This window comes from Notolepis coatsorum (assembly GCF_963971535.1).
Source record: "Notolepis coatsorum genome assembly, chromosome: 16".
Classification (NCBI taxonomy): domain Eukaryota; kingdom Metazoa; phylum Chordata; class Actinopteri; order Aulopiformes; family Paralepididae; genus Notolepis; species Notolepis coatsorum.
Genome location: NC_140180.1, coordinates 13,219,603 through 13,332,102, shown reverse-complemented (window position 1 = coordinate 13,332,102; position 112,500 = coordinate 13,219,603). Strand labels below are relative to the sequence as shown.

The 112,500-nt window shown below is 43.0% G+C and overlaps 1 protein-coding gene across 1 annotated transcript; it reads left to right on the top strand.

The window, feature by feature from the left end:
- The first annotated feature begins 14,517 nt into the window (after positions 1 to 14,517).
- Positions 14,518 to 86,824, top strand: ccdc69 (coiled-coil domain containing 69). The gene is made up of 9 exons (XM_084331697.1): positions 14,518 to 14,578; positions 38,840 to 38,909; positions 51,336 to 51,499; positions 57,809 to 57,896; positions 62,843 to 62,916; positions 64,800 to 64,901; positions 66,005 to 66,124; positions 68,120 to 68,217; positions 84,512 to 86,824. Exons 1-9 carry the CDS (start codon positions 14,549 to 14,551, stop codon positions 84,672 to 84,674), a joined length of 909 nt encoding a protein of 302 aa, XP_084187823.1. The 5' UTR covers positions 14,518 to 14,548; the 3' UTR covers positions 84,675 to 86,824.
- Positions 86,825 to 112,500: the final 25,676 nt, after the last annotated feature.

Sequence of the window (112,500 nt, the reverse complement as noted above, 5' to 3'; positions counted from 1 at the left end):
CAGCACCTTTAATCAGAGCACTTTCATAACATTATATTACTTTTACAGCACCTTTAATCAGAGCACTTTCATAACATTATATTACTTTTCCAGCACCTTTAATCAGAGCACTTTCACAACATTATATTACATTTCCAGCACCTTTAATCAGAGCACTTTCACAACATTATATTACTTTTCCAGCACCTTTAATCAGAGCACTTTCATAACATTATATTACTTTTACAGCACCTTTAATCAGAGCACTTTCACAACATTATATTACTTTTCCAGCACCTTTAATCAGAGCACTTTCATAACATTACTTTTCCAGCACCTTTAATCAGAGCACTTTCATAACAGTATATTACTTTTCCAGCACCTTTAATCAGAGCACGTTCATAACATTATATTACTTTTCCAGCACCTTTAATCAGAGCACTTTCACAACATTATATTACATTTCCAGCACCTTTAATCAGAGCACTTTCATAACATTATATTACTTTTCCAGCACCTTTAATCAGAGCACTTTCACAACATTATATTACTTTTCCAGCACCTTTAATCAGAGCACTTTCATAACATTATATTACTTTTACAGCACCTTTAATCAGAGCACTTTCATAACATGATATTACATTTACAGCACCTTTAATCAGAGCACTTTCACAACATTATATTACTTTTCCAGCACCTTTAATCAGAGCACTTTCATAACATTACTTTTCCAGCACCTTTAATCAGAGCACTTTCATAACAGTATATTACTTTTCCAGCACCTTTAATCAGAGCACTTTCACAACATTATATTACTTTTCCAGCACCTTTAATCAGAGCACTTTCATAACATGATATTACTTTTCCAGCACCTTTAATCAGAGCACTTTCATAACATGATATTACTTTTCAAGCACCTTTAATCAGAGCACTTTCATAACATGATATTACTTTTCCAGCACCTTTAATCAGAGCACTTTCACAACATTATATTACTTTTCCAGCACCTTTAAGCAGAGCACTTTCATAACATGATATTACTTTTCCAGCACCTTTAATCAGAGCACTTTCATAACATGATATTACTTTTCAAACACCTTTAATCAGAGCACTTTCATAACATTATATTACATTTACAGCACCTTTAATCAGAGCACTTTCACAACATTATATTACTTTTCCAGCACCTTTAGTCAGAGCACTTTCATAACATTACTTTTCCAGCACCTTTAATCAGAGCACTTTCATAACAGTATATTACTTTTCCAGCACCTTTAATCAGAGCACTTTCATAACATTATATTACTTTTCCAGCACCTTTAATCAGAGCACTTTCACAACATTATATTACATTTCCAGCACCTTTAATCAGAGCACTTTCATAACATTATATTACTTTTCCAGCACCTTTAATCAGAGCACTTTCACAACATTATATTACTTTTCCAGCACCTTTAATCAGAGCACTTTCATAACAGTATATTACTTTTCCAGCACCTTTAATCAGAGCACTTTCATAACATTATATTACTTTTCCAGCACCTTTAATCAGAGCACTTTCACAACATTATATTACATTTCCAGCACCTTTAATCAGAGCACTTTCATAACATTATATTACTTTTCCAGCACCTTTAATCAGAGCACTTTCACAACATTATATTACTTTTCCAGCACCTTTAATCAGAGCACTTTCATAACATTATATTACTTTTACAGCACCTTTAATCAGAGCACTTTCATAACATGATATTACATTTACAGCACCTTTAATCAGAGCACTTTCACAACATTATATTACTTTTCCAGCACCTTTAATCAGAGCACTTTCATAACATTACTTTTCCAGCACCTTTAATCAGAGCACTTTCATAACAGTATATTACTTTTCCAGCACCTTTAATCAGAGCACTTTCACAACATTATATTACTTTTCCAGCACCTTTAATCAGAGCACTTTCATAACATGATATTACTTTTCCAGCACCTTTAATCAGAGCACTTTCATAACATGATATTACTTTTCAAGCACCTTTAATCAGAGCACTTTCATAACATGATATTACTTTTCCAGCACCTTTAATCAGAGCACTTTCACAACATTATATTACTTTTCCAGCACCTTTAAGCAGAGCACTTTCATAACATGATATTACTTTTCCAGCACCTTTAATCAGAGCACTTTCATAACATGATATTACTTTTCAAGCACCTTTAATCAGAGCACTTTCATAACATTATATTACATTTACAGCACCTTTAATCAGAGCACTTTCACAACATTATATTACTCTTACGGCACCTTTAATCAGAGCACTTTCATAACATGATATTACTTTTCCAGCACCTTTAATCAGAGCACTTTCATAACATTATATTACTTTTCCAGCACCTTTAATCAGAGCACTTTCATAACATTATATTACTTTTCCAGCACCTTTAATCAGAGCACTTTCATAACATTATATTACTTTTCCAGCACCTTTAATCAGAGCACTTTCATAACATTATATTACTTTTCCAGCACCTTTAATCAGAGCACGTTCATAACATTATATCACATTTACGGCACCTTTAATCAGAGCACTTTCACAACATTATATCACATTTACGGCACCTTTAATCAGAGCACTTTCACAACATGATATTACTTTTCCAGCACCTTTAGTCAGAGCACTTTCACAACATGATATTACTGGGTTCAAACCCACAACGTTGGGAGTACAGTACACGGTCCGCGCACCACAGGCCCAGCGGAAGCGCCGGGACGCATGACCCCGTCTCACTCTGGGTGTTTTCCAGTCACATTGCCTCACTAACAGGAGGAGGAGCCTGGAGGAGGAGCGACTCACGACGGCCAGCAGTCACGCTTTCATTCAGCGCCAGACCGCGATGTCACCTGGTAAAAATGTGATGATATCTAGGTCTTCACCGGAGCTCGGTTACGTCATGATGGGAGGCTCCGCGCAGCAGAGGGGAAAACACAAACACTTCAACTACTCCCATGTAGAGCCGCGGTATTCTGGTGGATGTGAGAGACATCTCAATCCCACATTCTTCACGTTAACGTACGGTATTATTATCAAGGCAATATCCACCTCGGATTAAATGCACCCGACAACTGAGGTTTGGGTGAAATACCATCAGCTTCCCTTGCAGCGCATAAGATAAGATATTCCTTTATTGACCCCCCCCTTGGGGAAATAGCAGCACCCTCAGAACACACTAGTTTACATTCTCAGAGGTCAGCACCCACGGGCCACGTGCCTGGACAGCAGGGCAGGCCGCTGAGACCCACCCCTGAGCTGGAGGAGGGGGCCGTGGCTGATCTGTCCAACTGATTGTATCGTTTTCAGAGGAAACTCCATGCTCTTAAAAATGGAGTGTCTTTGAAGCTGAACTCGGAGGTTTTCTGCATGTATGAGACTTTCGTCATCTTTATTGTTTTTTTTTTTGTTTTTTTTTGTTTTTTTTAATCTATCGTTAATCCTAGGAATGTAGCAGGAAATAGGATTTTGGATGAAAGGTTTTTGGTACTTTATTGATTACATGCAACAATATACCGGGGTTGTTTCTTGCAAGGAAGAACTGGCAAAACACTGAATCATTTCATCAAACAACTGAGACAACAACACTACCAGCCTCTCTACCGTTGGGTAAAATGCTCCTGTATACCATCACCCCATCCACTCTGATTGTGTACCTAGTGATTCTGTTTAAGTCACATTAAAAGCTCTCTTGTCAGACCATCCTGACTTTTTTTTGGGTCATATTAATGCGTGGGCTTTCCAACATTTCATCAAGCGTCACAATAAAGCAGAGGTGGGGCCGAGTCATGGTCCTGCAAGTCCCACCTGAGTCTCACGTCTTTACACTCAAGTCCAGAGTCAAGTCCCAAGTAAATTCCCATTATAGGCAAATCTCAAGCAAGTCACAAGTCTGAGACGTTGGGTTTCGAGTTTGTCCTGATGCGTTCTTCACAAATGTATTAATGTCATTTAAAAAAAAATTCAAAGTTCAAAGATATACAATTACATTATCATGTTTATAATCTTTGGTATAGATGCTTTTTGTTGTGAAATAATTACTATTTGAAGTCCTCCTCCTCCATGGCCTGAAAAGGCTTCTTAGGCTATGTTCACACTGCAAGCCATGTGCTCAATTCTGATTTATTGCTCAGATCAGATTTTTTTTGTTTGGCCGTTTGGCACATTATAAAATAAAAAAGGGCTAATATCAGATTCCAGTGTGAACTGGTCACGCTCCTGAACTGACCCGCATGCGCACATGAACAATAATGAAGATGGACATAACAGATTGTGACAAATGTCAAATCACATGACTGTTCAGACTGAGGTCGCATTGCAAAAGATCAGACCCGTATCTGATTTAGGACCTCATAAAGTGGCCCAAATCAGAATTGAAAAGATCAGATTCCATGTAGTGGGAAAAAATCTGATCTGAATCACATTATGAGCAAATAAATCAGATTTGGGCCACTCTCCCCTGCAGTGTGAACATGGGCCTTACTCTATATTTAATGCATAGAGAATCGAAAATCAATCCGAATCGTGACCTTGAAATCGCAATTCGTATAGAATGTGAACATTTTGCGTATCGTTACACACCTAGTACTTAGGCGTAGAGATTTCTACGCAGGGCTATTCTGGTACAATGAGCAAAGAAGACATCTAGGCATACAAGGTCTCAGGAAGGAAGGAAGGAGACAGACAGACAGACAGACAGACAGACAGACAGACAGACAGACAGACAGACAGACAGACAGACAGACAGACAGACAGACAGACAGACAGACAGACAGACAGACAGACAGACAGGGCAGACACACAGACAGACAGACAGACAGACAGACAGACAGACAGACAGACAGACAGACAGACAGACAGACAGACAGACAGACAGACAGACAGACAGACAGACAGACAGACAGACAGACAGACAGACAGACAGACAGACAGACAGAGGGACAGACAGACAGACAGACAGACAGACAGACAGGGCAGACAGACAGAGGGACAGACAGACAGACAGACAGACAGAGGGACAGACAGACAGACAGACAGACAGACAGACAGACAGACAGACAGACAGGGCAGACAGACAGACAGACAGACAGACAGACAGACAGACAGACAGACAGACAGACAGACAGACAGACAGACAGACAGACAGATAGACAGACAGGGCAGACAGACAGACAGACAGACAGACAGACAGACAGACAGACAGACAGACAGACAGACAGACAGACAGACAGACAGACAGACAGACAGACAGACAGGACAGACAGACAGGGCAGACAGACAGACAGACAGACAGACAGACAGACAGACAGACAGACAGACAGACAGACAGACAGACAGACAGACAGACAGACAGACAGACAGACAGGGCAGACAGACAGACAGTCGCTCTGAGGCAAGGAAGTATGTCTAGTATGCAAGCCGACACCTCCATTACGCCGCTGGAATCGTACTGTAGGACTACAAGATTTCTAGACGAGGTTACCCCGCCACGCTGTAAAAAAAAAACTTTAAAAAAGGAGGCGGGGTATCTGGGCATACAAGGTCTCAGGCAGGGTATCTTTACCATGGTGGGGAAGAGTGTGTGGAGGTATGCTGGGTATGCAGCCAGGCAGCTCTCAGGGTCAAGGCCTCTGGATACGCTGCACGGCCCCACCCAGTGGTGTGCTAAACCCACCTAAACTCAGTAAACCCACCCCGCTTTAAGTTGATACAAGCTAAGTCTTTATGGTATAATGAATGGAAATCCATGGAATGATGGTAAGTAGCCAACGAGTGGAGTTCCAAGTAAATAAAACAATTCTCTTCTATACTGTATGCAATGTTTCCTCGGCCGACGGCTTTCCCTACAGGACCGCCTGTGGATTTTATTTAGACATTCTGAAGAGTCGGGAAACAGCCTCTGAGGAGCCTGAGCAGAACGCTACAATTAGTAACAGCATGGCTGGCCAGGGGCACGGTGTTGTGCCTCGTAGTGGCAGCATGGCAGGCCAGGGGCACAATGTTCAATGTTGTGCCTCGTAGTGGCAGCATGGCAGGCCAGGGGCACGGTGTTGTGCCTCGTAGTGGCAGCATGGCAGGCCAGGGGCACGGTGTTGTGCCTCGTAGTGGCAGCATGGCAGGCCAGGGGCACGATGTTGTGCCTCGTAGTGGCAGCATGGCAGGCCAGGGGCACGGTGTTGTGCCTCGTAGTGGCAGCATGGCAGGCCAGGGGCACGATGTTGTGCCTCGTAGTGGCAGCATGGCAGGCCAGGGGCACGATGTTGTGCCTCGTAGTGGCAGCATGGCAGGCCAGGGGCACGGTGTTGTGCCTCGTAGTGGCAGTAACCAGATAGGATAAGATAAGATCAGGTAAGAGAATATAGGATAAGATAAGATAAGATAGGATAAGACAAGATAAGATAACATAACATAACATAAGATAAGATAGGATAAGATAAGATAAGATAAGATGATATACGATACGATACGATAAGATAAGATAAGATAAGATACGATACGATACGATAAGATAAGATAAGATAAGATAAGATAAGATACGATACGATACGATAAGATAAGATAAGATAAGATAAGATAAGATAAGATACGATACGATACGATAAGATACGATAAGATATGATACGATACGATACGATACGATACGATAAGATAAGATCAGATCAGATAAGATATTCCTTTATTGATCCCCTTGGGGAAATTCAGGCATCATAGCAACATGGGGGAGGGGGGAGGGGAGGTACAGGTATGGGCAGGGTAATAGTAGAAGGACATAAATACTATTATTATTTATTCTTTATTCTTATTTTTATTCTTATTTGTGAAAAGTTTTTCAGACTACCTAAATGTTTACTGTTTACTGTGAGCGATCTGTAGTGCTGAATTTCCTTCGGGATAAATAAAGTATTTATATTCTATTCTATTCTATTCTATTGTATTCTAGATAAATAGTAGAGAGAAAAGCGGTTGGGCAGCTGCTCCAACAGGCTGCCACTCAGTGAGTTGTATTGTTATTGTACCGTTATTATACTCATGATGTATATTGTTATAATAACCTTGTTATAATATATCGCCATATCAGAAGACAGGCCTGGAGGATTCCAGTGGTTTTGACCAACCCCCCCCCCCCACCCCACCCCCCTTCGCTGGGTATTCAGAGCATTGACTCTCAACAACCCGGGGATCACAAGATGATTTAATGGCCGTCATGTGAGGATTCATCGCATGTCAGAGCGCAGTGATGAAGAGGCATCGGCAGCCGGAACGCGTCGCTTCAACAACAACACGCGCTATTGTTGTCTTTTCCTTAAACCCGCCAAGTGTGCAAGTAGAGGTCCTTTACTTTCTCAAGCTGTCGTGGGCTGTCGAAGAGGTTAAGTGAATCAGTGATTTAGAGAAGAGCAGCGTTGTTATGGGATGGCTTGGCAGGGTCTCAAGGATCACACTGGCTCTCGGTGGCGTGTGGAGTTATGCTGAGTATGCAGGCAGGCAGCTCTTATAGGAGGAAGACTCTGCTAGCCTGCAGATGAAAGTCCCACCCGACTTTCCCTTACAATAAAGGTATCATGGTAGTGGCGGCTACGTGGCGTAGTGGGCAAGGCGCTCGCCACGAATGACGGAGACGCTGGGCTTGCCTGTTCGAGCCCAGCGCTCCACATTGCTTTCAGTTTAGCTGGTCGTTCATACTAATACACATTGGCCGTATTAGGGGGTGGGAAACTGATGGGTGGGGATCGGGCGTTGTGGACAGCGACTCCTACAGGTCGGTTGGTGCGCCTGCGCAGGAGAATCAGGAAGTGTCGGGGGCAGCGTGAGCCTCCCACGCGTTACTCCTCGCCACTGAGAGATCGAGCTGCGCAGGTGAAAAGATGCGACTGCTGTTACCTCAAGTACCGGAGGGGACTTGTGCTATGTATGACTTAGTCCACATTGCAGCCGGCTTGTGGGAGGCAAGAAACAGCGTTCGTGACAGGGGAGGGTTGAATTGGATGATACGAAATTGGGATGGGAGAAAATATAGAAAAATGGGAGAAAAAGTGGATAAAAAAAAATAAAGGTATCATGGTATTAACAAAAAGCATCATGGTATTACCAAATAATAGGGGTGTAACGGTACACAAAAACCACGGTACGGTACGTACTGTTAACGATTGTAATGCGACCCCAATTGCACGACACAGACAGGTAATCTGAGTTAGCCAAAACAAGGGCATAATTTATTCACAACAAAAAAGCGGCACTGTCCCTTTAAGGGAGAACTCAAAATACACAGGTGAATCTTCTAGAGTCCATGAATGAAATGAAAGTTCTGAGTCTGGTCCTGTTCAGACTCACCAGAACACTTGCCGACGGGCAACACAGCAAACAGGGGTCCATTAAAACGGAGTGAGAAACATAGGCATCCTCCCGTGGAAGCATAGAGAGCGATGACGACGCCTCACACCACAGAACACTGCCGAGGTGCAACTCAGCAAACGGGACCCACGAAAAAGGAGTGAGAACATAGGAATCCTCTCGTGGAAACATTGAGAGCGATGACGATGTCTCACACCAGGAACGAGGCCCACGGAGAGAGAGTAGGGCAGTAGATGGCACGACGTCTCACCCCAGAGACGCGGCGGTAGATGGTAGCAACGGATGACACGACGTCTCCCAGTGAGAACATAGGAAATCCTCCCGTGGGATTATAGAGAGCGAAGACGATGTCTCACCAGGAGCGCGGCGGTTGATGGTAGCATACAGAGACGACCTGGCAATGAGTGGAAGGCAGTCGGCAGTATTTGTAGTCTCCCGACGAGCTGAATGCAAACCACTCTCAGGTGCGTGAGGTAGAATGTTCGGCACGCCCCCCTCGTTGGGAAGCATGCAGTTCTTACCCAGCCCTCACACGTACCTCGGTTTTGAAGTCGCGGTTCGGTACGGGTTTTCGGTACAGTGGGGGAAAGTTTGGCTTTCCATGTTCCACTCAGGGGTGATGTAGTGTGCAGTAACTAATTGTACTTGTAGGGCTGTCAAGGAATATTCTATATTGAAATTAATAATCGACTTTTAAAAAAATAAATAATAATTATTAGATTGTGAAAAAAACAGCCCCCGGTTGGCGGCCGTTAGTGGTTAACATACCGTTGTATTCATTTGGTACACAGCCGTTCGGTACGGTACGGTACACACTGAAACGGTTCGGTACGGATACTGTCAGGATGGAGGTAGGTGAGTTCCAATTGTTGTTGGCAATCACAGAGACGGAGAAGGTATACTCTTGAACAGGTTCGACTTTAATAGTAAAGAACACAAAGAGTAATACTAGGATACTATGCCAAGGCAAGGGAAAGAGAGAATAGATAATGGAGCTTAGTGGTGGTCCAGAACTGGAACCGGCCGCGTTATCTCCGAACGCCTATAGTGAAGACCTGACGAATGACAAGCAGAGGAAAGGAATGTTATATAGCCACCAAATACCAACATTCCACACACACACCCGTGACAGCCAATCAGAAGCCAACCCCTAAGTGACAGCACTAAATGACAGGGAAAAACAAGTGACAGCAATCAAGTGACCGATGACAGAGAAGGTGGGTGGTTCCCGACCGTAGTCAAGAACCAGAATCGTAACAGGGTACGTGTATTTACACCCCTACCAAATAAGTATCATGGTATTACCAAAAAGTATCATGGTATTAACAAAAAGTATCATGGTATTAACAAAAAGTATCATGGTATTAACAAAGAAGTATCATGGAATTTCCAAAGCAGTATCATGGTATTAACAAAAAAGTATCAGTATCATGGTTTAAATTGGATTATATCCTGGTATTATTTAATATTATTTAAGTACCATGGCTGTGCCATATGCTTCAGTTTTTTATACAATGGCTGGTACCATGCTGACTCTGAAATAACCATCAAACGACCGGGACTTTTTTTTGTAGAAGGGTTGGAAGATCAACAGTCAGCCAGGAATGTCACAGAGCAAAGAACAGAACTGGTCTGCAAAGTAAATACATGAAAAGGGCTCTTGTCTGGTCACATGTGCTCTTGTCATTTACATTCACATGTAGTCATTTAGCTACACACGCTTTTATCCAAAGACAAAGTCTATCCCTTTTCATTTAAAGTCAGTTTCAGTTGATGATCTGTCAGATGAGAGAGAGAGAGAGAGAGAGAGAGATTGAGAAATATAGAGAGAGAGGAGAGAGAGGGAATAAACTCCAGACGATACCCTTCGTCTTAAGAAAATCAAACTTAAAAAAGTTAATAGGTTCATGTGTCACCCCCCACCCTGTGCATGTGCACACACACAGACACACGCACGCACGCACACACACAAACAAGCAAACACACTCACACACATCAATGTAATTGTAATCTCATTATATGGAACACAAACTGTACACCGGGCCTCGTATCAAACCCATTGTAGGCCGATTGCATAACTTCATTATTTATAGCCAGAACATTGTGCACATTTTTGGGACATTACGGTAACCGTTTAAATCTCACCGAAACATGCCCTAGCCTTAAAACAACAGATCACAGAGCTCCACTATTCGACTCCCCGCGACTCAACACCGGCGTGGTTGGTCGAGATAAAAAGATAATATTTTAGATCAGATTACTGCGCATGCGCATGAGCCCGAGTTTGTGAGACACGAAAGACCCGCCCATCTGGCGGAGAAAGGGGGCGTGGCGAGCGAGTGTGTGGAGTTAGTAGTGGGCAGTACGGCTCTTTGAAGGGAGCCGGGTCTTTTGGCTCCGTCCCTTTCCAAGAGCCCGAATGAATGACGGATGAATGAAAACTTTATTTAACAGATTGCAGAATGGGTACAATACAGTACAGCTCAATACACACAATTGTTAAGGGGATGCAGACCAGAGAAAGACTTTCGTCTTGTTTACATCAGGGTCCCCCATTTTCAATTCATCATAACATATATGACATACATGACATACAGATTGATTGATTGATTGAAAAGTTTATTAACAGATTGCAGAATGCATGGGTACAGTACAGCTCAATACATACAATTGTTAAGGGGATGCAGACCAGAGAAAGACTTTCGTCTTGTTTACATCAGGGTCCCCCATTTTCAATTCATATATGACATACATGACATACAGATAGACAGTACTGCTACATCTATACATTTATGACATATCAGATTTGCAAATACAGTACTGTTTGCGATACAAAAGTGTCCAGAAAAAGAGTGTATACATTTGACGTAGAAACTGTACATTGGAGGAGGTTGGGTGGGTGGGTGGGGGCTGTACATTGGAGGTGTGGGGGGGGTTTGGTAGGGGACACACACACATTGTACACTGTACATTGGAATACTGACAAAGCCATACTTGGTCATTTACTGTACAACTAGGTTAGGACATTTGTAGGGGCCAGTTTCGAATTGCAGTCTCCCGTAGGTGTTTTTTGAGTGTTTTTGAAAGTGGATAGTGATTCACATTCTTTTACAGCTTTGGGTAGGGCGTTCCACATTGATGTGGCATAATTGCGAAACGTGTTTAGTCCCTTGTTTGAGCCGAATCTGGGTTTAACATGATTTGTGGAGCTCCCTCTGGTGTTGTGATCGTGGTATTCACTGACCTTTGGAAAGTATTTTGACATGTACATGGGTACCTTGGTCGCGTAGTGTATCTTGTAGACCAGGCCCATTGCAAGTTGCTGTACTCTGTCGTCTACTCTAAGCCATCCTAGGTTGTCAAAGTGGGCAGGGGTGAGGTGGGTTCTAGGAGTCAGGTCAAGCAGATATAGTACTGTTACAGAGGGTTATACATTTGAGGGGGAAGAAACTGTACATTGGAGCCGTCCTATAACGCGATGATAAGGATATTATACGTGTTTTATTTAGCGTATTTGTTTTACTGTAAGAACGAATCAGGGACGTTTTCAGGGACAGGATATATGGCCGAGGACTAGGACAGATGACTTAAATCAGGGACTATTATTGGGGTGATATCGTCGTGTCACCTTAATTAATATAGGCAGATATTTTTTCTTTCAAACTTTGGTGGACGACGCACTCGTATTGGATATCAATCATATCATGCATACATCAGTGGTGGCCGGTACATTCTTCTCCATGGGGGGCGCTATACCAAACATTTTGCAAACATTTACCATGCATTGGCGAATATTTAATTAGGTACAACTATCACCATTGCCATCAATCAATATATGATCACAGTCAGTCAAATGCAGCCAATATGCCCTACACAATCAGAGAGAGAGTGAGAGAGAGAGAGAGAGAGAGAGAGAGAGAGAGAGAGAGAGAGAGAGAGAGAGAGAGAGAGAGAGAGAGAGAGAGAGAGAGAGAGAGAGAGAGAGAGAGAGAGAGAGAGAGAGATATCGCAACTCTACCTTGTTAAGTTGAAACGCACAGTGGTCCAGCAGGCAGAAAGGCTTGATAAAGTATATCCACTCCACTGTCCAGACTGTGTTGATGTCCATCCATGTCCACACTGCATCCATATATAGCTTCTTGTTGTTAGCCAACAAGTACTGTGTGAGTGACGAGCTGTGTCTTTGCCCATTTCCGTGTCGAACAGCCTGCAAACTACCTGGCGTTCCTATCGCCCTGCTCTATGACAAACTCTAACCTTAACCAACTTTGAAAGAGTGCCTAAGCTTAACCGTCGAAAGAACTTGCCGTCACGCTCTAAGACAAATAGCTGCATCACAACAACACAACAGCTAGCATAGAGTAACTATCTACTAACCAGAAACTGATGTCGGCCAATCAGAGATAGCGTCTCCGCGAAATGCGGCTACGGAAAAAACTGGCATCGGCCAATCAGAGAGCGTCTCCGAGAAATGCGGCTACGGAAATTATAGACGCTGCTTGCTTTGAATGCTTTAAAACGCGCCCGGCTTCCATCATAATACATCATATTTCAACGCACAGCGCGTTACGCACTGATTGGCTGCGACGGATACAGCGATGAAACCAGTGCACAGCGTGCACGCCCACTGTAAGCGCTATTGCGTCTAGCCCGAGAGAAATGCGGCTACGTGTTGCCCGAGAGAAATGCGGCTACGGAACGTATTCTCTATCAGACAGTCACTTCCTGTTCATGGAAACAATTATTTATATTTGATATATTAACGTTATATTGTGCATTGGAAAGACAAACATACTTAAACTGAGTAAATATTATTCATTTTAAACATGTTTATATTATTTATAGGGCTATAAAACAAAAAACAAAAACAAACATTTCTTCTTCTTCTCTCTTTTAACAGGGAGGGCGGCGCTCTAGCGCCCCCATTGACGGGCCGCCACTGGCATACATGTTAACGATTTTAACGAGAGAGAGAGAAAAAAAGAACGACCAGCCGTTATTTTCTCCCCACTGTATGTATATATTTTCTCCCACCGACCCACCCCCTCCTAATGTACAGTCTCCTCCCCATCATATGTATATAATCTCTGTTAGGATCTATGGGTAACAGTATCGTATGTCACAAATGTAACAGTACTACAGTATATGTAATGTATGTCCCTAATGTCATAATTGTCACGATGTCATGTATGTCGTGTATGTCATAAATGTCATTATGAATTGAAAATGGGGGACCCTGATGTAAACAAGACAAACGTCTTTCTCTGGTCTGCAACCCTTTAACAATTGTGTGTATTGAGCCGTACTGTATTGTACCCATTCTGCAATCTGGTAATTAAAGTCAATCAGAGTCACACACAAGTTGTTGCCTATAGGTAACAGCACATCTAACCCTAAACCACAAGCAAGTAATTTGCCTTGCTCTCTCCAACTTAGTAGAGAAAGACGAGTCACACACAAGTTGACATATAGGAAGGGGAAAAAAAGGAAGTCAAGTGATGTTTCACTGACATTTTCAATCAACACAACACACAAATGTAACAGTACTAAATACCTGTATGTCATGTATGTCCCTATGCCATACATGTCATGTGTGTTGTGTATGTCATAAATGTCACTATGAATTGAAAATGGGGGACCCTGATGTAAACAAGACAAACGTCTTTCTCTGGTCTGCATCCCCTTACTTAACAATTGTGTGTATTGAGCCGTACTGTATTGTACCCATTCTGCCATCTGTTAAATAAAGATTTAATTCATTTGTTCATTCATTCATTCATTCATTCATTCATTCATTCATTCATTCATTCATCCATTCATCCATTCATTCATTCATCCATCCATCCATCCATTCATCCATTCATTCATCCATCCATCCATCCATCCATCCATCCATCCATCCATCCATTCATTCATTAATTCATTCATTCATTCATTCATTCATTCATTCATTCATTCATTCATTCATTCATTCATTCATTCATTCATTCATTCATTCATTCATTCAAGTGTGAATCTGTTCCCTTCTTTCGTAACCAAAGAGCTGTTCAAAAGACTTGGATCGTTCGCGGACGACACATCCCCCGTTGCAGTAGAGTCGGTGGTGTTTGAAAGTTGACAACAGAGCGGCGACCAGAGACCAGAGACCAGAGGCGGCCGCACAGACAGACATGGGCTGCATCCAGTCCAAGAGCAGCAAGGTGTGTGGGTTTAAGTTTTATTCTTTTTATTAAATGTAACTTGTTTATTAATTAGTAATTTTTCTTCACTTCTGGAAGTGTCTGATTTCAAAAGCCCCGACACCTCTCCCGAGGCGATAAAAGGACGTTATAATTTAGAGTTGTTTTGTTTTCTACTCTTCTCCCCAAACCGTCGCACCACCGAGCGAGGCACGCGCGGCCACACAGACGTGCCGCGAATGATGATTTATTATACTCAATTAATTTTGGGGAAATCATGTATTTTTTTTTGGGTTTGTTTTGTTTAACTTAAGATCGAAAGAGGGGTTTGTTTGCACATCGCGAGTTGCGCCTGTGTGGGATGTGCGCTGCTTAATTAGTGCCTATATATTCTGAAATGGCAAATGTTAATGTCACTTTTTTTTTCACACATCTGTTTCCAATCTTACATCCTCTTTCGATTTGCAACTCTTTCCCACGTTTAACAAAAACTGTCTGGGAGTTTGACAAAAAAAGGGGGGTAAGTAACTTGCAACACGACTTTAAAGTGACAATGTAAAAATGTGTTGCAAAAGTTACCCCCGTTTATTGTCAAACTCCCCAACTTTTGCAACCTGACTTTTTAGACTATAGTGCTGACATACAGTTAAGAATGAGTAATTCGCTTTTGGTTTTTAAGAAAATGGTTTGTAAAGCTATTTTTGAAAACTACAAAGGTGAATAATACTGTTTTTTTTTATATTTTCTTTTAGAATACTGTTTGAGTCTTAATTTTTGTTAAGAATATAGGACAGGCATAGTATAAGCATTATGCTTCAGTCTGTACCTTTTCAGTCACTGTAAAATCAAATATTGTTAAATGATGGTGTATATTGTATTGTGTGAGATGATGACTGAATCAACTACTACTACTACTACTACTACTACTACTACTACTACTACTACTACTACTACTACTACTACTACTACTACTACTTTTTAGACTATAGTGACAAAAAATTTACAATGACATTTTTTGTCACTATAGTCTAAAGTCGTGTTGCAAAAGTTATTCCCCTTTTTTGTTTACTGTAGCGGAGTGTCGGATTAGTTTCAGGAGTCAAACCCTGTCCCATCAGTATCTGCAACTAAACTGAACTAGAACCGTGGAAGAAATACCTTTCTTTGTTGCCAGCCGTTGCTGCATAATCAGTGAAACATCACTTGACTTCCTTTTTTCTTCTTCCTATATGGCAACTTGTGTGACTCGTCTCTTTCTCTACTAAGATGGAGAGAGCAAGGCAGATGACTTGCTTGTGGTTTAGGGTTAGATGTGCTGTTACCTAGGCAATTTGTGTGTGACTCTGATTGATTGATTGAAAACTTTAATGAACAGATTGCAGAATGGGTACAGTACAGTACAGTACAGCTCAATACACACAATTGTTAAGGGGATGCAGACCAGAGAAAGACTTGTCTTGTTTACATCAGGGTCCCCCATTTTCAATTCATAGTGACATTTATGACATACACAACATACAGATATATAATAATCTAATCTAATCATGACATTTATGACATACAGATATACAGTACTGTTACATTTGTGACATACAAGATATGCAAATATACAGTACTGTTAAACAGATCATAACAGTAAATATATACATACGAGGGGGAGGGAACACATTAGTAGGGGGTGGGTGGGTGGGAGGGGGGTTCAGACATTTACCGGGGCCAGTTTCGAATTGCAGCCTCCCGTAGGTGCTCTTTGAGAGCGGTTTTGAAGGTGGGTACTGGTAGTGATTCACATTCCTTTACAGCTGTGGGTAGGGCTTTCCACATTGATGTGGCATAATTACGGAACGTGTTTAGTCCCTCGTTTGAGCCAAATCTGGGTTTGACATGATTTGTGGAGCTTCCTCTGGTGTTGTGATCGTGGTATTCACTGACCTTTGGGAAGTATTTCGACATGTACATGGGTACCTTGGTCGTGTAGTGTATCTTGTAGACCAGGCCCATTGCAAGTTGCTGTACTCTGTCGTCTACTCTAAGCCATCCTAGGTTGTCAAAATGGGCAGGGGTGAGGTGGGTTCTAGGAGTCCGGTCAAGTAGTAGTCTGACCAGTTTGTTTTGAGATGTTTGTAATCTTGTTTTTAGCGCATTTGAGGTGCTTTGGTACCATGAGGTGCAAGCATAGTCGTAGTACCCTTGAATGAGTGCTCCTGCCAGAGTCTTCAGGGTATTCTTGTTTACCAGAGAGGAGATCCGGTACAAGAATCTAGTTCGTTGGTTGACTTTTTTGATTACATTGGATGCCATCTTGTGTCTTGTCGCAGGAAAGATTTTCCTCTAGGATGGAACCCATGTAATTTCATGTTTCCTTGTGACAATATTGTACACATACTAAATTTTAAAGTGCAAATACAAATAAGTGCAGAGGTTCAGATCATATAAAAAAATAAATAAAAAAAATCGCAGTAGAATAAAAAATAAGGCACAAAAGTAACAACCTAGGAGGCAGGCTCAGCTCTGGTCAAAGGCCAGGGAGAATATATACGTCTTAAGCTGGGACTTAAAGACCTCAAGGGTCTGGGCTGACCTGATGTGGAAGGGGAGGCTATTCCACAGTTTAGGGGCGGCTATGGAAAAAGCTCTGTCCCCTTTGGTCTTTAGCCTAGACCTCGGCACATGTAGCAGCAGTTTGTCGGCTGACCTTGGGGCTCTGGATGGCACGAAATTAACTTTTTGACTCACCGGCCAGTGGCAGGTAGATGGGAAAAATCGACCCGCCAAGCATATTTCTTACCAGCCAATTTTCTTTTAATATTTTGTTTTTAATAAAATATATATATTATATAATCATACTTGTAGTTGTATTATCTGTGAGACATCGCCACCACGCAACAAGTCAAAATGCTCGCTATCTGCAAACAGCTCCACTGTCTGTGTGTGTATACTCGAGTAGCCTCCAGCTCCACAAGGATTCTCCGGCGCTGCAGCTGGACCCTATACTGTAGCCTCCAGCTCCAGCAAGGATTCTCCGGCGCTGCAGCTGGACCCTATAGCTGGACCCGTGAGCTAACGTGAGCTACCTATCCAACGGAGGTATTATGCACTACTAGACTTGCTGGAGCATTTGATATCAGGAGCTATCAGTAGCCAGCCGGCTAGATAACGTTAGACAATGCCTCAATATTAAACTAAAAGTGAATAGTTGACTGGGTCATTTTGTAACGGTAGCTAACGTTAGCTCACGGAGGTCCCACAGTACTAGACTAGAGCAGTCAGCAGACTGCCAGGCAATAGCCTCTGTTTACAAATTACACAGGGTTGGGAGGGGCAGGAGGAGGGGAGGTGCAGTGCGCTGCATGTCTGTGTGCTTGAGACAGCGAGTGAGAACTCCGCTAAGAATTCGATCATATTTTTCGATCGGTTTTCACATGACTATTTCGTTGCCCGCCACATGGCGGACAGACCTCTCAGTCTCACTCGCCAAACGTAAAATCTGCCCGCCAATGGCGGGTGGCGGGCTCTAATTTCGTGCCCTGGGTGTGGAGACACAGGAGCTCGGTCAGGGACTGTGGGGCCTGGCCATTTTAGGGATTTCAAAACGGTTAAAAGTCATTTAAAATCAATGCGGTGACGGACGGGGAGCCAGTGGAGTGAGGCCAGGACTGGGGTGATGTGCTCACGTTTGTTAGTGCCGGTGAGGAGTCGGGGCAGCCGCATTTTGGACGAGCTGTAGGCGGCGGAGTGATGCCTGATCAATGCCTGTATAGAGCGCATTGCAGTAATCCAGCCGAGTTGTTATAAAGGCGTGGATCACTCTCTCCAGGTCGCACTGGGAGAGGTAGGCCTTGGTCTTCGCTAGGGTTCTGAGTAGGGTTGGGCATCGTTTGGATTTGAACGATTCCGGTTCCGATTCCGATTCTCCATATCGATTCCTGTTCTAAACGATTCTCGATTCCGATTCTTTGAGGTGCAGGTCAAAACAGGTCACAGCTTATTTCGAAGGAGATTTTTTATTTTTTTTTTATTTCAAAAAGAAAATCATACTATTCACATTTTCAGTTGACTTGATACAGTTTAATTTGGTTGCTGTAACTAGGGTATTAAAGTAAAAAAAAAAAAAAAAAAAAAAATCGAAATTTAGAATCGAAATTCAAATATGTTATTTCCGGTTCCAGAACCGGAAGTTAGGAACCGGTTCCTATTAGAACCGGTTTTCGGTGCCCAACCCTAGTTCTGAGGTGGGAAAAACGGTTCCTAACCACTGAGCTGACTTGTGATTGGGTTGGTTGGGGTTAGATGTGCTGTTACCAAGGCAACTTGTGTGTGACCCTCTCTCTACTAAGGTGGAGAGCAAGGCAGATGACTTGCTTGTGGTTGGGGTTAGCCATGCTGTTACCTAGGCTACTACTTGTACAAAAGAATGATGGTCTTCGCCGGAGTTATTCTGCACTCAGCCTGTGTGTAATGATACCGGCTACACCCCAGATTGAGACACATCCAGAAATGTAGAGTTTCTTAACGGTGGAGTCTGGAGGCAAAAGGGGGCAGGCAGCAGTGTTTCACATCTGGCTGTCTGCGCGCTCCAGGCACCGCTTTTTAAGACCCTGTTACACAATCTGAAACCGGAGCAAATCCGTTGATTAGCCTAGAATAGGATATTAATACTGCCGTTAACACGGAGGAACTTGATGAACCGTACTGTTTCAAAACAACCACGTGAGAGGAGGCCGTGAAACGATGAGACAATTTTGCTTTTGCATACAAATTTGGATGAAAATATACCCGTTTGAATGGGGGGGCAGGTGTATTGCAAAAATAATAATTTCTTTAAAATGTCTTTATGATTCATGATTTTTCATGATGACAGACATTCAAAGCTTAATTTGAAAACGTCTTCGAATGTAAAAAAAAAAATGACATTCGGTACAGCCCTACAAACGGGGGTCCACAGCCTAATGTGTATCAATGTGGGGGCTCCTTGACATGGAACAGGTTGAGATCCACTGGTCTAGATCGTAGTGAAATGAGTCTACACCGCACATGTCAAAAACCAGAGGCCTGTGCGCCAAATGCGGCCCACCTGGCGTTTTCATCCACCACCACCCGCCCAGACCGAATTCGCTTATCGATTTCATTTTGGCCCATTGCGTCTTCTTCTATAGCCAGAGCTCAACTGGTCCTGTGATACTCATCAAATGGTCTCACTGCGTGGCCAAGGCCATACACATGTCTCAGTGTTGAGCTGCTATGCACAAGTTGAATAGATAAACAGAATGAACAATTAAGCTAGTGATCTTTTTTAGCTTTTATCCGGGCCGTTTTATTTCAGGCCCCTTGATAATTGGTAAGCACACTACTGTTGTGTTAAAATCTCCTAGCTCAAAGTATATCCTTCTTGATATTTAATTTAAATGTGCTGATTAGGTCCTCAGGTCAGTCTTTTACTTTTTGAAATGATAAAAAAAATATTTAAAATTTTTATTTTTTATATATATTTAATAGTCTAGTACTCTAGTTCATAGCAGCGCCGCTGCTGAATGCATATAGGGGAAACACTGAGGTTTTCTTGTTGATGGGTTGAGCGCCACAAACGGAGTGCCACTCGGCTCCATTGTATTTGAGCGATGGCAGACATCTCTACGGCAGATATCTCCAAAGTATGGTTTAATTTTTTATTTTGGGGCGAACTGCCCCTTTTTTTTAAGTGTCGGACAGTGGGGGGCTGGTGAATCCCATTAAAAGCTCTCATATAGCCTGATTTAGAAGACACATGGTCATCTGTCAAAACACACGGCTGTTTTCCTTCTGAAGCGTTGACTTTTACAACCCCCCCTCCCCCCCCCCCCACCCCCACAGCAGCAGTAATAGAGTTTCAGAAACTGAACTCACTTGTTTTTTTTTAATCATCTACAACTCCGGGGTCGTCCAGGTTCTCCTCTGGAAGGTTCTGCGAGGCAGATGTAGGCCGTGCGTGTGCGTGTGTGTGTGCGTGTGCGTGAGTGTGATACATGTGAGGAGCAGACAGTGCAGCCTGGAGCCACAGCTGTAACTTCTTATACTGACGATGGTGAAACCATCTGTTGCTGCTCGGTGCCGTCTGGCTGACGCAGACAACTGGTGAAGTGTGGACAGCACTGGGGACAGGGGAGGGGAGGGGGACAGGGGAGGGGAGGGGGACAGGGGAGGAGAGGGGGACACATGAGGAGAGGGGGACGGATGAGGGGAGGGGGACACATGAGGGGAGGGGGACAGATGATGGGAGGGGGACACATGAGGGGAGGGGGACGGATGAGGGGAGAGGGACAGATGATGGGAGGGGGACACATGAGGGGAGGGGGACGGATGAGGGGAGAGGGACAGGGGATGGGAGGGGGATGGGAGGGGGACAGGGGATGGGAGGGGGACAGATGAGGGGAGGGGGACAGGGGATGGGAGTGGGACAGATGAGGGGAGGGGGACAGGGGATGGGAGGGGGACAGATGAGGGGAGGGGGACATGGGAGGGGGACAGGGGATGGGAGGGGGATGGGAGGGGGACAGGGGATGGGAGGGGGATGGGAGGGGGACAGGGGATGGGAGGGGGATGGGAGGGGGACAGGGGATGGGAGGGGGATGGGAGGGGGACAGATGAGGGGAGGGGGACAGATGAGGGGAGGGGGACGGATGAGGGGAGGGGGACACATGAGGGGAGGGGGACAGATGAGGGGAGGGGGACACATGATGGGAGGGGGACACATGAGGGGAGGGGGACACATGAGGGGAGGGGGACACATGAGGGGAGGGGGACAGATGAGGGGAGGGGGACACATGAGGGGAGGGGGACGGATGAGGAGAGGGGGACAGATGAGGGGAGGGGGACAGATGAGGAGAGGGGGACAGATGATGGGAGGGGGACAGGGGATGGGAGGGGGGTGGATGAGGGGAGGGGGACATGATGGGAGGGGGACAAATGAGGAGAGGGGGACAGGTGAGGAGAGGGGGACACATGAGGGGAGGGGGACGGATGATGGGAGGGGGACAGGTGAGGGGAGGGGGACACATGAGGGGAGGGGGACGGATGATGGGAGGGGGACAGATGAGGGGAGGGGGACAGATGAGGGGAGGGGGACAGATGAGGGGAGGGGGACAGATGACGGGAGAGGGACTGATGAGGGGAGGGGGACGGATGAGGGGAGGGGGACACATGAGGGGAGGGGGACAGATGAGGGGAGGGGGACACATGAGGGGAGGGGGACACATGAGGGGAGGGGGACAGATGAGGGGAGGGGGACACATGAGGGGAGGGGGACACATGAGGGGAGGGGGACACATGAGGGGAGGGGGACACATGAGGGGAGGGGGACACATGAGGGGAGGGGGACAGATGAGGGGAGGGGGACACATGAGGGGAGGGGGACAGGGGATGGGAGGGGGACAGATGAGGGGAGGGGGACAGATGAGGGGAGGGGGACAGGGGATGGGAGGGGGACAGATGAGGGGAGGGGGACACATGAGGGGAGGGGGACAGATGAGGGGAGGGGGACACATGAGGGGAGGGGGACAGATGCGTTTACAAAGCTGTACGTCTACTAGTACGACGTCAAGATGGTAAAAATTTAAACCATAGCTGATCATCCCTCACTCTACATCAGGGGCGTAACTAAGGGGGGGGGGGCCCGGGGGGGACACATGGGACATGTACCCTGCATGTTTTCAGAATGCAGTTATTGTCCCCTGCACGATAATAAACGGTGACGCGAAGTGATAGGACCACACGGAAAAAACGGCTGCTTGTCCATCTCTGAGCCATTGTCATGCAAAGTCAAGTGGCCAGGTGAGCACCCGGCGCTAAGTACTACCGACCACAGCTGTCTTTGCATATATATATATATATTCTTTTAAATATTTTTTTCTATTCATTCTGTTTAAACCAATGGGGTTTTTCTTCACAGTTGCAGATAAAGATTAGGCTACACTAATATTATAGTATAAAAAAAAACTGAGTTATATTCATTAAAAAAGTAGATTTAGTTGGGTTGGGGCTTCTCCCTGGGCTGGGTCTGGGCCTGGGCTGGAAAGTTGATTTAATAAAAAAAAAGACTAATTTAATCAGATGAATCACTTTATTCAAATTGAGGATTTAGTTTGAGGATATTTAAAAATATTTCTTTAAATTTAATTAAATTTTGTATTCTTTTTTTTTTAATTAAAAACAAAGGTTCGAACGCCCGTTCGAAAAACCCTGACGAAGTTCGAATCCCAAAAACAGGCTTCGGGGACAGCCTTAACACATTCATGGCCATTGGGGCCTGTCTAATCCCACTCTATGAGGCCAGATTTTCACTGTGCGTGAGGTTGTTTGTAGAGCTTTCGTTATTGCAACATCACACGCTGACCGGGGTGGATGGCTATGAGAACAAGGCCCAATCAGGCTGTAATTGACGTCAAATCGCTCTTACCTGTGGCCGGTTGGATTCCAAAAAGAATTTCCCAGTTATTTGATCGCCATCTGGTAGATCGATATGTCCATTGGTTGATGCTATATTCCTTTACTGCATACTGAATTCGGCATCGCAAAAAGTATTCCAGTCGATCTGGTAAAGCCATAGCTTCAGGCTATCAGAAAAGTTAACCCGGAATGAAAAAAAAGTGACACCCGGTCTGCAACAGGGAAAACTGCATTATCGACACAGCGCCAACACCAGGATCTGGCCGGTACTGCACTTTCGCAGTCCCGTTATGCCGTTTCCAGCCAACATACAGCTCTGTCACATTGAGTAGGATACTAAAATGGAATAAAAGCAAAACCGAGTGGCAACACGTCTATATACACGTGGTTGGCCGTTTAAGGATGGCGCCCAATAACGTATATATATACGTGGTTGTTGGCCACGAAACGGTTAATCTATGAAAGTCTAGTATCGTTGGAAAATATACTCCCGGCCCTAAATGATATACCAACTAGGATATCTCCATGTGGGTTGTAAGTAACGGTCACAGGAAGCCATAACATTCTATATTAAATAGCTTGTGTCGAGTACTAGAAATGGTTCCTCTTATTCACTTGAGATACTTCTGCTTAGGCTACCCTACGTGTTTCAATAGCACGCTGTGATCAGCAAGGCAGTGGAAGAGATGCTAGATAGCAATAGTTATATAGTAGGGATCATTAGGGTTGGGTACTGTTCACATTTCCAATAAAGAATTTCAATATACATTTGAATCGATACCAGTACCCAGCGGTACCTTTTTCGGTACTTTAGTCTCTAAAAATGTAATCTACCTACCTCAGTTGTAAAAAATTTGTCCAAATTTCAAATGATTTATTATCATTATTTATTTAGAACAATTTGTTAATATATATATATATATATATATATATATATATATATTAGGGATGTCCGATATTATCGGCCTACCGATATTATCGGCCGATATCAGCATTAAAATTTGATATCGGAAAATATTGGTATCTGTTTTAAATTTTTTCTTCTTCTTTTTTACATTTCTATAACCTTTATTTACCCAGGCAAGCAAGTAAGAACACATTCTGATTTTATTTATTGTCAAAAGTATGCATAATGTTGTGTTAATTCCAAAACAAGAGACATGTAATGTTAATTACCTGAAATTATTCAGTTTTTTGGGCGGGGAAACCCTGCATATATCGATATCGGTTGATATCGGTATCGGAAATTAAGAGTTGGACAATATCGGTATATCGGTAAAAAAGCCAATATCGAACATCCCTAATATATATATATAATATTGCAGCAAGTGTTGTCTGCATCTAGCTTTGTAAAGTGTAACCACACTTGCGACCGTTTTCGGCTTGCCATTGCCCCGACTGCTTTGTTGTTGTTGAATCAAGTCAAATCCTAGGTAAGCGTATATTGTGCGCGTGAATGTGTGGCACACTTCATAGGTTTCGTTTCGCGGTAATTGAGGTAACATAGGTTTCCCACCCGCTAACACAGCCAATTGTGTTAGTATGGACGGTCGGCCAAGCCGGAAGCACCACAGCTGGATTTGATCCCACTGTCTCTGTGGTGGTAGACAGACGCTTAGTCCGCTGCACTACCCTAGTACCCGGCTGCCTGTAAGTGGTATTTTCTTAAAATAATTGGTCTACATGTTAAAATAATAGCTCTACACTCTTTCTGCCATCACTGATATAGTGTTTGGACAGTAACATGGGTCTGCCAGTCTCTCTGCTCTGCAGTAAACCCATTCCCACTTCATCCAATCAGGAGAGAGAGCTCCAACTGCAAAAATGGTCTGACAAAAAGAAGAAATAAGGACTGGTTTTAAGCAAATATGTGCTTGAAATAAGTAAAATAATATGCCAGTGCCATCGGCTTGGCAATATTTCTTGAAATAAGTAAAAATATCTAGGGTTCTCTCTCCTGATTGGATAAAGTGGGAATGGGATACCAGGAAATGTATATTCAGATTACTGGGGGGGGGGGGGGTGGGGGGGACACTGGGAGACCCATGTTACTGACCAGACACTATATCAGTGAGGCACAACATTGTTGAACTTATGTTCCCTAATGTTAGTTATATTAGCTAGGGAACTTGACTGGCTGACTATAGCTAGGTTTGCAATTATGAACAGTACAGTTGTACTAGCAATTGGACCTACAATAAATATTGCAGTATTCAAATGATCGTCTGTGAACTTTGTAGCCCTATTTAGCCCCTCTCCGGGTAAGCTATCATGAAATGAGATTCCTTGCGATCGCTGATTTCATAAGCTATCATCATTATCGCTCTAGCCTTAAAATTGAGCACGTCTAGAGCCCATGAAATTATGGTGATGTTGAAAGGCTGATATCGAAATTCAATATCCCTGGCCTTATTGCCTAATAGTAATACTATAGTGCAGTAGTATCAAACGGGCTAAATAAATCATAACCCTGGGCCTGGGGTAAAGGTTCCTGTCCTCCCCCACATGGAGACTTGCTGCTTCCATACCCAAGAGTTAATGCCATGACTATAAAACACGTCGTAGTTTAAAAAAAAAAAAAAGAAAAAAAAAAAAAGGCTTGTGATTCATTTCCTCTTCACAAGTGACGAGCGTTTTGAAAGAATAAAGTTTAATACACATGTTTATGTTTTGGTCTTTATAGCCAAGTCTTAAATCTGCTTTTGATGTTTTTAAAAGTGTTTGGAAGGAGCCAGTGGTGAGACCGCCAACCCCCCCCTCCCCCCCCCTCCCTCCCGAAAGCCTAATGGGTCATAGGGTAGATTTAACTTCTATCCGAGCTTGAGATGCCTCTCTCTCTTTCAGGTAGTCTAAAATGTGTGATATTTGGCACATTGGATTGAAGAAGAGACGTATTTCAGCGTAACTCTGTGCACTGAGACCTTTCTCACCAAAGTCACAGGACATTACATCTCGTTCACAGGCCTGAGAACATTAGCTCAGCCTGAGCGAACATTCTGTCATGTAGCTGGGATGTTCTGCGTGTATATGCGTGTGTGTTGCTTGTAACCTTGTGAGGACGCGGTAAAAAAGAATCCTTGTACGTTTTCTTGTAGGGATTAGGGCTGAGCCCAAACGTTCGAACCTTCGTTCGTTACGTTGGCATTCGAATTCTAAATCAACATTTACATTTATAATTTTTTATACTTTTCTTTTGTTATATATATTTTTTCTGTTCTGTTTAAACCAATGGGGTTTTTCTTCACAGTTGCAGATAAAGATTAGGCTACACTAATATTATAGTATTAAAAGAAACTGAGTTATATTCATTAAAGAAAGTTGATTTAGTTGGGCTGGGGCTTCTCCCTGGGCTGGATCTGGGGCTGGAAAGTTGATTTAATAAAAGAAAAAAAGACTCATTCAGATTAATCACTTTATTCAGATTGAGGATTTAGTTTGAGGATATAAAAATAAATAAAAACTTATTAAAAAAAAACATGTAATTATTCTTATTTAACACTTTGGCTGCCTAAGGTTAAATTCATGATATACCATAGATTGCCAGCGCTATTTGTCTATGGAGAAAGTCCCCTTCTTTGCAGGGCTATAACTTTTTAAATTCTATTGCTACATTGGGGCCCATTCAAAGTCCTATATGTATTGTTCATTGTGTAGCAACGTTAAACTTTTTCATTCACATATTCATAGTAAAGTATGGTCTAATGTATAAGTATGTTTTCATCTCTTTCTGCAGCTTTCTCCAGAACGTGATATATAGCCCCAAATGCATTATATTGATGATGAAATACAGTTTGATGGCAATCAGCGCGATATAAAAAATTCCAACAAGTTACTACACGTCATCTGATGTTGACCGGATGGGCGAGGGGGCGTTTATAATTCCGTGGGCAGCGTTATACCAATCATCTAATGTGGGTCAAATGTTGATAATAGCAGTTAGTATCGAAGACGGTAACGTTACACGCTCAAACTCACCCCAGTCTCCGCGCGCCGTTGGGCGATCATCGTAGAGTAGAAATTCTATCATTATGGGATGGCGATTTACCCGGTCCATCTCCAGCTTGTATAATGGTATATACGTCCAAATCATGTTGTTTATCGAGTTATTGGCAATCGATCGCTATGTAGCGTGACAAGCCAGAGTCCCGGAACCTATAGCGAGTGGCCGGAAGCAATACGGACGTCTAGCACAACCTCTATGGCACATCCTGTTTAAGCGATTGCGCCGATCGGCCACCAGATGGCGCTCCTGAACCGCCAGAGAGCTCAGTGGGTCCTGCTGGTGGATCTCAGGCCAGCGGAGGGGACATATGAATCCGATCGCAGATTTTTGAAATATTGATATAAGGACGACGTAAAGCGTCCTCCGGCAACTTGAGCATGGCCGGGAATGACGTCTAAAGACGGTTCCCGGCACCCAAAGTGTTAATTTTATTAAAAATGAAGGTTCGAATGTCCGTTCGAAAAACCCTGACGAAGTTCGAATCCCAATAACAGGCTTCGGGGATAGCCATAATTGCTTGTAACCTTGTGAGGACGTGTTAAAGGGGAACTATCTTATAAATGGCCTTTTTCAGTGTTTAGCATTGTTTCCTAGCCGTGGACTTATATTAATAGGATCTATGTCTCTAATTCTCATATTGGCGCATTCTTCCAATTCTCCTCTCACAATATTCACCCTCACTGAACCGAGTCATCTGAAAATTTGCATATCTGTGATGTCAGAGATTTCTCAGCTGCATAATAATGTGGCAGTTGATGTGGCAGTTGGCACCAGGCCACACAGTGGTTGGAGCCCAGCCTCAAAACGGCTTAAGATCTTGAGGTAGAAAAATGCTGTTTTTGAGCACTTGATTAGAAATACAAAACGATGCATTTTTTTTTTATTTTTTATTATATAAACCTTACAGAGGTGTTCCATAGACTCACAGGAATTGTGTAAAAGTGCCCAAATAGTGAAAGAAATAGTAAAATAGTTCCCCTTTAAAAAAAAGAAAAAAAAACTCCTTGTACGTTTTGTAGGGATCCACCGATACCAATACCTGGGTACCGATCAGGATCCAAAAAAATACTATTTTATTTTTGGGCTTTCTGTATTTTTCACCCATCCCAATTTAGTCGTTATGCCAATTCCCTTCCTGGTCGTTGCGTGCATTGCCCCACTGTCGGTCTGGGGAGGGTGTAGAACTACCACATGCCTCCTCCGATACATGTGGAGTCAGCCAGCCGCTTCTTTTCACTTGACGGCGAGGACTCTCACTGGGCGGGAACGTAACGCGTGCGGAGGTTCACACTATTTTCCCCGATCCCCTCCCTGCTGAACAGGCGCCCCGACTGACCGGCAGTAGGAGTCTCAGTTTACAACGACCGGGACACACACACACCCCGCCGGCTTCCCACCCGCTAACACTGCCAATTGTGTTAGTAGGGACGGCTGACCAAGCCGTAGGTACAGCTGACGGCTGGATTCGATCCCAGAGTCTCTGCTGTGGTAGGCGAGTGCTTAGTCCGCTACCCAACCGCCCCTAGGATCCATTACTTTTAATGAGCAGTATAGACTTGCACCATCATTTTGGGCATCATTGGACAAACATATTTGAGATATAATAAATTCTTCTTCTGTGATGATATTCTATATTCTGCATCCCTAACATTATGTCAGTCCTCCCTTCTTGAAAAGGGGCCATTTGAGGGTTAAGGGTAGAATCGAGGGTTGGGTTTAAGGAATAGGCAGAAATATAGACGAGTCAAAGGAATGTCCTCGCAAGTATAGTAATATAGCCAGGGCTTTCCCTAGTGGAACAGTGGCCAGTTCCACCATGTGTAAAAAAAAAATAACATCGGCCAGCAAATACCTTATACACCGTACTTAAATAAACAAACTTATTTGGAACTTTTGTTAGCTATTCTATTGAAAGAAGGAAATTCCAGCAAGCAGACCTCCTCAGGACCACCCCCTTGGACTCGGCACCATCTTGTTTGCCTGCAGAAAGCCCTGATGGCGTTGCTGCTGTAGGAAGACAGGACCTCATCCTCCATGTTGCAGCGCTGCACTGTTTAACAAGCGGGAGAGAGAGAGAGAGAGAGAGAGAGAGACTATGATTTATGGAGTCTTTTTAGAGCGAGAGCCTCTCTGAACATATGCTTCTTTTCACCCTCTGAACTCGGGGTCCTCTGTTGAAGTTTTAAAGGGGCGAGCGCCTATAAAACCACACACACACTCATCACATGTTGAACTTGTCTCTGCCATTGTCCTCCGCGTGCTCGTCCAGAGCGAGGGCACGTCTAGTTTTGTATAAGGGAGTAGTATTTATTGGCTTAGCCTCCGTGTTTAAACAGAGCTGGTGTTCGATGGGAGTGTTTGTAAGTGTTTATACGACTGCATGTGTGTGTGTGTGGGTGCACGTGATTGCGGTGTGTGTGTGTGTGTGTGTGGGTGCCAAGTGTACATATGTGTGGATAGAATTAGCTAGTTTATAGCAGGAGCTGGTCTCCAAGCATGTGCATGAGGTGTTGCAATGTAAGACTCGCCAGCGCCATGGTTACATGTGTTTAACTACACAGGCGGGGCAAGCCAATAGTACCAGTAGCTATGCAACAGCTTGACATTATTTAGGTTATACACCTGCATAACGATAACGCATGCAACTGTATAGCATAATAATGCTATATAGAACTACACAGGCAGGGCAAGCCAATAGTACCAGTAGCTAATAGCTATGCAACAGCTTGACATTATATACTGTGTATATACCACAATACACCTAGATATAACTGTATGATATAATGCTATAACTACAGGGCAAGCCAATAGTACCAGTAGCTATGCAACGCTAGGGCCGCAACAACTAATCGATTATACCTACTTATACACCTGCATATAACGCATATAACTCTGTATGATAGCATGTACAATAATGCTGTATTATATACCGTATTTATATATTAATTCTTACCGTGTGTATATCCACATCTGTCTGTACTGTACACACCTGCGTGCATGTAATCCTTTTTTACATATCTGTAGATGCTATATCTATTAAATGGCTGCTTTTTATTATTAGCTGTACATAACCATTACCTACTCTTACTAATTACGCTGCTGGTCAGTATGACTTACTAGTACCATAGTGTCTTTATACCTGTATCACTGACTGTACATATTAATACTACAACTCTGGACATGCATCTGATTAGCTGATGTACTTTACTGTTACATTTGCACTCTGGTTGCATGCCAGAGATGTTGTACTGTAAGTTTGTGCTGTATGATGACAATACATTTTAATCTAATCTTGACACGGTAGGGCCACAACAACTAAACGCTAAACGGATTATAAAAGAAATAAAAAGAAGAAAATAAAAAATAGTTGGGATTGGGAACTATTTTCACAATCGATTAGTTGGGTCAACATTATGCTGCACCTCCACGATGTGACGTTGAAGCCATTTGACACTTAGTATTATTTAAACCGTTTAGCTCCTTCAGACTTAAACAGGTTTTTGTTTTGGGAGTAAATGTAAAAAGACCTGCTATGAGCACTGTATTCTTTTATGTTTGTTTTTTGTTTTATAGCCATCAATCTGCAAGTTGTTTGAAAGAGCGTGGTACAAGATGAGGAATAAATAACACTCTTGAATGAATGAATGAATGAATCGTTTATTTTCGGTCTTTGTTTACACTACAGATCAATCAAAAACACACTTGTGTGGACTTTCAAAAGGAAAAAAGAGAAATGGAAAAAAGAAAAATCACAAATGTACATATTCAAAGTAAGCTCACACACAAAATCCAAACTCAATGACCAAAAAAAGGAATAGGCTCAAGCACATGCATATTTTTGCCTATCCTTTACAATTCTTAAAAACTAAATATACTTTAATATAAGAAAGAAAAACTTAAAATATCCTGCAAGATATAAAACATTTGTAAAGAAAAACGAAACGAATGTTTTTTTTTTTTATCCACTTTTTCTCCCATTTTCTATATTTTCTCACATCCCAATTTCGTATCATCCAATTCAACCCTCCCCTATCACGAACGCTGTTTCTTGCCTCCCACAAGCCGGCTGCAATGTGGACTAAGTCATACATAGCACAAGTCCCCTCCGGTACTTGAGGTAACAGCAGTCGCATCTTTTCACCTGCGCAGCTCGATCTCTCAGTGGCGAGGAGTAACGCGTGGGAGGCTCACGCTGCCCCCGACACTTCCTGATTCTACTGCGCAGGCGCACCAACCAACCTGTAGGAGTCGCTGTCCACAACGCCCGATCCCCACCCATCAGTTTCCCACCCCCTAATACGGCCAATGTGTATTAGTATAAACGAATAGCTAAACTGAAAGCAATGTGGAGCGCTGGGCTCGAACAGGCAAGCCCAGCGTCTCCGCATTCGTGGCGAGCGCCTTGCCCACTACGCCACGTAGCCGCCCCAAACAAAACAAATGTTTGATGTTTTACTCAAAACTGTACTCCTGAATTATTTGATCCTTTAAGGCTTTTTTAAATCTCCCCTGAGAAGTACACAACTTCAACCCGTCACTAAGGCTATTCCATAATTTAACTCCCAAAATTTAAACACATCTAGCTTTTACATTAGTTCTTACCTTTTTACATGTTTTAAGAATACACAACCCTCTTAAATTATACTTTCCTTCTCTTGGTTGAAAGAGACATTGAATACAAACTGGTAGGTTCTTACTCTTAGCACGAAAAATTCTCTCCAAGGTTTTTATGTTGTAGTTTCAAATGCTATAGATTAGCCAAAGTTTAGTTATCTTTTTATCCGATTAATAATAGACGGTTCTCAGTTTTATTTTCATTCAACTTGTGTCCAGTATAAGTAATGTACCACCTCGCCCTGGGACTCAAACTCATTAAGGCTACTGGTACAATCTGGAGTTGATTTGACCGTGTGGGCCTAGACTGTGGGTCGGCTAGAGTCGAGACATTAGGTTCTTATTGGCTCGTCCTACTTAAGAACACAGCCAGATATACTCCATGTTTACAAAGATAACAAATGTAAACAAGCCCAGTGTTTCCCCTACCATTGCCTTGGCGGGGCGGATAGTTCATATAAGCCATTTTCCCTTTCTGTGTGTGTATACATGCCTGTCCCAACTCTGGTCTTTGGAAAGTTTGATATTTACTGAGGATGGCCTAGGGCTGAACGATTAATCGATTTTAAATCGAAATCGCGATTTGAAATGAGCAAATCGCAAAAAAATATCTCAAATCTTTTTTTTATTTTCTTTACATTCATTTAACCAGGAAGTCCCATTGAGATACAAGATCTCCTTTGCAAGGGAGACCTGGCCAAGATGACAGCAATAACATTAGCAATACATCACACAAGAACATAATAAAAGTGCATGTATACAATATACAATACATCACATGTAAACACAAAAACACAAAGCAGAATAGTCTACTCTACATGATAGTAAAAGTGTATGACAGTATAATACAGGGTAATACAGTAATTTTGCAGTTGGGACCCGACTACAAAAAGCAGCAACATTCTTCTTCTAGGAAGTTATGTAATACAGATTTAAATTCACCAAGAGAGACCGGGGTGTCTAAGTGGATATGGTCCTGTAGCCCATTCCATTATGTTAGGTTCAGACTACACCATTACAGCCCTGTTACCGAGTACCGATCTGATACCCATTGTTCAATTAATACCCTGTATGCCTCACTGTGGAAGAGTCTGGGATCATTCTTTTGTGCAAGGCAACATCAGGCTTGACTTAAAACATTACTTTCCTAACTGAGTGAAACTAAATGTAACAAATGAACACATAGATATAAATGTACTGAATTGTTATTTCTTATTTTATGTCTTATTAGTGCTGTCAATCGATTAAAATATTTAATCTGATTAATCGCATGATTGTCCATAGTTAACTCGCGATTAATAGCAAATTAATCATTTTTTTTTTTATCTACCTTAAACAGATCTTTTTCAAGTTCCAAGTTTAATACTCTTATCAACATGAGAGTCAACAAATGCTTGCTTTATGCAGCCATTTAACACAAACGGATGACCCTCATGCATTGCAAATTTGCATCAAATTCAAAACAGAGTGATGCACAAAATCACTTAAAAGAAAATAATAATTTAAAACTAGGGGTGCACGATATTGATTTTTTGACCCCGATACGATAACTTTATGCTCCTCAAGGCCGATACCGATAACCGATATTTATTGTATTATAATTTTTTTTTAACTGTATTCCTGTAGTTTTGACCTAACCAGATTTATCATGACATGAGCGTTACTACTATGAACAAAACAAAGCCAAGACAACAGTTTTGACTGATAAAGTGACTATATTTATTTTTCCAAATAAATATAATTTGAATCAGAAAATTCACAATCCGTCAATAACTTATAATACATCCAACCTAACAAGTCACCTGCAACATCACCACCGCTACGATGGTGTGTTAAAAGCCTATGACGACGCGCGAGCAGCTAAAGCTGCTGTGAATCCAAAGCCAGCTACAAAGGAACCCGCAGCGCTTGTACCTATTGACGAGGCGTTTGCTAAATTAAAGAAGTTTGACAGAAATGACCCAAGGGCTCAAGCCGCAAGCTTTTAAGCAGTGCTTGGTGGTGCAAATTAACCTGGCTACTACGGAGCAATAAGTGACTGCGTATTCAACCAAGGGTTGCATCAGTCATGAAAGGGGCTAGATTTGCAGCAGCTTTAGCTGCTCGCCCGTCGTCGTAGGCTTTTAACACAATAACACACCATCGTAGCGGTGGTGATGTTGCAGGTGACTTGTTGTTAGGTTGGATGTATTATAAGTTGTTGCCCTTTTCCCTCCTCGTGGAACTTCTGCATTGCATTTGTTACAAATAGCAAGCAAACTTTTTTCCCCACACTACTGACGCCATCTTTGTTTACATCCACGCTGCTTCAGAAACGTACGTGGCTACGTCACAGCCAAGAAAGGGAGCGCTGGATTTGTGTAAAACGCCCTCTTCCTAAACCACACGCTATCAGTCGTACCACAGTACTGGCAAAACGGGAGGAGCCTACAGAAAAAACAAACGCCCTTCATCCCAATTCACCCTCACCGCATTTTTTTTTACCAAAAAATATATTATATTATCGGAGCTAGTGATGCACGATATATCGGCCGCCGATATAATATCGGCCGATATGGCAGTTTTTTTACACATCGGTATCGGTCCGATATCAAGATAGGGCCGATATTATAAAAAAAAAAAAAAAAAATTTTTTTTTTTTTTTTATATATATTTTTTTCTTCTTTTTACATGTTTTGGCCTTAAATAGTTTCAAAATATCAGTCATTTCTGAAAATAAGTTACAAAAGTAAAAAAAATTATGCGTTTTGGAAAATAGCTCTTTATTTGATTATCATAAAAAAGTGTTTTCTATACAGAGATATCGACATCGGTAAATATCGGTATCGGCCAGAAGAGCAATATTAATATCGGTTATCGGTATCGGCCACAATTTTCACATCGGTGCATCACTAATCGGAGCTATCAATAACGTTATCGGGTTTATCGGGATGACGTCATAATTGCTGATATCAGCCCGATAATTATCGTGCATCCCTATTTAAAACAATGAATAAAGTGTGCATGAAATAATGGGGGAAAATAAACGTTAGGAACTTGTTACAAGGGCTGAGTAATCGCACACCCCCCTCTCTCTCACACACACACTCTCCCAGCTCTCTTTCTCTCTTGCCCCTTCCTCATCTCTCTTGCCCCTTCCTCATCTCTCTCACCCCCTCTCTCTCCCTCTCTCACACGCACACACACACACACACTTCAGAAACAAACATAGTATCAATGAGAGCATCAATAATACACCTGAGTGAAGTCTAGTAAAACAATTATTATTATTTTTTTTCTTAAAAGTTAATTGTGAGTTAAAATAGTGGTGTTAATAGAATCTGGCGTTAATACTGCGTTAACTTTGACAGCTTTACTTATTATATATAAAAATAAATCCTATATATATATATTTTTTTTTACCGATACCCGATCCAGCTATTTTATTGATATCGGGACCGATATCCGATATCAATATCAGATCGGTGCATCCCTAGTTCAGACTAGACCATTACAGCCCTGCTACCTACTGTTATGCTAGGTTCAGACTACACCATTACAGCCCTGTTACCTACTGTTATGCTAGGTTCAGACTACACCATTACAGCCCTGTTACCTACTGTTATGCTAGGTTCAGACTACACCATTACAGCCCTGTTACCTACTGTTATGCTAGGTTCAGACTACACCATTACAGCCCTGTTACCTACTGTTATGCTAGGTTCAGACTACACCATTACAGCCCTGTTACCTACTGTTATGCTAGGTTCAGACTACACTGACAGCTTTTTGGAGAGCAATCTTACCTTGCTAGTCCACACTTCACACAATTATAGACTTAAACAAAAATGTTAAGAAAATGTTTAATGCTAAAAATAAAGAATCTTAAAAAATATAAATAAAGTAGAAAAATAAGGCACGAGTGACGGAGTAACAGTATTGCTCATGCAGGTGGTGCCATTACTGCAATCAGACATTTTGTGCCTTGAATACATGATATTAGTGTTGTATTCATGTGGGCACCTGTCAGAAACTGGTCCCGACCCTGAATGGAGGCAATCCTAAAAACCTAACATCCATGCGTCATGTCCACATTTCATTGTCATATTGTGATTGTACTAACTGAGTACAAGTTAAATATCCATAACTTTTTGCCCATGGCTAATCCCCAGTCGCCTATCAGACACGCAAAAAAACACACACACACAGAAAGCTGTTGTCAGTGCCCACTGTGCCCACCCGTCCTGCACCAAGCTTTTGAAAACATGTACCAGCTTACGTTTTTTTTGTAATTTGGGAGAGAAATAAACGAAGGGAAGCTTCGTCTGTGGCGATCATGTGAAGACTAATCAAGAGAACCTGGTGAATATAGGTCAAGTTCCCAATCATAAGCCCCTCGATGCTCCACTTCTCCAGCTAGCTAACAATCAGCAGGCCTGTGTGCCTGGCTGGCTGGGACTCTGTGGCCCTGGGCGTTCTGCCCCCGGCCTGGCCGCGGCCCACAATATCCACAATCACACAAAGCCCTCCTCCTGGCTTTAGAAGAAGCGCTGATCTGGGGTCAGTGACCGGGAACGCTCGTCTTCGTGACCTCATTCAAACTAACGGGATAAGCGCAGATCCTAGATCAGCGCCGGACGGACACCGAAGAGAGAGGGAGGCTTTGTGAATATGGACCCCGTCTGGCACCTCCCAGAGCCTGGTGATGTAACTGAGGGGGATTACATTCGCTGCAGGTTGACCCTTTCACTACCACACTACGGAAGGTTAACCCTTTTACTATCGCACTACAGACGAGACGGGTTAACCCGTCGTCTGTAGTGTGATAGTAAAGGGTTAACCTGTAGTGTGGTTGTAGTGAAAGGGTTAACCCGTTGTCGTGCGGCAGTGAAGGGTTAACCTTCCGTAGTGTCGCAGTGAAAGGGTTAAACCGTTTGGTAGTGCGGCAGTGAAAGGGTTAAAGGGGGAACTGCACAGATCTTTCACCTTGATCCTGTTGTGAGGAAGACGTGATAATCGGATACAATACTCATCTGACCGATGTTAAAGGAAATAGTTCTCCGCCGGTCAGCGCTGACCAGTCTGCTCTCTGCCGGGTGACGTCATCCAGCTGCGTTATTAATTCGTTATTTATTAAGTTTTATATATCCGATTAACACAAGTCGTCCTCGCAACAAAACAATAGGATTTAGGTTGAAAATTGGCAAAGTGTCCCTTTAAAAAAATAATTGAACACAATGGGCTCCACACTTGGGCTAATCACTTTTAGTGGTTGTATGGGATGAGAATGGTGTATAATATATACATAATTAGGAACATAAACTCATGCTTTACGGCCTCCAATATATTACAATCTTATTATAATTATTTTTTCATGGATTCTAATGAAAAAATATCCGGGAGGTTTTAATATAAATTTGTATTCTCATTTTATGCCTGTCTATGGGGGGGATGGCAAGGCGTCATGGCCATTTAGAGTGATCGTCTCGTAACCTGAAGGTCACGCAGGTTAGATTCCCGGTGTCCTTGAGCGAGACACCAAACCCTTACCTCCTCCGCCAGCGGCGTTGTAAAGTTGTTAACTTTACACTCTGTAAATCAGACCCGTCACATGAAATACCTGCACATTTCTCAGAAGGATTTTGTGTTTACTGCAGAGAGGAGGGACTGGGAAGACCCCATGTTACTGACCAAACTGATGGTACTGATCAGCGATGGCTGTCGGAATGTAGAGCTATTTAACACTTATTTTAAGTTTTAACAAAGAAATACCACTTGCAGCACCTTTAACCCCTAACTGCCCCTGAAGAGTTGGTCGGCACCCTTGCATAGTTGCCTCTGTCCATGAATGTGTGAGTGAGTGGGTGAATGTGAGGCATAAGTTCTAAAGCTCTTTGGATAAAAGGTGATGGTAAAGTGATAGACGTACCAAAATAAGACCTGGCTGGGACATTCAGAGCAGAGCTAAACTGAGATGTCCTCAGTCATAAAGTCAAACCAGGCGATCTTCCCCTTTAGCGGTCCCGTTTCCTGTATTTGGTTTGATTATAATGTCAGAACCGGTCGTCGAGTAGGATCGCGCGTGCAGCTGGGCCTGGTCTTTAAGTTCTGCATCAAATCTCTTCTGGGGTCTTGAGGGAGATCATTGCAAACTGAAACCTGCTGTAAAAAAAAAAACCTCGCTCAGATTCTAAAGGAATCTAGGGCTTAACGTGGTTCAAAGCCGCCTACTACGAGACTCTTTGTTTTTCTTTTCGAGTTATGAAATCTACTTTCCCTGTCGAAGAAATCCGGTTTAGCCAGAACTCGTCCGTAACGGCATTCGACTGTCATTAAGTTGCAATTCTTCTTCTAACGGCACATCTGATCCCTGCAGGGCTTTTCAGTTGGGAGAGGAGATGTTTTCAACCGGTGTGCTACAGCCTACTAGTTGGAATGGACGGTTTGGATTAGGCTAATGAGAGGGAGGAGGTGCTCGTTGTCTTAATGTAGCTTATTAAAAAAGCATATTTTTATATTCGCATCTAATTGTATTGCCTATATTTATGCCTTTCTACTATTTCCCCGCTCATACCTGTTGTACCTCCCCTCCCCCATGCTGCTATGACGCCCGAATTTCCCAAAGGGGATCAATATCAATAAAGGAATATCTTATCTTAGTCACACATTCAGTCATTCACTCTACTCTACTCTGCCCCTAGTGGCGCCTCATAGGCATTGTACGTTGTGGGGGGGGGGGGGGGGGGGTGTCAACAGTTGTGATTGGAGGACCAAGAAAAGAGGGTGGGGCTTGAGATAGGTCTATTCATTCAAACCTTTATTTAAAGTCTCAAGAGATCATCAAGGTCAGCCTCATCTATGATGTCGAGATACACAGACGCAATTTAAATAAACAAAGACGAAACGTTCAAAAGGAAGACCATTCGATTAAAAAAAATTATCGCATGGCGAAACGGTGGGGCTTGTGATCGTGGTTCGAAAAACTGACCAGACCGTTGCGAGAGGATCAATCTTCAGGGTGTTTTTTTTTTTTTTTTAAGATTGTTCCATGTGTTGATTGGGAGGCAGAAATCTGAAAGCCGATAATGCCATAATCCACTCCTAATCAAACCACGGGCCCTGGCTTGGCTGGCAGTGCCACCGCGCCGGCCATGAAGCCAGACCACCAGCTCTCCAGTATGCCTTGTTGTGTCCCCGGTGAAGTATTTTCAGACCTTTTCAGATTTTTCCCTTTCTTTCTCCTCCTCTCTTGCTGCCGTTACCAGAAGAAAAGCAAAAGCAAGAAGGCCGAGAAGAGACAGAATGAGGCCAACAACCATCAGGACGATGGTGGAGGTAAGTGTGTCTGTGTGTGTGTTTGTGTTTGTGTGTTTCTCGTGGTGTGGGTTTCCTGTTCTGAGAAGTGAATCTGCACATCTCTCTCTGCTTCCTCACTTCGAAACCAACCGTTTCACCTAGGCTGCTGATTGGTTTGGTCTGCTCCTAGTTGATTAGTTTGGTCTGCTCCTAGTTGATTAGATTGGTCTGGTCAGTCGATGAGTCGATTTTGATGCTTTATTCCACGCTGGTTATGATTTGAGGAGGAAAAGCTGATCCCGGACCAGGGGGGTAACTTCACCCTGTAGTCAGACCTCCCCCTAGCGGCACAAAGTCATCAATGAACGCAGACATGGAGACGGGATTCTCAGGGTGTGGGACAATACAACAGATCACCACACACTAGCGATGTTCGATATTGGCTTTTTTACTGATATCCGATATACCGATATTGTCCTTCTCTTAATTTCCGATACCGATATCAACCGATACCGATATATGCAGGGTTCCCCTCCCCCCCCCCCAAAAAACGGAATAATTTCAGGTAATTAACATTACATATCTCTTGTCGTGGAATTAACACAACATTATGCATACTTTTGACAATAAATAAAATAAGAATTTGTTCTTCCTTGCTTGCCTGGGTAAACAAAGGTTAAATAAATGTAAACAAAAAATTTAAAATAATTTGAAAACCGATCATTTCCGATATTACATTTGAATGCCAATATCGGACATCCCTACCACACACCATATACTGCTGCTCCTGTGCTTCATTCTCCCCATGCCAAAGCAGCGGGAGGCTTCCTGAGGTCAAACTAGGGCCGCCGTCGACTAAAGACATTCATTTTACACATTTTGCAGATTTCCCCGGAATGCACCTGATTGGATAAATTACATGCTGGTGCTCTAGTGCGACATCTAGTGGCTGAATGTTATCTATATAGCACCTTTTTCAAAGTTCTTTTTAATCATTCAAATTTGGCTAGGTGGTTAATAACACATTCTTCTGTGGTGTGACGACCTTGGAACACCTATTTATTAGGCTTTATTCTAAGCTTTTCCTGGACTTAAGTCACTGACTGACCCAAGGGGGGGGGGGGGGGGGGGGGGACTACATCACTGGTGCGAGACGACATGTTTACTTGTTTTTTTCTGAGATTTATACTATCAATACTCATTACTTCATTACTCTGAAGTCAACAGGTTATTATTAAATCCAATTCTTCAATGGATTTTGAATAGTTTAGTTGGTTTTCATTCACCTAACGTTCAGGAAACTTGTTTTTACTACACGAAGGATCATGAAAGTTCATGAACATTTTAGAAGTAACTTACCGTTCTGGAAACGCTGCACCACTCAAACGCTGCAACTCCATTTTTTTTTAAAATCAACTTTATTAACCCTTTTTTTACCATCTGTAGTGTGGTTGTGAAGGGTTAACCCTTTGTCATGTGGCAGTGAAAGGGTTAATAGCCGCAGGAACATAATTGTGTCGTGTATCTCAACATCATAAACGAGGGAACTTCAATGATCTTTTAAGGCTTTACATAAAAGGTTTGAATGAATGAACCAACCCATCTCAAACCCTGCCCTCTTTTCTTTGATCATCCAATCACAACGGTTGCCTCCCATTCAGCCTAGGAACAAACGGTAAACAATGTTAATAGGCTGATACAGCAGCGTGTGAGTGTAGAGGATGTTGCAATGCTACGACGATGACTCACTGCTTAGCAGCCGCAAGATGACATTTAGTATTCCATCATTTCCTTTAGTTTATGAGCTTAAGCGGCAGGGGATAAACCCGCTCATTCAATTAGCAACCGTTCATTGAGCTCTGGATGCGTATGCACATGCTGCCGTAATCCTTTTTTGTGAATCATAATTAATCACGGGTGTGTTGGCGTCGAATGATGGCCTCTTTTCTGTCATTTTAGAACACGTGTAGATTCCCGTCTGTATAAATTCCGCCTGTATAAATGTCGAAGGTTACGCATGTTTGTTTTTCGCCTGGTACTTTAGCTGTAGTATAGACTTTTTCAGAATTGCATTGCTAGGGGAACAGCTTGGGCCTAAGTTGTATTTCCTGTCAGGTATTGATGTCAGCAAACACTGTAACAGGGACATTAACTCGGGCCTCTTAAGAATGTTTGTTGTTTGAAAATAACTATGCTGTAAATGGAGACGACGTGCAAGTTCCATTAAGTGATACTTGGTCTGGAAATATCACATTGCAATAATTTTTGCTGACATTGAGATAAATGGTAAATGACAGCATTTATATAGCGCTTTTATCCAAAGCGCTTTAAAATTTGTTCCTCACATTTTACCCATTCACTCACACTCCCACACACCGATGGCGGAGGAGACCACGCAAGGTGCCAACCTGCTCATCGGGAGCAGTTAGGGGTTAAGTCTCTTGTTCAAGGATTTTTTTGACTTGCTGCCCGGGATGAGTAGGAATCTAACCGGGAACCAGACGACTGCTCTACCTCCCGAGCCACTGTCGCCCCCGGATATAACTAGAAATGCATTTGCGTCATGTCTAGTCTTGCGTTTCCTTTTCACATAGTTTAAAACATTTTCAGTAGTATACTGTGGGAAATGACAATCCCTTACATAATTACTCTAGTGAGTCTATGTGATGACGCAGTGTCCTATTGGATCTCCTAGAGATGATGACAAAACTCCTTGTAGTAAATGGAACTAGTGTGTCTGGGTGTGATGACCTCATCTCCTCATATTGTATGGACCTAGTACTTTGTGGGTGCGACTCGTGCAAGTGAATCACATTTAGTCAGAATCCTCTAAAACTATATATATAATATATATATTAGAGGTGGGCATAGATAAAAATTTGTAATCTAGATTAATCTATCTGCAATCCTGGATTTAATCTAGATTAATCTAGATTAAAATGGCTCAAAAAGAAGAAAAAAAACTGCCGAAGGCATTCAAAATATGTGTGTTCTACCCAAATAATGACCAGAAGTAAGTCCTTACTTTTTCTTTCCTCCTTATGTTTCTCAGGCCAGGTGGCCCATTACACCATGAGCCCATCTCCCGTTTCCAAAATGCATTACAGACTGTTTGAAAAAGCTGTTTTGCTATGAGAATTGGTAATGAACTATCAAAATAATGTTCAATAAGATGTACTTGTGTTTAATAAGTTGTTTTATTCAGAAGTTAACACAAATAAATAATATTACCAGTACAGTACAGTATCTAGCACTCTCAGGAGCAAAACAGAAAGAATCATTTCAAACTTGAACTATGTGACATGGCTTGAATCAACTGCTCCAGTGGAGTTGCTCAGTGGCCAATGGTGTCAACTGTGGTTGTACTGGGCAGCTCCCAGGTGTGAATGGAACTGTGTGAATGTGAAGCAGGGCGTTCCTGAAAAAGAGCATCTGTGCTCAGCGAACCTACCCTGGGTAAATAAAGGTAAAATTTTTTTATTTTTATTTTTTTAAGATTAATGCGTTAATTATATTATCGTGCGATACTAGTATAGCGTTAACGCCGTTAACGGCCCAGCTCTAATATATATACATATCATTTCATTTCATTTCAAACCTTATTTAAATAACCCATTGAAACCGGGAAACACATTTGTGTACATATGCAGGCTATATAATGCATTATTAGCAAAATAACCTGTTTTTAAAACACTGAAACATGGTTTGTGATCATGGTTTTTTAACTGTCCGTAGGTTATGAGAGCATCGAGATCGTTGTCATGTGTTTTGAGCTCTAAGGTTTACGACTTTGCAAATTCAGAACATGCTTGGGGACCTTAAGCATGAGCCAGTCATTTGAGCGAGGTAGATGGGGTCCAGCGCTCCAACGCAGCATCACCGGGACGTAAGATGGCATTCCAATAAGGGCTTCATAGGTAAACAAATATCAATGTTTATTATGCCTCTCAGGCCCCACCTCAACCCCAAAGAAGCCCATATTACGGTCTCCACACAATATGGACGTTGCAGTCCATCATATTGCAATATCAATAAGAATTCAATATATTGTGTTTAGCTATGTAATGTTGCCCTTCGTTATGCCCACTCATCCATGTTTCATAAACTCGTGTCGGTGAGTCACATGGCACTCGAACAACACGTCCAGTGTTTCCCCCCCGAGAGATTCTTTTACGGTGGGTGCCACAGCTGGTGACGGTTATTTCTTTCTGCAAAGAAATAATGCAATATAACTCTACTTGAAAACTAGATGTGAACAATTTTAAGTTTACTAACTGGAAACTGGACTTTAGGAAGAAAATGAAAACTAACTGAAATAAAAACGTCTTCAGTTTTAGTCTTTGTGAATTTGAGACTGGGATGATGCATCACTGTCTCAACTGCCTTCACAAAGTGATGTGTTTGTGTTACACAATACCTATCCTGATACTTCTCAAATGTTGTTCCTGACAAATGCAAAACAATAAAAACTCAACTGAAACTAGTGAAACCTTTCTGGAAACTAAACTGAATAAAAAAAAAAAAAAATTAAGACAACATACAATTAAATGGTTGAATAATACAAAACGATCACAATCGTGGCGCTGATTACCGGGCGGTCCCTCCTGTCGGCCTACGGTGGGGAAACCAGTGATGTCATCGAGTTCATTCAGTCCGGTTTCCTCCAAACGAGATGCATTGTTGTGCTTAAAGCAATGTCCAAATATAATACAATCCAGTTATAACAATGTTCACGAGGTACAGGGATGAGGAAGGGATTTGACATGCACGGGTGTTTACATTTTTATTTGATTTACTTCATGTTTTACATATATTTATTATTACGTTATATATAATTTGTTTTGGAAGGATTTCAATCGGTAAGGAATTACATCAATTTTGAGTAGTGGAAAAGGGGTAGGATTAAATAAGTGTATACTTCTTCCTACTCCTTTTCGAACATGTAAATTGAGTTATGTTTTTTTTATTTTATTTTTTTTATTGCTAGAGATTCATGATTTGTTTTAGTCTTATTTAAATGTTTGAAATAAAGATAAAAAAAAATCAAATAATTTAAATGTAGTCATTTAGCTGAACGTTTTTATCAAAAGCATAGCTCTGTACAACAAGTTGAAGTCAGCAGCAACCCTGGCAGCTAAGGGTAAGTAAGGGAGGTGCAGGGGGGGAGGTGGAGGTGCAGGTATGGGCAGGGTAATGGTCTCCAGTTAGTTCTCAAATTGCACAAGCTGGCTTTATCCTCATGATCAGATTTATTTTTAAAACGCCCATATTTATAGGCTATAATAGGACTGCCACTTTTTCAAAACAATCGCGTTGAAGGAATCCAAAGTAAAATAGTGTTTTTTTTCTGTTTCTGTTTTAATGTGAGCTCACTGTGCCCCTTCCCCAGCCCCCTCGGGCTATAAATATACCCTGCTCACATGAAGACGGCAGCAGCAGGTCCATAAGCTATAATTATGCAGGTAACGCTACACTAGACAAGTCACCTGCAAAGACATAATGCGACTTGTGTTCTTCCTTGTGAGAATGGCTTGATTTACGCTGCCATTATCCTCTACATGGTAAGGAATTACTAAGCATTTCCCTGCTGTCGTTCAGACGTCGGCCACATGTCTTCTGTGTGCTGCCCTGGTTCACAGCTCCTGAAAGTGATCCAATATCCTGTCCGTGTTGTTGCTTGACAGGCAGTTCTGCGGTACGGTCTATATGTTGAGAAAACCTCCCGACTTGGGATTTATATTCCAGTGTCTCGTCAATCCTTTCCCCCCCCCAAAAAAATCCACCCCTTTACTGATTGATTTTAATCCCTGAATTCTAGTACGACCAAGGCTTATATTGGGTTTTCTAATTGATACCATAAATTACTAGGGATGCTCGATATTGGCTTTTTTACCGATACCGATATACCGATATTGTCCAACTCTTAATTTCCGATACCGATATCAACCGATACCGATATATGCAGGGTTTCCCCCCCAAAAAACTGAATAATTTCAGGTAATTAACATTACATATCTCTTGTTGTGGAATTAACACAACATTATGCATACTTTTGACAATAAATAAAATCAGAATTTGTTCTTACTTGCTTGCCTGGGTAAATAAAATTTTTTTTTTTGAAAACCGATACCGATATTTTCCGATATCACATTTTAATGCCTATCGGCCGATAATATCGGTAGGCCGATAATATCGGACATCCCTATAAATTACCATACATGGCTTTTGCCCTAATAATTATTAATACAACACGCTAAACATTAACCCTTTCACCACCACACTACAGACGGTTAACCTTTCACTGCCGTGAACCGGTTAACCGTCTGTAGTGTGGTAGTGAAAAGGTTAACCCTTTGTTGTGTGGCAGTGAAAGGGTTAACCCTTTGTCGTGTGACAGTGAAGGGGTTAACCTGTATTGTCGCAGTGAAAGGGTTAACCATTTTTGGTAGTGGTAGTGAAAGGGTTAACGCCTAGTAGTATGGAATGAATACCATGTGATTTTATGAGTTTGGGCCTCTCTGCTTTCGCAGACATCTGTCATCACCCGAGACACTCGCTGGTCATCCTTCTGTTGCTTGGAAAGAGAAAAACGCTGATCATTCCAACGCTCTCGTCGCCTAGAGAGTGGTTTTATTGTCGGCACCGTGTTTCCCATACCTTCCTACTAGCTCTCAGGGTCATTTGGATGATGGGACAGCTAAATGTATGCAGAATGCAGGCAAGGTCAATATCCACAATGAGAACATGGAAGGAGAATAACGAGTGTATATGTATGCATGCATAAATGGCACTGTTGTACGTGGATCATCTCACCTCCTTTATTAATTTCACATGTAGGTGAAGGTAGTTGATGAGAGCGAGAGAGAGAGAGAGAGAGAGAGAGGGAGAAAGGGAGAGAGACTACTCATAATAATAAATAATACACTTTATTTGTATAGCACCTTTCATACAAAATTGCAGCTCAAAGTGCTTCACGACAGAAAAAAGAAGGACATAAAATCACTTTTTCACATTAGGATCTAACATCCCAATAGGCCACCTTGTCTATGGTACCTTGTACCACTCATGACCAGGTAACATCCACTACGGTACCTAACCACCCTTTTATTTATGTTGTCTCAGAAAGCCAGAGCAATAATAACCTCTAGGTGGATGGTCTGATGCCTGGCACCCTCTAGGTGGATGGTCTGATGCCTGGGGCCCTCTAGGTGGATGGTCTGCTGCCTGGGGCCCTCTAGGTGGATGGTCTGCTGCCTGGGCCCCTCTAGGTGGATGGTCTGATGCCTGGGGCCCTCTAGGTGGATGGTCTGCTGCCTGGGCCCCTCTAGGTGGATGGTCTGATGCCTGGCGCCCTCTAGGTGGATGGTCTGATGCCTGGGGCCCTCTAGGTGGATGGTCTGCTACCTGGGGCCCTCTAGGTGGATGGTCTGCTGCCTGGGGCCCTCTAGGTGGATGGTCTGATGCCTGGCGCCCTCTAGGTGGATGGTCTGCTACCTGGGCCATATGCATAACGTGTAAGCGTAATTTAAATCATAACTGGCCAGTGGGTTAGTGTGATGCCCCTCCAGTCTCGATGTCGGGAAGCATTTTAAAAGCTGTGTAGTCTCCAAATGAATGTGATTTCACAGTAATATTGTACATTTGAATGGAAACGCTGCATGTGCTCTATTATATTATCCAATTTGCATACGTAAATGGTAAATGGCTGCTTTTTTTTATATAGCGCTTTTATCCAAAGCGCTTTACAATTTGTTACTCACATTTTTACCCATTCACTCACACACCGACGGCGGAGGCGGCATCCACGCGAGGTGCCAACCTGCTCATCGGGAGCAATTAGGGGTTAAGTGTCTCGCTCAAGGACACATCGACGCGTTGCCCTGGGAGGAGCGGGAATCGAACCGGGAACCTCCGGATTGCCAGACGACTGCTCTACCCTCCCGAGCCACTGTCGCCCATACGTCTTTAGTAATGTAGCCGTAGGCCTAAGTGTTTATTTGGTTTATACTACTACCTACTATGCTAATATGTCTGTACTACTATGCAGTGCACTCAAGGGTGTAGCACTCAAAGCTTGGCACGGCTAGATGAACAATACCACTTACCCTTAGCCACCAGAGGTGTGCCCCTCCAGCTAACTTTTTGTACACAAGTTGTAAGACGCTTTGGATAAAATATGTTGGCTAAATGACGACATTTATATTTGCATATTGAGCGGGGGAAGCAAGATCCGGTTTTTCTAGTGCCAGGTGTGAACAGACATGCTTAGAGTTGTCTACTTGTCATCGGATCACCCAGATCAGGTCTTAATGCCAGGTGGAAACAGTCTCTCTCTCTCTACAGTCATTACATTTACATTTACATTTGTCATGAAGGAATACCTGGAATAATCATGGAATATTGTGTTTTCCAGGCCTGGAAAAGTTATGTTGAATGGTGCATATCAAAATAGATTTGGAAATGTGTTTAAAAGCCAGTCAAGTGTGTAATGTCAGGTTTGGCTGCAGAAAGATCTAGTTACCTTTTTGATGGAATAACATTAACAACCCCAAACAACACGTTCTCTTATACGTCTACAGTCACCATCATGATACCTCTTCAAAGCAACACCTGGGAGATTCGAAGAAGCTGTCCAACAAAGATAATTACCATTTGAACATTAACACCAAGATGATTTGGCCATGGATATATCGTGGAATAGTTGGATTAGATTAGATTCACATGTATTGTCATTATACCTGATCAATTTTCTGTCGTCGACTAAAAACGTTCAATCAATATCTGAAATGAAAGGGAAAAAAACAGTATTTTACTATCATGCACTTTGCTACTAAATAATCTTACTTGCCTGTATTACTACCTACTATGCTAATATGTCTTTACTACTATGCCCTCAAGACCGTAGCACCCAAGAGGATTCGTTTTCAGAGCCTCAGGAGCTTAACAAATTCTGGGATATTTTTACTAACCCTAATTGTATACAGTAATCTGACTAAATATGTCTAAATATGTCTAAATATCAACCATATTTAGACATTATATTTAAATGAGCTTATAATAGAGCATTCACCAGGGACAACGATGGAGAAGTCCTGGACTTTTCGTTTCTATCCCTGACAAAGCAAATACTCATGTGATCTGTATGTTTATGTCTAAATAAAATCATTCAATCAATCAATTCATTCTCAATTATTAAAGGGAAAGTGCACCCTAAAAAGGAATTCACATCTTATTAGGTCCTTTTTTAGCCAAATTTTATGTATAAGACTTGGCGGGGGGGGGGGGGGGGGGCGGAATGTTTTGTACAGTATGAAATGGAACAGTGTGTGTTGTGAAACGGTGTTGACCTGTTGTGTTGTGTTGATGATTATGATGTTAGATTACAGTCAAACTTGTCATGTAGCTTTCTAGTGTCCGTTACCTAGCGACCCAATTTTCCTCTTGAACTCATTCAGCGTCATAAGCGGTCCCCATCTCTGCCGCTTCAGGCCAGCTTAAAATGGTCCTTTTCGCTGTGTTTCACGATGTTTGCAGAGCTGTGTGTGTGCTCTGTATTATAGCTGTGGAGACAATGGTGTGGCTCATTTGACAGACACTACTTGTAGTCCAACCAAAAAAAATAGTTTGTTTCTACACACTGTAGTTTGTAGTTTATTACACGCTAAACATCCCGCATTTCCAAGATAATCCAGTTTTTCCCATAGATCGCGGATAAAACTTGCTATGTGCAATAAGCCCAAACCATTCTGGTTGATCCCCTGAAACCCCAAATACTCCCAAATCAAAGGTATATACCATGCACACATGTACCTTCACAAAATCATCAAGGGGGGGCGGTCGTTTTAACTCAAAACCATGATCGTGTTTGTCGAGCATGTTTTACGTCCGGTAAAACACAAAACTGTGATCATTAGAAAAACATGTTTCAGGTTCGGTAAAATAGACATAGAATATACCTTACCTTAGCCAGAAGGTATTCCAAAAAGAATAATTCCAAGTGATCGCATCGCCATTACCAGTGTATATGTCTATACACGTTTTGATGGGAAATACGCTTCGGCAACGGAATTTCGAGGCGATCGATCTCTGTTCAAGCAGGAGGAGGAGCCCATACCAAAAAAAAAAATAAGGAAAATGTGTATCCATGCCAAGCCATTCCAGTTCAAAGGTAGGCGATACTGCCACCTGGTGATATTCTATCGGAATTGCAATTCCAATGTAGGCAAACGAGCCAGGGATGGCTAGAATCGGGATCAGAGGAAAAAGATCAAAGGATCTAAAAACTAGTTTACTCGTTATTGGCTTTCAACGCTTGGCGGCCAACTCGTTATTGCCGCTGAATGAGTTAAGGACAGTTTAGTTTTTATTCCGTTATTAAAATATGACTCAGAAGCTGAAGGTTCTTCCTTCCTTTGCTGCATTTAAAAGTATGATCCCTGACCACCGCGTGTCGACTTACTGTCCTAGCTGATTCCTTATTGTTTATTCTTATTTATCGTGCCTAATATGTATGAAATTGCTGATGAACTACGTCTTAGTTTTGTAACCTCGTCGTCGCTGTAAATGAGGGTAACCTCGGTGTCCTACGAGCTTATAAATTCAAACGTACGTTTCAAGTGTTTTTCCTCTTCTTTTTCATCCCGGAGGTCTTCTCTAGTCATGTGGTGATGATGATGATGATGATGTTATGGAGGTCTTCTCTAGTCATGTGGTGATGATGATGATGATGTTATGGTGGTCTTCTCTAGTCATGTGGTGATGATGATGATGATGATGATGATGTTATGGAGGTCTTCTCTAGTCATGTGGTGATGATGATGATGTTATGGAGGTCTTCTCTAGTCATGTGATGATGATGATGATGATGATGTTATGGAGGTCTTCTCTAGTCATGTGGTGATGATGATGATGATGTTATGGAGGTCTTCTCTAGTCATGTGGTGATGATGATGATGATGATGTTATGGAGGTCTTCTCTAGTCATGTGGTGATGATGATGATGATGATGATGTTATGGAGGTCTTCTCTAGTCATGTGGTGATGATGATGATGTTATGGAGGTCTTCTCTAGTCATGTGATGATGATGATGATGTTATGGAGGTCTTCTCTAGTCATGTGATGATGATGCTGATGTTATGGAGGTCTTCTCTAGTCATGTGATGATGATGATGATGATGTTATGGAGGTCTTCTCTAGTCATGTGATGATGATGATGATGTTATGGAGGTCTTCTCTAGTCATGTGATGATGATGATGATGTTATGGAGGTCTTCTCTAGTCATGTGATGATGATGATGATGATGTTATGGAGGTCTTCTCTAGTCATGTGATGATGATGATGATGATGTTATGGAGGTCTTCTCTAGTCATGTGATGATGATGATGATGATGATGTTATGGAGGTCTTCTCTAGTCATGTGATGATGATGATGATGATGATGTTATGGAGGTCTTCTCTAGTCATGTGATGATGATGATGATGATGATGTTATGGAGGTCTTCTCTAGTCATGTGATGATGATGATGTTATGGAGGTCTTCTCTAGTCATGTGATGATGATGATGATGTTATGGAGGTCTTCTCTAGTCATGTGATGATGATGATGATGATGTTGTGGAGGTCTTCTCTAGTCATGTGATGATGATGATGATGATGTTATGGAGGTCTTCTCTAGTCATGTGATGATGATGATGTGTTGTGGAGGTCATTTATTATTTCTCCTGGTCTATAAATGTCCCGAGCCCCGGCTGGCGGAGCAGCACCGTTTGGATCGGAGCCGAGCAGCACAGTTGGCTCAAGAGAGAGCGAGAGAGAAGAGAGGGAGAACTTTATTAATAGGCATCGCTGCACATTCAGCTTGTGTCCCTGTGCTCTGCTTGTGGCCCACGGAGGCTGTTAAAGCAAAAGGTTATAAGTCTGGTTCAGCTGTTATTTCCATCATGACTCTTTAATTTCTAAGATCATCTGACATCACCGGTGGACACATCGCAGATTTTTATTTTGTACACTATCTTACACGCGTGTGTCCAAAAACTCCAGAGCGGTTTTGCACACGTTAATTTTAGTTTGACACGTTGTTGAGAGTACATGAGCGTACCGGTGGTGTCGTCATCTGGGACGTCCGTGCACTGTGAAATAATTTAGATGGAAAAAATAGCAATACCTCGTCTTATAGAGTCTGCTTACCTTATCATTTCATTGAGCTGTAATTAAGGATTCAATATTCCCGATGACATCACTGGTGGCCATATTCAAACTAATTTACCCTCAATAACTCAAACTAAATCAATGCGTGTGAAACCGTCTTTTTTTTGTGTGACATGCCCATTTAAGCCCCCTCAAACTATGAAAATGAAAGGTAGCCTATATGTTAAGTGTTTGCATAACCAACTCGCTAAATAGCCAGTGTGTTTCTGTTTGTGTCTTACCTGTGTGTGTGTGTTTGTTTGTTTGTGTGTGTTCAGGTAAAGTTGCCCCGGAAAAGCCCGTTCTGGACTTCAAGTGCGAGTGGCAGCTGAAGATTCTGAAGGAAGTGCTCTCAGCCAATGGGAGCCGAGAGAGGGCGGAGCTACTGAAAGACCACACCCACGGGGACCTAGTGGCCCTGGTCCAGAGCTTCGCTGATCAGGTGGGGATGAAGACTTGATGACGACTGTCTTAACTAGCGCCTCATGATTAGAGAAATGGGCTTGTGCTCTTGAGCAAGGCAGTGAAGCAGCTCAGTGGCCAACAGTGGTAGCTGATGGTTTCACTGGGCGGCTCCCAGGTGTGAATGTGTGTGACGTAGTGCTGTCACAATACCAACATTTTATTTATTTTTAATTAAAAAAAACGATACTGATTCGATACTCCTGTATCTAATAGATCACAGCTACATTTACAGTGGGTGTGCTGGCCGTTCTGTCGGACACTATAGAGCCACCGTAGTTTAGAAGTAGTGGTGGGGGAAAATATCGATACAGTATAGTATTGCGATACTTTGCGTGGCGATACTGTATCGATACAAGGACGCCAAGTATCGATATTTTATAAAGCAATTTCTTTTTCTTTATATTATTATTATTAGGGATGTCCCGATCCTTTTTTTTTTTTATTCAACAAACATGACCATGTTCACGTCTTAAACTCATACTGAGGCCTTAGTTTTGGTTTTAAATTGCATATCATCATTCATTTATTTATTGTCACACAGAGCAGAAGAATTTTGCCAAAACAAACGCATTTCCTTCAAATGATTTATGTCAATGATTGCAATGCCTCGCTTGAATGAAGTTAACTTTTCACCTGGATAACGTCAACATTCAGGGTGAATGTAATGTGAGAAATTGGGATGAAAAAATTAAAAAATATTAATTATTATTTTTTTGATCGGATCGGGAAAGATCGGTATCGGTAGATACTCAAAATCACATGATCGGGATCGGATCGGGAGCAAACATTTTTTATCGGCACATCCCTAATTATTATCTAAGGAAGTTGCATTGTTCATTTCAATACCTGTAATAGTACAGTAGTCCACACACACGCACACGTGTGCATTCAGTTAAGTTGGAATATGATTGTAATACAAACAGTTCAGTTTGTCCAGTACAGGCAACGCAGATTACAGTGTTGACATCTGTCTGCTTGAGAAAATCCCATTTACTGCAATAAAAATGATTGAAGTGAGATGAACAGACTGAAAACTTAATTTTATTAGATAAAACATGTTGACAAAGTTTTACTTTGCAGTTGAAAAAAGGTAATATATCGCAATATTAATATCGCAATACTCAGCATATCGCAATATATTTTGAATCGCAATACCATCGTATCGTGAGGCCTCTGGTGATTTCCACCCCTATTTAGAAGTGACTATGCACTTCCTCAATTGTAGCTTGTAGCTATTTCACCGTTTGCACCAAGTGAGAACCCTCTAGTTAACTGTAGCTAAATATAGTTGTCTTTTTGGAACTCATGACTAATATGCCTGTCATGCTATTTACGATACAGTAGGCCCTGATGCTACGCTACGTATCCTGTCATTTAGAAGTTCATCATCATCCTACCAGCTGGCTAATGTTGGCTTATTCACTAACCTGTCGTGTTTTGTAGCTGAATAAAGGTTAAACATATTCAAGATACATTTATTTGTTAGCAACTTCAGAGGCCAGAGGGTGGGACCTAGTATAGCATTGTGAGGCTGAACAACTATTGACTATGTAAATGTACTTAAAAGTTTACAGACTTTTTTTAAATGGCTAAAAGTGATGTAGTTTTGCAACCGAGCGTCTCGTGGCGCAGGTATAAAGGTACTACAAACTCATTACACTGTTAAAAGGACCATCAGACACTGTTAAAATGACCATCAGACACTGTTAAAATGACCAACATCAGACACTGTTAAAATGACCAACATCAGACACTGTTAAAATGACAATCAGACAACATCAGACACTGTTAAAATGACCAACATCAGGGTGGTCAGGTGGCGTAACGGAGATTGCGTTCGTCACCAACCCCCGAGCGGCTGGATTTCGCCTGTTCGAATCCAGCTCACAGCTCCGGGGTTGTCACCAGCTTGGCTGGCCGTTCACACTAATACAATTGGCAGTATTAGAGGGTGGGAGAAGCTGGCGGGGTGGGTCCGGGTCGTTGTAAACGGCGACTCCTACAGTTCGGTCGGGGCGCCTGCTAAGCGCGGATAGGATCTAAGTGGGATAGTGTGATCCTTTCACACGCTACGCCCTCTCAGTGAGAATCCGCGCTGCCAGGTGAAAAGAAGCGGTTGATTGGCTAGACGTGTGTCGGAGGAAGCACGTGGTAGCCTCCACTCTCCCAGACCGACTGTGGGGGGTAAGTGTGCAGCGACCAGGAAGGGGATTGGGAATTGGCATAACGACTAACATTGGGATGGGAGAAAATCGGAGGAAAAAGGAGGGGGAAAAAGATCAATAAAAAAAAAATAAAAAAAAATGACCAACATCAGACACTGTTAAAATGACCATCAGACACTGTTAAAATGACCAACATCAGACACTGTTAAAATGACCAACATCAGACACTGTTAAAATGACCATAAGACACTATTAAAATGACCATCAGACACTGTTAAAATGACCATCAGACACTGTTAAAATGACCAACATCAGACACTGTTAAAATGACCATAAGACACTATTAAAATGACCATCAGACACTGTTAAAATGACCATCAGAAACTGTTAAAATGACCACCATCAGACACTGTTAAAATGACCAACATCAGACACTGTTAAAATGACCATCAGACACTGTTAAAAGGACCATCAGACACTGTTAAAATGACCACCATCAGACACTGTTAAAAGGACTATCAGACACTGTTAAAAGGGCCATCAGACACTGTTAAAATTGGGCCTGGGTACAAAAAAAGTGAACCCGTCCTTCACCAGTTTTTGGAAACGTGTGAGATTGTGTGTATGTGTGACAAATCAAACCCGCTTTTGTTTTGAGTGAGGAGTCTCTTGAACGACACGCTGCTCTCACACTCCTACAGCAGCAGCAGCAACAGCTCTTTCAGGTTGACCGGACAGCAATGCAACCAAGGAAACGATGCCAGAGAGCATGCACTGCGCAGCTGTCGGTGATGATGTACGAGGCAGGCTTTTTTCCATTACGGAGCAGGTCGGCGGCGGTGCCATGTGCGCTCATATGTTATGGTTAGCAGGCTGCGACCCACGTGACCGTCTGGCTTGCGGATCAACGACCCGCCACGCCGGGACGCACTGCACTGGAGATCAAAGCTCCAGTCAGCAATATGACCAGCAATAAAGAGGCTGCGATTCTTCCCCCCCCCCCCCCCCTCTCTCTCTATGATTCGGCATTTCATGTTTTCCGTTTGGACACAGGACTTTCCCGATTTTCTAAACGAGGATTGTTTAGATTTAGATTCAAATGTGTTGTCATCATACAGTGCAACGAAAAAGAGGTTTGGCATCCAACCAGAGTGCAAATGTAACAGTGAAGTGCAACGGTAATATACAATGCACAGGTGATTAAACTGTGTATACAATATATAAATTAGTACTTAGAGTAATAGTGCTGATCAGAGTTGTAGTATTTATATGTACAGTGATACAGGTATAAGGACAATATGGTAGTAAGTCGTACTGGCCAGCAGCGTAACTAGTAACAGTAGGTAAGGGATATGTACAGTCTAATTAGATATATACGGTAGTATCTACAGATATGTAAAAAGGACTGCAGGTATGTACAGATGTATATACGGTATAAGAATAAATATATATACAGCACGCATGGTTTTTCTGTTCATATCATAAAATACACATTGCTGGACGATAACCGTAGAACCTCCGAGTGTCTCTGCGAGTGCCCTCTTGCCGCCCACTTGCATCGGCTCATTGGCTACATAACGCCATGGGTATTTCACCGAAATTACACCGTAGGTGAAAGGAGCGACTGAGCCTTGTCCTGTATGCCCGCTGAGATTATTCATAGACTGGTGATATATATATATATCGCCAGGTTAGGGCTGGGCGATTAATCGATATTATCGATTAATTCGAATGAATGATTTAGGACAATTTTGAAAAATTTAAATCGATTTTCAAAAAAAAGAAAAAAATGTTTTTAATAGTCACCTTTTATTTTACAAAAAGTGATGTTTGGTGAAAGTTAGATTTGCACTTTATTAATCCCAATAGGGAAATTCATTCTTGTTTGATGATCAAGAGGCACCTTTTATTTGTTTTAAGTGAAGTTTGGTGAAAAAGCTAGTTATTGCACTATTAATCCCAATAGGGACATTCATCTTTGTTTGATCAAGAGTAACCTTTTATATTATATATATATTATTATAATTTTTTAAGTGAAGATTGGTGAAAGTTAGGTTTGCGCTTCAATCCCAATAGGGACATTCATCTTGGTTTGATCATTTTTTTTGCCAAATAATTATTATTTGAATGATTTCCTTGGTGTTTCTAGTTTTCAAGAGGAAAAAAATCGATTAAAATCGGATTAAAAAAATTATAATCTGGGATTTTATATTTAGGCCATATCACCCAGCCCTACGCCAGGTCTATCTTTAAAAAGTTCCCTGGCAGCCTTCAGTACTGCAGCAAACCCTCTCCTGCCAACAGCCCCAGACCTGTAGGAAGCCCCCTCCTGGCATTCTAATGGCTGCCTACAGAGTGGTGAACAAGAACAAGCGTGGCGTTGATTTATGTAATCGTACGAATCAACAAAGTGAAGAGAACTGGTTTCTTTTGCGAGCGTCCCGACTCCCGAGTAGAGTGTTTGTTTTACTGTCCGTTTGAGTCATGAGTAGAGCGTTTGTTTACCGTGCTTATGAGTCACGGCGGCAGCCAGTTTATCCTCGCAGTGACCCCCATGAACAATTCAAATGAAAAAAAAAAAAGGCAGCGTGTCAAGTGTCCTTGAGCAAGACACTTAACCCCTAATTGCTCCTGATGAGCAGGTTGGCACCTTGCATGGTCGCCGCCGCCGTCTGTGAGTGAATGGGTAAAAATGCAAGGAACAAATTGTAAAGCGCTTTGGATAAAAGCGCTATATACTGTAAATGCAGCCATTTACCATTTACTATGCTGCTATACTTATACTGCCTATACTACTAAGCACTCGGAGTGTAACGCTCAAGATCCACACTATTCGACAAACAACGCCACTGACCCTTAGCTGCCTGCCACAGTTGTACCCTTCCTGCCGACTTGTCGTTCACAATTTGTAAGTCACTTTGGAGAAAAGCGCCAGCTAAATGTAAACGTAAACGCACCTCTCCCTCGGTCTTTCTTGACGTCTGCAATATTCTCGTCACGGTGAAGAGACGAGTGCATTTCAGAGTTTCCTTCGACCGACGCAGCGTGAGCGTGCGGCCGAGGACTTTCATGCAACGACATCCTGCAAGTTATTATTTTGTCCCAACAATCCCAAGCCCCCGCCCACGCTCTGTTACGTCGTGGCTGCGTCGGTCAAACATTGCTGTAAAATTGTTCTAAATGGGATCAAAAGGGATTCTCAAGAATCCACAGACTCTGCATGGGTGAATTCATAATGTCACACATCTGGATTAGTCCATTGATTGCAGCTGTGTGATGCACAAGCATCGTCCTCGTTTGTCAATGGAGTTTCTCTCGACTATAGTATTATGGTTCGGGACTAGCCATATAGACTACATGTTTATAGGGACTAGCCATATAGACTACATGTTTATAGGGACTAGCCATATAGACTACATGTTTATAGGGACTAGCCATATAGACTACATGTTTATAGGGACTAGCCATATAGACTACATGTTTATAGGGACTAGCCATATAGACTACATGTTTATAGGGACTACTAGCCATATAGACTACATGTTTATAGGGACTAGCCATATAGACTACATGTTTATAGGGACTAGCCATATAGACTACATGTTTATAGGGACTAGCCATATAGACTACATGTTTATAGGGACTAGCCATATAGACTACATGTTTATAGGGACTAGCTTTATAGACTACATGTTTATAGGGACTAATCCTGGCTACATGTTTATAGAGCCTAGTCATGGCTACATGTTTTATAGTGACTAGCCATGGTTACATGTTTTATAGAGACTAGTCATGGCTACATGTTTAACTGTTCACAATAAGGTGTATGGATTAACTTGAGTAACCGTGTCATAATTCCTGGAAAGAGATATTGCTCTTGAGTTGTTCAAATGTATTTCTTTAGTGCTTTTGAGTGCCACAAACCAGGTGTCATTCAGCTCCATTGTATTGGAGTGACGGCAGACATTTTATGTAACGTCTGAACATTTCTGTATAGATATTACACAACACACAACCCAAAAACTAAGTGTGCATGTGAATGCAATGAATGCCTGGCATGAGTGCTGTGAAATCAGAGGGTCTCTCCTCCATATTAACGTCCCTCCGTTTCTGTCCTCCAGGTGAAGACGGAGACGGCGGTTGACCTGAACATTCTCCACGAGCAGAAGAGCAAGGACGCCACGGAGGAGCACGAGAGGAGGTTAGAAGGTAAAGCACGTTAAAAGGGACAATCCACCTAAACTAAGAATTCACATTCATACAGTCCTGGTAAATTAAATAAAGGACACGCATGCCCAAAAGGGTGCAGGTAACCAATTGAAGACCACACACACAAGCTGCTGTAAGTGGTCTTTTATTTTAGATCACTCGTTTTAACAAAGAAAATACCACTTACAGCTCCTTTTTCTTTTTTATTGGACTGGTACTTATTGCATGACTCATCATAATTCTTCATGGCCTTTCTTCACATTTCCTCAATAATGTGAACGTGAACAACTTTCTCCTCAAAGACGACAAGCGATGTCATCACAAAAGACGCGCTCGTACGCACAAATAGTGATGTCATCACGGAAGACGCGCTCGTACGCACAAATAGTGATGTCATCACGGAAGACGCGCTCGTACGCACAAATAGTGATGTCATCATGAAAGACGCGCTCGTACGCACAAATAGTGATGTCATCGCGAAAGACGCGCTCGTACGCACAAATAGTGATGTCATCACGAAAGACGTGCTCGTACGCACAAATAGTGATGTCATCACGAAAGACGTGCTCGTACGCACAAATAGTGATGTCATAACGAAAGACGTGCTCGTACACACAAATAGTGATGTCATCATAGGAGACGTCCTCATATACACAAATAGTGATGTCATCGTGGTAGCAGTTTTCGTACGCACAAACAGGGGCGGACCTTCCTACAGGCGATATAGGCGGTCGCCTAGAGCGCCACCCAGAGGGGGGCGCAAAAAAAATTAAATTATTTTTTTATTTTTATTTTTATTTTTTATTTTTTTTTATTTTTTTTTCTGTGCAGTTTTGGCTCCCCCCTCTATATCTGCAACCATTATTTTTACATTAAAAAAATTCTAACATAAGGGAAAATGAGCCAAAAATCTAAAACGGTCGGTCGGTCTGAGCCTCAGCTTTAGGTGTTCACAGTCAGAACATGCTAGAGCGCTGTGCATTGATGGGTATCGGTCAAGTGTTTATAGAATTGAACGTTGAGGAAAGAAAGACTAACGTTAGAGAACTATGAAGAAAAAAGCCAAAAAAAAAAAGAATTACAAAAAAAAGAAAAAAGTGGTGAATCTCGCCTAGGGCGCCAAATGGGCTAGGTCCGCCCCTGCGCACAAATAGTGATGTCATCGCGGGAGACGTCCTCATATGCACAAATAGTGATGTCATCAGTCTTCGTAGTCACAAATAGTGATGTCATCACATTCGTAAATGTAAAGCATTATGTTTTTTTTATACGTAATCCTCTAAAGTGTGCCTTGAGACTGTTGCTTATATTCACAGCTAAAGACTAGCTGTGTGCCTTGAGGCGATGTGTCACGCTCATATCAGTAGGATTCACTTTACAACTGCTAATACACGGCTCTCCAAATACATTCACAACAGGACTCTTTGGTTTGAAAAGTATTTGTGGTGGGTCTTTTATACGACGGGCCCTCACAAATAATCCTATGTATGGAGAGCACTGAACACTGATTTATGAAATTTATGTGATAGTCCCGGCCTTGGAGAATTCCTATTTACTCCATAGTGCTGTTTCAAGTTTCAAGTTTCTTTAATAGTTGTCACAGTAAAATACAGAATACTTTTCCATGAAATGCTTTTTCCCTGTATGAGCTCCTGAGAGTGTGCTAGATAAAAAGGATAAAAAGTATAAAATAGAAAAAGTCAAGAGTACGTAAACAAAAAGTGTTCAGTCAATCAATATACATATATACAATGTTGTTGTGTATATATATATATATATCTGATGTTACTGCCGTGCAATTAGTATGAGTTTTAAGTCCCAGCAGCGCATCAGTCCCTGCTTCCATCCCCCTCTGTTCACTGTCCTAAATCAAATAAAGCAAGAATGTCTTGGAGGGGGAGGGGGGGGGGGGGGGGGGTGATATTCTGCCCATTACTACAGCCAGCCACAGTGACCTCACTGTAAACTTCAAACTCTTGATATATATAGAGTTATAGCTATATAGAATTTTTAAGTTTCATGTAATACAATTACATAATGTTTCAGGTGGTGTGTGTGTGTGTGTGTGTCAGCGGTGTGGTCAACCCCCCCCCCCCCCCCCCCCCCCAAAAAGAGGCTTGGCAATCACAGGCCCTGCCCTCTTTTCTTGATCCTCCAAACACAACTGTTGCTTTCCTCACGGTCAACACTTGTGATTGGAGGATCAAGAAAAGAGGGCAGGGTTTGAGAAAGATAAATTCAAAATGTAAAGAGAAACTCCAGTTTATTTGCTAATAATAGGAGGTTGATTCTAAACGCAGCAAGGCTACATGGCTTAGGCCTCTCCTGATTGGAAGGTTGAGGGTTCGAGCCCCAAATGGTGGTGGTGGTGTTGTTGTTGTTGTTGTTGTTGTCCAGCAGGGAGCACTCTGTCCTCTGGACTTGGCCAGTAACAATGTCCCTGTCACGGTGACGGGGACAGAGAGAGTTCAGTTCTCTGCTCTACACCGTGAAGTGTTTTTTAGTTAATTTGAATTTGTTATTTTTCTCACCAAACACTTAATTTGTGTTTTGTTTGTTCAAGTTTTGTTTTATTTGTCACATGTCATTTACATTACAGTGAAATGGTTGGTTCTGTATCATGAGCCTCCTGGGAATGTGCTTCATACTGTAAAATGTAAAAGAATAAAGATCAAACACTATATACAAAATATACAAAACTAAAAAAAATGTACAAAATTTAAAAGCAAAATGAGGTGGAAAGGTAAGTGCCGTCGTGTGCAAATGAGTGTAGAATGGGTGAGTTAGTGTTGCATTGAGTCCACATGGAGCAGCCTGATGGCCTGGGATTGAAGCTCCTTTTGAGCTTTGTTTGTTGCTCCGATTCCATTAAAATGGTACGTTAGCATTCCTCATTGAAACCATGGGACACCGCTAGCAGGAAGCTAACGGCTGGTGGCGTCAGGAACGCTAACGGAGCTAAATAAATGACACGTTAGGGAAACTGAAATGTGTTTGTATCTGTTGTTGTTGTTGTTGTTGTTGTTGTATCTGGTGCAGGAAAAATAACTACAATTCTAAAGGTGAAAGTATTCCGTGTGTGTAAATCCTTGGACTCTTGTACATCACTCTGCCCTCAAGATTCATCACTAATGATGATGGATACGACACTCATCACTGTGTCCTTTATGAGAAGGTTGGTTGGTCCTCTCTGACGGAGAGGCGCAAAAATCACTGGTATTTGTTCATTTTTAAAGCCCTTATTGGTAAACTACCTCCTTATACTACACCATTATCTGAATTTTGGAACCTATGGAAGCCGTTCTAGTGACTGACTGGTCCTTAACACTTTGAGTGCCGTGGGTTAATTCACATTTAGTCCCTTGAATGCCACCACCAATGTTAACGTTAATATCGCCTAATCTATGTTTTAAATTATGGCTATGTGTCTAATCTGCCCGTCGCTTATCAAAGAATCATTTTCCAGTCAGTGTTGTCAAGGCAGATTGGTTTTTTTATCGCTTCATTTCCGTTTGAGAGCATTTTGAAAAGCACCCGTTTTCAGGTGAAAAACAACCTATTCTATGATAATCGCCTTTTACTGGAATATTCCAGAACGTTGATATTTGTCGGCCTATTTATGAATCGTTTTCAAATAAACGCTAGATGATCAATAGTATACGTGCACGTTCGAGCCGCATGCTGATAATAGCTGCTTTCATTTCCTCATGGATTTTACAGTGAAACAGCTAGAGCACATATCACAAAAAAGCTTATATCTCTGTGAAAACGAGTCTGATTATCCTAACACTGATAACATAGATTCCTTACCTGACATCAGATGGTATCCAAATGGTATATTCCAATTCCTGATCACCATTCGAAAAAATCGATAAGTATATTGATCCAATGTGTGTACAGTATAACCCATGCTCGCCGCGGCTCAGAGGCTCCAGAATGAACTCTGGTAACTCCGGCTGCATCAGTGGACTGGAAAATGTGGACTGGAATTTTTTTTTTTCCCATCCATTTTCATTGAGTCCATTCCAAAAGGGTGATTTACCATCTGGGAGACAATAGGGGGCGCTTTTTTCACATCTGATCGCCGGCGGCCCCTGGATTTCCAACGGTAGGCTCGGGTGATGCAATATGATTTCAGATCGCTAAAAAAAAGAAATAAAAAAATTCCGAGAAAAGCCGTGACGTGGCTTTCAACGTCACTATCGTAAACCCAAGATTAGCCGTGAGTGGCGCTCAAAGTGTTAAAGGAAAACTCCAAAATCTTGGGAAATTAGCTTATTTAACATCTTCCCTGGAGTTAGACAAGAAGATACATACTTTTTTGTCTCTGCGTGCATTAGGCTTAGGGAACAGCCGCTCCGTTAGCGTAGCTTAGCTTCATCCCTGGAAGTGGGTCAGAGTTGTAGCCTGACGTTCCCTACAGTGCCCTACAGTCACGAAATACACTCCAAATACAACTCCAAAAACGTTCCTGTAAACATGTTGTGACCTGTGTATTTACCCACGTGGAGAAATAAAAAATAATTGAATTCGACAATTACGTTTTCTAAGCAAATATACTCGGGAACTATTTTTTGCCTAACCACTCCTCTCTGAGCGCGCAGTCAGTGATTTCAACATGTCGCCGTGTTTGTTGACATTCTCATTCATTCAAAGGATCCGAACCGATTGAAGTTTATGGATACCATGACTTAAAATCCTCTTACCATGACGCAATCCTCCCCAATTTAGAAAACGGTATTCCAATGGCTGGTCTTGATGGGCTGCTAGCTAACAGAGCTAACCAACAGCAGGGAGCCCCAAGAGGATGAACCGAACCACCAGGACTAGCGGTGTCATAATAAATGGTTAAACTAACGACGTGAATGATTCCTGGCTGAGAACTCCTCCTCCTCCAAAGTTCCCAGAATTGACTACGGCACTTTTTTTTTTTTTTTTTTCTCCAGAGCTCCAGACGCACCACGACCAAGAGAAGACGACATCAACGGAGGCGTTCCAGGCAGCGGAGCAGCTCTTGAAGGTACAGTACAGTATGCATGACTGATGCATAGGAATGTTATTAATAATAGTAATAAACGTTATTTGTATAGCACCTTTCATACAGAAACGGCAGCTCAAAGTGCTTCACAACAGAAAAAATACAGGCATAAAATGAGCCTCCGTCTACTACAGTACCGGTACGAGCCTCGAGTCCAGAGACCGTACCTCTCCGTCTACAGTACCGGTACGAGCCTCGAGTCCAGAGACCGTACCTCTCCGTCTACAGTACCGGTACGAGCCTCGAGTCCAGAGACCGTACCTCTCCGTCTACAGTACCGGTACGAGCCTCGAGTCCAGAGACCGTACCTCTCCGTCTACAGTACCGGTACGAGCCTCGAGTCCAGAGACTGTACCTCTCCGTCTACAGTACCGGTACGAGCCTCGAGTCCAGAGACTGTACCTCTCCGTCTACAGTACCGGTACGAGCCTCCAGTCCAGAGACCGTACCTCTCCGTCTACAGTACCGGTACGAGCCTCGAGTCCAGAGACCGTACCTCTCCGTCTATAGTACCGGTACGAGCCTCGAGTCCAGAGACCGTACCTCTCCGTCTATAGTACCGGTACGAGCCTCGAGTCCAGAGACCGTACCTCTCCGTCTACAGTACCGGTACGAGCCTCGAGTCCAGAGACCGTACCTCTCCGTCTACAGTACCGGTACGAGCCTCGAGTCCAGAGACCGTACCTCTCCGTCTATAGTACCGGTACGAGCCTCGAGTCCAGAGACCGTACCTCTCCGTCTACAGTACCGGTACGAGCCTCGAGTCCAGAGACCGTACCTCTCCGTCTATAGTACCGGTACGAGCCTCGAGTCCAGAGACCGTACCTCTCCGTCTATAGTACCGGTACGAGCCTCGAGTCCAGAGACCGTACCTCTCCGTCTATAGTACCGGTACGTGCCTCGAGTCCAGAGGTGTTATTGCTGCTTGGACACGACGCTGGGTCCTCCTGGGGCCACGTCCACAGAGGACACGGGGAGCCGTCTCGTTATTTGATCCACCAGGAACTCTGCTCCTTCTGGAGCCCCGGAGCTGCAGGAGAGAGGCTGGTGGTTTATGGATCTTTCTGCGGTTCTTCTCTCTTTTGAAGCACGGTTGTGCCTCTCTGACTTTATGGCCCTCGCTCACTGTACAGCCTTTACTAGAGGTGGCAATCACCAGAGGCCTCACGATACGATGTTATTATCACGGTACTTAAGTCACGATACGATGCGATAGTATTGCGATTCAAAATATATCGCGATATGCTGAGTATTATTAATATTGCGATTTATTACGTTTTTTTTTTTTTTTTTTACTTTGTCGACATGTTTTATCTAATAAAATAACGTTTTCAGTCTGTTCATCTCACTTCAATCATTTTTATTGCAGCAAGTGGGATTTTCTCAAGCAGACGGATGCCAACACTGTAATCTGTGTTGCATGTACCTGACAAACTGAAACCGTTTGTATTACAGTCATATTCCAACTTAACTGTATTAGTCATATTCCAACTTAACTGTGTGTGTGTGTGTGTGTGTGTGTGTGTGTGTGTGTGTGTGTGTGTGTGTGTGTGTGTGTGTGTGTGTGTGTGTGTGTGTGTGTGTGTGTGTGTGTGTGTGTGTGTGTGTGTGTGTGGACTACTGTACTATTACAGGTATTGAAATGAACAATGCAACTTCCTTATAAAAATAAAAAAAAAAACTTGCCGTCCTTGTACTACTACATATCGATATTTTCCCCCACCACTAGCCTTTACAGTGATGAAGCCCACTTGTCTGCTGCCATTCCTTTGGTACTACCTAACTGTTTATGTCTCTATGTCTGTCTGTCTGTCTGTCTGTCTGTCTGTCTGTCTGTCTGTCTGTCTGTCTGGTTGTAAATGAAGGGGAAGGTCGACGAGCTGACGACAGAGTTGCACGCGTTCAACGAGTTGAAGAGGAGAGCAAAAGAATCTACATTCAAGAGGGACTTGGAGCGAAACATCCAGGTGTGTGTTACCCTGCACATCTGGCCACCCCATGGCTCTTCTTTGCTGTAAAATGATTACACACCCTTCTCCTCCATTCGTCCCTCTCCTTCCAACTCGCCCTCCTTCTTCTCCTCCTCATTCCTTTCTTCTCTTCTTCCTTCTCTCATTCTCCTCACCTCCCACCACCATTCTGTTTCTGTCTTTCCTCTCTCTCTCTCTCTCTCTCTCTCTCTCTCTCCCATTCCATGTATTTTTTTTAATCTCGATCTCTCCCATTCATATCCTCTCTGGTCCCACTATCTCAATCCCTCTCTCCCCATCTCAACCCCTTTCTCTCTCTCTCTCCATCTCAACCCCTTTCTCTCCCCATCTCAACCCCTTTCTCTCTCTCCATCTCAACCCCTTTCTCTCTCTCCATCTCAACCCCTTTCTCTCTCCATCTCAACCCTTTTCTCTCTCTCCATCTCAACCCCTTTCTCTCTTCTCTATCTCAACCCTTTTCTCTCTCTGCATCTCAACCCCTTTCTCTCTCTCCATCTCATCCCTTTTCTCTCTCTCCATCTCAACCCCTTTCTCTCTTCTCTATCTCAACCCTTTTCTCTCTCTGCATCTCAACCCCTTTCTCTCTCCATCTCAACCCATTTCTCTATCTCAACCCTTTTCTTTCTCTCCATCTCAACCCCTTTCTCTCTCTCCATCTCAACCCCTTTCTCACTCTCCATCTCAACCCCTTTCTCTCTCCATCTCAACCCCTTTCTCTCTTCTCTATCTCAACCCCTTTCTTTCTCTCCATCTCAACCCCTTTCTCTCCATCTCAACCTCTCCCTCTCCTCCCTTCCCCTCCTCTCTCCTTTCCACATCTTCATCTACCTCTCCCCTCTCCTCCCTTCCCCTCCTCTCTCCTTTCCACATCTTCATCTACCTCTCCCCTCTCCTCCCGTCCTCTCCTCTCTTCTCCTTTCCACATCTTCATCTACCTCTCCCCTCTCCTCCCGTCCTCTCCTCTCTTCTCCTTTCCACATCCTCATCTACCGCTCCCCTCCTCCCTTCCTCTCCTCTCTTCTCCTTTCCACATCCTCATCTACCTCTCCTCTCTCCTCCCGTCCTCTCTCCCCATCCAGGCTCACGGCAGCCCCGGTGCATTCTGGGAGTCGGAGCAGGAGTCTCTGCTGTTTGTGATTGAGATGAAGTCTAATCGCGTGCAGGAGCAGCACACCAAGCTGCTGGAGATGCATTCTGTGGTGGGTCTCTCTTAGAGCCATATGAAATCCGTTTAATTTTTTTCCAAATTCCATTTTATTTTTTTCCAAATTCCGTTTTTTCCGTTTTAATATTTCAGAATTCTGTATTTTGCTTTGTACGCTCATTTTACCATCAGAAATAGTGTCTAATAAGTGGGAATGAATAAATGTCCACAATTTAATAAGATATAACAGTCCATTTAATAGGGCTGTCTTAAATACTTCGAAGCTTCATTCATTTATTTCATTCGAATATGAAAATAAAATTCGATTAAAAAAAAATAAAAATAAAAAGGTATATATATTTTTGCAAAATCAACTCTGCCTCTCTTTGTTAACTACAACAAGCAATGCCGTTTGTTATTTAAGATGAGGTCAGACTCGGCACTGACAGATTTGTGTTCATTGTGCTGCTTTTATGAAGCCTCAAATGACTGCTTACAATATTTCATGAAAGCAAAGTGTTTTGTTTGTCTAAGATTTAAAAAGGTTTAAACTTTACAGCACTGACAAAGTTGAACAAAGTGCTGTACAAGTCCCACAACATAAAAAAAAAAAAAACTTTTTTAATTAATTTTTTTTTTATAGTTGATTCCATTTTTATTGCTCAATTCCGCGATTCCGTCCGCGATTCCGTGATCGCGGATTCCATATGGCTCTAGTCTCTCTCTCTCACTCACTCACTCACTCACTTACTCACTCACTCACTCACTCACTCACTCACTCATGTTGTTGTTTTTGGTAGATATTTTATTGTTCTTTTTTTTTTTTATAATTATTTTTGGTCAGTCCGGTAGAGAGAGGAAGTATGGGAGGATAGAGGGGGGGAAGACATTCGACAATGGTCGCCGGGTCCGGGAGTCGAACCCGGGACGCGTGAATACTTTCGGCAGCCAACTTGCCCTTCCGCGTTGCTCTGATCGGCCGAGCGCGCGCATGCGCATGAGCCGCGACGCGCTCCTCAGCCGAGATGCATCCAGCTCAGCCAGGCAGGTATACTGCGCTCCGCTTAACCCAATTTATACAAATGGAAGTATTGATTACGCCGTAACGAATCATTAAAAAAATAGGTGCACCCTTACTTACAATTCATTATGAATTGAAAATGGGGGACCCTGATGTAAACAAGATGAAAGTCTTTCTCTGGTCTGCATCCCCTTAACAATTGTGTGTATTGAGCTGTACTGTATTGTACCCATTCTGCAATCTGTTAATATCATTTTCAATCAATCAATCAATCAAAACCAGGAGATAGATTTGAGCTAGGTTTATCACCATTACCGGTATTGTACTTTTTAAGAGTTGGGGTTGTGTTTATAGAGTTTATATCAATGTTCATCCTTGAGTATAAATGTAATCTTTTCCTCTCCTTGGATGTTGATTTTTCATTTGATTTAACAAAGAAAATGTATATTCTATTTGATTATAACAGTAATGTTATTATTAATTTGATACAACAGCTATTTTGATTATTAATTTGATATAACGGTAATGTCAGTCTATCAAAGATGTGCCATTTAAGGAATTGCAAGCTTCCACATTTCTACCTATTTCCGAATGCCAAAGTACCAATGGAGGGCACGGCTCTTTTGTGAATTTCTTTTGGCACAGATGAATGATTACATTAGAACTATGTTAATAATAAATTGAATTTGTATTGCACTTTTTGTTCACTAGGATCCCAAAGTGCTACAGGGTTAAAACATAGTTAAAAAATAAAATAATTATTAGTAAAAAATAAAATACAGAATAAAAATAAGATAAAAATAGAACATAGTTAAACACATAGTATAAACAGATCATTTAAGACAACAGCACAAGAAAAAAAATTATAATAATAAATAAATAAAAAGCTAACAGTCAAAGGTCTTTTGAAACAGATTTTCAGGCCTGCTTTAAAAGAGTCCAGGCTCTGTGGTGCCCTCAGGTTCAGTCAAATGAGGCAAAATGGAGGGAAAACGTCTTTTATTTGATGTAATGTTGATTGTTCCCCAGGTGGAGAAGAACCTGTCGCTGGAAGCCCAGGCCATCCATGTGCTGCAACACAACGAGGACCTGAGTGTTCGAATAGACCACTATCAAAGCCTCATTCAGTAAGTACTGCACACTTAGAGGACCTGAGTGTTCGAATAGACCACTATCAAAGCCTTATTCAGTAAGTACTGCACACTTAGAGGACCTGAGTGTTCGAATAGACCACTATCAAAGCCTCATTCAGTAAGTACTGCACACTTAAACACTGGATACACGTAGAGTAGAGGAGCTAGTAGAATAGATTAGCTACAGTAGCTAGTAGAGTAGAGTAGCTAGTAGAGTAGAGTAGCACTAGCTAGTAGAATAGATTAGCTACAGTAGCTAGTAGAGTAGCTAGTAGAGTAGAGTAGCACTAGCTAGTAGAATAGATTAGCTACAGTAGCTAGTAGAGTAGCTAGTATAATAGAGGAGCTAGTAGAATAGAGCAGCTAGTAGAGTAGAGGAGCTAGTAGAATAGAGTAGCCTAGTAGAAGAGCTAGTAGAGTAGAGTAGCTAGTAGAGGAGCTAGTAGAGGAGCTAGTAGAGGAGCTAGTAGAGGAGCTAGTAGAGGAGCTAGTAGAGGAGCTAGTAGAGAGTAGAGTAGAGGAGCTAGTAGAGTAGAGTAGAGGAGCTAGTAGAGGAGCTAGTAGAGGAGCTAGTAGAGGAGCTAGTAGAGGAGCTAGTAGAGGAGCTAGTAGAGGAGCTAGTAGAGGAGCTAGTAGAGGAGCTAGTAGAGAGTAGAGTAGAGGAGCTAGTAGAGGAGCTAGTAGAGTAGAGGAGCTAGTAGAGGAGCTAGTAGAGGAGCTAGTAGAGGAGCTAGTAGAGGAGCTAGTAGAGTAGCTAGTAGAGGAGCTAGTAGAGGAGCTAGTAGAGGAGCTAGTAGAGGAGCTAGTAGAGGAGCTAGTAGGGTATGGCTAGTAGAGGAGCTAGTAGAGGAGCTAGTAGAGGAGCTAGTAGAGGAGCTAGTAGAGGAGCTAGTAGGGTATGGCTAGTAGAGGAGCTAGTAGAGGAGCTAGTAGAGGAGCTAGTAGAGGAGCTAGTAGAGGAGCTAGTAGAGAGTAGAGTAGAGGAGCTAGTAGAGGAGCTAGTAGAGGAGCTAGTAGAGGAGCTAGTAGAGGAGCTAGTAGAGGAGCTAGTAGAGTATGGCTAGTAGAGGAGCTAGTAGAGGAGCTAGTAGAGTATGGCTAGTAGAGGAGCTAGTAGAGGAGCTAGTAGAGTATGGCTAGTAGAGGAGCTAGTAGAGGAGCTAGTAGAGAGTAGAGTAGAGGAGCTAGTAGAGTATGGCTAGTAGAGGAGCTAGTAGAGGAGCTAGTAGAGGAGCTAGTAGAGTATGGCTAGTAGAGGAGCTAGTAGAGGAGCTAGTAGAGGAGCTAGTAGAGGAGCTAGTAGAGGAGCTAGTAGAGAGTAGAGTAGAGGAGCTAGTAGAGGAGCTAGTAGAGGAGCTAGTAGAGGAGCTAGTAGAGGAGCGAGTAGAGGAGCTAGTAGAGGAGCTAGTAGAGAGTAGAGTAGAGGAGCTAGTAGAGGAGCTAGTAGAGGAGCTAGTAGAGAGTAGAGTAGAGGAGCTAGTAGAGGAGCTAGTAGAGGAGCTAGTAGAGGAGCTAGTAGAGGAGCTAGTAGAGAGTAGAGTAGAGGAGCTAGTAGAGGAGCTAGTAGAGGAGCTAGTAGAGGAGCTAGTAGAGAGTAGAGTAGAGGAGCTAGTAGAGGAGCTAGTAGAGTAGCTAGTAGAGTATGGCTAGTAGAGGAGCTAGTAGAGGAGCTAGTAGAGGAGCTAGTAGAGGAGCTAGTAGAGGAGCTAGTAGAGAGTAGAGTAGAGGAGCTAGTAGAGGAGCTAGTAGAGGAGCTAGTAGAGGAGCTAGTAGAGGAGCTAGTAGAGGAGCTAGTAGAGGAGCTAGTAGAGAGTAGAGTAGAGGAGCTAGTAGAGGAGCTAGTAGAGGAGCTAGTAGAGGGGCTAGTAGAGGAGCTAGTAGAGGAGCTAGTAGAGGAGCTAGTAGAGAGTAGAGTAGAGGAGCTAGTAGAGGAGCTAGTAGAGGAGCTAGTAGAGGAGCTAGTAGAGGAGCTAGTAGAGAGTAGAGTAGAGGAGCTAGTAGAGGAGCTAGTAGAGGAGCTAGTAGAGGAGCTAGTAGAGGAGCTAGTAGAGGAGCTAGTAGAGGAGCTAGTAGAGGAGCTAGTAGAGAGTAGAGTAGCTAGTAGAGGAGCTAGTAGAGAGTAGAGTAGAGGAGCTAGTAGAGGAGCTAGTAGAGGAGCTAGTAGAGGAGCTAGTAGAGGAGCTAGTAGAGGAGCTAGTAGAGTATGGCTAGTAGAGGAGCTAGTAGAGGAGCTAGTAGAGAGTAGAGTAGAGGAGCTAGTAGAGGAGCTAGTAGAGGAGCTAGTAGAGGAGCTAGTAGAGGAGCTAGTAGAGAGTAGAGTAGAGGAGCTAGTAGAGGAGCTAGTAGAGGAGCTAGTAGAGAGTAGAGTAGCTAGTAGAGGAGCTAGTAGAGGAGCTAGTAGAGTAGCTAGTAGAGGAGCTAGTAGAGGAGCTAGTAGAGGAGCTAGTAGAGGAGCTAGTAGAGAGTAGAGTAGCTAGTAGAGGAGCTAGTAGAGGAGCTAGTAGAGGAGCTAGTAGAGGAGCTAGTAGAGGAGCTAGTAGAGAGTAGAGTAGAGGAGCTAGTAGAGGAGCTAGTAGAGAGTAGAGTAGAGGAGCTAGTAGAGGAGCTAGTAGAGGAGCTAGTAGAGGAGCTAGTAGAGGAGCTAGTAGAGAGTAGAGTAGAGGAGCTAGTAGAGGAGCTAGTAGAGGAGCTAGTAGAGGAGCTAGTAGAGGAGCTAGTAGAGGAGCTAGTAGAGAGTAGAGTAGAGGAGCTAGTAGAGGAGCTAGTAGAGGAGCTAGTAGAGGAGCTAGTAGAGGAGCTAGTAGAGAGTAGAGTAGAGGAGCTAGTAGAGGAGCTAGTAGAGGAGCTAGTAGAGGAGCTAGTAGAGAGTAGAGTAGAGGAGCTAGTAGAGGAGCTAGTAGAGGAGCTAGTAGAGGAGCTAGTAGAGGAGCTAGTAGAGAGTAGAGTAGAGGAGCTAGTAGAGGAGCTAGTAGAGAGTAGAGTAGAGGAGCTAGTAGAGGAGCTAGTAGAGGAGCTAGTAGAGAGTAGAGTAGAGGAGCTAGTAGAGGAGCTAGTAGAGAGTAGAGTAGAGGAGCTAGTAGAGGAGCTAGTAGAGGAGCTAGTAGAGGAGCTAGTAGAGAGTAGAGTAGAGGAGCTAGTAGAGGAGCTAGTAGAGGAGCTAGTAGAGGAGCTAGTAGAGGAGCTAGTAGAGAGTAGAGTAGCTAGTAGAGGAGCTAGTAGAGAGTAGAGTAGAGGAGCTAGTAGAGGAGCTAGTAGAGGAGCTAGTAGAGGAGCTAGTAGAGGAGCTAGTAGAGTATGGCTAGTAGAGTATGGCTAGTAGAGGAGCTAGTAGAGGAGCTAGTAGAGAGTAGAGTAGAGGAGCTAGTAGAGGAGCTAGTAGAGGAGCTAGTAGAGGAGCTAGTAGAGGAGCTAGTAGAGAGTAGAGTAGAGGAGCTAGTAGAGGAGCTAGTAGAGGAGCTAGTAGAGGAGCTAGTAGAGAGTAGAGTAGCTAGTAGAGGAGCTAGTAGAGGAGCTAGTAGAGTAGCTAGTAGAGGAGCTAGTAGAGGAGCTAGTAGAGGAGCTAGTAGAGGAGCTAGTAGAGGAGCTAGTAGAGTATGGCTAGTAGAGGAGCTAGTAGAGGAGCTAGTAGAGTATGGCTAGTAGAGGAGCTAGTAGAGGAGCTAGTAGAGAGTAGAGGAGCTAGTAGAGGAGCTAGTAGAGGAGCTAGTAGAGAGTAGAGTAGAGGAGCTAGTAGAGGAGCTAGTAGAGGAGCTAGTAGAGGAGCTAGTAGAGGAGCTAGTAGAGAGTAGAGTAGAGGAGCTAGTAGAGGAGCTAGTAGAGGAGCTAGTAGAGGAGCTAGTAGAGGAGCTAGTAGAGGAGCTAGTAGAGGAGCTAGTAGAGAGTAGAGTAGAGGAGCTAGTAGAGGAGCTAGTAGAGGAGCTAGTAGAGGAGCTAGTAGAGGAGCTAGTAGAGTAGAGTAGCTAGTAGAGGAGCTAGTAGAGGAGCTAGTAGAGTAGCTAGTAGAGGAGCTAGTAGAGAGTAGAGTAGAGGAGCTAGTAGAGGAGCTAGTAGAGTAGCTAGTAGAGGAGCTAGTAGAGGAGCTAGTAGAGAGTAGAGTAGAGGAGCTAGTAGAGGAGCTAGTAGAGGAGCTAGTAGAGAGTAGAGTAGAGGAGCTAGTAGAGGAGCTAGTAGAGGAGCTAGTAGAGGAGCTAGTAGAGTAGCTAGTAGAGTAGCTAGTAGAGGAGCTAGTAGAGGAGCTAGTAGAGGAGCTAGTAGAGGAGCTAGTAGAGAGTAGAGTAGAGGAGCTAGTAGAGTATGGCTAGTAGAGGAGCTAGTAGAGGAGCTAGTAGAGGAGCTAGTAGAGGAGCTAGTAGAGGAGCTAGTAGAGAGTAGAGTAGCTAGTAGAGGAGCTAGTAGAGGAGCTAGTAGAGGAGCTAGTAGAGGAGCTAGTAGAGAGTAGAGTAGAGGAGCTAGTAGAGGAGCTAGTAGAGGAGCTAGTAGAGGAGCTAGTAGAGGAGCTAGTAGAGTATGGCTAGTAGAGGAGCTAGTAGAGGAGCTAGTAGAGGAGCTAGTAGAGTATGGCTAGTAGAGGAGCTAGTAGAGGAGCTAGTAGAGGAGCTAGTAGAGGAGCTAGTAGAGGAGCTAGTAGAGTAGAGGAGCTAGTAGAGGAGCTAGTAGAGTAGAGGAGCTAGTAGAGGAGCTAGTAGAGGAGCTAGTAGAGGAGCTAGTAGAGGAGCTAGTAGAGAGTAGAGTAGAGGAGCTAGTAGAGGAGCTAGTAGAGGAGCTAGTAGAGGAGCTAGTAGAGGAGCTAGTAGAGAGTAGAGTAGAGGAGCTAGTAGAGGAGCTAGTAGAGGAGCTAGTAGAGGAGCTAGTAGAGGAGCTAGTAGAGGAGCTAGTAGAGAGTAGAGTAGAGGAGCTAGTAGAGGAGCTAGTAGAGAGTAGAGTAGCTAGTAGAGGAGCTAGTAGAGGAGCTAGTAGAGGAGCTAGTAGAGGAGCTAGTAGAGGAGCTAGTAGAGGAGCTAGTAGAGGAGCTAGTAGAGGAGCTAGTAGAGAGTAGAGTAGAGGAGCTAGTAGAGTATGGCTAGTAGAGGAGCTAGTAGAGGAGCTAGTAGAGGAGCTAGTAGAGGAGCTAGTAGAGGAGCTAGTAGAGAGTAGAGTAGCTAGTAGAGGAGCTAGTAGAGGAGCTAGTAGAGGAGCTAGTAGAGGAGCTAGTAGAGAGTAGAGTAGAGGAGCTAGTAGAGGAGCTAGTAGAGGAGCTAGTAGAGGAGCTAGTAGAGTATGGCTAGTAGAGGAGCTAGTAGAGGAGCTAGTAGAGGAGCTAGTAGAGGAGCTAGTAGAGGAGCTAGTAGAGGAGCTAGTAGAGTAGAGTAGCTAGTAGAGGAGCTAGTAGAGTAGAGGAGCTAGTAGAGGAGCTAGTAGAGGAGCTAGTAGAGGAGCTAGTAGAGGAGCTAGTAGAGGAGCTAGTAGAGGAGCTAGTAGAGAGTAGAGTAGAGGAGCTAGTAGAGGAGCTAGTAGAGGAGCTAGTAGAGGAGCTAGTAGAGGAGCTAGTAGAGGAGCTAGTAGAGAGTAGAGTAGAGGAGCTAGTAGAGGAGCTAGTAGAGGAGCTAGTAGAGGAGCTAGTAGAGGAGCTAGTAGAGGAGCTAGTAGAGAGTAGAGTAGAGGAGCTAGTAGAGGAGCTAGTAGAGGAGCTAGTAGAGGAGCTAGTAGAGGAGCTAGTAGAGGAGCTAGTAGAGGAGCTAGTAGAGGAGCTAGTAGAGAGTAGAGTAGAGGAGCTAGTAGAGGAGCTAGTAGAGAGTAGAGTAGAGGAGCTAGTAGAGGAGCTAGTAGAGGAGCTAGTAGAGAGTAGAGTAGAGGAGCTAGTAGAGGAGCTAGTAGAGGAGCTAGTAGAGGAGCTAGTAGAGAGTAGAGTAGAGGAGCTAGTAGAGGAGCTAGTAGAGGAGCTAGTAGAGGAGCTAGTAGAGGAGCTAGTAGAGGAGCTAGTAGAGGAGCTAGTAGAGGAGCTAGTAGAGAGTAGAGTAGAGGAGCTAGTAGAGGAGCTAGTAGAGGAGCTAGTAGAGAGTAGAGTAGCTAGTAGAGTAGAGGAGCTAGTAGAGGAGCTAGTAGAGGAGCTAGTAGAGAGTAGAGTAGCTAGTAGAGTAGAGGAGCTAGTAGAGGAGCTAGTAGAGGAGCTAGTAGAGGAGCTAGTAGAGGAGCTAGTAGAGAGTAGAGTAGAGGAGCTAGTAGAGGAGCTAGTAGAGGAGCTAGTAGAGAGTAGAGTAGAGGCGCTAGTAGAGAGTAGAGTAGAGGAGCTAGTATAGTATGGCTAGTAGAGGAGCTAGTAGAGGAGCTAGTAGAGGAGCTAGTAGAGGAGCTAGTAGAGGAGCTAGTAGAAGAGCTAGTAGAGTATGGCTAGTAGAGTATGGCTAGTAGAGGAGCTAGTAGAGGAGCTAGTAGTGTAGCTAGTAGAGGAGCTAGTAGAGGAGCTAGTAGAGGAGCTAGTAGAGGAGCTAGTAGAGGAGCTAGTAGAGTATGGCTAGTAGAGGAGCTAGTAGAGGAGCTAGTAGAGAGTAGAGTAGAGGAGCTAGTAGAGGAGCTAGTAGAGGAGCTAGTAGAGAGTAGAGTAGAGGAGCTAGTAGAGGAGCTAGTAGAGGAGCTAGTAGAGAGTAGAGTAGCTAGTAGAGGAGCTAGTAGAGGAGCTAGTAGAGTAGCTAGTAGAGGAGCTAGTAGAGGAGCTAGTAGAGGAGCTAGTAGAGGAGCTAGTAGAGTATGGCTAGTAGAGGAGCTAGTAGAGGAGCTAGTAGAGAGTAGAGTAGCTAGTAGAGGAGCTAGTAGAGGAGCTAGTAGAGGAGCTAGTAGAGGAGCTAGTAGAGGAGCTAGTAGAGAGTAGAGTAGAGGAGCTAGTAGAGGAGCTAGTAGAGGAGCTAGTAGAGGAGCTAGTAGAGGAGCTAGTAGAGAGTAGAGTAGAGGAGCTAGTAGAGGAGCTAGTAGAGGAGCTAGTAGAGGAGCTAGTAGAGGAGCTAGTAGAGGAGCTAGTAGAGGAGCTAGTAGAGGAGCTAGTAGAGAGTAGAGTAGAGGAGCTAGTAGAGGAGCTAGTAGAGGAGCTAGTAGAGGAGCTAGTAGAGGAGCTAGTAGAGTAGAGGAGCTAGTAGAGGAGCTAGTAGAGGAGCTAGTAGAGTAGCTAGTAGAGGAGCTAGTAGAGAGAGTAGAGGAGCTAGTAGAGGAGCTAGTAGAGTAGCTAGTAGAGGAGCTAGTAGAGGAGCTAGTAGAGGAGCTAGTAGAGAGTAGAGTAGAGGAGCTAGTAGAGGAGCTAGTAGAGGAGCTAGTAGAGGAGCTAGTAGAGAGTAGAGTAGAGGAGCTAGTAGAGGAGCTAGTAGAGGAGCTAGTAGAGGAGCTAGTAGAGTAGCTAGTAGAGGAGCTAGTAGAGGAGCTAGTAGAGAGTAGAGTAGAGGAGCTAGTAGAGTATGGCTAGTAGAGGAGCTAGTAGAGGAGCTAGTAGAGGAGCTAGTAGAGGAGCTAGTAGAGGAGCTAGTAGAGAGTAGAGGAGCTAGTAGAGGAGCTAGTAGAGGAGCTAGTAGAGGAGCTAGTAGAGAGTAGAGTAGAGGAGCTAGTAGAGGAGCTAGTAGAGGAGCTAGTAGAGGAGCTAGTAGAGGAGCTAGTAGAGTATGGCTAGTAGAGGAGCTAGTAGAGGAGCTAGTAGAGGAGCTAGTAGAGGAGCTAGTAGAGGAGCTAGTAGAGTAGAGTAGCTAGTAGAGGAGCTAGTAGAGTAGAGGAGCTAGTAGAGGAGCTAGTAGAGGAGCTAGTAGAGGAGCTAGTAGAGGAGCTAGTAGAGAGTAGAGTAGAGGAGCTAGTAGAGGAGCTAGTAGAGGAGCTAGTAGAGGAGCTAGTAGAGGGTAGAGTAGAGGAGCTAGTAGAGGAGCTAGTAGAGGAGCTAGTAGAGGAGCTAGTAGAGGAGCTAGTAGAGAGTAGAGTAGAGGAGCTAGTAGAGGAGCTAGTAGAGGAGCTAGTAGAGGAGCTAGTAGAGGAGCTAGTAGAGAGTAGAGTAGCTAGTAGAGGAGCTAGTAGAGGAGCTAGTAGAGGAGCTAGTAGAGGAGCTAGTAGAGGAGCTAGTAGAGGAGCTAGTAGAGTATGGCTAGTAGAGGAGCTAGTAGAGTATGGCTAGTAGAGGAGCTAGTAGAGGAGCTAGTAGAGGAGCTAGTAGAGTATGGCTAGTAGAGGAGCTAGTAGAGGAGCTAGTAGAGAGTAGAGTAGCTAGTAGAGAGTAGAGTAGCTAGTAGAGGAGCTAGTAGAGGAGCTAGTAGAGGAGCTAGTAGAGGAGCTAGTAGAGAGTAGAGTAGAGGAGCTAGTAGAGGAGCTAGTAGAGGAGCTAGTAGAGGAGCTAGTAGAGGAGCTAGTAGAGTATGGCTAGTAGAGGAGCTAGTAGAGGAGCTAGTAGAGGAGCTAGTAGAGGAGCTAGTAGAGTATGGCTAGTAGAGGAGCTAGTAGAGGAGCTAGTAGAGGAGCTAGTAGAGGAGCTAGTAGAGGAGCTAGTAGAGGAGCTAGTAGAGTAGAGTAGCTAGTAGAGTAGCTAGTAGAGGAGCTAGTAGAGTAGAGGAGCTAGTAGAGGAGCTAGTAGAGGAGCTAGTAGAGGAGCTAGTAGAGGAGCTAGTAGAGGAGCTAGTAGAGAGTAGAGTAGAGGAGCTAGTAGATGAGCTAGTAGAGGAGCTAGTAGAGGAGCTAGTAGAGGAGCTAGTAGAGGAGCTAGTAGAGGAGCTAGTAGAGGAGCTAGTAGAGAGTAGAGTAGAGGAGCTAGTAGAGGAGCTAGTAGAGGAGCTAGTAGAGGAGCTAGTAGAGGAGCTAGTAGAGGAGCTAGTAGAGAGTAGAGTAGAGGAGCTAGTAGAGGAGCTAGTAGAGGAGCTAGTAGAGGAGCTAGTAGAGGAGCTAGTAGAGGAGCTAGTAGAGAGTAGAGTAGAGGAGCTAGTAGAGGAGCTAGTAGAGAGTAGAGTAGAGGAGCTAGTAGAGGAGCTAGTAGAGGAGCTAGTATAGAGTAGAGTAGAGGAGCTAGTAGAGGAGCTAGTAGAGGAGCTAGTAGAGGAGCTAGTAGAGAGTAGAGTAGAGGAGCTAGTAGAGGAGCTAGTAGAGGAGCTAGTAGAGGAGCTAGTAGAGGAGCTAGTAGAGGAGCTAGTAGAGGAGCTAGTAGAGAGTAGAGTAGAGAGTAGAGTAGAGGAGCTAGTAGAGGAGCTAGTAGAGGAGCTAGTAGAGGAGCTAGTAGAGAGTAGAGTAGCTAGTAGAGGAGCTAGTAGAGGAGCTAGTAGAGGAGCTAGTAGAGAGTAGAGTAGCTAGTAGAGTAGAGGAGCTAGTAGAGGAGCTAGTAGAGGAGCTAGTAGAGGAGCTAGTAGAGGAGCTAGTAGAGAGTAGAGTAGAGAGTAGAGTAGAGGAGCTAGTAGAGGAGCTAGTAGAGGAGCTAGTAGAGAGTAGAGTAGAGGCGCTAGTAGAGAGTAGAGTAGAGGAGCTAGTATAGTATGGCTAGTAGAGGAGCTAGTAGAGGAGCTAGTAGAGGAGCTAGTAGAGGAGCTAGTAGAGGAGCTAGTAGAGGAGCTAGTAGAAGAGCTAGTAGAGTATGGCTAGTAGAGTATGGCTAGTAGAGGAGCTAGTAGAGGAGCTAGTAGTGTAGCTAGTAGAGTAGCTCCTCTCCATCTAACCTCATAGTAAAATTTGCAGACGACACAACAGTACTTGGCCTCATCAGAGGGAATGATGAGACCTCATACAGGAGGGAGGTTGAGCAACTAGTGGAGTGGTGCGATGGTCATAACCTTGCTCTCAACCCCACGAAGACCAAGGAGATGATCATCGATTTCCGCAGGACTGGTGACCTCAGCCACTCTCCACTCCTCATTGGGAATGAGGAGGTGGAGAGGGTTTCAAAATTTAAGTTTCTGGGCGTGACAATGTCTGATGACCTGTCCTGGGGGGTCAGCATTGCCTCTGCTGTGGGCAAAGCACAGCAGCGCCTTTTCTACCTTAGGAAGCTTAAATGGGCTAAACTCCCACAGGGACTGATGGCCAACTTCTACCACTGCGCAGTAGAGAGTGTACTCACGTACGGACTACTGGTGTGGTTTACTGGCTGTACCAGGGCAGAGAAGGAGGCCCTCCACAGAGTGGTCAAGGCTGCGAGGAGGATCACTGGAGCTAGCCTCCCAGATATCTCCACAGTCTTTACCTCCCGCTGCCTACGGCGTATAAATAACATCCTACAGGACCAGTACCACCCAGCAAACCATCTCTTTCAACTGCTGCCCTCTGGTCGAAGGTACAGATCCATCCAGTCCGGAACCAGCAGACTGACCAACAGCCTCTACCCACGGGCTGTCAGGCTGCTCAACGACGAACATCAACTTGCCCCCCCCCGCATCCCACCCCCGGTGACATAACTCCCACTCCCACATTACAACAATAACTGTGAACCGGACTTGCATTGCTGCACTATACAATACTTCATCCTTGCAAGTCAACGCCCCCCCCCCCCCCCCTCCTTCCATCAACTCACTGGACTGAAATATTTATATTTATTAATTTATTTGCACAAGCACTAAATGCACTTGGGACAATGATGGTATGTTATATATTGGGACATTGGGACATTGATACTTTATTACTTATTACTATATTACTACTATTATTGACATTATTATTTTGCACATGTTATATCTTATGTTGTATGCCAGTGGTGGTGATGTTCCTAACAAATTTCGTTGTACCAACAATGACAAATAAAGATCTATTCTATTCTATTCTATTCTAGTAGAGGAGCTAGTAGAGGAGCTAGTAGAGGAGCTAGTAGAGGAGCTAGTAGAGGAGCTAGTAGAGGAGCTAGTAGAGGAGCTAGTAGAGTAGCTAGTAGAGGAGCTAGTAGAGTATGGCTAGTAGAGTATGGCTAGTAGAGGAGCTAGTAGAGGAGCTAGTAGAGAGTAGAGTAGAGGAGCTAGTAGAGAGTAGAGGAGCTAGTAGAGGAGCTAGTAGAGGAGCTAGTAGAGGAGCTAGTAGAGGAGCTAGTAGAGGAGCTAGTAGAGGAGCTAGTAGAGTATGGCTAGTAGAGGAGCTAGTAGAGGAGCTAGTAGAGAGTAGAGTAGAGGAGCTAGTAGAGAGTAGAGTAGCTAGTAGAGGAGCTAGTAGAGGAGCTAGTTGAGGAGCTAGTAGAGGAGCTAGTAGAGGAGCTAGTAGAGAGTAGAGTAGCTAGTAGAGGAGCTAGTAGAGGAGCTAGTAGAGGAGCTAGTAGAGGAGCTAGTAGAGGAGCTAGTAGAGGAGCTAGTATAGTATGGCTAGTAGAGAGTAGAGTAGAGGAACTAGTAGATTAGAGTGACTCATAGGGCTTCTACCTCCGAATTGATTAGATTAGTTGATTTGTCTGTTTGGACTAATGCCTTGTCTCCACTAGCCACGGTGTAGCCGTGCTGTAACCTGTCTGGCACACAGTGTCTCCATTGTTTGTAGAACCTGGCTGGACCCCGGCTGAGAAGGCCACCTTTCGCAACCTGGCCAGACCTGAGCCAAAGCCGGCATGGTTTAGCTTGAGAGTTAACATGAAACGCAGTGGAGACACAAACCCAACCGTACCATACCATACCATACCATACCATACCATACCATGCCATACCATACCATGTCAGGCTGAACTTGACTAATGCAGACGAGGCAACCTTCTGTATTATGCATGTGGAAAAACTCTAAATTTGATAGATTTTGCGATGTTAATCAACTAATCGATTAGTCTACCAATCCTGTGGCAAAAATGTCTTTAGTCGAGTAAGTAAGTAAAGTTTATTTATATAGCACTTTTCACAGAGAGAACTCACAATGTGCTTTACATGCAGCAGAAATAAAATATAAAAAATAAAAAGCAAGAACCATTCAAGTGATAAGAGACGGAACAAAAACACAATGCATCACGGAGAGAAAAAAACAAAAGACATATTTTATACCTGGAGGAGAAGCTCGAGCATTAATTACCCAAAGGCCTGTTTAAACGGTAATGGTTTTAGCTGATTTTAAAAAATGTCAACAGACGCTGCAGCTCTTAGGCCACGAGGAAGGGCATTCCAGAGTCTAGGCGCTACAGACTGAAAGGCTCTGTCACCTATTCAAGGAAGGCACTAGTGACTTGTGCTGTATAATGAAGATCTGAGGGTTCATGTAAACATTCCAAGCCTCATATCCAGGTATAAATATAATGGATGGATTTGGCGCCACCCTGTGGTCCTTACACGGACATGCTCAGTGTCTTTGTAGTTGAGGATCTACTGGGGCCCTATTTTCATGAATTTCGACACAGGCGCGAGTTCGTCAGCATGAGGCTCAGGGGGCGCCGGAGCACCTGGGTGTTTCCAACTGATTTATGGCAATCAATCAGGTGATCAGGGTTCGCACAAGGTCCTTGAAGTGCTTAAAGTGCTTGATTTTTTTTTACAACAAAAAAGGTCAAGGCCTGGAATTCCTTAAACAGCCCATTGTTTTAACCAAGGTGCTTAAAAAGTAATAAAAATTCAAATCAACCATTCACATTGAAAATTGTGTTAATCCATGATAAAATTGTTCTGAATCAAGAAATATAATTATTTTAACACTTTGACTGCCATGAAACGTGTTTTGACGTCATTGCGGGCCATGCTCAAGTTGCCGGGGGACGCTGTACAGCGTCCTTATATCAATATTTCAAAAATCTGCGATCGGATTCATATGTCCCCTCCGCTGGCCTGAGATCCACCAGCAGGACCCACTGAGCTCTCTGGCGGTTCAGGAGCGCCATCTGGTGGCCGATCGGCGCAATCGCTTTAACAGGAAGTGGCATAGAGGTTGTGCTACGTCCGTAGTACTTCCGGGCGCTCGCTATAGGTCCCGCGACTCTGGCTCGTCACGCTACACAGTGATCGATTGCCAATAACTTGATAAACAACATGATTTGGACGTATATACCATTATACAAGCTGGAGATGGACCGGGTAAATTTACATCCCATAATGATAAGATTTCAACTCTACGATGATCGCCCAACGGCGCGCGGAGACTGGGGTGAGTTTCAGCGTGTAACGTTACCGTCTTCGATACTAACTGCTATTATCAACATTTGACCCACATTAGATGATTGGTATAACGCTGCCCACGGAATTATAAACGCCCCCTAGCCCATCCGGTCAACATCAGATGACGTGTAGTAACTTCTAGAAGTACGTCTAGTTGGAATTTTTTATATCGCGCTGATTGCCATAAAACTGTATTGCATCATCAATATAATGCATTTGGGGCTATAGATCACGTTCTGGAGAAAGCTGCAGAAAGAGATGAAAACATACTTATACATTAGACCATACTTTACTATGAATATGTGAATGAAAAAGTTTAACGTTGCTACACAATGAACAATACATATAGGACTTTGAATGGGCCCTAATAATGGCAATGTAGCAATAGAATTTAAAAAGTTATAGCCCTGCAAAGAAGGGGTACTTCTCCATAGACAAATAGAGCTGGCAATCTATGGTATATCATGAATTTAACCCAAGGCAACCAAAGTGTTAATATAAAGTGTAACTAATTGTCGGAAATTGGTTTTAAGCCATACATTTTGGATAACATTTTTTATAATTTTTTTTAAACTGCATTTAAAAGTGAATTGTATCCTTTTAAATGCTCTTTTAAAATAAAAAATAGTGCTTGGAAAAGTACTTGAAAGTCCTTGCATTTCATTTTGCAATGTCTGTGGGAACCCTGGTTGGTGAGTTGTCATAGTGGCACTGCCCCCCCCCCCCCCCCCATACCATTGTTTAGGGAAAGCCCTGGGTGATCAGAGATGCAAGAGATGATGATCCAATGTAAAAAAATAAATAAAAAATAATGTAATGGGCGCATTTGTCAAAGGGGGCTTGAGTAGGAGGGGCTTCAATTATGATGACCAATCAAATCGGCTCTTCTCATTCTCTTCACGCACACACCAAGACAGTTGGTGGACAGTTTTGTATGGCTGAGAAAAGTCCACACCAGAATAACTTCAACCAGGGACAAACTGTAGAGATCCAGCAGCAATAATATGCCCTGCCTGTATCACCATTATATGATAATTAATTATTAGGGATGCTCGATATTGGCTTTTTTACCGATATACCGATATTGTCCAACTCTTAATTTCCGATACCGATATCGACCGATATCAACCGATACCGATATATGCAGGGTTTCCCCCCCCAAAAATGGAATAATTTCAGGTAATTAACATTACATCTCTCTTGTTTTGGAATTAACACAACATTATGCATACTTTTGACAATAAATAAAATCAGAATTTGTTCTTACTTGCTTGCCTGGGTAAATAAAGGTTATAGAAATGTAAAAAAAATAATAAAAAAAATCCGATACCGATATTTTCCGATATCACATTTGAATGCCGATATCGGCCGATAATATCGGACATCCCTGTTAATTATATATATATATATGGTGATACAGGCAGGGCATATTATTGCTGCTGGATTTGTCCCTGGTTGAAGTTATTCTGGTGTGGACTTTTCTCAGCCATACATTTTACGACATCTTACGTCTTCCATTACCCAGAATAATATTATGAACCATACATCTTATCTTATATTGAAAAATGGTTCATAATTCTTTGGGGGGGTTCAAATCTATGGAACTCATGATTTTATTTGTCTTAAATATGTGAAACTGAATTTTGAGGTGTGTTCCCCCCTGTGGAAGGAACATGATATGACACGAAAATAAAAATGAATTCATATTCATCGGACGATGTGGATTCGAGTTCTGCACGATTTACAGAGGACTCCTGTCATTCCCCCGTTCCCTGTGCGTAGTAATGATGAGCATCAACCGTGTCTGATCCACACATGAATCCATTAACCCCAAGTGTAAAGCTTGCAATAGCTTGTTGTGATTAACAGACTGCCATCACAAACATAGCTCCAGAACGCCAGCGTGATTTTATGCCAAAATAAAATACGTGAAAGTTCGTGTCGACCTACGAAATTAACAAGAGATGCAAGCGGAAATAATCCGCCTCGCGCCGGACCAAATTGCCAATACGCCTGGGCCTGCGCCTGGGCCTGCGCCTGGGCCTGCGCCTGGGCCGGGGCCTGGGCCTGCACCCGGACCTGCACACCCGCCTTGCGCCAGGACGGAAATAGAGCCCACTTATTGTTTTCACAGTAAAACTTTGCAATAATGTAATCGAATGAACTTGGGATACAATACAGCGCTGCTCACACCACAGACCCGTATTCTCTGCGACCTGTCTCAAACCCTGCCCCTTTTCTTGATCCTCCAATCACAGCTGTCGCTTACCTCTGACTTCCTCGTACAAACAAAGTGATTTAGTCCCATTTAACAACTTGTATCTTTCCTTGAGGACAACATTGCCCTCCTCCATTGCCTTTAATTCATTCAACGCCATAGCCAGTGCCCATCTCTGCTCTCTAGCGCCAGCTTTCCATTGCCTATTTTCACGACATTTCACGATCTTTGCGGATCTATTGTATATTCTATATTATAGCTATGGAGAAAATAGTCCGGCTCATTTGACAGACACTATTTGTAGTCCAATATGTAAAAAATTGTTAATTTCTTCATGTATACGTTTGCGTGTTATCCCGTGGTGAATATTGTATAGTTTCAGAGTGATCCGGGGTAATTCCTGGAAGCTGAGTTATGGAGCGCTATGTGCATTTTGCTAAAGTCGTTCGCGTTGCTCGCCTGGACACGATATTATTTCCAAATCAAAGGTATATAATAGGTATTATGTTTCATCATGAAGGCATCAAGGGGGGGGGGGGCGTTGTTTTGTGATGCTCTGATCGTCGGCAACGGCATACGTTTTGAATACTACATAGTACATACGTTGATCGTTGCGATCGATGTGAAGTCATTGTAGGATCAAAGTAGGATTGATGTTATATATAGTCCTTACCTTTGCTAGGAGTTATTCCAAAATGAATATTCCAATTGTCTGATCGCGATTTCTAGTATTGATGTCCATCGGGTCCCTGACCATGAAGTGGCACAAAATATGCATCAAGTGTGCTGGACGCGTTCCAAGTTGCTCGAATGAAGTGTTTCACTTGCCCGGCTCGAAATTCTCCACCCCCCGGACCATATAAAATGTAACACACGGTGTGATATAAGGTTTCAAAGGGTAGGCGATACTGCCACCTAGCAGGTGCAGAAAGTGTTAACAGTTGCCCATCCATCATCACTTTAAGCTTTAGGATCGGAGGGCTCCAGGCAGCCGGCACGTCGGGGGCCCAACCGTGGCTTAAAAAGTTGTGTATCGTTTGTTTCCGTTTTCCAGGCAGCTCTCCAAGGAGCAGCAGGAGACACAGAGGACCCTGGAGAGGCAGACGTCCGTGAACCAGAAGCTCGGCCAGGAGAAAGAAGAGCTCATGTTTAAACTCCGACACAAAGACTCCTGCCCCACCATCCACCTCCCAGCCATAGTCAATAGTCCACGATGACCCCATTGACACAAAGACTCCTGCCCACCAGCCATAGTGCCTGAGAGGGCACCCCGATGACTCCATTGACGCAAAGACTCTTGCCCCAGCATCCACCACCCGGCCACAGTGGCTTACAATGACCCCACTGCACCCAGACTGGATACCCTCTCTATACCATATGCTGTGTCTATAGACGTGTAAAGAGAAGGGCAGATTGTGTAATAGTGGTCTTATTTCACACCTACATACTGTAGTGCCTGAGATGGCATTTTCAGGCCGCTGTAAAATCATACTGGAAAATATTTATCCCACCGCTACTACCATAGTGCCTGAGATACTAGCAGTATGACCCTGCCATACGGCTTACCTACCATAGTGCCTGAGATACTACCAGTGGGACCCAGCCCCTAATCGAGACAACTGTGCCACTAATTGACCATTTGGATGGACGCTTACATAGTTGTCTCTATGCGGCCGTGGGTTGTGTTTTGGAGGGCCTGCTGAGCCCTAATCTCATCGGCTGTCTTTCCCGCGCTCCCTCCTCGCAGCAGCGACACTCGAAAGACACTTTTAGTACTCTGCCCTGCTTTACCGTCTCCATTGTCCGCTAACTGCTAGCATCCAGAGCCGTGGCTCTCGCTAGGATCCGCAGGGACGGTTATTATTCTCCTTCCTGCCAGTTAGCGGCCGACAACAACGGAGACAGTAAAGCAGCATGAAGTATACAGTCAGTAACCATTTAAAACTGTTGACATTTTTTTTTTTTTTTTTGAAGGTTGAGTGGATTTGTACAACTTCAAGGTGTCTTTCGAGTGCCACTGCTGCATGGAAGGAATTTTTATTTATTTTAAAAAACAAATTGAATTTTTTTTTTTAGAAGTGACGGCCACGTAGAGATGACTGTCTTAAGCGAGTAAGCGTCCATCCAAATTGTCACAGTTGTCTCGATTTAGGGGTTTAAGTGTGACCCTGCTACTGTACATCGGAGTCTACACTCACCGTACTGTATTGTACCCATTGATTCTGCAATCAATCAATCAATCAAACCCTAATGTAGCCAGGTTGTAGAGAGATGGGTTGAATATCATCTGCTCCACACAACCCACCCGGCTGTCCGTAAGTGTCCAACATGGCGGCGCCCAGATAATCAGGTCTTCCACTGGACACTGGACTGGAAAATGTACTGAACAAATCACCTCCTACTGTATGCTGGATCCTGCTAAGGGAACACATAACCCAGACTGGATAATGCTTCCCCCCCCCGTCATTCACCCCTCTGCCTTTTTTAGTGCCTGAAATACAGTGTGGCACCTACAGTGCTAGGAGAGCACCTAGTTGCAAACACTGAACACCCAACTCTGGACTCAAATCTAATCTTTGGATCACGGAGGGCGTCGGCGGCAGCATAGAGGGGTGACGTTGCCGTGGGCGCAGCGTGAATCCTATTTAGAGCCGACTGGTTTGCAGGTACGCAGCTGCACCCTCCACAGTGGAGCTCACGCGTTCAGTGGAAATTGTTCATAATTTGTAATAAATCGCTATACTGTTTACCCTGTTGATGTGTAGGGTCATCTGCACTTGATTGCCCTATTTCGATTTGTTTCACAAAGTCCAGATTTTTATTTGTATTCAATTCGATAACCGATTTTCAATTAGGCTCGTTGGCGTTGTTGCCAAAAGTTTTTAGCTCTGAGATTCTGTAATGCGGTGCTAAGCCAACTAGAGACACATGCAAAGACGCGAGACACGCTATAAATAACGTCTAGTGAAAGCATGAGGAACTGTAGAGTAAATATCTTAAATATACAAAATAATATCTGCATAAGGAAAGACATTTTCTTTTTTAATGCATATAGATTTTTATAAGAGGAGACTATCTTAACTGCTTGGGCAAGCGGCCCAATAGACGAAGCAAACAAGATGGGGGACAGAGGACATCCTTGTCTCGTCCCCCCCTATCACCTGTTTTAACAGCAGCTGTAGGCTGCCTAAAGGTTTTAATCACATGAATACAAATTGTATTGAAACCAAATCTTCAATACTGCCCGCAAGTACTCCAAACTACTCCAGCCAGATAATTCTCACCTAAACGCACCTGGTCTGGTCGAATGGTTAACTTTTGTCGTATTTTGTTACTTTTTAGATTACGTGAAATATATTCCCGTTTATTTGGCTTTTTCTTTTTTTTTTTTTTTTTTTTTTTTGGAACAGGTCAATGGATATTTTCGTGACATTCAAGTAACCAAAAGCACTTTTTAGTGTTTGTGAACTTCTCTTTATGCACTAGCACTTTGACCAGTATTTCAGTACTATGTATGAGAGAGTACGGTTGCTTTTACATGTTGTATAGTCTTCCGTTTTCTTAGCTCCTTTACATTTAAACTATTTTCTTTTGTAACTTTTTTTTGGGGGGGCTTTGCTTTGTTTGTTGGATGACGGTATGGTTTTGTTTCCTTGCTTGTTTTCCTATAATTAACTGAATATTAAATTGTTTACATTTTGTCATTTAGCTGATGCTTTTGTTCAAAGCGACTTACAGGTTCTGTACAACAGGTCAGCAGGAACGGTACAACTCTGACAGCTAAGTAACGATGTTCATCAACGGTGTTGATCTTGGGTGCTGCAGTGAGTGCATAGTAGTAGAGACATATTAGCATAGTAGGTAGTAATATAGGCGAGGAGGTTTATTTAGTAGCAAAGTGTATGATAGTGAAGGTTAGGTTTAAAAAATAAAATAAAAATAGCCGGCTTCTCTCTCGGGAACGCAGCGAGCCGCCTGGTCTCCAACCTACCAAAGTCGGCCCATGTTACCCTACCTGCACTGGCTCCCCATTGCCACACGAATCCGCTTCAAGGTCCTCGAACCTGGCATATCATCCAGCGAAGGAAACTGCTCCAGCCTACCTCCGGTCAATGGTCTCTTAACTACACACCCTCAAGATCCCTACGCTCTGCATCTTCTGGCCGCCTCAGACCCGCTCCTATCCTCGCTCTGGGGGGGGGGGGGGGGGGGGTCATCAAAGAGAAGCCACCTATTCTCGGCCCTTGCTCTACAATGGTGGAACGAACTTCTGACCACAGTCCCAATTTTCCGTCATCGACGGAAAAACGCACTTCTTCAATCAATATCTGAAATGAAAAAAAAACGATGCACTATTATTACTATTATGTACTCTGCTACTACACACAGTAATTTTACTCAGTTTGAGTAAAGTTTACTCTGCGAAATTTACTCTGTAAGGAATCTACCTTGCCTATATTATTACCTACTATACTAATATGCACTCAAGTCTGTAGCACAGAACTTGTAAGTCACTTTGGATAAAAGCGTCAGCGAAAATGTATCCAAAGCGACTTACAAGTTCTGTACAAGTCAGCAGGAAGGGTACAACTCTGGCGGCCAAGGGTAAGTAACATCCTTCGTCAAACGGTGTCCAACATACAGGTCCAGGTCCACCTCGTCCCCTGCACTGAAGGAAAGCTGTGGCTGAAGCACGCTGGGGTCACTCCTTACTAAACGCATGCCACTCACTCACTCGCCACCAGATGGCGACGCTTCACTTGGTGGGGGGATCGAACTAGGGATGCACCGATCCGATACCTGGGCTTGGGTATCGGCCGATACCGAGTACCGATTCGATACCCATTGTTCAAATTAATAAACTGTATGCCTCAGCCTCACTGTGTGGAAGATACTGGGATCATTCTTTTGTGCAAGGCAACATCAGGCTTGACTTAAAACATTACTTTCCTAACTTGGTGAAACAAAATGTAACAAATTAACACATAGATATAAATATACTTGTTATTTTTTATTTATTATAAATAAATAAAAATCAGATTTAATTTTTAATTTTTTTACTGATACCCGATCCAGCTACTTTAGTCATATCGGTGGCCGATATCAATATCGGATTGGTGCATCCCGAGATCGAACACACAACGCTCCGGTAATGGGTTAGTCTCTCCAACCACTTGGCCAATGTTTCTCCACACTGAACTCGAGCCTAATTTCACTGATGGACATCGTTCAGATGGTGCATATATGCATCCCATGGTTGGTACCTGAACCAAACTCTGAACTCCATGGGACGGCCAACAGTCCTTGTTATATTTCGTGCTAGCTCTGCGCTCTGCTCTTAGTGGGATATTCCCCGGTCACCCACTAAGAGCAGAGCGCTCGCTAGTACTCATATAACTAGGGTTATAGGATAACCTTCGTCATTGGAGAGGTGAAAGACACCACCTATTCTGAGCCATATATTGTAGGTGTCCTGTGTGTGTGGTTGTTTGGTATCCTGTGTGCGTGCGCATGTGTGTGTCTGGTTGTAAGTGTGTTGTGTAGGGCGTGGCGATATATAGAGTATACTCTATGTATCGCAGCTTGTTCTACATGAGATGTAGTAAATTACTATATTGTGAACATCGAGTATATGTTGTCACGTCATATTTTTTTTATTTTTTTTTTCTATGTTTTTCGTCTATATTTTTATTGTTTTTTTCCTGGCAGTCCGGTAGAGAGAGACAGGAAGTATGGGAGGATAGACGGGGGAAGATATTCGGCAAAGGACGCCGGGTCCGGGAGTCGAACCCGGGACGGCCGTGTTGCACCGCAGTGCTGTACGTGGTGCGCCACCCAGGCGCCCCGTCACGTCACTTTCTAAGCCGCCGCGGCTGAGATGAGACTTGCTTTAGCGCTTTCCTCTCCCTCTTCCTTTCCTCTCCCTCTTCCTCTCCTCTCCCTCTCTCGGACACAGAAAAAAAAAAGTCACACACACTCGCCCAACTTACCATGTCGAGTCGGGTCGAGTCGAGTCGGTACCATGCAGACGGTGGAAAAGCGGCATAAGAGAATACTTCATAATGTTTCATGCAATTAAAAAGTAAATATAAAGCATCTTCATGGTTTAATGTAGACATATGTTGCAGGGACTATTATAATCATCATGTTGGCGTGACTATGCATCAAAGGGTTAAATCAAGCATTTTTAAGTGCTTTAGAGGATATGTCAAAATATCGCGCTATATATCGTGTATGTATCCATCGTGATATAGCCAAAAAATATTGCAATATAATTTAGAGGCCATATCGCCCAGCCGTAACGCGCACATGTGTATCTGTGTGATTGTGAGATGGAGAGATTATAGGTGTCCTGTATGCAGTGGTGGAAGAAGTACACAGTTCCTTTACTTTACTAAAAGTAGAAATACCCAGATAATATAGTACTCTGGTAAAAGTCTTCCATTCAAAGTAAACAGATGTTTTTTTTCTTATATTGAATGTACTTAAGAATCTAAAGTAAAAGTATGCATTCTACATGTTTGTGTATTCCAGTTCTTGGGAACATTCAATCCATTGACCTCTAGTCTAAAGGTCATGTTAAAGTTGTATGTGGTCCAGTTATGTTGCTCTGATTAAATGTTATGTTAAAGTGGTATGTGGTCCAGTTATGCTGCTCTGATTAAAGGTTATGTTAAAGTGGTAAGTGGTCCAGTTATGCTGCTCTGATTAAAGGTTATGTTAAAGTGGTATGTGGTCCAGTTATGCTGCTCTGATTAAAGGTTATGTTAAAGTGGTATGTGGTCCAGTTATGATGCTCTGATTAAAGGTTGTTAAAGTGGTATGCGGTCAAGTTATGCTGATCCGATTACGTCCTCTTGAATTGAATTGAATTGAAAAGTTTATTAACAGATTGCAGAATGGGTACAGTACAGCTCAATACATACAATTGTTAAGAGGATGCAGACCTGAGAAAGACTTTCGTCTTGTTTCCATCAGGGTCCCCCATTTTCAATTCATCATATGACACACACGACATACAGATAGACAGTACTGCTACATCTATACATTTATGACATACCAGATTTTCAAATACAGTACTGTTTGTGATACTAAAAAAATCCAGAAAAAGAGTGTATATACATTTGACATAGAAACTGTGCATTGGGGGAGGTTGGGTACGTGGGGTGGGGCTGTACATTGGGGGGGGTTGGGTAGGGGGGGGGAGTTGGTAGGCTTCAAATGAGATTTTACAATGTTTTGCTTCAAAGTAACTAGTAACTGATGTGTTCAGAGTAAAAAAAACACTTTCCTTTGAAAAGTACAAAGTTCCCTAAAATGAAAATACTCAAGTATTTTGTGCAAGTACCTCAAAACTTTACTGAAGTACAGTACTTGACTTAACCCTTTCACTACCAAATGGTTAACCCTTTCACTGCGACAATACAGAAGGTTAATAACCCTTTCACTGGCACACGACAAAGGAGTAACCCTTTCACTACCACACTACAGAAGGTTAACCCTTTCACTACCACACTACAGACGTGTCTAGTGTGGTAGTGAAAGGGTTCAACTTGCCTACTTTCCACCACTGCCTGCCTGTGTGTGTGTGCATGTGTATAATTGTAAGGGTCCTGTGTGTGTGTGTGGGGGGGGGTGAGCAAAGACGCGAGCTGGACGGATGTAAAAGGATCAGTGTGTCAGTAGTTTGTTTGACAAGCTGAGACAATACCTGGCTGTCATGGCAGGTCCGCTGGCTAACTGCAGGTCACACCCCACTGACACCGAGTGTGTGTGTGAGTGAGTGAGTGAGTGTTTCCATTCGTGTGTGTGTATGCGTTTTCTGCACATTAAATGTTTGTGTGTGTTTGTAAATGTGTGTCTGGCTATGTGTTCGTAACTGTTTACATGCGTGCACACACATGCATGTCTTTGTGTGGATCTGTTTGTGTTCTTATTGCAGCAGTCGGAGACGGTAATATGCATGCATACATGCATGTTTGTGTGTGTGTGAACGTGTGTTTGGGTGTGTGCAGGTTTGTGTGTGTGTGTGTGTCCTGGCTAACCACAGGTCACCACCTCTGCTGTCTTGTCACTGGGTTCCCAGGGTGTTTCACAGCCACCTGGAGCAGCTCCTAGCATAGGAAGAGGGGGGTATGGAGTGAGAGAGCGAGAAAGAAAGAAATGTACGTGTGACGTGTGTGTGTGTGTGTGGCAGAGAGAACGAGGGAGAGAGAAAGGTGCATGTCGGAGACAGAAAGACAACGGAAGGTGAGCTCATGTCGGATAGACTGAGGATGTGAGAACGAATGAGGGGGAGAAGGCTAGACGGAAAGAGATGAGAGGATTCCCTGCCTATATGGTCTCTATCATGAGATGGTCGTTTTTATCAGTTCCCAGTGGAGCCACTAGAGGGCAGCATTCTCTACAGTAGAAAAACAAATGACTACTCATGGCAACAATTTGGTAACAGTTGAGTGGAATTTACCTTCAGAATAAAGACCATTATCTATTGTAAGTGTGAACTCTACAGATGAGCTGAAAAGAAAAGGCAAATTATTTCAAACCTTTATTTTTATTTTGTATCCACTTTTTCTCCTTATTTTTCTATTTTTCTCCCATCCAGATTTCATATTGCCAATTATCCCCTCCGCTGTCTTGAACGTTGCTAGACTATGCCTCCCACTGGTCGGCTGTAGTGAGGATAGAAGCCTTGCATCACGTGTCCCCTCCGGTACACGAGGAGGCAGCCTGTCGCATCTTTTCACCAGACAGCGCGGACTCTCAGTGGCGAGGTGTAACGCGTGGGAGGCTCACGCTGCCCCCGATACTTCCTGTCTCTGCTGTACAGGCGTAACCCAACCGACCTGTAGGAGTCGCTGTCCACAACGTCCAATCCCCACCCATCGACTTTCCACCTGCTACCTCTGCCAATTGAGATAGTATGACGACTGGCCCAAGCCGGAGGCAATGCTGACTCTGGGAGTCGAGACCGGAGTCTCTTGCATTGGTGACGAGCGCAATCTCCGCTACGCCACCCAGCCGCTCCCTCAAACCTTTATTTAAACACAAAAGCCGACTGAGGTTTCCCTAATTTGCAGTCATGTCGAGTGTACATACAGAAATGAGCAAAAAGAAAAAGCATAAGAAATCATAACAATAAGACAACAAGACGAGGCAAAAGGGTAAGAATAACAAATCGATTAAAACGCGTACAACTTGATCGACAAAGGTTGGAGGTCAAGGTTTTAAACTCTGCAAAAGGGGAAAATCTCAAGCTTTAAGGACAGTTGGAGTTCATTCCATGAGCTTTGGAGGCATTATAAGATAAGATATTCCTTTATTGATCCCCTTGGTGAAATTCAGGCATCATAGCAGCATGGGGAGGGGGGAGGGGAGGTACAGGTAGAAGACATACAGGTCACAAAATTATAGTACAGTGGAGAAGTAAAAATAGGGGGGGGGGTATGAGTCTGTGACTGAACGTGCTTCTCATCTTGACTAGCTCATCATTGAGGGGGTGGGAGGGGTTCTCCAGGATAGCAGCCAGCTTCCTTCTCATCCCCCTCTCTGCCACCACCTCTAGTCTGACCAGCTCGACTGCCACCACAGAGCTAGCCTTCCTCACCAGCTTGTTCAGTTTGTTGGTGTCCCTCGAGTTGATGTAGCCCCCCCCCCCCCCCCCCCAGCATGCCACAGCGTAGAAGAGGACGCTGGCCTATACAGACTGGTAGAATGACTGCAGCAGTCTATTGCAAACATTGAATGACCCCGAGTCTCCTGAGGAAGAACGGCCTGCTCTGTCCCTTCCTGTAGAGGGCCTCTGTGTTGTCAGACCAGTCCAGTTTATTGTTCAGGTGTACCCCAAGGAACTTATATGAGTCCACCACCTCCACCAGTGAGCTGTGGTGTTCCACAAGGAAGCATACTAGGACCGCTACTCTTCCTAATTTATGCAAATGACATGTCGTCAGCTTGTGACTGCAACTTGTTCCTGTTTGCGGACGACTCAGCCCTGCTGGTCTCTGACAAGAACAAATTGCAGGTTGAAAAAACCCTCAGCACGGAACTAGGCAAAATCTGCATATGGCTCGCTGATAACAAACTATCATTACACATGGGCAAAACAGAGTCCATTCTCTTCGGCTCAAATAACAAACTCAGCAAGACCGACGGATTCTCAGTTACAGTGGGTGACAATATTGTCACAAGGAAAGACGAAATTACCTACCTGGGTTCCATCCTAGAGGCAAATCTTTCCTGTGACAAAATGGCATCCAATGTAATAAAAAAAGGCAACCAACGAACTAGATTCTTGTACCGGATCTCCTCTCTGGTAAACAAGAATACCCTGAAGACTCTGGCAGGAGCACTCATTCAAGGGTACTATGACTATGCGTGCACCTCATGGTACCAAAGCACCTCAAAGGCGCTTAAAACAAAATTACAAACATCACAAAACAAACTGGTCAGACTACTACTTGACCTGAACCCCAGAACCCACCTCACCCCTGCCCACTTTGACAACCTAGGATGGCTTAGAGTAGACGACAGAGTACAGCAACTTGCAATGGGCCTGGTCTACAAGATACACTATACGACCGGGGTGCCCATGTACATGTCAAAATACTTCCCAAAGGTCAGTGAATACCACAACCACTACACCAGAGGAAGCTCAACAAATCATGTTGAACCCAGATTCGGCTCAAACAAGGGACTAAACACGTTTCGCAATTATGCCACAACAATGTGGAACGCCCTACCCAAAGCTGTAAAGGAATGTGAATCCCTGCCCACATTCAAAACCGCTCTTAAAGAGCACCTACGGGAGGCTGCAATTCGAAACTGGCCACCGTAAATGCCCAAAACCCCCACCACCTCCTAATAGACAGTCTCCTCCCCACCGCATGTATATATTCCCTCCCCGCCGTATGTATATTTCCCTCCCACCCACCCACCCCCTCCTAATGTACAGTCCCCTCCCCATCATATGTATATACTCTGTCAGGATCTAGGGGTAACAGTACTGTATATTTGAATACCGCTTATGTCACAAATGTATCAGTACTAAATACCTATATGTCCCTATGCCATAAATGTCATGTATGTTGTGTATGTCATAAATGTCTATATGAATTGAAAATGGGGGACCCTGATGGAAACAAGACAAACGTCTTTCTCAGGTCTGCATCCCCTTAACAATTGTATGTATTGAGCCGTACTGTATTGTACCCATTCTGCAATCTGTTAAATAAAGTTTTCATTCATTCATTCATTCACCTCCTCCCCTCGGATGGTGATGGGAATCGGGGGGCGGGCCTCTTCTTGCCCCTCCGGAAGTCCACCACCAGCTCCTTGGTTTTACTGGTGTTGGTGTTATTATAGCAAAATGCGGATTTACCCTGTTCAGAGCAAACCTTAAGGACCAGCCAATCACTAGAACAGGTTCCATAGGTACCAAAATTCCAGTCCAATAATGATGTAGTATAAGGAGGTATAGCTTACCAATAAGGACCTTAAAGATGAACAAATACCAGTGTGTGCTGCGCCTCTCCATCAGAGAGGACATCCCAGAACAAATTAATCTACACAGGCTAAGTACTAAGTAAGTATTTAGAGGCAAAAGTTGTGTTTTTGTTTTCGGTAATCATCATAGTCCAAAATAGGCATAAAAAATGTCTCAATAGTAAAGTTTTTAATAGACCAATAAAGGACACCTATAGGTTGAATTTTATTTTTTAACAGTTCTGAATCTATCCACAGACACAAATATTTTATCAGATTAACAAGTTAAAAGTGGAGAACTACCAATTACAATGCATACAGTAATATTATACAGATTGTCGCAAAGGCTAAGACTTTGCCCGTTCCTGATGAGCAAAGTTATCATTTATTAGCAGAGAGCCAACGTTGAACCATGTTGAAATCCAGATGAAGTGAATGTTTAAACTTAAAAGTGAAAATAAACGTGTTCCGAGTTGGTCTTACCACAGAAACACCGCGGCTCAGAAGCAGCTCATCTGGCTCCTCGGACCATGTCTCAGGATTGTGAGCATGCGGTCGGCAGCTCCCTTTCAGCTCAAGTGCCATTTTATTTTCCATTCAATGACTAAAATGTGTTGCTATAAACTCCCAAATCAACTATCAAATGGACCCTACTTGGTTAGAAAGCTTGACTAACTATATAGGTTAGACCACCCAAATCTGTGTATTAATTTAACCATGTCTCCCATAGTACAGAGTTGATTATTTTAGCATTTTCCATTCGCACACATGAAACAGTTAGCATTAGCTTTGCTATGTTACACTTTGAGCTACTATCAACTCTGGGAGAACCATGCTAATGAGCTCTAGTTTTTATATCATGTTAGGGGAGGGTTTATGCTAATTAGCTCTAGTTTTTATATAGTGTTGCAGGAGGGGTTATGCTAACGAGCTCTAGTTTGTATATAGTGTTAGGGGAGGGGTTATGCTAATGATCCTAGTTTGGGTAGTCTTAGGGGAGGGGTTATGCTAATATAATCGAGTTTGTATATAGTGTTAGGGGAGGGGTTATGATAATTTATTACATGGCGTTTTCACATTCGCCGAAATGCTTGCTTGTGATTGGTCAATAGCCCCCCGACAGCGGTCATTATTTTTCAATAATGACCGCTGTTTTTTCAATAATGACCGCTGTGCGCAGCTGTTCGCAATCAAGCCCACTGACTGACACACACTGTTTCAGTGCGGTGTTCTGCTGCCGGCGATGACAGGGGGCGGAGCGACGAGCGGAGCCAGAACACAGCGGAGCCAGAACGAGGCTGCCCGCGATAATAATAATCACTTTATTTGGGCTGACAGAGCCACAGAACAACTGCGATTTGTCAAATGAATTAGGTATATTGTTAGTAAGTTAGCCATGTAATAAGCGGGATAATGTGTATAGCTTTACTCGGTCATTGTCGCAAAATAATTGACCTTCACTGACGTTTAAAACACCTCGCCGAAGCGGCTCGGTATTTTAAACTACGTGTCGGTCAATTATTTTGCGACAATGACCTCGTAGCTATACATTATCCCTTACATAATCTAGTTTGTATATAGTGTTAGGGGAGGGGTTATGCTAATATAATCTAGTTTTATATAGTGTTAGGGGAGGGTTTATGCTAAAATAATCTAGTTTGTATATATGGTTAGGGGAGGGGTTATGCTAATGTTGGCTCCAGTCTGTCATCGAGCCATGATTTCAGGCTCCGCCCAAAAACGAATGAAAAAAAAATTAGGAACTGTTTAACGGTCTAACTCCACAATTCAGTACCACATAGTTCAGACTTTTCACATGTTTGCAGCAACTATTTTCTAACATGTATAATGTGTTTAGAAACAAATCTCTGAATTTGCTTTACCCAGACTTTAATATGAGATAGGCCTACCTGTGACTGGGGTGTACAAATTACATTCTCATCAGCATATAATTGAATGTTACAATTAGAGCAAAGAAGGTAATTGATAAATATAGATAAATAGTAAAGGTCCCAAGATTGATCCTTATGGAACACCTTTTTCGGGTCTATGCAATTATCTAGTGGAAAAGTGTTATAGACTAGGCATTGTACATGTATATAAAGTGTTGTGTCAGTCAGACGTACGGGGTCCAAGTAATGTTTTATTTTTTTTAAGTTGTACATCTTAACCTTTGATTGTAGTGCTACAAGTTGGCCAACTGGTGTGACATTTGGTGTGAGACATTGACACAGCAATAGCCGTCATTGTTGCAAATAGTGCCAACCAGTGGTGCGTTGCTGATTTCAAAGCTGGTTGCACAGTGTTTTAATGACGCCATGTGCACGCGCCCTCCCGCGCATGTGCATAGATGTTACCTCGCATACGCACAGACTAAAGACAATGCCTAATTGCCTCTACGAATGGAATGTAACACATTTCATTCACAAGTTTTGTGTAAATGTATCTGAGAACGTATATGAACACACCTGACAACCTGCGTTATTGTTATGCAAAGTAGCCAGGTGGGTACTTAGCGAGTTGGCGCATCAGTCGAGTGCAGCGCATTCCTGTGTGCACGCGCGTGCACATCCGTGCATGTGCATGCACGTGCTTCTGCTCACAGAGCTGGTTGCACGGCGTGCAACCTCGTCCCATGAGCAACGCACCCCTGGTGCCAACATGTGACTGAATGACACAAAATGTTGACAATAAATGTTGAGCTATAGCTTTTTGAAGTTGGACATTTTGACCTTTGGATTATAGCAGCTGATTGGTATGATATTTGTTGTGATGCATTGCAACACCATTATCTATCATGTTGGCCAATTGCACATCTCTATCATGGCAAACAAAACATTTAAAAATGTCTTGTTGACATTTTTGGGATAGACGTCAAATAGACAGACAAACTGACTTATACCAAGCTGCTTGATATTATGGGATGGTTTGCTGTAACATCACTTTTAAATTGCATTGTAAATGGATGGTAAAATAAAATTTTCTTTATGTCCTTTTCATGTCCATTTAAGACGGAGATTAGATGTGAAAAATGGCCGTTATTTCCTGTTTTAATATCCATTCTCTGTGCCTTTTTAATGACCGGTTAAAGAGAGGAGTCACCCCTTCACTCTTGAGAGGGCTTAACACCCGTTAGCCGGCTCCAAGCGGTGGAACAATAATCACATTTTAATTCAGCCTCACACCCCGAGCCCTTACAATAACGCCAACCTCCCTAATACCTCTTTTTAGAGCCCTGCGATGAAACGCCAGAGGCTAAATTAATGGATGCTAATGGCCATCTCAAATCAAAGGCTAACAGGACTCAAATCTGCTGGTAAGTCCTATTAATTATAATGCCAGGGGGGGGGGGGGGGCTGGCTGAGACTAGGGGTGGAGACGGAGCTACTTTGGGGGGGGGAGTCAAAGGGATCTTTGGCCTGCCTGGTTCACATGGGCATCCGCAGAGCAAGCCTTGTAAAGAACCAAGGTAGGGGGGCTTTGTGGAGCGTCCCCGGCCAAGATTAGTGGCTTCTGAATGGCGTGGCATTTGTCCTCTGGGTCCCCATGGGACTCGCTCTGAAATTCAGCTGAAAGGTTTCTCAGGAGCGCTGATCTAGAATCAGTTTTTGCTTTTCTGGCTATTAATGAATAGGATGTGTAAGTGGACCTGTGTAATGGTCCTGGATCAGGGCCTGTGTGTTCATAGTAGATACACGTGGCACATCCGGACGGGGGAAACTGCAGGATGCAGCTAATTGGCAAACAGTCTGTCCTTAATACCTGTTAGCATTGAAAAGGTTATTGCAGTGATATATTAGAATATATTAGATTGAACAAATGCTAACGTCATTACAGGTCAGCAAACGACACCAAGTAAATGTTTAGTTCAGGTGTACCGACAATCTGAAGTATTTTAGTCGAGTACTAATAATAATAATTTCTTAGATTTATACAGCGCCTTTCGGGAAACCCAAGGCGCTTAAGTACTGCACTTAAGTAGCATTTTGAGGTACTTGTACTTCACTTGAGTATTTACATTTTTGGGAACTTTGTACTTTTACCCCACTACATTTCAAAGGAAATATTGTACTTTTTACTTCACTACATTTATCTGACGCCATCAGTTACTAATTACTTTGAAGAAAAGGATTTATGAAGATAATGTTTTATCAAATCTGAAGCCTGCCAACTTCAAGAGGACATAATCAGAGCAGCACAACTGGAGCATATACCACTTTAACATAACCTTTAATCAGAGCTGCACAACTGGACCACATACCACTTTAACATAACCTTTAATCAGAGCTGCACAACTGGACCACATACCAGTTTAACATAACCTTTAATCAGAGCTGCACAACTGGACCACATACCACTTTAACATAACCGTTAATAAGAGCAGCATAACTGGACCACATACCACTTTAACATCACCTTTAATAAGAGCAGCATAACTGGATCACATACCACTTTAACGTAACCTTTAATCAGAGCTGCACAACTGGACCACATACCACTTTAACATATAACCTTTAAACAGAGCTGCATAACTGGACCACATACCACTTTAACATATAACCTTTAATCAGAGCTGCATAACTGGACCACATACCACTTTAACATACAGTAACCTTTAATCAGAGCAGCATAACTGGACCACATCCTATACCACTTAAACATAACCTTTAATCGGAGCAGCATAACTGGACCACATACCACTTTAACATAACATTTAGAGGTAAATCATCACGTATAATGCATACTTTTACTTTAGATACTTAAGTACATTCAATATCGAATACTTTACTTACGTAGAATTTTGAATGAGGGACTTTTACTTTTACCAGAGTACTATATTATCTGGGTATTTATACTTTTACTTAAGTAAAGGAACTGTGTACTTCATCCACCGCTGGTTGATTAGCGGGCCATGGGTGGATCTTTCATAGGGGTACAGGTGCAAAGAAGCTGTGGTTCCAGTGTAGACTCACGTTTTCTGAATAAACATTTGAATGACCCAAAACTGCTGAGGCAGTTTTATAGCACCTTTCATACAAAGTTTGCAGCTCAAAGTGCTTCACAACAGAAAAAGACAGGCATAAAATGAGCACATAAAGTGCAAACATATAAAATCACAGTTTTTCACATTAGGATCTAACATTGTTTATGGTTTGATTCAGTTTTAAAAATAGACAATAATAAAAAGAGTAAGAGAGAATAGACAGAGTAAAATAGTGCAATAGTGCAATTGCAATAAAATTGTAGAATAGAATAGACATGAAATGAGCACATAAAGTGCAGACATCACGGTTTTTTACAGTGCAATAAAATAGTTCTGGATCTTAAAGGAAAACTCCAACATTTTGGGAAATTAGCTTATTTAACATCTTCCCTGGAGTTAGACAAGAAGATACATACCTTTTTTGTCTCTGTGCGTGCATTTAGCTTTGGGAACAGTCGCTCCGTTAGCGTAGCTTAGCTTCATCACTGGAAGTGGGGGAGATCCGGAGCTTCATCACTGGAAGTGGGGGAGATCCGGAGCCTGACGTTCCCTTACACTGTATACAGTCACGAAATACACTCCAAATACAACTCCAAAACGTTCATGTAAACACGTTGTGACCAGTGTATTCACCACGTGGAGAAATAAAAAATAATTGAATTAGACAATTACGTTTTATAAGCAAATATACTCTGAAGTTTTTTTTGCCTAACCACTCCTCTCTAAGCGCAGTCAGTGATTTCAACGTGTCGTCGTGATTGTTGACATTCTCATTCATTCAAAGGATCCGAACCGATTGAAGTTTATGGATACCATGACTTAAAATCCTCTTACCTTGACGATTAAAAGCCTCCCCAATTTAGAAAACAGTAATCCAATGGCTGGTATTGATAATATACTACTAACTACTGGACGCTCTGAGCTAACCGGAGCTAACACAGAACAGGATGGTAAAGCATATATAATGATAATATATTAGGACCGCTACTCTTCCTAATTTATGCAAATGACATGTCGTCAGCCTGTGACTGCAACTTGTTCCTGTTTGCGGACGACTCAGCCCTGCTGGTCTCTGACAAGAACAAATTGCAGGTTGAAAAAACCCTCAGCACGGAACTAGGCAAAATCTGCATATGGCTCGCTGATAACAAACTATCATTACACATGGGCAAAACAGAGTCCATTCTCTTCGGTTCAAATAACAAACTCAGCAAGACCGACGGATTCTCAGTTACAGTGGGTGACAATATTGTCACAAGGAAAGACGAAATTACCTACCTGGGTTCCATCCTAGAGGCAAATCTTTCCTGTGACAAAATGGCATCCAATGTAATAAAAAAAGTCAACCAACGAACTAGATTCTTGTACCGGATCTCCTCTCTGGTAAACAAGAATACCCTGAAGACTCTGGCAGGAGCACTCATTCAAGGGTACTATGACTATGCGTGCACCTCATGGTACCAAAGCACCTCAAAGGCGCTTAAAACAAAATTACAAACATCACAAAACAAACTGGTCAGACTACTACTTGACCTGAACCCCAGAACCCACCTCACCCCTGCCCACTTTGCCAACCTAGGATGGCTTAGAGTAGACGACAGAGTACAGCAACTTGCAATGGGCCTGGTCTACAAGATACACTATACGACCGGGGTGCCCATGTACATGTCAAAATACTTCCCAAAGGTCAGTGAATACCACAACCACTACACCAGAGGAAGCTCAACAAATCATGTTAAACCCAGATTCGGCTCAAACAAGGGACTAAACACGTTTCGCAATTATGCCACAACAATGTGGAACGCCCTACCCAAAGCTGTAAAGGAATGTGAATCCCTGCCCACATTCAAAACCGCTCTTAAAGAGCACCTACGGGAGGCTGCAATTCGAAACTGGCCACCGTAAATGCCCAAAGCCCCCACCACCTCCTAATAGACAGTCTCCTCACCACCGCATGTATATATTCCCTCCCCGCCGTATGTATATTTCCCTCCCACCCACCCACCCCCTCCTAATGTACAGTCACCTCCCCATCATATGTATATACGCTGTCAGGATCTAGGGGTAACAGTACTGTATATTTGAATACCGTTATGTCACAAATGTATCAGTACTAAATACCTATATGTCCATATGCCATAAATGTCATGTATGTTGTGTATGTCATAAATGTCTATATGAATTGAAAATGGGGGACCCTGATGGAAACAAGACAAACGTCTTTCTCAGGTCTGCATCCCCTTAACAATTGTATGTATTGAGCCGTACTGTATTGTACCCATTCTGCAATCTGTTAAATAAAGTTTTCATTCATTCATTCCTTTCTGGGGTTTTCAAAATAAAAGTTCCTGTTGAAGTTAATTCGGTGGCATATTATAGAATAGAATAGAAATACTTTAATCATCCCGAGGGAAATTTGGCACAAATCAGTTTGAGTAAAATGTACTCAGTTTGAGTAAAATTTACTCTGCGAAATTGACTGTGTATGTACAATTCCCAATAAAGTATGTTGTGCGATGAGCAATGTGCAAATTTTCGCAGTGTGTAAAATGCAATGTGTGCAATACAGTTTTTATCGGCAGCAGCAGTGTTTCTCAAGTCCGGAGTCTGAGCCTGAAACGGAACTATATACTTTCTATAGATCGAAAAAGCAATCACACTTCATGAAGTGATTCCAGGAGAAAGAGAGAGATTGAGACAGTGGGAGTATAGTCTCTCTCTCTCTCCCCCCCCCCCCTCTCTCTCTCTCTCTCTCTCTCTCTCTCTCTCTCTCTGACTCTCTCTCTCTCTCTCTCTCTCTCTCTCTCTGACTCTCTCTCTCTCTCTCTCTGACTCTCTCTCTCTCTCTGACTCTCTCTCTCTCTCTCTCTCTCTCTCTCTCTCTCTCTCTCTCTCTCTCTCTCTCTCTCTCTCTCTCTCTCTGACTCTCTCCCCCTCTCTCTCTCTCTCTGACTCTCTCTCTCTCTCTCTCTCTGACTCTCTCTCTCTCTCTGACTCTCTCTCTCTCTCTCTGACTCTGACACATGAAGGCTGTAGGAGACAAAAGAAGGGGAGGGAGAGAGAGAGAACGGGAGGGGGAGAGAGAGGGAGGGGGGAGAGGGGGATAGAGGGAGAGGGAGAGGGAGGGAGGAGGAGACTGGATGAAGGCTATGGGCGACACCAGAGGGTGGGGTGGTCAGTTCCATGGACGGAGGCCGGAGGAGACAGCAGCTCTTTTGGTAGAAGCTTCGTTTCCTAACGACCTTTGACCTCTCGGGGTCAATTGTCTTGTTCGGTCTCGATTGACCTGTCATTCAGCGGGAAGGATCCCTTCTGAGTGGAGGTGCTGCTGTCTAGGTTGGCTTTAGTTTGGTCTCTTTTTAAGGCAGTCGTCCTACATGCACACTGGTCCAGATTCAAACATTAAAACCTCAATCCGTGATCTTAAAAAATTAAAAATTAAAAAATTCATGTTAAACGGGTGTTCATTCACATACATTTTCTAAGAATAATTTGATTTGTAGATGGAAAATTAACTCTTTGGAGCATTCTATATTATAAAGCATATAGTATTTAATTACCAGGACGGTGGCGTAGTGGCAACACTGTCGCCTCACAGCAAGAAGGTTCGATTCCCGCTTGGGGACCAGGTTTCCGCGATGCCAGGTACCCAGGTGGGTGATCTCCCAGGCCTTTATGTGTGGAGTTTGCATGCTCTCCCCGTGCTCGCAAGGCCCCCCCCCCCCCCCCCCCCCCCGATAAGATAAGAGAAACCCAATGGAAAAACATGCACAACAACAGATCGCTAACGCTGTCGCGTCCGTGACGAAGACGGGCAGGAGCACTTGGATGGTCCCCGGGCGTGACTCACGCCACAGCCCTCGTCTGCTCCCGGCTGCCCTTGGGGGGAAGGACGACGGGATGGGTTAAGCGCAGAGGAGTATCGCATCGGCGATCCTAAAGAGACAATGCATGCGTGTGTGTTCCGGTGTGTGTGTGCTAACTAACCGCTGTGTGCTGCTATAAAGACCTCTGCAACAGGTCCTGCATTATTATTATTATAGGATATAGTAGGTCTATTTTTTATCCAATGTGTACAAACATCAGCCACAACATACAGCAAATACATAAAATAAACATAAATTAAAAAAAAAAAAAAACGTATCTTTTGTCTATAGTGTTAGTCCTCGTTTCAAGAGCTGAGTCAATCAACTTTACTATAGAGGATAAAAACATTGATATTTCTTTAATTGTTACGGTGGTGGTGAGCATACCAATTTACATTTGGATCATTGATTGGGCCTTTAAAACAACATAAATAAATAAATACAAATGAATACAATAAATGGCATATAACCCATTTCCATAGCAGATCATTATATCTCAAGCCCTATTTTCTTGATCCTCCAATCATGACTGCCGCTTCCCTCTGACAACAACGTTGTGATTGGATCAACAAGGAAAAGGGGGCGTGGTTTAAGATAGGTCAATTAGCCCAAGGAGGACCTCTCCACAATGCAATTTTCACATCACAACAATAATCAGAAATAATTGAGAATCCGTGCTAAATTGGTTTCTGATTAGGCCTATATCTTTTTAAATTGTTCCAATTGTTGAAAGTGTAAAAATATATAATAATAATAATAATAATAATAATAATAATAATAATAATAATAATAATAATAATAATAATAATAATAATAATAATAATAATAATAATAATAATAATAATAATAATAATAATAATAATAATTAATAATAATAATTAATAATAATAATAATAATAATAATAATAATAATAATAATAATAATAATAATAATAATAATAATAATAATAATAATAATAGTATAGGTCCTATACAGACACATCACACTGCAATTAGCAATTATCATAATCTGCACAGGTTAGGTCTGGTTATCAACCACGGTAGAATATCTGCCCCTAAATAAACAGTAACGTTCTGTGTATATAGCCTACACCTACAGTATATACATTTAAATAAAACCGTCTCTTTCCATGGTTGCATATAATAACAGCCACAGACAGACTCATGCCCCACAACAGTGGGCAGGGACTGCTGCCAGACATCCAACTAGAACTAGGAAGCTAAAAGGACAATATACCTTATGCATACTGCACCTTACGATACTGTGAATACTGTTACTGTATATTTCATTTCAGTTAGTTATAGCCAATATAACACTACCATATGCATACTGCACCTTATGTGATAATGTGAATACTGCAATACCGTATATTAGTTGGATTACTTAGTAAATAATTTTGACTTATTTGTTTACACTGCTTGTGTTGTTTTTACTAACTGTACCCCCCCCCCTCCCCCCCATTCCCCATGCCGCTATGATGCCTGCATTTCCGCAAGGGGATCAATAAAGGAATATCTTATCTCATCTTATCTTGTCTTATAAAAGAATCACTGAAACACGCACTGAAGGGCAACTTTCTCAGGTTTCAAACATGGGCAGCAGCAGCATCATCAACCACTCAGTTAATAACAAAATGGCTGTCACCATAATAATAATAATAATAAGTGGCCGCGTCTGCGCATGCTCACCACCACCACCACACCTCTGTGTCACCGGCGCGCCGCCCGCTGCAAGAAGGCAGGTATTGAACCAGCTGACATGACAACCTCTTCCTCCTCCAAGACTCTTCCTCCTCCTCCTCCTCCTCCTCGCCCTCAGACACATGGAGGCAGAGTCCGAACGTGCTGCACTACAGGACTGATGATGAGGCTGTCATATGTCCTTTAATTAACTGATAATAATAACCACAGTTCAGGTGTACAGGCCGCCTGATGGTTTTCCTGCATGCTTTGGAATGATTTACGGATATTATTATATACAAAAAAAAGAAAAACGTCCTTCCCCTGTTTATTGTCCATTTGTCGATTAACTATAGAGGGGAACCTGGAACAAGTTCTTCAGCACCATAATATAATAATAACTCTATAAAGGTGATCGTATTCGTATCGTAAAGAAGAGGAGGACGGTCCCAAGTTATGGATTTCCCGGAGGCGCGGATCATCTGAAAGAAGCAGATTTTTTGGACTAAAAACATCGCGGAAAGCTTGGTTGTTTTTCCACCACGACTCTGTTCTTCTGGGGTAACTCGCGCAGATATATATAATAATAACAACAACAAGAGACTAATACCATGTACCAACACGGCAATAATAATAAGAAATGCTTCACCATCGAGTCTCTGGTGGGGAAGGAGGCGGCGGGAGCGGGAGCGGGAGGAGACGGGACGACGAGACGGGACACGGGGGGAGCTGTGGGAGACGTCGGGGAGCCCATCCGGCCCACGGCGCTGCGCTTCAGCAGCGCGGAGTCCCCGCTCCACCAACACCAACAACACCACCCCTCCTCCGCGAACCCCTTCGGGACCGGGACGTGCTTCCAGACCTCCGGGAGCAGGACCTCTTCTTCTCTGTACAGTAGTCCCGCAGACCTGGTGTTCCAGCAGCAGCAGGAGGCCGGCAGCCTGCTGCACCACCACCACCACCACCTCCAGATCCCCGGCGCGCAGAGCTTCTTCAGCCCGCACCACCACCACCACCACCACGGGAGGGACGCGCTCAGCTTCTACCCGTGGGTCCTGCGGAACAGATACCTGGGGCACCGGTTTCAAGGTAATAATGCGTTTATAGTACATTTTACATTTAGTTATTTAGTCATGAACGCTTTTATCCAAAGCGACTTTACAAGTTCTGTACAACAAGTCGGCAGGAAGGAAGGAAGGACACAAGTCTATCAGCTGAGTAACAATGTTCATCAAAGTGTTGAGTGCTATGTTATGATGAATTGAAAATGGGGGACCCTGATGTAAACAAGACGAAAGTCTTTCTCTGGTCTGCATCCCCTTAACAATTGTGTGTATTGAGCCGTACTGTATTGTACCCATTCTGCAATCTGTTAATAAACTTTTCAATCAATCAATCAAAACTACTAGTTCGTTTATTATAGGACGAGCTCGCATAATGCTCGTTCAAAACGACTTATCGATTCAATTAGATTTTACATGTTATTCACAAGCACAAGTACAGGTATACAGACAGTACAATGTAAACAAGTTTGGCATCCAACCAGAGTGCAAATGTATAGCAGTAAAGTGCAACAGTAATATATAATGTACAGGTGAATAAACTGGGTAAAAAAATATACAAATTACTAGTGGTAATCAGATGTATACTTACAGAGTTATATTATGTAAATATAGACAGTATATGACTATACTGTCCAGCAGTGTAACCAGTAAAAGTATAGGATATGTACAGGTAAAGGATTATATGGTACACACACAGTACATTTCGCAGAGTAAATTTTACTCAAACTGAGTACATTTTACTAAACTGAGTACATTTAACTCAAACTGAGTACATTTAACTCAAACTGAGTACATTTAACTCAAACTGAGTACATTTGACTAAACTGAGTACACTTTACTCAAACTGAGTACAATTTTACTCAGTTTAAGTAAAATTTACTCTGCGAAATGTACATGTGTACAGACGGTGATGATAGGTTGAGAGAATAAATATATATGGTATATGCAGCATTATTGTACATGCTATATCGTACAGGTTATGTGCAGGTGTACAAGCAAGTATATGAGGGGTTATATGCAGGTATATTCAGACAAGTATAGTATAATACCCCTATATAACTTCTGTGTAATCTGCCACTGGCCAGCCAGCAGTCACCAAGTGTTGCTCGGTCGGGCTGCTCGGTGATTTACAGCCGACAGTCCTGCAGGGATCAGAGGGGAGTTTGGGGGAGAATCCGTGCTCGGAACACGTTTAACACGTTTAATGCCGGTGATGAGATTTTGCGATATTTATGTGACAGAGGGCGATAGTTTATCTATCGCTGAATGATGATATGTTGCGCTTGTGAAAATTGCACGCAAAATAGAAAAGCATGCACGAGTTAAATCCGCGATTTAAATGTGAAACAACCTCTAAAAAAGGGTCGCATATTGTACAATAATAGTTATTTATGTATGTTTATTATATGGGCACTATCTGCAGAAGGACTTTATAAAACTGAATAGAATAAAGTATCCCTATAACAACGATAGCCTAATTTACTTCATTCATTATAAGTTCTTATAAGCTATAAGAACCCCTTTTATACTTTTAATTCAAACGTTTTGTTATAAATCTAAATGGATTTAAGTGAATGCAAGAGTTGACATACAGGTATTTTTGTAGACGGTTACCTGTGGAAAACTATATTTGACATGGGTTAGTAAGTATGTCAATATAGCCCATAGGTACTTCTTGTAATTATGGTGATATATTTGTAATAATTGTACAGGCTACCGTATGTTAAAATAGTGACACTATTATTTGTCTATTTTAAGATTACATAAAAAAAATATCCTGGCGTAATAAATCATACGAAAGAATCTGCCGGGAAAAAGTCCTGTCATATGGCTTTGATTTACTGAAATGTGAAAATCACTTTATTTTCTTTTTTTCGTTTTGTATGAAAACTGTTCTTGCTTCCCATGTTCCAAAAAAACATATTTTTATAAAATAATAAACATCTTTTATATATTTATTTTATGTGTTGTTAATGTTGCGTATAACGGCAAACACTGTGTTTACAGTTGCCTATAATTGCTAAATATTGACTTGTGTAATTTACACAAAATAATAATCTTGTACATACTTTTATATACTTGAGATTATTATATTTTAAATAAATTAAATAATGAAAAAACAGAGACTAATGTTGCACACTCGATAGAATGCTATTTGCTTTTAGGGCCTGATGTGCAAATAGCAGTATATAGGGGCCTAAAAACAGTCACAGTCATGTCAATGTAAATCAGTCAATTTAAAATAATAATAATAATAATAATAATAATAATAATAATAATAATAATAATAATAATAATAATAATAATAATAATAATAATAATAATAATATATATAATACATTATCAAAATTAATGAAAATATTAACCACCAAACAGGGGGACATCATTACATATTCAGGCTTTTTGACAGCTCATTCCGCAGCACACGAGATTGCATTATTTCACTTAAAACGGGTTAATTTGGTCAAGCAAAAATGCTTACACTTTTTCAATTGGGGGTCTAAAATGAGAAATATAATAATAATTATGTCTTTCCCTGCATCATGGCGCCATCAGTCCTGCGTGACTCAAGACATGACGTATCACGTCACAACCGGGCCGGTGACACATCGCGTTGCCGTTTAATAAACACCAGCTGATTAAAAAATAAATAAACATATATTTCATTATATTGATGATGAGCAATGCCTATATTTCCACGTATCGCTCCGGTTCAGTAACTATGTCATGGTTACTACTACGATGAAGTCAATTGGATGTGATTATTTCTTTATGCCGTGTGGAGCAAACAGGGAGTAAGAATCCCATTGTACTTGTTGTATTGCATAATGGATATATGGAAAATAAAACTGATCTGGTGTGAAAAAGGTGATGGGCCTGTAAAACCGATTCTGTGTACACCAAGGGTGTCGAACATTTGTATTTGTATACCATCCTGTGAAACCAGAAGTTACAGAGTATACAGTTGGATGTGTATACAGTCTCATATAGGCTATACTTCATAAAGTATTTGCTGCTAAATCAATATGTACCCCCCCCCCTCCTATAGTCGTATACCTATATAAGGACATGTGACTTAACATGCTGTGGCTTTGTTCTTAGTCAGGTGTTACCGCGTCCACAGCCATGTGTTCGGGGGCTTCCCCGCGCGACCAGAGCGTATCAATACCTTTCTACAAGCCAGGTCTCTTAAGTTAAGACACACAAGATAGCATCTTTACCCCCCCCCCCCACCACCCTTATTGCATTCTAGTTGTTCCGCATAGTTCAGCCCCAGCTTTTCACCCGCCATCATCATAAAAGTGCCACTAACTTATTTTTATTACTACTCTCTGAAGAAGAGGTGTAAGAATCTCTGACCTCGTGGACGCGTTCATCATAATAAACCCATTTAGCAGACGATCATTCACCATACAGCCAGGCCTATACACGCACGCACACGCACACACGCACGCACGCACACACGCGCACGCACGCACGTTAAAATCACTTTCACGCTATATGTAAAACTCTTAAATGCTGTGTTCATGAAAGTCAATTTGCCATGTATATATATATTATATAACACTATTAACATATACCTTAAAAATTAAATCCTAATGGGTCCAGTGTTCGTAATGAGTGAACAGATGTAGTAAAAAAAAGTAGTAGAAAATAGAAAATTTCACACAGTTGTAAAGCCCTGAAAACTGAAAATAGGTTCTGTGTTTGTCACACTTAAAGTCATAATAAATTTATATGATACATTTTCGTATAAATAAATGTCTATTTTTCCACTCTCTCTCTCTATCACCAACTGACAGAACACAATAGTGATTCTAACCAGTTCATGAATGTTTTCACATGTGCTGTTGTTGGTCTGGTAGGACATTCCCGGGAAAATCATTCGGTACACAGGAAGGAAGCCATTACCACTTTAAACCAATTTGCCAGGTATCGCGATATTATGAATACTCACTGTAAGATCAGCGTCACAATATAGCTGTAAAATCCCCCTCAAATTGGAAAAGGATCCCATATCACAAGATTAAAACATAAAACTCTAAAAACAGGAAGTGGGTGTTTGTTTGAAACTCGTGTTCCTTCACAAGTCATCCCCCGTTTTGCATAATTATTACTGTAGAATCTGCATCAGTTGTAAAACCAAAACAATATAGGAAACAAGCCCCTCACTAAGTTTAAATTCAAGTTTAAGTTTATTTTATTTATTTTCACCCATAGGGACAGCATTAATCAACATCTTCAGTTTCCACATCAATGTAAATGTGCCAGAATTAGCTAATGAGCTAGTTTTCATCTGTAGTCCCTGCCTACCATGCATGTGTCTCCACATTGCTAGGGTGTCCTCATGTGTCTCCATGCTAGGGTGTCCTCTGCTAGGGTGTCCTCATGTGTCTCCACATTGCTAGGGTGTCCTCATGTGTCTCCATGCTAGGGTGTCCTCTGCTAGGGTGTCCTCATGTGTCTCCATGCTGCTAGGGGTGTCCTTATGTGTCTCCATGCTAGGATGTCCTGGTGTCTCTCCATGCTAGTGCTAGGGTGTACTCTCCTAGGGTGTACTCGTGTGTCTCCATGCTAGTGCTAGGGTGTACTCTCCTAGGGTGTACTCGTGTGTCTCCATGCTAGTGCTAGGGTGTACTCTCCTAGGGTGTACTCGTGTGTCTCCATGCTAGTGTAATTAACAGTGTAATTGCAATGCTGTATCGTATAGGTTTGATTCCAGCCTGAGACCGCCCCCTTTCTCTTTGATTTCCTGTCACTCACCGTCCTGTCCAATAAAAGAGAAAGATATATTTAAAACAACAACAACAACAACAACAACAACAACAACAACAACAGCAACAGCAACAAACAGGTCCTGGTCCTATAGGTGAAGCTGTCAGGTAATCAAAGTATATAGCTGCCACTGGTTATTGTGTGGCACTCAGATAGTGTTTATTCCCAGGCTATAGACACTCGCTGATTAGTGTCAGATGGCCGTTAAAAACACAGTGTTTAGACAGAGTCAGTGGATACGGTGAGATGTGAGCCGGGGCGGGGGCGGGGGGGGGGGGCGGGGGGGGGGGGGGGGGGGGGGGGGTGGCGGTAGTATTTGTGGTGTCGGGTTTATTGTTGGGGAACATGAATGCGAGTTTTTTTGTTTTGTTTACAAATGTCTTAGTGATAGAGAGAGAGAGAGAGAGAGACAGAGAGATAGAGCAAAACATAATGGAGAGAGAGAGAGAGAAAGAGAGAGACAGAGGACAGAGAAAGTCGGAGAGGTAGAGAAATCAATACATCCCTCTCTCTCTCTCTCCTCCGACATATCTTTGGTGCTACCAAGCAGCACAACATAAACAGAACTCCCAGAGAATAGTGTTCTCACTCGCTCCCATACAGGTGTCTGAGGCCCCTCTCAACCCCCCGGCGGCCCCCCCATAATGGTCTCATCCGCTCCCACACAGGTGAGGCCCCCCCATACACCCCCCCCCCCCCCCCCCCCCCCCCATCCCAACACCCCCCCCCCCTTTAAATCATTAGCTCTCCTTTCACTGTCTGCTGGTGTCGCTCGCTGGACAGGAAAGAGAGCAGACTGTCCATTCAGCAGAGGTACATCCTCTCCCTGCGGCCCCCAGGCTACACTACAGGGGCCCAGGCCTTTCACACCCACCACATCTCTACTCATTAGCTGGAAGTGGGTGACAGCGAGCGCGGGAGGGGAGTGTTAGCCGGAGAGAGAGAGAGAGAGAGAGAGAGAGAGGGGGTCACTATAAACACTATGACACACCCCTCTTTTTAAACACGGGGGATATCGGATCGGCTCAGACTTTTGTTAGAGACGGGAGAGACAGGGAGACGGGGAGACAGGGAGACAGAGAGACAGGGAGACAGGGGAGACAGAGTGATGTAGAGACGGGGAGACGGAGAGACAGGGAGACAGAGAGACAGGGAGACAGGGGAGACAGGGGAGACAGAGAGACAGGGA

Bases quoted from the DNA above. Each gene is read 5' to 3' on its own strand.
- ccdc69 (XM_084331697.1), top strand. From the start codon at position 14,549: ATGGGCTGCATCCAGTCCAAGAGCAGCAAG. The intron at 14,579-38,839 runs GTGTGTGGGTTT...TGCCGTTACCAG, and splicing joins TCCAGTCCAAGAGCAGCAAG to AAGAAAAGCAAAAGCAAGAA. The intron at 68,218-84,511 runs GTAAGTACTGCA...TCCGTTTTCCAG, and splicing joins CACTATCAAAGCCTCATTCA to GCAGCTCTCCAAGGAGCAGC.